Consider the following 106,062-nt stretch of genomic DNA (forward strand, 5'->3'; position numbering starts at 1 on the left):
GGGATGTGAGGAGTGGCTGGTTATATACACAGGAGTTGGGTAGGTGAGAACAAAGGGGATGATGTTAGTCTCTAAGGAATTTTGGAAGCAAGGTCTCCAGGACTTTGAGGGGCTAGCTATTGTTGGGAGAAAGGTTATTTATTACTAGTAGTAAAAATCTTCTTGCGAGACCCTTTAGATGTATATCAGTGGGCCATACGCTTGGGAATGATTCTCGACACTATCTTGGAGATCTAGAGATAAGGTTTCACATCTCTCCTATCAAGTGTCCTTGTTAGTGAGATTTGGGTTTAGGAGAAATTTAACTTTATTTAGGGCTTGAGGAACTGAGTTATTTGCCTCTGGAAATTGTGCTATTGATAAGGTAACTTCTCTGTTTGTAGATCTCTAGGACATTGGTAAACCAAGGGAGACTCCTGTCTTACAGGATTGTGATCTCTGCAAGTTAACTATTTGTTTTTCTTTTAGGGCAGTCAGGGGTGCCTGAGGAATGTCACATATATTACCGAGGGGAGGGGAGCGGGTGGAGAGGGGGTGCAAGGTGCCAGCTTTTGCTTTGTCCTCAGCCAGCCTCCTGCTCCCTCATCAAACCCACTGAGCCACCCAGGAGCCCCGCTTTGAAATATTTTCTCTTAACAAACTGCATTAAATAACATCCCTAAGTACCTCTGATAGCATGATCCGCACAAGGAAACTTGGTATCACCATGCAATGATCCAGGGCGTTCCCAGGGCCGGCCACGGGGCTGACATTGGGGTGCACCTGCTGTGTGCTCCGTGATCTCTGTATACTATTGCATTTAATTTACACGACTATCCCAGGAAGTGGGTACGATCTCACCCACTTTAAGGAGGAGGAAACTGAGGGTCAGGCAAGTTTGCCCAGGTTCACACACAGTTAACGAGGCATGAGGAACATAGGCTGTCAGAGGAAAGTCTCCTCTGCAAGCCCCGATCCCTGGGAAGCTCTGGGAGCTCCAGCCTTCCCACTCCAACAGGGCGCACTGCCGTTCTCTCCCCACACCCACACCCGGCCTCCTGCCCCAGTGCTCAACCTCCGCAGAGCCCGGGGAGCATCTTCAAGCCCCGCCCCTCTCCTCTCGCCTTCGTCGGAAGCAGGCGTGAGAGGACACTTCCTCAGGTGTTCCACCTCCCTCGGTAACCCTCTGTACCACAGATGCCACCACCACCCTCCTGATGACCCAGACCAGAAGCCTGGCTGTCCTCCTGCTTCCCTCCACTGCCCTCCATGGCCTTCTCAGTGCTGCTTGTCACTGTCACACTGCCCGAGGGTGGCTGTACACACAGCCGGACCCTTCTCCTGCCCCGGCCTTGCCCCCAGCACCCCCTTCTCAGCTCTGCCACCAGAGTGATCTTCCTAAATCCACACGTGAGCATGTCAGCGCTCAAGTGAAAGCCTCGTGCTGCGTCATCACTCTGAGGAGGAGGCTGCCAAGCGTGACAAGCCCTCCCAGGCACCAACGTCACTGATGCCCAGACCACCCAAGCCATCATTCTCTCCAAGAGCCCTTCCTCCCTTGGCTCCCTGTCGGTCTCCCAGCCACCCTTTAAACTCAGCTCTGAGATCATCTCTGTGCCGCACCCTGATCCCCGCCCTGGCCTCCCCATGTCCCAGAGCACATGCGTGCACATGCTCACACACACTCACACACGCGCACACATGCACATGTGCACACAATCATACGCACGCACACTCACGCACATGAACTCACTCGCACGCGCGCTCACTCACACATGCACGCGCGCTCACACTCACACAGACACGCGCACACTCCCATGCACACGCATATACACATGCGCGCTCACACATATGCACTTGCTCTCGCTTGCGCACACATGTGCGTGCTCTCACGTACGCATGCATGTGCACACTCACACATACACGCGCACGCACCTGCGCACACTCACATAGGTAGCTGTTCCTCCCATGGACCCCACTAGCCCCCTGCCCTGTAACAGGGACTTGGATAAGACTGTTTCTTTATGTGTCTCCCCCACTAGACCGGGCTGCTGATAGACACTGAGTATCGTCCATTCCCAGTACCCACAGGGCTTGACACAGAGCAGGCGTTTGGCGGATGGCCAGTGCTGCCCCTCTTCGCCTCCATCCTCCCCCCTCCCCTCAACAGCGCATCTCCAGGCCAGGCTCTACCCCCACCCCAAACCCTTCTAGAAGCTGACTTGCTGCCTTTGCAACCACCCCGCTCTCTCCCCGTCACCAGATGCTTCCTTCTTGCCCAGGCCAGTGCTTTGGGGAGGAGGCAATTTAACACCCGCTCCCCAGAGGGGCTTCTAGGGGGGCGGAGCCCTTCCACTCCTCTCTCTGTCCACAAGGAAAGGGTGAGAGTCAGCACATTGGTTTTCTGTCTGTCAGCCAGCCGGCTGCATCCTCCTCGCCTCCCCGTGAGCCCAGCCCCCAGGGGCAGGGTCAGCTGGAAAAGGTAGCGGAGGTCAGTCTGGGAAGCCGCAGGAGAGGAACACACCATTAACTAGACTCACGTCTCAGGGGATATGGTCAGGGACAAACCACTCCTTGTGCCCCCAATCTCCAGTCACCCCGCCAACACCTGTGTCCTCGCGAGGAAAGCAGACTGTGCCCTGGCACTGCTGGACCCCAGTTAGGGGACTTGCTTCCCCACTCACAAGCCCTGACAGAGGCCTGTAGGTCTGAGGCCTGCTGTCTGACTCAGAAGCCACCCACGCCCGCCTGCAGGGTCCTCGCGTCCTCGCTCAGCCTGGAGCCCCGCCGCCACTCCAGCACGCACCCAGGCCTGGGCAGCAGGTTTCTACGTTTGTCAGAATGGAGGTTCCAAGGACGGAAGGTGTCATTTGGTGAGACCGGTGCCAACGGGAATCAGCATAAAGCAGGAAGAATAACCACTTTCCCAGAAACACCCAAGGCAAGAGAGGCATTCTCATGTGTTCTGATAAACCCAGGGAGCGTCCCAAATCTCAGAGAGGGACTAAGGGCTGCTTCAAAAAAAGAAAGTTGACTCAGGAAGGTGAGCAGTGATCTTAAAAATTATAGGGTGTTGCTCACGAGGAAGCGGTTTAAAGAGACATGTTTGAAGAGATCGGTGTGTAATACTAGGAAATGGTGAGACATCAGAGAAGACAGATTCTGGATTCTAACGTTGGTCTCACCATGTTCTCCTTCCGTCAGCCAGGATCTCCCAGGGGCGGGAAGCGCCCCGCAAGCCCGCCGGAGCAGAAAAGCTGACGTGCTGGGCTGCAGAACGGCTGGTCTCACGGAGGCGGTTCAAGGCCCAGTTCCCGGGTGCCCCAAACACCACACCGTCCAGACTCTTCAGTGTAGCCCTCAAGGACCCAACTCTCCAATTCATTCCTCGCGCATACCCTCCGCAAACACGCACTCAGTAGTGACACCGCACTAGGCCCTGGGAATACACCGGTGGCCCAGGCAGACAGAGCCCTCGCGCAGGCAGAGCACATAATCAGATGGGGAAGACAGGCCCTGAAAGTAACGTCCGGATCATAGTAAGGGCGATGAACAAAAACGGCCAGGTGTGATGACAGACTCATCCCCTGGGCAGGTGGATGGGGAGGGACTCACGGAGGAGGAGGCCCGAAGGATGAGGGGTCGCCCACACAGGGAGGGGAGGGTGTGTTCCAGGCTTGGCCCTGGGATGGGGGGGAGTCCGGGGTATGAAAGGAGGAAAGAGCGGCGTGGGCGGACCGTGGGTGGTGAGGGCAGAGGGCATGGGATGGAATTAGAAAGGTCAGGCGGGGTCAGTTCATGCAGGGTCTTGTAAGGCCATGGTCAAGAGTCTAGGTTTCATTCTAAGTACGACAGGAAGCCATTGGAAGGGGGTGGAAGGCTCCTGCCGGGTCCGTCAGAAGAGGATACAACTCTTAATCTCGGGGTCATGAGTTCCAGCCCCACGCTGGGCACGGAGCCTAATTAATAATTACTATTATTATTTTTTAGGGGCGCCTGGCGGGTGCAGTCGGTTGAGCGTCCAACTCTTGATTTTGACTCAGGTGAAGCCCCATGTCAGGCTCCACACTCAGGGGGTGTCCACTTGTCTGTCTCCCTCCCCCTCTGCTAGTCCATCCCCCACGCCCACTCTCTCTCTAATAAGTAAATTAAAAAATAAATAAAATCTTTTAAAATAATAACTTTTTTTAAAAAGATGATTCTTTAAAAAGATGGGTTTTTTTTAATTTTTTAAAACATTTGGGGGCACCTGTGTGGCTCAGTGGATTAAGCCGCTGCCTTCGGCTCAGGTCACGGTCTCAGAGTCCTGGGATCGAGCCCCACATCGGGCTCTCTGCTCAGCAGGGAGCCTGCTTCCCTCTCTCTCTCTGCCTGCCTCTCTGCCTACTTGTGATCTCTCTGTCTGTCAAATAAATAAATAAAATCTTTAAAAAAATAAAAAGATGACTCTGGGGAATTCTCCACGGAAGATGGCAAAGTAAAGGTATTTTTGTATCTCTACTTCAGAGCCTCACTAAGAATAAGCAAACACAACAAAATGTAAAGAGAAGAAAAGACCATGTTCAATGAAACGTGTGTGACTCCAAGCCACAAATCATGAAGGGCACCTGTCAAGTGTAGTTATGGTGGATCTAAGCAAGGGCATTGCGTGAAAGCAGAAACATGCTGCCCTAACCTTTGGGTGGGACACCCCCTTCAAGGGTACCCAGTGTCCCTTTGACTGAAGCAGGAATACCGAGGTTGAGAACAGGCTGAGGAGAGGTTTCCCCTGGAGACCTAGTTTGACACCTCAGGACAGCAGGGAAGGAAGCTTAAGAAACCACGAATGACACTCCTATTGCTCTGTGACATGACCTCCCAGTCAAGGATGAACCCAGCTGGAACAGGGCAAGACACAGAGAATGTCAGAGTGTGTGCTGCCAGGTTTTACTGTGACACGACCCCATCTCCCAAGTGCCAAACCCTGAGAGGAGCTGTGCCCCTCCACACACCCGCGGGTACCATCTGAACCCACTGTACTCTTAGCCCATTCTACAGCACACCACCCTTCAGGCGATAACTAGCTCATGCAAAGTAAATAATAATCAGAAAGGATCATCTCAGGATACCTGGGTGGCTCAGTCTTTAAGCCTCTGCCTTCAACTCGGGTCCTGATCCCAGGGTCCTGGGCTCAAGCCCCACATCGGGCTCTCTGCTCAGTGGGGAGCTCTTCTCCCTCTCCCTCTGCATGTAGCTCCCTCTGCTTGTGCTCACTCTCTCTCTGTCAAATAAATAAATAAAATCTTTTAAAAATATATCAGGGAAGTAATTTTGATATTTGATAAGGAGAATTCAAGATGAAAAAAATGAGACAAATAGAAACATAATACAGGAAAATATAGATATCATAAACACAAAAGGGGGACGCCTGGGTGGCTCAGTGGGTTAAAGCCTCTGCCTTCGGCTCTGGTCATGATCTCAGGGTCCTGGGATCAAGCCCCATATCAGGCTCTGTGCTCGGCAGGGAGCCTGCTTCCCCCTCTCTCTCTCTGCCTGCCTCTCTGCCTACTTGTGATGTCTGTCTGTCAAATAAATAAATAAAATCTTTAAAAAATAAAAAATAAAAATAAAAAAATAAACACCAAAGGGCCAATAATAGAACCTCAAAATATAAAAAGGAACAACTGTCAAAACTTTTGGAAGAAATAAATAAATAATGGTTAGAGATTTTGGTTTTTTTAAGTTTTTTTTTTTTTTTAAGATTTTATTTATTTATTTGACAGAGAGTGAGAGATCACAAGGAGGCAGAGCCCAACTCGGGGCTCGATCCCAGGACCCTGAGACTATGACCCGAGCCAGAGGCCCAACCCACTGAGCCACCCAGGCACCCCTGGTTAGAGATTTTAACATACTCTTCTCAGAAACTGAACAACCAAGGAGATTAAAATAGAGATATAAGATAGCTGAATAATCGTACTGACGAATTGAAGTCACTGGCAAATACAGACTTCTACACTCAAGAAAGAGAAAATACACATTCTTTTCTGACATGTGTAGCTCATGTAATATTGAATATGCTTTAGGACACAAAAGAAGTCTCAATAAATTCCAAAGAATCATTATTTTATGGACTATAATTATAATTATGCTTCCTTACTGTTATGTAATAAAGATTTCTAATTAATCGATGATTTAAAAGAAGGAGAAAGAAACTGAAACAGTCCTAATATTTACCAACAAGTGTATGGATAAATAAAGTAGAGCGTATTCAAACATGGAAATACGATACAATAGTGAGAATTCAGAGCCCCATCAATATGGATAAATCTCGTATTTTAAGCAAGAAAAAACCGCAGAAGAATCTATACATTATGTTATCGCTTACATAAAGTGCAAAAACACACAACACTAAACAATATATTGCTTAGGAATATGTATATATGTGACCAAAATTCTCTTTGGCAATTGAGGAAATCGTAAAAACACAATTCCAGACGGTGGCTCTGGCCATCAGTGCACGTGGAGGCCTTTGACTAGACTGTAAGTTTTATTTGTTTTATTTTAAGTGATCTAAAGCAAACATTTTTTTAATTGGTCAAATTCAACAAAGGTTATAGTTGGATATTATGCTATTTTCTGTACTTTTCTGTCCACTCGAAATATTTCATCATTAAAATAGTAGAAAAAGAGGGATGCCTGGGTGGCTCAGTGGGTTAAAGCCTCTGCCTTCGGCTCAGGTCACGATCTCAGGGTCCTGGGAGCATCGGGCTCTCTGCTCGGCGGGGAGCCTGCTTCCCCCTCTCTCTCTGCCTGCCTCTCTGCCTACTTGTGATCTCTCTGTCAAATTAAAAAAAAAAAAAGTCCATTTTTGTGGCTTTTTCCTGTAAGTCCCTCTCTCAGTCTTCCTAGCTGCACATACTTTGAGAAACTCCATGGTGCTCACGCAGCGTTAGCCCTCATCTCTGGGTGGTGGAGTAGTGACCACTTTGTTGCACCCGTATTTGCTCATCGCCTAACTTCTCATTGTTGTTGCTGGGGTTAATGGACGTGGGTCACAGACGCTCTAAAAAAGAAGCAGAAAAGATGAGCCTAGCAGGGGTTTCTAAGAAGAGGCTGAAGCAGGACAAGCGGGGAGCAGGAGGCTGGCCCTGTGGGGTGGGGGTGGCTGGGGGCTGATGGGAGGAGCGCTAGGGAGGGAAGGAAGTCGAGAGACCCCAGAATGCTTTTTGAGGTTGAACTTGCTGACAAACTGGATCTAGGGGGTGAGCGGGAGGAAGACGACCGGAATTGACCCGAGGGCCTGAATGGATGGTGATACCGTTGCTATGCAGGGGGGTAGCCTGGATCTGGAGGGAAAACCAGGAGTTTGTTTGTGGATTGGTCGCTTTCAGAACCTGGGAGACGTACCGCAGCCCGTCTGTGTGCTGGACCGTGAGGACATCCCCAGAGAACAGAACAGTCGGTGCGACCTTCCCTCAGGGAGCTTGGCTGTTGGTGAGGAAAAGCCAGACACACGAGGGAAGCATGTGGTATTTCGAAAGTTACAAGGGCAGTGGGGGGGGGGGGGCAGAAGGACGAAGAGCCTGCGAGGAGGCTCAGTTTAAAGGAAAGTGGCCACCAAAGGCTCCACAGAACAGCCACGTTAAAGCCAAGGCCTCAAGTGGAAGCCGTGGGTCATGGGGCAGAACGGCGGGGGGGGGGGGGCAGGTTCCAGAGCTGACGGGGCCCCAGAGACACGGGAAAGACCGGCTTTCACTCTGAGGCCAATGGGGAGCCCCTGGGAGATGTTGAGCACAAGAGGGACATGATCTGATTCACATTTTAAAGAACCGCTCGGGCTGCAGCGCGAGCATGTAAGCCGGAGACGGAACGCACTCACCCGTCCGCGCAGGGTGTGCTTCCAGACCCCACGGGCCGGCGGAAGCTGCACGCAGTCGCCAACCCCGTACACAGTGTTTCTTCCTGGACATGCAGAGCTTATGACACAGTCTGCCTTACAAACCAGGCCCAGTGAGAGAGGAGCACAAGGCCGTGCAGGAGGTGGACAGCGTGGACACGGGACCCTCCATGACACTACCACCCACCTGAACACACACATTCGGGGCATCAGCTGACCAAAGGAAGGGGGACTGCTGTGTTTGTCCCCCTAAAGGGGCTGGGGGACACGCTGGGAAATAATTAGAAAACTATTACAGCGGTGCCTGGGTGCTCAGTTCTTAAGCGTCTGCCTCCAGCTCAGGTCATGATCCCAGAGTCCCAGGATCCAGCCCCGCATCCGGCTCCCTGCTCGGCGGGAAGCCTTTTTCTCCCTCTCTCACTCCCCCTGCTTGTGTTCCCTCTTTCTGTGTGTGTGTGTCTCTCTCTCAAATAAATAAACAGAATCTTAAAAAAAAAAAAAAAACAGGGGGGTCGCCTGGGTGGATCTGTGGTTAAGTGTCCGCCTTCGGCTCAGGTCATGATCCCAGGGTCCTGGGATGGAGTCTCACATCAGGCTCCCTGCTCCACCGGGAGCCTGCTTCTCCCTCTCCCTCTGCCGCTCTCCCTGCTTGTGCTCTCTCTCCCTCTCTCTCTATCTGTCAAATAAATAAACAAAATCTTAAAAAAAAAAAAAAAGATGGAGTGAGAGATGACAGGACTTGGATGACTGCGGCAGCAGCGGAAGGGGGGAGAGATGCCAGTGATTCTGGACACATTTTGAATGCAAAATAGGCAAGATTTCAGACCGACTAAGTGTGCGATGGGAGATGTGAAAGGGGGAGAACACTGCATGTTTCGGTCCTGAGAGACCAGGAGAATGGGCAGAAGGGAAGGGGCGGGGGAGGCTGTCGGGAGAGCGCCTTTGGACATGAGAAGCTTGAGCTGCAGTTTGGACAGGGCTGTTCTCATTCCAGTTCTGCCCCTTGGCTAGCTCGTGGGGACCCAGCCCCTTAGAGCTCCCATACCCCACTCTGGGAGCTCATGACTCCTCCTCCCTGTTTAAGGCTTTCTTTATAAGCCCCATGATTTCCTGCTTGTTTGCAGATGGCATCTGCAGCCAGGCAGTCTCCAAGCCCAGTGAAGGCAGAAGAGCACCTGGCCCGCCACGCGCTCTGCGTCAGGAGCTGCAGACCCCATGAACGGGTCTCCACCGTCGCCACCCTGGTTCGGGGACAGCAAGCCCGGGATCAGACCAACGGATGCCCGGCTCAGCAGCTCCCGGGTCTCCAGCAAGTGCCTTGGCTTCCTCATCTGCAAAACGGAGAAGACAGGACCGATGTCATTGGGTTGTAGGGATTCAGGAGTTAATACGTGCAAAATACTCAGAACAGGGACAGTAGGTGGGGCATCCAACTCTTGGTTTCTGCTCAGGTCACGATCTCAGGGTCAGGGTCCTGAGATCCAGCCCTGTGTGGGGCTCTGCACTCAGCACCAGTCTGCTTGGGACTCTGTCCCCTCTGCCCCTCCCCCTGCACGCCCTCTCTCCCTCTCTCTCTCTCTAAAATAAACAAGTAAATCTTAAAAACATAAATACTCAGAACAGCGCCTGTTATAGAATAAGTACTTGGTAAAATTTAGCTGTTCTTTGCTTGTTAAAAATACCCTCCTCCCTGGTCTCCTTGCACCCGCTCTGCCCTTCTGCTCTCAAGCTTTTCATATTGCAACTGAGATTATTCCAAATGCAACTCTGCTCAGGTCTCAGGCTCAAGTGCACACACCTGTGCACTCCCATTGCTGGAAAAAAAACATCCAAGAGCACCTGGGTGGCTCGGTAGGTTAAGTGTCTGCCTCTTGACTTTGGCTGGGCTGGGTTGGTGACCTCAGGGTCGTGAGATCAAGCCCCACATCCATCTCTCTGCACCACATGGAGTCTACTTGGGATTCTCTCTCTCCCTCTCCTGTTCCTCCCACCTCTAAACACAACAACGACAACAACCATGGTTACCGACCCTCCAGTCCTGTCCCCCTCTCCAGCCTGGCCTCTTATCTCTTTCCATTTTGCTCTTGAGCTCCAGCCCCACCGAGTTTCCCTTAGAAACTCTGGCTCACCGTGCTCCCTCCTGCCTCAGGGCCTTTGCACCGAAGGTCCCTGTGTCTGGGAAGCCCTTCTCCCCTCACCTCTTTCCTTTGCCTGTGCTGCCCCTCTTGCACATCTCAGCTCCAGCATGGTTCCCATCAAGGTGCTCCCCAATCCCAGAAGAGGTCACACTTCTTTGTCAAAAATTACCCCAGAGGGGGAACCTGGGTGGCTCAGTGGGTTAGAGCCTCTGCCTTCGGCTCAGGTCATGATCCCGAGGTCTTGGGATGGAGCCCCGCATCGGGCTCTCTGCTCAGCAGGGAGCCTGCTTCCTCCTCTCTCTCTGCCTGCCTCTCTGCCTACCTGTAATCTTTGTCTGTCAAATAAATAAATAAAATATTTTTTAAAAAAATTACCACAGAGGTGGGCCCCCGGGTGGCTCAGCCAGGTAAGCATGGGCCTTCGGCTCAGGTCATGACCTTGGGGTCCTGGGATCGAGCCACGCGTCTGGCTCCCCGGTCAGCGGGAAACCTGCTTCTCCCTCTCTCTCCGCCTGCGGCTCCCCGGCTTGTGCTCTCTCTGTCAAATAAATCAATAAAATCTTTAAAGAAAAACAGTCACCACAAACGTGACCCTTCAGAAGTTACCCCCATTTTTTGGTGTGATCACGTGGTTATGAGCCGTCCCCCCCTCTAAACTGGAAGTCCTGTGATGTCAGGAAGCGCATCTCTTCCCGCTGTCGCTGCGGCACCGCCTTGGGGGTCGCACACAAGCCCTAGATTCTGAGTGAGTGAATGAATGAATGGGTCTTCCGCAGAAGCAACCACAGCCAACATACAGGGTCCATAAGGGGGCAGTCTTAGCCCATCGTCGTTCCTGGGGCCAAACCGCTGCCTGGGCAGCCCGCCCAGCGTTAGTGAAAGACCTCTGGGCTGGGCGGGCACTGGTGACCAGCTGTGTGTCCTTCGCTAAGTCCCGTCACCTCCATGAGCCTCCGTGTCTTCATCTGTAGAACGTGGATGGGGATTCCTCCATCACAGGCTGTCAGGAGGACCAAGTGAGCCTTGGATTAGATTGTAGTTTCTTAAACTTTTTTTTTTTTTTTAAGATTTTACTTATTTATTTCTCAGAAAGAGAGAAAAAGAGAGCACAAGCAGGGGGAGCAGCAGGCTCCCCACTGAGCAGGGGGCCCGAGGACGTGGGGCTGGATCCCAGGACCCCGGGATCATGACCTGAGCCAAAGGCAGAGGCTTTAACCCACTGAGCCACCCAGGCACCCCATGACTTTTTTTTTTTTTTTTCTTTTTAAGTAGGCTCCATGCCCAGTGTGGATCCCAATGGCAGGTCTTGAACTCATGACCCTGAGATCAAGACCTGAGCTGAGATCAACAGACTGAGCCACCCGGGTGCCCCTAGAAGTTGTAACACTTTTTTTTTTTCTTTTAAAGATTTTATTTACTTCTCAGAGAGAGAGAGCACAAGCAGGGGGGAGCAGCATGCAGAGGGAGAACCAGGCTCCCCGCTGAGCAGGAAGTCTGACACGGGACTCCATCGCAAGACCCTGAGATCATGACCCAAGCTAAAGGCAGAGGCTTCACTGACTGAGCCGCCCAGGTGAACCAACGTTGTAGCACTTTTTAAAAAAACCATTAAGACTGTTTTTTCTTTTTAAGGTTTATTTATTTGAGAGAGAGAAGGGGGGAGAGAGAGAGAGAGAGAGCACTTTGGCGATGGGGGAGAGAGAGATCAGCAAGCAGGGGGAGGGACAGAGGGAGAGGGAAATGCTGAATATGGAGCCTGACGTGGAAGGTCGATCCCACAACCCCAACATCATGACCTGGGCCGGATGCTCAACCGACTGAGCCTTCCAGGCGCCCCCATTAAGACTGTTTTAAGCGTGTTTTCAGTGAAACCTAAACCTCACAATGGTTTGATACCATCCATTTCCCTCCACACACAGAAGATCCATTAGGACACAGACACTGCGACAGCACCATACCCCTAGGGACCCACCAGACACACACAGACATTCCACACAACAGCCGCTGAGGACACAGTCTTCTCAAGTGCACGTAGAACATTCTTCAGGACAAATCACATTTGGGCACAAAACAAGTCAACAAAATTAAGATTGGAATCCAACCAAATGTTTTTCTAATCACAGTGGAGTGAGACTAGAAATCAATAGCAATAGGAAATCTAGAAAATTCAAATATATGTAGAAATTGAACCACCAGGGGCGCCTGGGTGGCTCAGTGGGTTAAAGCCTCTGCCTTCAGCTCAGGTCATGATCCTGGGGTCCTGGGATCGAGCCCCACGTCAGGCTCTCTGCTCGGCAGGGAGCCTGCTTCCCCTCCTCTCTCTCCACCTGTCTCTCTGCCTACTTGTGATCTCTGTCTGTCAAATAAATAAACAAAATCTTAAAAAAAAAAAAAGAAAAGAAATTGAACCACCGGTAGACCAAAGAAGAAATCACAAGGGAAATTAGAAAATATCTCAAGACAAATAAAATAAAAACACAGGGACACCTGGCAGCCTCAGTCAGTAGAACATGCAACTCTTGATCTTGGAGTTGTGAGTTCAAGTCCCACGTTGGGCATAGGGATTACTTAAAAAAAAATTTTTAATAGGGGCACCTGGGTGGCTCAGTGGGTTCAAGCCTCTGCCTTGGGCTCGGGTCATGATCTCAGGGTCCTGGGATCGAGCCCCGCATCGGGCTCTCTGCTCAGCAGGGAGCCTGCTTCCTCCTCTCTCTCTGCCTGCCTCTCTGCCTACTTGTGATCTCTGTCTGTTAAATAAATAAATAAAATCTTAAAAAGAAAAAAAAGACGGAAGAGGATTTGTAAGGCAGTGAAAATATTCTGCCTCATATTATACTGATAGATACATGTCCTTCCACATTTGTCCAAACCCAGCGATGGTACAACACCAGCAGCGAACCTGATGCAAACTCGGACTTTTGTGGCTGTGACAGATCAGTGGAGGTTTATCAGCTGGAACAAAGGTACGGCTCTGGTCCAGGATGTCACGAATGGGGAAAACTGTGCACACGTGGGTTTAATTTTGCTGAATATAGAAGTGCTCTAAAAAAAATCAAGTTTTAATAAAAAGAAAAAAGAAAATGTGAAAGAAAAATAAACAAGGGGCGCCCGGGGGGCTCAGTCTGTTCGACGTCTGTCTTTGGCTTGGGTCATGATGTCAGGGTCCTGGGATCGAGCCCCCCATTGGGCTCCCTTGCTCAGCGGGCAGCCTGCTTCTCCCTCTCCCTCTGCCTGCGGTTCCCCCAGCTTGTGTGCTCTCTGTGTCAGATAAATAAATAAAATATATTTATTAAAGCAATAGACATAACACACCACATTAACAGAATAAAAGAAAAAAAACACATGCTCATCACAATTGATGTAGAAAAAACATTTGACAAAATTCAACACCCTTTCATGATACACTCAACAAACTAGGAAAAGAAGGACCATACCTCAACACAGTAAAGACCACATATGAACCCACGAGTACCATCATACTCAACAGTGAAAAACTAAGAGCTTCTTCTCTAAGATCAGGAACAGAGCCAGGACACCCCTCTCACCACTTCTGTTCAACAAAGTTCTGGAAGTCCTAGGCACCACAAATAGGCAATGAAAAGAAATAAAAGACATCCAAACGGGAAAGAAAGAAGTAAAGTTATTTCTGCTTTCAGGCGACATGATCCCTAAAGGAACTAATACATTCAGCAAAGTTGCAGGCACAGAATCAACTCAAAAATCAGTTGCGTTGGGCACGTGGGTGGCTCAGTTGTTGAGCGTCTGCCTTGGGTTCAGGTCATGATCCCAGGGTCCTGGGATGGAGCCCCACATTGGGCTCCCTGCTCAGCGGGGAGCCTGCTTCTCCCTCTCCACTCCCCCTGCTTGTGTTCCCTCTTTCACTGTCAAATAAGTAATAAAACCTTAAAAAAAAGTTTTAAAATTTAAACAATAACATTTAAAAAATAAAATCTTTTAAAAAATAATACATAAAGAACTGCTACAATTCAATATTAACAACTACAGCAAGACACAAATCACGCAGTTTATAAATGAGCAAGTAACAGTGCCTGAATGGCTCAGCTGGTTAAGGGTCTGTCTGACTTTTGACGTTGGCTCAGGACATGCTCTCAGATTGTGAGTTCAAGCCCCATGTTGGCCTCCACACCCAGCATGACACCTACTCAAAAAAAGAAAAAAGAAAAAGAAAAAGAATACACGGACACTAAGAAGACCTTTACCCAAAGCAGATACGCGAACAGTCCACAGGGAAACGCAAGTCAAAAACACGGGACGTCACCTCACACCCGCTAGGACAGCCACCGTCAGAAAATCAGAACACGGGGCGCCTGGCTGGTTCAGTGGGTTAAAGCCTCTGCCTTCGGCTCCGGCCCTGATCCCAGGGTCTTGGGATCGAGCCCCACATGGAGCCCCGCATTGGGCTCTCTGCTCAGCAGGGAGCCTGCGTCCCCCTCTCTCTCTGCCTGCCTCTCTGCCTGCCTCTCTGCCTGCTCATGACCTCTGTCTGTCAAATAAATAAATAAAAACTTGAAAAAAGAAAAAAAAGAAAATCAGAACACGGCAAGTGTTGGCAAGAATGTGAGAAGTCAGAACCCTCGTGCGCTGTCGGTGGGAAGGCAGACTGGCGCAGTTCCTCAACGATGTAAAATAGAACTACCAGCAATCCCACTTCTGGGTGTATCTCAGAAGCGTCGAAAATAGAATCTTGAAGGGATGTTCGTGCTCCCAAGAAGTAGAAGCAAGTTACACGTCCGCCATCGGGTGAATGATGCAGAAAGTGTGTATACACAGAACGGACCAGAATCGGCCTTAAAGAGAAGGGACTGGTGTACGCTACAACACGGATAAACCCTGAGGTCCCTCTACTACGTGAGATAAGCCAACCCTCAGACAAATACGACGTGATTCCACTTATCTGGGGTGTCTAGAGTCATCACACTCATAGAAACACCCAGTGGAGAACTGGTTGCCAGGGGCCGAGGGGTCTGCTGTTCGGTGGGTACAGGGTCTCAGTCATGTAAGATGAAAACGTTTTCGAGATCCGGGGTATGACAAAGTGCGCGTACTTAACGCTGTTCACCGAGAAGTTGTTGAGGGAAGGGCACCTGGCGGCTCAGTCGGTTGGGCGTCTGCCTTCGGCTCGGGTCGTGACCCCAGGGTCCTGGGATGGAGCCCTGCGTCGGGCGCCCTGCTCAGCTGGGAACCTGCTTCTCCCCCTTCCTCTCGCTCTGCCCCAACCCTGCTCGTTCTCTCTCTCTCTCAAATAAATAAAATCTTGAAAGAAAAAAAAAATTGAGGGTAAAATTATGTTACGTGTTTTTTATCACAATTAGATAGAGAGAGAGACCCACCCCCCAAAGACATGTGAACAAGCCCTTCCCCACCGAGGGCAGCACCCTCAGGACAGGCAACAGTAACTGGGGAAGGGTCCTGGGGAGGGGGTTGAGGAAGGAGACCGCTCGCCATCGTGACCACAGGCCTGTCCTGAGCTGACGATCTTAGAGCTGGAGGATGGTACACCCACCCCACCCCAGGCTGAAAACCCCTAACCGAGCCCGCCCGCTGGGTCTCCTGCCTCCCTGCTGCCTTCCAGAAGGGCTGCGTTGTTGCCTCTCCACAGCAGGGGCTCCCTCAAGGCAGGAGCAGAGAAAAGCCAAAAGTGTCCCCCTCTGGCTGGTCGGCTCTGGCCCCCCACAGCCCACACACCATGCCGGGTGCCAGAAGTCTCTGAGGGCTGAGAGCCAGGAGGAGGCTGCTCTCATGGAGCCGGAAAGAGGCCTAATGGGACACACTGTGTGCCGGAAGTAGAACAGGAGTCTGAGTGGGGGCTCCGAGGGCCCGGGGATGGAGACCCGCGCTTCCGGCCCCTCGTGGAGCCAGCGGGGGCCAACAGCACCGCAGGGCCCCAGTCCTACGGGCCCTCTGGTGAGATCCCCCCTTGCCTCAGGCCCCGGGGCAAAGACCACCAAGGAATGAGGTTCCAGGGAGCGGAAAGGCTTTAATGAGCATCACGAGGGGACGGGGGAGGGGTACAGACTCCAAATCCAGCCTCCCTGCCCTCACTCCAGTTAGGGGAGGGAGCAGCCCTGCTCAGCTGTTCCCAGACCCCAAGGTGGCTGGAGGGGGTCCCGGGGAATCTTCTCCACCCACCAGAAGTGTTGGAAGGGGAGAGGTCGGCAGCTGCTGCGGGCGGGGGCAGGAAGACCTCCAGCAGCAAGCTGACCTCCGGAGGTCAGGAGAGACCTAAAATCAGGCAGAACAGCAGCCACTGGAAGGGTTGAGAGGCTAAGCAGGCAAGGAAACTTGTGGGGTCCCCAAACAACACTGAAAATTCAGAGGGGGGCCCAGAGCCTGCTGGCTCCGGGAACGAAGACCCCGAGGGAGTCCCCCCAGACTGAGACACCAGCAGAAGGTCTGGGGGGAGAAGCAAGGGTAGGAGCCTGGGTGGGTGGAAGAGGCCGAGGGGAGCCCGGGAAGGGCACCAGGGACGGCGCCCCGGACCGAGGGGGTGGTGGGAGGCGTCCTCTAGCTGCTGTTCTGTTGTTCCTGTTGGCGGATAAGGTTGGCGATGGGGCTGGTGATGCCGCCTATCAGGGTCCAGTACTCGTCGAAGCTGATGCGTCCGTCGTGGTTGGCGTCCAGGCTCTGGATGAGCTTGTCAGCAGCCTTTCGGTTTCCCGTGTCCTGGAGAGGAAAGGGGGTCAGCAGGGCCGGGCAGCGGCCCCACAGAGCCCCAGGCAGGACTCCTGGGGCGCGGGCCTGAGCACCAGCTGCCCTGGGAGGAGGCAAACCGAGCCCACCCCAACCCAGAGGACAGGGGCCCGGAAGGGGGGGTGAGAGCCCGGTTTGGGGGGTCACTCTGAAAAGACGGAAGCCGCAGGGAGGAAGGGAACCGCATGAGGATGAGGGCTTAGTGGCCCGGGGGGCAGACAGGTCGGGCGGGGGCCTCACCGTCAGCATGTGGTTGAGCTCTTTCTGAAGCATCTTCCGGAAGCTGCCCTTGCTGATCTTGTTCGTGACCAGGCTGTGTTTCGACACGTATTTGTAGAAGTTTTCCACCAGGACCACAACCGCCTTCTCCAGCTCCGTGTAACCGTCTGCCATCTCGCCGCCTCACGGCTCGGGGGGTCTGGGCGCCATGAACAGGGGAGGTGAGGAGACCCCATAGTCCAGACCCCCTCCGGGCCCTGCCCTCGTCCTCCCCCGGGTCCCCAGGCTGGCAGGTCCTGGGCAGGAGGGATGAGGCGGGGAAAGGGGGGGCACCAGGGTGGGCCTGGAATGGGAACCTTGTGGTTGCTGTAATCCAGCCGCTCACCAGCCCAACCGCCCCAGCGGGTTCCCCTGGCAGGCTCCCCAGCCCTGCCCCAGCCCCAGGCCCTGGGCCAGTCGGAGCTCCTGTGAGATCCGAGGCTCACCGCCCCAGCGGGTTCCCCTGGCAGGCTCCCCAGCCCTGCCCCAGCCCCAGGCCCTGGGCCAGTCGGAGCTCCTGTGAGATCCGAGGCTCCCTGCCAAGAGGGTTGGGGTAAGTGCCCACTCCCCACAGTGCCCCGCCCAGGGCCCCTGCCCGCTAGCAGGCGCAGCTAGAAACTGCTGGGATGAGCCGGAGGGGCTGGGAGACCAGAAGCCCATGTGCCCCCAGCGGCAGGACTGGCAGAGACCCAGGCCCAGGCCACAGAGCAAGGGGCCGGGACCTGTGTCCTGCCCAGTGTCCTCAGCCAGGCGGCAGGACAGGCACTGGGGGAGCCCAGGGAAGGTCGCCCCTCTCCAATGTCCCGCCCACTAAGTCAGACCTTCTGCAGACCCCCCCAGCCACGCCCTGCTAGGCCTCCCTCCCTCCCTTGTACCCACACCAAAATACGTGGGAGCCAGGCCAGTCCGCCCCAGCTGAGACAGAGCTGCGGCCCTCAGCCCAGGACAAAAGGCATTCACAGACCAAGCGGATACAGCCTCTGCATAACAGGATATGAGGGGAACAGGCGGCTCTATTCTGTGAGTCGCCGCCGCCCTGGCCCAGAGCTCCCCAAAGTCAGCCCCAGCCCAGAGTTTCCCTTCCCACCCCCAAGCCCAGGAATGAGCCACAGCCACCCTGCCCACAGGGTTCTGGCAAGGGAAAGTAGACACAGCCACTACCCCGTCCTAAGCCTCGCAGGGCCCCGCTTGGAAGAGAGGTCTGCTGGCCCAGCCTCACCTCGGCGCTGGCCCGGCCCGGCCCTGCGCACCCTGCACCGTCCCCGCTCCCAGACTCCCAGGGCCCGCACTGGCCAGGGCCACGGGCTCTTCTGGGGTCTGGTCTCCCCAGATACCAGGCATCCCTGAGGCAAGGACAGAGTTTCATAGGCACAGCCGTTTTGTTTTCTGAACCAAAGGGCGTGACTCATAGACTTTAGGACCATTTTTTAAAAACCCTAGGTACATAAGCACGCTGCTCTTAATCTCTGTGTCTCCCCTCACCGGCACCGTCTGGCCCAACGGCTTGCTTGAGGTGCATGTTCTAGAAATACTCTACCTCCTTCCAGCCCTGCTGCCAGGTATCCACAGCCCCTGACCACCCTTCTAAAATATTCCCCTCACGTAGCTCTTTACGAAGGGAGGATGTGACCCTGAGGGACGAGGCCCTAACAGGGGAAGGAAGCAGGGGCAGAGAGAGAGGAGCGTCTCTGACCAGGACCCCTGCCTTCTCTCCCTGCCTCGCCCAGCTGACCACTCTGGTCGGAAGAGGAGAATGGAGCTGGAGCTGCGGGAAACCACAACCTTGCCCCATGCTCTTTGCTTATTAAGTGTGTGATTGTGGGCGCCTGGGGGTCTCTGTCAGCCAAGCGTCTGCCTTCGGCTCGGGTCATGATCCCAGGGTCCTGGGAGGGAGTCCCCTCATCGGGATCTCTGCTCAGTGGGGAGCCGGCTTCTCCCTCTCCCTCTGTCCCTCTCCCTGCTTCTGTGTCCCTGCCCTCTCTAACAAATAAATAAAATATTTTTTAAAAAAAACAAAAAAAGGTGTAGGACTGTGAGGTCTAATGTAAGACTTTCAGGCTAACACGCTGACACTCACAAATGAGGAGGGGGAAAGGTTTCGATCCACACAGTGCTGCCCCCTGCCCTTGAGTTGGGAGTGGCCCAGGCCCACGGTCAGCATTCCTGGGGTCCCACAAGCTGTACCCACCACACCAAGGACTGTGCCAAGCCTACTCCCAGCCAAGCTTTGGGAGTAGAAAGACAGCTCAGAGAACCCCAAACCCTAACCATTCGGGACCTTGCTCCCTAAGTGAGGAGCCCTGTGGGAACTAGTCAGGGAGAGGGAGAGATGGAAATCAGGTGTGGGGGTGCTGCGCCTCTGCCCTCTCCCCTGGCCCACCCACCCTCCTCCCCACTTTCTTAGGGTCTTGTTTCTCTGACTCCTCCTGCCCTCGGTACCGCGTCCCAGCCCCTACCTGGCCTCTGGCAGCCCCGCAGGCCAGACAGAGCTGAGCACCCGGGACAGTCAGCCGCTGGCCTCAACAGCCCTGGGTTTCAGTCCCCAGTGGGCCAACCCCCATCTTCTAGTCAAATGGGAAGGCTGGAGATAACCATCTGGATAAGTGCTTCTCCGAAGCTTTTTCTGAAGGAAGGAGATCAGAGTGGGATAGTGGGGGGTGGGGGGGGCATTACTGTCTTCCTCCCTCCCTCCCTCCCCTGGGGGCCAGGAGACAGGCTCTGCCACCCACCCACGCACAGGTACCTGCTCCTCCCACCTGCCCCCTTCAGCCACCAGCCAGGGCGGAATGAGGCTGGATGGTCAGGCTGTCCCACCAGGCCGTCCTAGGAAGCCTTGGCAGGAGGTAGGTCCTGGCCTAAGAGCAGGGCGGGGTGGGGGGTGGGAGGGTGGACATGGACACCAGAGCCTTCCCAGAAATCAGGAACGAGAGGACCACTTGTCCTCCAAAGGGCCCTCGTGCCCAGAGCCCCCAGCCCTCTGCCGATGTGCTCCTCGGCCCATCCTTGTTTGATTCATCCTTGAGCAACCGAAAGGCCCCACCCCCACGCCTGCTCACCTCCGCCCAGCCTCCTGACTTCTCCCAAAGCCTGTGGGCGCTCTGACCCTTGACCCTGGGTCTTGGCCACAGCAGCCCTGCCTCCCACCCCCAAGTTCTAGGTCTCAGCCCTCCGAGTGCCTCCCAGCCACCCCCAGGCCCCTTCAGTCCACCACACACAACCCACCCTCTTTTCCCACCACACAAGCTCTTCTTAAGTCTCGAAGGGTCTCCAGGTACTGGGAGATGTCCCTGAACTTCCATGCCTCCTGGCCACGGTCCCTCTCCAGAGCTTGGCCCACTCTCAAGCCTGAATTCGGCCTTTCCTGTGTCCCTTCCATACACCTCAAATTCGTTCACTCACTCAGTTCCTTCTTCATTCATTCGTCTGCCCCGAGGGCCTTCAGCACACAGGGAAGGTGTGATCCCAAAGGGCTGGTGACTCGTCCCTCTATTTCCAAGGCTGTTTCCAATGCCAACATCCCCGTTCCATGCTCCTCTTCTCACTCCTTTCCGGCTTCCAGAGGCCAATGTCTGGCACAAGCGCCCCTGCCTCCCCCTCTCCACCCGCATGGGACCCTGCATCGGAGTCACACCGCCACACACAGAGCCCCCGTCCCCAGCCCTCCAGGGCTCGGAAGAAGCCTGCTGCTCTGGAGCATCTTCCAGACGAGCGGGGCCGGACTGCGGCATGGACACTCACGCCCTCCAGCCCTGGTCTCTCCAAGGGCAGAGTTCTTCACTAAACGCCGCCGAGGAAGGCTGAGCCACGGCCCCCCCACCCCCCCACCTCTGCCCTCACCTCTGCCCTCACCCCCAGCTGCCCAGCGGGGCCCCAACCCTTCAGAGGGCTTGGGAGGGAAGCCAGTCGGCCAGGACCTGCCTGGGTCCTGAGGTGGAAACAGGCCACCTCAGCGCCTGCCTCCTCTCCCGGGCTCGCTGGCTCTCGCTGGGCCCTCCCTGGTGCCTCCTGGATCCCATCAGCTCTCCCAGGACACAGCTCCCAGGGCCTGGTGAGGCCTGTGCCCAGGTCGGACCACCTCCCAACCCCCACCAACCCGCATTTGTCCTTTTTCGGTTGAGGGAGGGCCGGAGCCGCGGTGACAAAGCTCGTGAGCACTCTGCCTTGAGGCCCGGGCCCTGGAGAAGAGCCCCTTCAGCCTCCGGGTTGGGGAGCGGGTCTCCCCACCCCATCCACTTCCCTGAAGGCCTCTCCGGGCCCCAGCCCCACCAGAAGTCTCCACTCCCAGAGCAGCCTGCGGGAAAATTAATGATTAACCGAATCTTCCAGCCCAGTGCCCGCCGGGGCCCCCTCCCCAGGCTCCCTTCCCTGCCCCTTCTCCTGGCCCCAAACGTTCGCCCGGCCTCTCAGCAGCCCCAGGCCTCCCAGGACGGGCTGGGGGTGCTCACCTGCCTCCTCGGACTGCCTCCTCTCCCGCAGGGCTCTGGGGCCTGGGCTCTGGCACTGCCAAGCGGCTCCCCCCCTGCTCAGCCGGCCCGGACGACTCCTCCCCGCCTCGCTCCCAGAATCTGTCCCACTCCCTCCAGCCGAGCCTGGCTGAGCTGGCTCGGTGGGGAGGTAGTCACCGAGCTCCCTCTTGACTTAGCCCTGGGGTTGGGCCCTTGTTAAAGGGATACACACCTTTTTTAGCACCCCCCCACCCCACCCCAAAGGGAGCGGTGGAAGGTGGCACCCGGCACAACCGCACCCTCCCCACCCTGCAGCGCCTGAGCAGGAGGAAGGGAAGGGCCGTCACCTGCCCTGATCACAGGGGTCACTGGGAGCCCAGTTTCAGGGTCCCCCAACAGACAAGGTCAGGCGGCTTTCAGGCCAGTCTGGCCGGCCCGGGAAACTTCCTTGCTGTCAGGGTTTCAGGAGCGACGCCTGATTTCTGTGGCCCCAGTCAGAAGCGGCAGCGGAGCCTGGCCCCTGGTCTTCCAACTCCAGTTGCGACCTCCAGGAGCTGACGCCCATTCCTAGGACCCGCCGTGGGCAGCAGGAGATTCCCGTGGGAACACCCCTCCACCCCTTGCCCAGGACACCCAAGGGAATTGGCCAGGAGAGACCTCAGCTCTGGGCGCCTGCTCTGCATCAGGCTCTCCGCTGAAGACTTTATGTGATGTGTCCATTATCCTCCCAACAAATTTGTGAGCCACAAGCAGACCCCACTTTACAGACGAGGAAATTGTGCTCTAGGAGCATGGCCCGAGCTCCCAAGATAATGGACGGCCTGTTTCTCAGCCCCGCCTTTCCCTTGCTGCAGGTCAGCCGGGCTCCAGCACACCGGGGTTCCTGACCGCTTCCCAGGGTGAGCACTTGTGGCCTCCTCTCCTGTCAGGGGACCAGCCCCTTGGCAAAGAGAAGCCTATCCTTCAGAGACAACCTAGTCCCCAGCTCTGGGGCCTGGTACCCATCCTCAAGCCAAATCCATGGGAAAACAAGTCCCACTCACTCCCACTGTAACTACCACAGCCCCAGTGTCCCATTGCCACCCAGGACTCTGCCATTCACCCCAAACCGCCCACGGTCCCAGGTGGGGGGTGGGTGTCCAGTCAAGACAACATCTTTCACTTTTTTTCCATTTTTTTATTAATCAAATGATACAAAACCACCATCATTCTTTAAATGCCCAAGCACCCAGTTGGTCCTCTCCCTCCCCTGCTCTCTTCCCTCGACCCTCGCCCAAGGACAGAGGCCTCACCCAAGGAAAGAGGCCAGGGAGGAGGCAGGAAGGTGGAGCCCTGGACACAACTACCATTTGGGGTGGGGATTAGGAAGGGTAGGTTCCCAGAGACCCTTTTTAGCACCAAATATCCTGCCCCATTCCCAGCCCCCTTCTTCAAATCATTTCCAGTAGCCCACCTCCTCTCTGCCCTTCCTCCCAACCAAAGTACCTGGCCCTTACACCATCCTTATCCCTCCAGCACTCACCACATCCGTCCCTGCCTCCCCCCACCCCCCAGCCTCCCTCTGGCGGGGACTCCGGGCCTGGCAGTGTTGGAGAGCCCTGGGAAGGGTCACCGAGGACTAGAGCCCTGCAAGGGTGAAGCAGGTGCAGACCGGGAATCACACTGGTGGCAGAGATGACTTTTATTTCTAGGCCCCAACATCCCCCCCAAAAAGTCCAGGGAAAGACTCTCAGCTGCCCCGGACAGGGCTTCCCAGCTTCACACTCCTGGCTGCTTCTCCAATCAGCTCCCAGAAACTCCCAAACTCTAGTTTAGAGTCATTACAGCTGCCCAAGTTGGCGATTTTCTCTTCCAGCCCACAGTTGCTCTAAGGGGAGGGAAGAGACCACAGCTCAGCAAGGCAGAAACTCCCTCTCCGGGCCTCACCCTGCCCTGGGGCAGGAAGCCAGACCCGGGCCTACCTGGCACAGGCAAGGGGAGGGGTTAGGGGTTGGCGAGTGCCTGGGGCCATGGCAGTGTGGGTGGGGTCGTCAGGACCTTGCCGGGGAAGTCGGGGTGCCTGGGGCGGGGCCCAGTCATTACCGGCATGAGGTGGGGCAGCTGCTGGGTGACCAGGTCCTGAAGTTCAGAGGGGGTCAGCGTCTCCTTCCCACCCTCCACAGAGTACTGGTGGAAGTTCTTTATGAGGGTCTCGATGGCCCTCTCCACATCGCTGAATTCCTGTGCATCCTGAGGGCGGGGGACATCACCACGGTCAGGGAAGCTCCGCCCACCCCAACAACCCTACCTCCCCAAGCCCCCCTAGGCCAAGGGGGCAGAAGGCAGCTGAAAGGCACAGGAGCTCCCCCCGCTCCAGATCCCAGCATCTAGTCCCCACCCCCTCTGGCCTCCGCTCTGAGCCCAGCAGGGCTCCCTCCCTGTCACCAGAGGCCCCCACGCAGGATGGGTCCTAGCGAGAGGCACAGACACCTCTTCCCAGGAGGGCTCCTTGTGTGGACGCAGCACTGCATGTGCTGGACACCACTTAAGAGTCCGGCTCTTCTGGGCAAGATCTAGGGTACAAGGCGGGGCCAAGGCAAGGGGCAGAAGTCAGTGGGGACGCAGACCCTCAGGGTGGAAGATGGGGACAGAAAGGCCAGGCACGCTGGGCCCACCTCGGCACTGGCTGACCGACACTGTCCCATGGTGCCCGGTGTGCTTCTCCTGGCAAGAGCTGTGTCGTCCTATGGCTGGCGCCGGGGAAGCTGATGGCTCATGATCTGCCTGGAGAAGGAGGGAGACAGAGGGGAAGGCAGGGGAGGGGAGGGCTCAGTATTTCTTCCTCAACTATCCCCTCGGGGCTCACTCAGCAGGTCAGAGCCAACTCCACACAAGGCCCAGCCCCTGCGCAGGATCCAGGCAGGAGCTAAGGTCACAGTCCCCAGGCCCACCCATCTAGAGGGAATCCTCTGGGCCTCCCCCTCGACCAATCCTCCCACTTCTTCCCACCGCTCACCTCTACTTTGCGCGCACACACCCCACCCCCCCGGCACGTGGGACCTGACTCCCAGCCCCTGTCCTGCAGGCTAGGGTAGGAGAGCCGAGCCTTGCCCTTTGGACAGGGTTAGGGCAGCCCGTCTACGCGAAAAGCCCTGGCATCCTTACCTGCCGGGAGCCGTTGGGACAGACGCTAGAAGTCCGCGCACCTGAGCTCAGCTCTTATACCCGGGGGCGGGGCGGGACGCGGGGGCGGGGCCTCCTCCCCGAGCCGTTCCCGCGGGCTGGGCGGGGACCCAGTGCGGCCCCACCCCGCACTGGCCAGAGCTCCGCCCACCCTGCGGCCAAGGGAACTCTGGGGGGCTGGGCCTGCACGGCCCCTGGCCCCAGACCCGCAGGCGCAGTAAAGGCCAGAGAAAGGGAAGGGAGGAGTGGGCCTTGGCGACACGGCGGGGTCAAGCCCGGGAGGAAAGTCCTGAGGAGTCGTAGGGCAGGGGAGTGGAGGGGCTTTGGGTCAATAACCAGGAAAGAAGGAGAATCAGAGGCTGATGCAGGCCGGGCTGGTGGTCCAGAGGGAATGAGGGACACGGGAGTTGAGAGAGTCCCCAGGGGCCACTCTGTACTTTGCCATGTCACACATGCCCTCTTACTCTTCCCGCCAGGGCCAGTTTGTGGGGTGACACTCATACCTGCAGTCGCCACAGCTGAGAGGTGGGGAAGGAGCCACAGAGGGGCGGCCTGGGAGGGGGCCACGGATGGATGGAGTGTTGTCCTGACCCGGATTCAGCTCCCCTCAGCCGGCCCACCTGTATGAGACCCAGATGGGCTGCCTCTCCGGACAGGTCCGGCTGCCTACTGCTCCCTCCCTCAGAAACCCAGGCCTTCCCAAATCCAGTGCCCAGGATGACACCCAGGAAGCCTGGAATGACCCCGCCCCCGCCCCCACCCCCACCGTGGACCTCCTCACCTGATGGGGAGGGGGAAGGGAGAAGGGCAGGTGAGTCAGTGTGGGTCAAGGCAAGGATGGGGCGGGTCCCAAAGCCTGAACTCTGAAGGCAGGAGCCTGACTCCCAAGGCCCTCCCAGCCCCTTTCTCCTTCTAGTGTCTCCTTCTAGGGATCCATCCCCTGTACTTCCAGAAGTGTCTCCAAGAGAAGGCCCCCCCAAGAATGTCCTATCATCCTGTGTTTCTCTGACGGTCTCCATCTGGGGACCCCCTGAGGGGTCAATTTGAGGGTTTCTCCCAAGAATGCCTCAAACTTGGATCCCTGAGAGAAGCCTCAGTCTGGGGGACCCTCCTGAGGTCTCTCGCTGTGGGGAAGCCCCCTGTGAGATCCCCTCAGGAATATCTTCAGCCAAATGACCCCTCAAAGAGCCCCAGCCTGGGGTCCATCCAGGACCTCTCAGTCTGAGGGCACTTAGATGGAAGTTCTCAATCTAGGACCCTTTCTGATGTGTTTGGTGTGTGGAAGAGAGGTTGTGTCAGCCTAAATGTTCCTCTGGAGTCATGGACACGAGACGCCGGCAGTGACAGTCGCTGGAAGGCTTTACCCACCGGGCCGCCCCGCTTCGGCTCGCTCTGCTGGCGGCCAACGCAAACCATAGGCCCCTCAAGCCAAGGCGGATGGGGAGAGGGGCGCCATCGCCCATGCCAGGCTTCATACCAGAACCTGTGTCGGTTCTTCTGCCTCTCCCCTGCTATGCAGGGAGGGAGGAGGGAGGGCCTAGTGTTCCCAAGTTTCCCACCAGAGAGCATCCGTTCATCACAGAGGCTGCGGAACAACAACCCGGTACCACCTATTCTTGTCTTTGCGCGCTCAGCCTCTCGGAGACGTGTCTCCTCATCTCTAACCCAGGACTTACAAATAGCGCCTCGCTGGAGGGAAGTGAGGCTGACCCAGGGCCAAGCCTGAGGATGGCACCTGCGGTGCGGAGCCCTGGGTGGTGTGTGGAAGTGAGACATCACTGAGGTCTGCTCCTGAGGTCATGACCACACCGTATGTTAACTAACTAGAATTGAAATAAAAATGTGAAAAAAAATAGTAGTCCTGTAAGGACCTATTTTATATTTTTGTATTTTAGGAAGAGGCTTTCATTGAGGTTAAACAAAAACCTTGTTGTTTACCCTTAAACTGTCCCTGCTCCCCTTCCCCCAGGGATTCACTTAAAAACAAGTCCCGGAAACCAGCTCCAGGTAACAAAGCCCAGATACAAAGGTGGGTCAGGCCAGGTGGAGACACCCGATCAGTAGGGGGTTGCATACTGTCTCCCTAGCTACCAAGGAGTATGGGCCCCCGCCCTTTGGGAATCCTTTTGGCACCAATCCTAATCAAGGTGTAATAGGATGATTCAAATGTCTACTAGGGTAAATTATAATTCAATTGGTCACCCGTGCGTGGCCAGGCCCAACCGCATGGCCTTTGCCCTTAAAAGCTAGACTGTGAAACAGAGAAGGGTCGCCCTCTCTTGTAAGAGGTGCGGCCCCGAACGTTCCGTCTGATTCTTGATGCTTGGCGCGAAATAAAGCTTTGCTTGACCTTCGCTTTGTATCAGTCTCGCTCCTTTAATCACAGACCCGTTATTGGGGCATAACAGTACCTCCAAGGTCTGTGAGAATTAACTAATGTAACACAGGGAAGTGTTCAGTTCAGTGCCTGGAGGACAGCAAGCCCAGCACAGCTCCAGGCTCTCATTAACACCCAAGGATCAAAGCCCAGGAATAAGAACAGTGGGACTGAGACCATGCCCCAGGAGGCACCCAGAAGGACAGGACTCACCACACCCACCCCAGAGACTGTCCCCTTCCTTCCATATGCTCATTCATCCACCATTTCCTTACTGAGCACCTACGCCGTGCAAGACCTGGTGTGAGCCGCTGCAGAATTCAGAGACAACTAACATTCTTGGTCCTTAAAGAGCGCAGAACTTTTCTTTAAGATTTTATTTATTTACTTGAGAGAGAGCATAAGCAGGGGGAGCAGTGGAGGGAGAGAGAAGCAGACTCCCTGCTGAGCAGGGAGCCTGATGGGGGGCTCGATCCCAGGATCCTGAGATCATGACCTGAGCCGAAGGCAGCTGCTTCACCAACTGAGCCACCCAGGAGCCCCAAAAGGTCATAATTTTTGGACCCACTCTTGGGTCAGGGCAGAACTTTCCCACTGTCTACTCTCAAGAGCAGAAAGAGGGGAGGGTGTTTCAAGGAAGAGGCTTTTCAGGGGAGGGGGGTTCTGCCCTGCCGGCCCTGCCAAGCACTATCCTGCTCAGGAGCTTTACTTCTTGTGCGTCTCCAGGACCCTCTCCCTCCGGATCTCCTTGGCCAGCTCCCCTATCAGTCTCCAGTACTCGTGGAACTTGAGCTCAGAGTCCTGATTCACATCCAAGCTCTTCATCTTCTCATCTAAGGAGCCCACGTCCTAAGGAGACACAAAGGAAAGGCTGGGGTTAGAAGTGAGGGTTCTCGAGACAGGAAGAGAGGAAAGAGCTGCTGACCTCCGTTCTCACCACACAGGAGCTGCCCCACTCTGGTCCGGGGACAGCAGGGCCACGGTGTCTGGTGTTCACAGCCTCTCCGCACCCGTCGGGCTCCAAGGGTGGCGGCTGCCAAAGGAGGTAGGGGACCTGGCTTGTAGCGTTGGCCACCGTGTAAATAGTCCCACCACGGCTGATTGTGAACCACACACGAGGCGTCCCCGAATGCAGAGCTGGGAAGAGACGCCCACAGGTGAGGTGGACCCAGCACACCGTCGCACCTGCCAATTCGCTCAACGGTGCCCGGCGAGCCCTGGGGCAGGGACTCACTCCGGCCATCCTCAGAGCCTTCTCAGAACTTCCTCCTTCCCAGAAAGCTAGAGAAGTTCACAGCCCTAAGTTGCTCATCTGCATAAGCCCAACGTGATCTCGGTTTTTTTTCCCATTTGGTTATTACCTGTTTGATCAGAGGAATGGCAAAGACGTGGGGTATCTGGTTTTGTCCTTGACAAAGTCTGTCAGGACAGGCCTGTGAAATCAAAGGGTACTGTATACTGGACCCAGGATCAAAGAATCTGTTACTAGATAAACAATCACAACCAAGACACAGTCTGTGGGACAACAGATCGGTGTCACACTGGAGAAGGTGCTGCAGGCAGAGCCCAAAGCTCAGTGTGTCGATCAGCATTTGCTTGAGGGCAGAGAAGACAGCCAGATCCACAGAGGGCACAAAACTAACGCTAATTCAGAGAAAAGCTAAGCGAGACCTTTGTAAAAGCAACAATCACGCTTTTTTTCTTTAAAGATTTTATTTATTTATTTGGCAGAGAGGCAGGCAGAGAGGGCAGGGGAAGGAGGCTCCCCGCTGAGCAGAGAGCCCAATGTGGGCCCGGATCCCGACCCCAGGATCATGACCTGAGCCGAAAGCAGGGGCTTCACCGACTGAGCCCCCCAGTCACCCCCCCCAATCATGCTTAACTGCAAAACAGTATAAGAATTGTCCGTGGAAGGCAAAGATGCCCAGTTTAACATTATATTGGGAAGAGGGGAAACATGCAATTAATCAAGAGAAAGAAATAAAAGGCATAAGTATGAGGAAAAAAGAGCCAAACCCACCTCTTACTATATCAGCAATTATATAATTGCAGAGCTAGGAAAAACCAAGAGCATAATGACTACCATCTCAGCAACTGTGAGCACTGCACAGTGCTGACTGTTCCAAGGCCTATTCTACACACAGGACATGCCTTACTCCATTTAACTCCATACTGTGTTGGAATGACGGGGACCTTGTCCACTCTGGTCGCCACTGGAAACCCAGGGCCAGGGAGAATGTCTGGCACATAGCAGATGCCAGTTTGTCACTGTTACCCAAAGCCTAGCACAGTGTCAGCACAGGGCACAGTAGGTGCTCAATAAATACTACATGCAAGGCCAATCCAACAAGGAAGATGTTATTACGCATCTATTTCACAGATAAGAAATTAAGGCTCAGAAAGAGTAAATGACCAGGGATAACAAGCTAGAACCTGCATTTGTACCTAGATTTTCTGACTCGAAGCTTATGCTCTTATCCACTCCTCTGTATTTCTTCCCCCAAAAAACTATTAGAAATGAGAAAGTGTCTGAGTACAATATTAACACACAAACCCAATACTTTTTAGGGGTATGAATATTAACCAGTCAGAAAGTATAAGAAAGATCCCATTTAAAACAGGGGTGCCAAAAAAATTAAAAAATAAAACAGGGGCTCCTGGGCGGCTTAGTCGTTAAGCGTCTGCCTTCGGCTCAGGTCACAATCCCGGAATCCCATGTCAGGTCCTGGGATGGAAACCCACATCGGGCTCCCTGCTCGGCAGGAAGCCTGCTTCTCCCTCTCCTACACGCCTGCTTGTGTTCCCTCTCTCGCTATGTCTCTCTGTCTCTGTCAAATAAATAAGTAAAATCTTAAAAAAAAGAAAAAGAAAAAAATAAAATAGTAACAAATGGGGGCGCCTGGGTGGCTCAGCAGGTGAAGCGTCTATCTTCGGCTCAGGTCGTGATCTCAGGGTCCTGGGATCCAGCCCCACATCGGGCTCCCTGCGCAGCAGGAGGCCTGCTTCTCCCTCTCCCATTCCCCCTGTTTGTGTTCCCTCTCTCGCTATGTCTCCCTCTGTCAAATAAATAAATAAAATCTTAAAAAAGAAAAGAAAAGAAAAAGAAAGAAATCTATTAAGCTTTTGTGAAGAAAAATGAACTGAAGAATATAAGAAAAAACGTGATTAGAAAAATGTACCCCTTTTTTTGAAAGACTCAGTAGTGTCAAGATGTCAGTTTTCCCTGAAATATAATTTTATATGGTCCTATTAAATACCTACAGGATATTTTTGAGACTTATTTTATTTTGGGGCGCCTGGGTGGCTCAGTGGGTTAAGCCTCTGCCCTCGGCTCAGGTCATGATCTCAGGGTCCTGGGATCGAACCCTGCACCTTCTCATCAAGCCCCGCATCGCATCTCCCTGCTTCCCCCTCTCTCTCTGCCTACTTGTGATCTCTGTCTGTCAGATAAATAAATAAAATCTTAAAAAAAAAAAGATTTATTTTATTTTGCTTCTTTTTTTAGTAATGTCTACATCCAACATGGGGCTCAAACTCACAACCCTGAGTTCAAGAGTCACATGCTCTTCTAACTGAGCCACCCAGGTGGCCCATGGTCCCATTTTTAAAAAGGTATTTGTAGAACAGTAGGTAAGATGCGTTTCTTTGTTACTCACTCAACAATTCTTACTCTTTTTTTAAACCTTTTATATTTTTCAAATTCACACGCTTTTTTTTTTTCAATTTCACTCACTGTGTATCTGCTCTAAGCGCTGGAGATAAAATAGCGAGCGAGTCCTTTCCTTCATTCTTGGTAACATGCAAGTGTGTACAGGAGTCAGGTTGTGATGGGTGTGTTGCAAAAGAAAATAAAGGGGGAAAGGAATAGAGGACAAGGGCGGTGATCTTTGCATTCTAAAGTGAAGGAAGGCAAAGCTGAGGGCTTGTCATTTGAGCAGAAATCGGAGTTCAGCGAGGAAGACGACGAGCCAGCGCCTTAGGAGTGAGGGTTTTGGACCAGGAGGGCAAATCAGTGTAAGTAACTTTGCTGCATTTGAGTTTTTCTATAAAGGGGAGCAGAGATATAAGACAGCTGGAGGGAGTTACAGACCCAAGAGAGAGGGCTGGGTTTTTCTCTTTTTTTTAAGATGGGGGATAGTACAGCGTATTGGGAAACCGATCAGAACAATCCAGTGGGGAAGGAAAACTGATGATGCAAGACAGAGGAGGAGGAACTCTAAGAGTCCAGGTTTCAGTGGATGAGAAAGAACAGAGTAGGGCAGCAGAGGAGGGACTGCCTGCCTGGGGGGAGACTGATGCCTCAGGGGACAGGCAGACAGGCTCAACACTGCTCTTCAGAGGCTGGGGAGACAGTACATAGGAGTTTCCTGATTGCTCCTATTTTCTCTGAGAAAATTTCTCAGAGAGAGGGACAATGTGGACAGAGGGATTAGAGCTGGAGAGGGAAAGTTGTGAAATTATCATCTGAAAGAGCTGGCGAATGGTGACACTGTGCCAAGGGCCCCCTTGCAGTCTGTTACAGAATTAAAGAGAGACAAGTCAACACTGTGTATCAACTATACTCAATAAAATAAATAATAATAACAAAAATAATAAAGTGGGACGAGTCAACATGGCAGCACCTTTTCCTGCAGCCGGACTCCGCTACGCAAGTGCAGAGGCAGAACGGTCCACAGAGAGATTGATGAGGTTGTTTTTTTCTTTGAGAATGGACATTTTTGCCTTATTTTGGATCTGAGAAAGAATGGTAGCTCTAACCCTCAAGTTAATGGAGGGGAAAGATTGGACTTAACCTGGGTTGGGATTCTGTCAACCGGCACAGGGAGAAAGGATCAAGGGAGCCGAGGGACTGACCGTAGAACGCAGCTGAGTGGGGAGAGAACTGAGGGCATGAGGGGATGACAGGGGAAAGGAGACCTGACAGGGTCTGGAGCCTGACGGTCCCCGCAGAGCCGAGGAAACTGAGTGGAGGAACAGAACTGGAATGGCAGGAGGTGGTACTCAGGGAGAAGGAGGCTTGAAACAGATTCTGGAAGTGGTACATTATTTTGGTAATGACAGGATCTGTAGCAAGAACAGAGGAGTGGGTGCTCAGAACCGGGACAGAATCCTTGGAAGCTAGGGGTTTAGAAAGTTGAAAGGCCCCGGTGTGCAATGAATTCTGTGTGCCAACTGAGGACCCCCACAAAAGCCATGATGAGAAACAGTAAAGCAGGAGCTGAACCTACAAGGGATGCAAGAAGGGGGCAGGTTCCAAGGAGCTGCGCGTTGCAGGAAGAAGAAGAAACAAAGATCTGGAAGCAGTGACAAAAAGCTAAGAGGTCACTTCCTGCATTTCCAGGCCCGTAGGGACTCGGATTTGAAGATAAAACCAGTCACTATGTGGCAAAGCTACAGGGACTGTTGACCCTAGAGTCTCAAGTCTGCCGAGAGAAAAGGAAGGGAAAAGTCTGAGAAGTTAGGGATGTAGCAGATTTTGCAGATGACAGACTAAGTTTCCAAGACATGTTTGTGGTTTTTTTTAAGAAATCCACATCCAGGGACACCTGGGGGGGCTCAGTCTACTGAGCGTCTGCGGCTAGGGTCCTGACCCCAGGGTCCTGGGATCCAGCCCCACATCAGGCTCCCTGCTCGGCAGAGAGTCTGCTTCTCCCTCTCCCTCTGTCTGCTGCTCCCCCTGCTTGTGCTCTTTCTCTCTCTGTGTCAAATAAATAAATAAAATATTTTTTAAAAATCCATATCCACACACTTTCACATGCCTGCGAATTCTCAGAAAGGGAATAAAAAAGCCTGTTGACAGCCTGCTGTAATTAGGCAACTCGGAGGAGATGAACTCCATGCTCCTACTCAGCCCTACTCAGTCCAGCGGGTAGGAGAAAAGGGGTGACCTTATCGGGCACATGACTGAGGGGATTCCCAGAGGGGGTGAGAAGTAGTCAAAGATTCCTTCTTACAGGTCCCCCCCCCCAACACTGAGGTTCTATCACTCCATGAACTGGGCTATGTTTCCATCTGTGACAAACCCCTTCCTACGGCTGGGCCTCAGTTTTTATACATGTGAAGTGAAGGATTTCGACTGTTTTCTCTTGGCCTCCTTCTAGCGCTGATGGTCTGCAGCCCTCCAGGAACCCACCTCTGGCTCCCCTCCGGTTCTGGGGAGATGAGACCAGAGAGGCACAGAGCACACATGGGCTCCCAGCAGCACTGAGGGGAGCACAAAGCCCAGGAAGGCACTTGCACTCTCACCAGCGCAGTGTCCCCAAGCTACACCCACAGCCACCCACACCCTTCTCCGCCACACACCTGGAGTCACATTATGTGCCCAGAAACATCACCTCCCAGCCACGGTGTCCCACGGCCACTGTCTTCCAAAATCGGAGGCCCAGAGACCCCTACCTACCTTGAGCAAGTGAGGCAACTGCTGAGTGGCCAGTTCCCTAAACTCATTGATGCTGAGGCTGCCCTTCCGGCCCTCCCGCCCCGCGAACGTGAAGAAGGTGGTGACCACCGTCTCAATGGCCGCCTCCAGCTCCGTCAGTGGCTCTGCCGCCATCAGGACTCTGCAGGGCAGGGGAGGAGAGAAAGGGAGAGTCAGAACAGACCAGACGGCCCCTGCCGGGCATTGCCCCCTCCCGCCCCTGCCTGGGAGCAGCCTTGTGGGGAAGGAGAGAGGGGGCCGGGATGGAGCCTGAGGCAGGGGCCCGGCGTAGGTGGGGGCAGGGGTGTCTGCTTCCAGAAAGTCCACCCTCTCTGGGTCTGAGCCTGGGGGTCCCCTCCAAGCGCCCGGTGTCTCAGGACCCCCTTGATGGTGGCGGTCCTTTGGGCTGGAGACCGAGGAGGCACTTTGGAGCGGCCCCTCTGCGGCCTCCAGTCCCCAGGGCCCTTTCCTGGGGGCTCACCCGGCCCCCACCGGGTCACGAGGCGGCCGGGCTCCACCGCCTGTTCGTGCGGGGCCCACGCGCTCCGGGGCCGCTGTTCCCCGCGGAGCAGCGCGGGGTCAGGCCGGCGGCCGGCTGCGGTCACGGTCAGGCCGCGGAGACCCCGCCCCGCGGGGGCAGCGGGCACAGCGCCCAGCCCGCTCCTCCGGCGCCCGGCCGCTGCCCTCCACGGGGCCGCCGCCTCCCGAGCCCCCGGACGAGCCCGCCCGCGCAGACGCCCCCGAGCCCCCGGGGCGGGAAGGCGCCGCGCCCCAGGGTGGGGGCGCCGGACTCACCGCGGCAGGGGAGGCGGGCGGCGGGCGCAGGGGCCGCGGGGCCGCGCGAGCACAGCCCCCGCCCAGCGCGGAGGCGTCCGGCCGGAGCGTGGATGCGGCGGAGGAGACCGCCCAGGCCCGCCTCCCGGCCGCCGCCGCCCCCAGCATCTGGGCGGGGTGCCCGCCCCCCCCCCCGGCCCGGCCCCCGCGCGCCCCTCGGCAGGGGGGAGGCGGGAAGGCGCCTGCCGCCGGTCCGCTCTGCGTCCTAGGGGCCCGAGAGGGAGGGGCGTCCCGCCTGAGAAGCACCACAGACGGCCCCTCCGGATGAGACCCTGACAAGGACCCTGCGGCCCAGGACCCCCGAGGGGCTCCCACACACAGAGGGGAACCCCGCTGCGGAGTAGGAGCCCCTGGCGTGAAGTCTCTCAGCGGGGGCCGGACTAAAACCCCTCAGCGAGACCTCCAAGATCTGAGGGTTCACTGAGCCGTCCCCTCACTGAGACCCCTCGGCGGGACCCTCCCGTTCCTGCTAGCGCTTCGGTGGGGTGGGGGGAGGCCTCTCCGTGTCCCTGCCAGGACCTTTCTCACCCCCTCTTCCCTCCTGGGCCCTGCCTGCGGGGGCCCAGCCGGCAGGGGGAGGCCACTGAGGCTGGACAAGAGGACACAGGCCAGCCTGTTCTAGCCCAGGAGACAGAGGGCGCCTCTGTCCACTCCTGGCCCCTCGCCCCACTGGGCGTCTGTCTGTGAAGGGGTGGGGCCGGTGGGGGGGCAGCGGGGGCAGGACCGCAGACAGGTCTCCCCACACAGCTCCCTTAGCCGCATTTGCAGACTCGTCTGTCTGTCCAGAACCTGCTCCCACCTCAGGTCCAGGCTGACAGTGAGTATCCTGCGTCATCTGGGCGAGGTCTCTGCTGTGGCCAGCTTGGGGGAAAGGGGACTTCAGCGGGGCTCCGAAAGCCTGGGGACAATCGCACTGTGCTGGCCTGAGGGGCTGGGAGGAATTCAAGGGACAGCAGCTGAGGATCTGGGGGAGACAAGGTGTGGACAGTAGGGCAGGGAAGCCAACGAAGGTCGGAGGGAGGTCCGTGGTATTCCTCTGAGAGCGAAGAAGCCAGTGGGGAGCCCAGTCACCAAGCTCCCAGGACATGAGGCCCTCCTACCACAGAGCCCTCAGAATGGCCTCCCGAGGCTCCCTCAGTCTCCCAGGTGCTGGGGAAGGGAACCAGCTCCCGCCTTGCTTCCAGTTGGGTAAGAATAAGAAAGCAAAGAGAACTATTGCTTCTGTCCCCACCCCCACCGCCCAGCCTTGCCAAGGGCTCAGGTCCCGGGAAGTCTGGGGGTGGCAGAGTGTGGACCATGTGAGATGAAGAGAAGGGGGCATTAGGGTACTATACCCACTCCCAACTCTCCTTTCACATGACCTTCCCTTTCTCCTCCTCCTTTCTTGGCCCAGACTTCCAGACTCCTCTTTCCTTCAAGTCCTTCCCTTTGTTTTCCTGTCCGCCCCTCCCTGCCAGAGTCCTCTCCAAGGCCCCTACAGAAAATCCCAGGCTGCTCAAGGGCTCCAGGCAACCCCTAAGTGCTCCTCCTGGATGGGGCCAGTAACAGAGCCACCAACAGCCCTCCCCCACAAACACCCTTATCCCCTCCATCAGCCCCGGCTTGGGTTCCGTCTCCCCACGTCTCTGTGACAACTCCTTCTCTTGTCCAGAGTTCAGGTGACACTCACAAGGTTCCCATTGTAAAGCGGGAATGTCATTTGATCCGGGCCCATTGTTCAGCCCCCCAGGCCTGGGGAAGGACAAGGACACCTGATCTGAGACACCAGAGCTGTCCCCTGAGGCTGCGGAGGGGATGACCATCCCGAGGCCAAAAGAAAGAGGCCCGCTGGCTTGGCAGCCCCCTCGCCTCAATACCCCCCCCATTTTCCTCTTCTTCTCTCCAGCCTCTTCAGAGGACATACTCAGCCTCTTCTGTCCCCCAGCATGTATCAGACCGGTTCTCCCACTGCCATTGTCCTCACATCATCCAGGCTGGGCCCAGACGGGGGAGTGGGCCGCGGGAGGGACAAGGCCCCAGAGGTCTCCCCCTCGCTGGGAGCCCTGGCTCTGAGGAAGGGCTTGGTCATTCCTCTCTCCCTTCTTACCATCACCGGATGGAAGGCCTGACACGGCAGAGAAGTAAGAGGTGCCCCCCAGGGAAGCTGAAGTGACCTGTTCAGCGAGAGCAGAGTGAAGGACCCGAGGAGGCCCGGTCTGACAGGAAGCCCAGAGGCAGGCCTATCCCCGTCCCCATGAAGTCTGGGGCCAGCCCCTCTGGCTGCCACTCTCCCCATCGGACTCCTTGCTGGAGGGAGACCGCAGAATCCAGGCCGTAGAGGAGAACGCAGCCCACCGCCCCCAGCCACAGAACACAGCTGTGCTAGGAGGGCAAGGCAGGGTAAAAATAGAGCACGGCAGTGTCCTGTGACCATCCCCGCCTGCCTGCCCCACCCTCCTTGGTGTCCACCCAGGCAGCCAGGAGCCACTGCAGAGTCCACCGCCGGCCCCTCGAGCCGGCCCGCTCCACTGCTCTACCTCCAGGGCCCCAAGTCCCTGACTCCCTCTGCGGGGATGTGGAATGAGGCACACAGAGAACAAGCCTGGATTTAGGCCTCCTTGGGTTCCCACATCATAAAGTCCCAGTGAGAGAGAACCGCAGTGTGGCTCTGATCTCACGGCGACTTCAGGGGAGGGACCAGGGCCAGGTCTGAGGGCTCCGCTCACCCCAACCCCAGATGCCCTGAGCTGGGTCCCCAACTTGCTTCCCTGCTGGGGGCGGGGCAGGTGAGCTGCGAGATGGGCTCTGAGCTGGAGACAGCGATGGAGACGCTCATCAATGTGTTCCACGCGCACTCGGGCAAGGAGGGAGACAAGTACAAGCTGAGCAAGAAGGAGCTGAAAGAGCTGCTGCAGACCGAGCTCTCGGGCTTCCTGGATGTGAGCGCGGTGCGGGGGGCAGGGTGGGACGTGGGGGGCAGGGTGGACGGGCAAGGGCTGGAGGAACACCCGGGGCCCTCCCGGCGACCCGCGCACCCCAGCCCAGCTCTGTCCCGTCGTCTTCCTCTTCTCCCAGACTTCTCTCCTGGATTTTTCAGGCTTCCCCGCTTCTCCTGGTTCCGGACAAAATACCCTAATTTGTTAAGCACATGTGAAGTGCTAGGACCCATGCAGATGCACCATTAAAGAGGCCTCACGGTCTAGAAGGGGAAGACTGACCCATGAAAGAGGCCCCAGTCTGCTGACCGGAAGCTCCCCGTGAAACCTGGGGCCAGCCACTTAGGAACTACTCAGAGCTGTAACAATTGCCAGAAAGGACTTTGGGACAATACTAACCCGGCTGAAGGGGGCTTCTCCAAGGAGCGGGCACTTGAGCCATGGGTTTCCATGGGAATATTATTAGGATAAATGTAGACATTTTAGGAGGTGTCTGCATGAACAAACGCCTGGCAGAAAGGACGGGGAGCACGCTCAGTAGTTTTGACCAGAGCGAAGGATGCAGCAAAGCAGGTTGCAGATGCTGACAGGGGCCTGTGGTGAAGCAGCCAGGAGAACGCGCGCCAGCTTGGAGGTTCAGTCCGGGCCGGGCTCCAGTTCTGACCCTCCCACCTTCCAGCTGTATGACTTGGGCACATTATTCAACCACCAACTGTTAATTTGGGAATAATGAACCCTCCCTCATACTATTTGTGTCAGAATTAACAATTTTATAAGATAACCCCTGTTGTCTTCTCTAGGCCCTCACCATACGGTAACAGATGCTCGTATGCTCTGCCTTGTTAGGGGTTTATTCCATAGGTAACAGGAGACTGCGCGTGTTAGTTTTAAGGAAGGACTCACAACAGTCCCACAGTTACATGCAGTTCTGCCTCTCGCTCATCTCATCTTCTTCCCAACCAGCCACCGCGCTCCCCCCCCCCCCCGCCCCTGATTCAGTACTATGCGTCTCCCCTTTCATCTCCTCCCTCCACAGGCCCAGAAAGATGCAGATGCCGTGGACAAGGTGATGAAAGAGCTAGACGAGAATGGAGACGGGGAGGTGGACTTCCAGGAGTACGTGGTGCTGGTGGCTGCCCTCACAGTGGCCTGTAACAACTTTTTCTGGGAGAACAGCTGAGCAGACAGCCCCAGTGGGCAGTGCCCTTCCCCTTCCCTGATTCCCCCGCACCCCACTTTCCCCTCCCTGCGCTCCTACCCTTGTCCACCCTCCACCAAGGCGCAAGAGTAGAGGGCCGAGCCTGCCGCTCAACTTTCATTAAAGGCTCTTCTCTAGCCAGCTGCTGTGTGTCTCCTTTGGGGTCTGGGAGTGAGTGAGAAAGTCAAGGTTCCTCAATCCCAATTCACCTTATTTGGGAAGCGATCTTATTCGGAGAGAGGTCAAGGGGACATTACATCTTCCTAGTTGAATCCTCAAGGCCCAGGAAGGTAGGTGTTCAAAGTTCCAGCTGCAAAGATAGAAGAATTTCCCTTTGGTCTGCCAAGAATACTTACTGAAGACTTACCATGTGCTAGAGACATTGTGTAGGAACTGGGGGTGTAGCAAGGCACAGAACAAACACGACCCTTACTCTCACATGGGTAAAGTCCAGGAAGGATGCCAGACCGTTGAACACACACACACACAGAGAAAAGCTAGGACGAAAACGAAAGGATCATGATGTACGTATATGCAGAAGGGCTGAAGATGCGTTCCCTCACTCATCTCTCAAACATCGGGGTGTGTTTATTGGGTACCCAGGCGGAAGGAAAATCCTGTGTAGGTCTGCGTCAAATGGCACATGGCCGGCAGATGGGGAGTGCATGGGAGGGAGAGCAGGGACACAAAGACACCGCCCCCCACAGGGATTTAACAATATTCAGGACGAGAAAAACGCGCACAGGCCTTGATACTAACTAGTGACTGGCGTAGGCTCTGGCGCCCTGGCCTTGCCTGGGGCGCCTATGGGCGTCTAAGGCTCTGCACAGCCGGGAGAGCGCCCGCGTCCAGAACCCGGGCTCAGGTGCTCGGGAAGAGGCATCGAAGCAAATCCCGCGTACCGAGCTGCAGATGGTCGTCCTCAGCCGCGGCGGGACGCCGCCACGAAAAACGAACCTCTTTCTGCCCCAAGATCAAAACGGTTCTCAGCTGCCCAGGTCACAGCCACGCTGCCGGCCCCGAGCACCCGCACCAGCGCGGAGCTCGCGCACTGGCCACGCCCCTCCGCCCCCACCTCTGCTAAGGCCCCGCCTTCTCCCCAGGCTCCGCCCCAACCCCCCGCGCAGGCGTAGGACTCCTCTTCTGCCCCCACCGCGCCGTGCGCGGATCTGACGTCTGACGTAATTGCGTCGACGCCATTTTAGCCGGTCCCACTCGGCTCTGGGCGTGGCGGCCATTTTGTTTTGGGCGCCGAGCGGGAGGAGTCGGAGGCGGCGGCAGTGGTGGCAGCGACGCAAGGCAGGAAAGGGCAGGCCGCGCGAGCAGGCGGACCGGCCGACCAGACAGCCGGCCGGCAGCAGCGAGCTAACCTAGCAGCCTAGCGCTTACACCTCTGACCGACCGCCCGCCAAGTCAAGTCAGGTTCCGCCGGGCCCCGGCCCGCGCGCCGCAGCCGTGGTGGCAGCCCCGGGAGGCGCACTGGCGTCCGTTTCCTTCGGTGCGTTTCGGTGGCGCGGCGGGCCCGGGGGCGGAGCCGGCGGCGGGGCGGGGGGGGCGGGGGGGCGGGTGTCCTCCCTCCGCCCGGGGCCGGCCCGCACCCCGCCCGGGTCGGGCCTCCCCGCGGGGACGGGGCTCACGGTTGGGGGAGGGGGCGGGCGCCGAGAGGAAGCCCGCGTCGCGCTCGGTCCGGCCCGGTGGGGGGCCGCCGTGGGGGGCCTGCGGCGTCGGAGCCGCCTGCGGCGTCGGAGCCGCCTGCGAGTGTGCGCCCCGAGACGCCGGCCCGGGGGGACCTGCGGCGGCCCCCGCTGGCCGGGCCGGGTCGTGGACGCCTGGGAGGCGGGGGGTCCTTGCTCTGATGCGGCTTCTGCCTCTCGTCCCCGCAGACCCTCGGGATTTGAAGATGGCTGCTCAGTCGGCGCCGAAAGTTGTGCTAAAGAGCACCACCAAGATGTCTCTCAATGAGCGGTGAGGCAGCCAACAGCAGCTCAGCTCGTTCTAAGAAAACATTCCTTACTTGGCCCCGGGTCCGGTGCACAAACACCAGTCTTAAGCTAGATCCCAACAGAAGGCTCCAGACCTCTGTTTGGGGGCGCCTCTCGCGTGGTACACGGCGAATCGGGCGCTTGTTCCAAAACCCCTTGTCAGTAGGCGTTTGTGTTAAGCTGTCCGGAGTACGTGCCGGTGGGATGTGTTTCACGAGACTCCTCGCGGCCTCCCTCTTGTGCACGTGTTTTGCCTTGATACGGGGTGGTGCGGCCCGGCGGCGGGGTCCGCCGGCTGCGGGAGGCTTGCTGCCCAGTCCGAGGCCGGCCGCTGCGTCCGGCCTGTAAGAGGCGGGCCGCAAGCCGTGGATCTGTCCGAAGGCCCTCGAGTGCCGCTCTTGGGCCTTGTAAGAGGCACTTGCTTTGCTCCGTGGCTCTGCCTTTCCGTTCTGCTTTCAGTTCGTCTGTGTGTTCGGTTCCTCCGCAGCGGAGTGTCCTCCTCCTTTGTGCCGTTGAACTCACCTGACAGAAATAACACGAGTGTCTTCACAAGCTGTAAAGTGACTAAAATAATCCCATTTTCTCCAAAGTAATCGCTTGGCATTAGGAAAAGTAACCATTTGAAGGGAAGAAGAGGTGCTTCAAAGCGGCCTCTGTCTCTGAGCACTCGGAGTGCCTCTGACCGTCGGTCTTACTTAGTTGGTGTTAGACCGCCAAAAGCGCTTGGGTGTTTTCGCCTTTTCTGAAGCGTCTGTGCTGCTTATCTCAGGGCGTGAAGCGCCGATTCTCCATATTTGCCTGTCGCTGAGCGGAGAAACGATAAGAAAGTGAGATACACTCCTGTCATTCATGGGGGTGTACTGTCGCGTGGGCTGTGAGGCGCCCTAGTCCTTTTCTGTTTGCCCTCAGGTGCCCCCAAGGTTTTGGCTGTCTTTGTTTGTCTTTGAAACTACATTTTGTCTTTTGTTGCCATCATGTCTGCTTCTTGCGTGTGTTTCGTACCTTCCACCTCTCTCAAAAGCCGTTCCCTGAGCCCTTGTTACCACTTTTGATTGAATGTGCTGCACTTAGCTGCATTTCTGAGTTTCTGATTCTTGCAAGTTTGTGGAAGCAGAGGAGTCTTAAACCCACTTCAGCCTTGATCTAAGTGTACCACTTTACTTAAAGTTCGTGGGATCTGGAGCTCCTGGTCTAGCAAGCCATGAAAATGCCAATAAATGTTTTGTAATAAAGCTTTTGTTTAAACATCCATTCTGTTCGACCTTGAAGCTTTACTAATATGCTGAAGAACAAACAGCCGATGCCAGTGACTATTCGGGCTTCGATGCAGCAACAGCAGCAGCTAGCCAGTGCCAGAAACAGAAGACTGGCCCAGCAGATGGAGAATAGACCCTCTGTCCAGGCAGCATTAAAACTTAAGCAGGTGAGAGGACGGGCCTTAACGCTCCAGAAGCAGCTGGTGATCTCTGTCAGGCAGTCCACTGAGGCTGCCAGGACGTGAAGGATGATGGCAAGTGGCTCAGGGCAAAAGCAGAAACTTCTCTGGAGGAAAGAGAAGTTCAGAGAATTCCCAGTTTGTCAGGTACCAATAAGTAACTTTTTGTTGTCTTTCTCTTTTAGGTAGTTTGCCATCAAGTGTGATCTGTTCTATGTTATCAATGAGTATTCATCTCTTTTTTTTTTTTCCTGATCCTTTGCCCTTAAAGTAGATTCACTGGATTTTACCCCAGAGAAATTTTGGTTTCTCTTTTAGATGACCTTCAGAAAAACCCTTTACTTATTCCACGTTAAATGACTTACAAATGAGGGAAATAATTTCGTTCTTTCTCCCCTAGCACAGGAAGTCTGAACAGCCTAAGCCAAAAGATTTCTAGCGCTAAAATACAGAAGTAGTAGGGTGGCCTTCATCTCCACAGCACCTGAGCTTTGTCAGTAAGATAGAGGGAGAGCATTGAATAATTAATTTAAGAATTGGTGGGTTTTCTTTCAAACGTCCAGTAAGAAATAATCCTTATTCAGATCTGAAATAAAACCTGCTCTTTATTATTCATAGACTTTATATGCAAGTCCGGACAATGGCTGTGGAAGGATATGTCCAAGCTGTGGCTGGGCGTCTGGAGGGCGATGCCATGCAACTGTAAGGACTTGAACTGGTAGCACTGCATGGCTGTGCATAAATTCAGCAGTTAAATATAACACCCTCCCACCCCACCCTGAACTGTTGGGCTCACTGACCAAAAATAAACAAGGCCTTCTGCTTCAGCTACCTTAAGCCTTGGAGTTCCTGTATTTGTCCCTGATTCAGGAAAGCAGTAAAAAGGGCCCCACCGTTTTCCAAGAGTAGCTATTATAAATTGCTGAAGAAGTCTCTGACACATCATTCCAAAGGATCTTTCTAGAAGAAGCTTTAAATACAGGCTGGGCAGAAAGTAGCCTCTGGAGCAGAGCTGAGAGAACTTTCCGCAGTGAAGGAAATACTGTATATCTGCCCTCCAAATACGGTAGCCACTGGCCAGGTGTGACTGTTGAGCACTCAGAATGTGGCTGGTATGATTGAGGAGCTTTTTAAATTTTATTAACTTGTAATTTAAAGAGCCGCATGTGGCTTGTGGCTACCTTAGCATACAGTACAGCTCTGGAATGAAAACTAGGTGGTATAGTAACATCTTTAAGCTTACCAACTCTGTTAGAGACTACAACTGATGGCCAGAAAGGGATAGGAAGGGAGAACTTCTAAGCACCGTGCATTATCTGCTGAAGCACGGATTTAGGGAGAATATACATACTCAGGATCATCGAACAGAAGGGATTTGTAGAATGATGTCCTGACCTCCTAATTGTGTGCTGTCAGGGGAGTGATGCGACAGACTCTTAAGGTTGGTTATGCTTGGGTGCATAATGTTCAGAGCCTGTCCCTCTGATTAAAAGCAGTTTATTAGGTTATGCTAGAAAGCTAATAATAATTCACAGCTTGTGGTTGGGGGAAAAAAAAAGTCATTGGTAAGTCATTTACGGGTCAAGCCTGAGGATATACAGAATTTATTTTCACTCACCCTGACTGATGGCTTTATAGGAAAACGGATTTGCTGGGGCCTCGATTGTGTTCAAGGCTACACAGTCACCTTTTCCTTTGAAGAAATTTAGTTCACCGAGATGTGGTCTCTTTGAGGGACAGATTATTGAAAATCTCCATTAGTGGTGTGTCCTTGTTCTCAAATATGGCTCTGAGTTTTGTGAGTATAGGTTACCTGTCTTAATTCTGATGCAAGGTAGCTTTTTCTCTGGAGATCATTTGAGTATTTTGAATTAAAGTTTACAGTACTGGCTTCCTGGAGCTGTTTGCAAAGGAAGACATGGGATTAATAGTGACTTAAGAAATGTAAGGAAAGGAGGTTTGACTTTCTTGTGTTTAAATCTTAAGGTAAAAAGTGGACCGTCTGGAGATAGATACTCAGAGGAAAAATGGAACACACTGGCCTCTTTGACTGAAAAATCTTGTTTTTAACTGACAAGAATTCAAATGAACTTATATTTTAAAATATTTCCCAGAGTGTGATGAACTTCCTATGGTGTTTGAGTAAGCCTTTGAAGACAGTGGTAGTCCTTGGGCAAGTATGAATCAAGTCCTATCGTTGTCAACCTGTGGTACAAAAACAGCAGAATCCAGGATTGGAAATGTGGAGTCCTTACTAAAACTTAAGTTCCAAGGAGTGGTGTACGGCTTCTGCCAAACTAGTGAGGTAATTTGTGTTGGTGCCAATGTCACGGGACCATAATTTAGCTTTCGTAAAGGCTCTGGATCAGAATTCTTCCCTTATATGATGTCCTGAGGCAAAGGCTAGTTTCTCGTTTAGGGTCTTTGTGACATCTACGGCAGGTCGGTCTCCCTCCACACTCCAAAAGCCATCCTGTTTGCTTTTTCTCTGCACTTTGGGTTGCTGAATCCTACTGGAATGCTTTTTTGATCTCAATCCCCCAACACCTTTTCTTCCAGAAGAGCTTAAAGCAGCGCCTGGGTAAGAGTAACATCCAGGCACGGTTAGGCCGACCCATAGGGACCCTGGCCAGGGGAGCAATCGGAGGACGAGGCCTACCCATAATCCAGAGAGGCTTACCCCGAGGAGGACTACGTGGGGGACGTGCCACCAGAACCCTGCTTAGGGGCGGGATGTCGCTCCGAGGTCAGTGCTGTGTACCTGATAATTACCGGGCCTACCCCTCCCTTTTCTCTTGGGCTGCTATGGACACATTTGTTTTAACATCTTGAAGCCTGAATTTGTATTAATAATAATTAATAACTTTTGAAATCACATATTTTTAATAGTGCTGCATGTCTTTTCTCGATACCATTCCCTTTCTGATAATGTGCAATGGTGAGAGGCTATGACCTGCGTAACGACAGGTAATTCATGTCATCTCCATTCCGTCTAAACACCCTGCTGCTGCTTGAATCAAAGCACATGCAAGTTCTAGAAATAAGTCAGATCTGAGAAATATTGGCTCCCTTGGCCTGTATCTTAACTAATCATCTGTGCTAGTGAAACACACTGTTAAATTTGGAAAAGAGAGGACAGATTGACCCCTAGCTATGTGTTACATTTTGGGCACTGTTCAGCTGTTCCCTGTGTTGTTCTTGTCCCTTGTAAGAATGTATTGAGAGCAGGAATCATATCGTTTATTTTGAAATCTACCGTAATGCTAGGCACTTACTGATTATTCAGTAGATATCTATTGTGTGTACTTACTAATTAACTCCCAGCTTCTTTCAAAAATGGGTTTGTGGTCAGACTTGTTGAATTGATAGAATAAAGAGCAGTTTGATCTGTTCACACTGGGTGTACAGCTTGCCCCACCCAACCTAAAAATTAACTGAATTAACTCTCATTTAACCCTCATCGCCTTCCTTTGGTTAGAGTCTGCTTTGTCTCTCTTGGATTTACCTGCATATACATTGTATGCCTCCTCTCCAAGGTCAAAACCTGCTCCGAGGTGGACGAGCCGTAGCTCCCCGAATGGGCTTAAGAAGAGGTGGTGTTCGAGGTCGTGGAGGTCCTGGGAGAGGGGGCCTAGGGCGTGGAGCTATGGGTCGTGGCGGAATCGGTGGTAGAGGTTAGTCAGCTACCAACTTCAGAGAATAGCTCCCCCTTACTTCTCTCCCTTCAAAACTCAGAGCCGCCTTTTCTGCACAGCTTCAAGTCATAGGCAGGCTTGTTTGTTTGTCTTGTTTCGTTTTTTGAAACTGGCCTATTTTCTAAATCCACATGCTGGTAGTGCGAAAAGTCTGTCATGGGTTGTCTAAGAGCCAGTCAGGTACACGGCAGAGCCAGGTTCTTTTCCGGGTTCTTGTTAATTTAAATCGTATTGTTAAAATGACAGGATGGTCAGTTTGAGGTTTTACCTTTCTGTGTCCCTGCCCCACCACCACACACCTCGTCTTTACCTCAAAACCCCATTTTGAGTCTAAAAAAGAAGAGGGAGATGTATAGAAATGAAGCTGAGTTAAAAAGGATGATGAGATTGGAGCTGGATATTGACTTTGAAGCCAAGTTAAAGTCAAGGTAAAGTTTGCACCTACAGGGAATCAGAGATGACTTTTTTTTTTTTTTTTTTTTAAGATTTTATTTATTCGACAGAGACAGCAAGAGAGGGAACACAAGTAGGGCGAGCCGGAGAGAGACACGCAGGCTCCCCGCTGAGCGGAGAGCCCGATGTGGGGCTCTGTCCCAGCACCCTGAGCCATCCAGGCGCCCTTCTTTTTTTTTTTTTAGTCAAGGTAGAAAGCAAGGAGATACCATGTCAGTTAACTGACTGACTCTTGTTGATAATGTTACCTTTGAGGCTTAGTGATACTTGTCTTGTGACCTCATGACCCAGATGGAAAAGAATTTAATGGTGTTGCTATCATTAATCCAAATCTCGTGGGGGTTTTTCTGATTTTAGAGTTTACTGGAAAACTCTCAGCAACACCTGTGCAGGGGGTAGAAAATCTGTTCCTGTAGCCCCTGTGTATATCTGCTTTGGTCCTTTTATATTGTGTGGTAGGTCTTCGTAATTTTATGACCTCGAAGTTACCAAAGGGTAATAACTGTTAAGAGAGGAAATTTGATAGCCAAGGATTTGTTTTCTTCTCTCCCATTACTCATTGTTGGCTTAATGAGTAAAGAACAAGCTAGTTTGGGTGTCAGGATGAAATAGCACATTTCCAAATTATGTTGACCTCATTTCTGAGAGCACATCACAGGGCTGGGGGAGTCTAAAGTAGCTTTTCAGAAAGCTGCGTATGTTTTCTTAAGTGCATTAAAACTACCTCTCAGATAACCATGATTAGAAGGTGGCTGGAATCTGAGATAGAATTGGCTGGGACTCTAAATACATTGCCTGTCTTCTCACTTTGTTCCTATATCAGAGTAACTCCTCAGTCTCCCGACATGGGATCAGCTTATTAGGTTTAATAAGTTTGAGGAGAGATGAGCTAATTTTCCAGAAAGATCTTCAATAAGGCTAACTTTAAAAACTGTCTGGCCCTACACCCCTGTTTCTCTGTGCCCTTGTTACTTCCTGTCTTACTAAGTGGGGTTACCTATAATGTATTTTAATTTTGAACTTACATGGGTCTCAAACTTGAGATAATTTCTTTTTTTTTTTTAGGAGAGGTTGAGATTCTTTAGTCAGTTATTTTCTCTTTGTCAAGAGAATAAAGTCTTTAAGTAGCATTTAGAGATGAGCATGTAAACAGGGATTCATTATGTGTGCTTTCCATGTGTTGCTTTCTACCCAATGTGTTTCCTGTTTTTCCAGATTTCTCTTTGCCCTGCCCTTTCAGCCTTTCTCAGCTAGGCCCCGCTGCTCTGAGGGGCATTTGCCATAACACCCATTAAACCTACTTGTAACTGTTTCCTTTTTTTCCCCTTGGGCCAGGTCGGGGAATGATAGGTCGGGGAAGAGGGGGCTTTGGAGGTCGAGGCCGAGGCCGTGGACGAGGGAGAGGTGCCCTCACTCGCCCTGTACTGACCAAGGAGCAGCTGGACAACCAGTTGGATGCGTACATGTCGAAAACAAAAGGACACCTGGATGCCGAGTTGGATGCCTACATGGCACAAACAGATCCAGAAACTAATGATTGAAACCTGCCCGCCCTCCTGTGAGAGACTCTTGTTCAAAAGTCACCACATCTGTAAATACCCTTGAGATAACAGATGGAGAAGAAACCTGAATGATGCTGGAAGGACCTATCACGATAGGCCATGGACTTAACTTGCCACCAGTTTGTGCATTTAGTGTGTTCCTTTTACTTTTTTGATACTGTGTTGTATGAAACCCTTTTTTCCTCTGACGTGGGTTTTGTTTTGTTGTGTTTGGGGTTTTTCCCCCCATCGCTCTGACTTCTCTTTGAACATGAATGCGGCAGACTTGTGGCTAGAACACCCTCTTCTCGTCTCTGTGTCCCTGTGAAAAAAGTCCCAGAAAGAGCCCATCAGTGTTCCTTCCTGATCCTTGGTTCTGTTCTACATGACCTTTAATAGCCTCTTAGAAGTGTTTAGAAAATGTGCAGCTCAGAGATGAATTCTTCCACATTGATACATCAGTGTAGTAAATTAGGGACACTGACATAGCCACAGGGCCACATAACAGGTTACACGTGGTAACACCTGATTTGACTAAAGTCACTTCTGTGTACATTGACACCACATGACAAGTGTGCTGGGCTGGGTGTGTGCACTTCCTACCCTGAAATGAGGCCTATAAACTCTGCTCTTGGCTTTGTATCGTGTCCTAAGCTACTGTTAGGATGGCTTACACCTGCAATAGAGAGGCAATGGCCGTCTGGTTTGGCAGATGCCTCGGAGAAAGGGATAGGATGATGACAGATAACTTCCACAAGTCCAAAGATGCCGTGATGGAATGCTATTGTCCTTGTGTTTATCCCAAACCAGTCCTGGGCTTCTCCATTCATTGGCTTTGTTTGGCCCTCTTTTTACTTCCCTTTCAAGTTACAAGTTCAACCATATTCTGTCAACTGTTCAGTTTTCAGTGGAATCTTGTATTTCTGGTTCATCATAATAAGAAATTGTTCTCAAATCTAGTCAGGACTTTTTTTCTTGTTGGGCTCCTTGAAATGCTATGGTCCCTATGACAATATCATGACCTACCTCTTGTGGAATTCAAAGTCCTTAAATTCATAGGAATGTTAAAATGGGGGGGGTGCAGGTAAAGTTAGGACTTTGAGCCAGGAAGCAAAGAATTTGCCCTCTGAGTAACCCTGGCAGAAAGGTGATTAACCCATAAAAGAATGTTCTGGCCTGTTTGGCCCATAGGAAGCTCCAGCGTAATGATCTCTGGCACTATTCTGGACCCTGGCACCGGTGTCTCTCTTCCTCTGTGCTGTGGGAAAGAACCTAACCACCACCAAACCAGTTGCCAGTGAGATAACATGGTTCCCTAAACTGTTGGGAGGTGTGTGTGGCACGCTGAGAAGGAAATTTTGGTCAAGACAGCCTGGACATGAGTCCTATCTGTATGACTTGGGCTTCTTAGCCTCTGGATTGTGAGGCAAGTGGTTTAGTCCTATGGAAGAGAGAGATTGAGAAGACCAGGTAGTGGTAGAGACAGAACCATACTTTAGAAAATCCACTCGATCTGGTTTCCAAGTGTGTTCCACTCATTTCTGTTTATTAAAAATGGACTGTGAGGCTCGAGGTCTTCAGGTCAGACGGGTGTTAATACGTAATTGGAAGGGGTGGAAAGTGTTTTCATTTGGGCAAGGCCAGTTGTGAGGATAGTCCCTTAGGTAGATCCAGACTCTGGTCCACCCCCAAGACTTGTGAGGGAGGTGCTGCTCGGCAGTGGACAGGGTACCATTTGCAAACAATATCCACCGGTTACATCAGGCACTTCCCAGGACACCTTTGGGAAGGGAGGGGAACTGCGGGTTGAGTAGGTCCCTTACCCTCTTGACACAACTTTGGGTGATCCATCTCGGGGTTATTACACAGTCCTCTCCCTAGGTAGGTACCTGCCCACAAATAGGACAATTTATTTTAGAGCGAGCACAAGGCAAGGGAGGGGAGAATCCAAGCAGACCCCTCTGAGCACAGAGCCCAGTACCAGACTCCATTCCAGGACCTGAGCTGAAAGTCGGACGCTTGAACTGAGCCACCCATGTGCCCTGATGCGGTGGCTTTGAACCACTTCTCACCCCCACCCCAACCCCCTGCCCGCCTTCAGTCACTGAGATCTTCTAAGAAAAAGATTCATAGAAGGCTTTGAGGCATATGTGAGGAAAAGGGAATATGGTGAAGGGGAGGGGGTCGCAGTGCCCCACACACCTTTCTGCCCATGGTCCCCCTTCTCTTACTTGCAGGTAGCCCCACATTTGACTGTGTCAGGGTGAAAGCAAAATGTTGAGGGAGTTGGGAAATGGGAGAGCAGGGCACTGGGATGGGGACACTGAGCCTCCCTGCACCGCCCTCCGATTCATTGATGGAATTCACTTGGGAGGTTCATTTCAGGGCAGTCCTGAATGTTTCCATCCCCCGAGCCCGAGAAGAGAAGGGGGGGGGGGCTGTGCTGAGTGTGGTTTAGTTGCTCCCTCATAGGTCAGCCTCTTCGATCCCAGACTGGCCCTTCCCAGGGTGACTCCAGCCCCGGTGTCCTGCTGACTCCAGGCTCCTCTTGCCCACAGGTGGCCGTTGGGAGGACTTAGCCCGTGTCCTCTACACCCAGCTCTTGCAGTGGAGTGAGCTAAGACCGAGTTGGGGCTGCCGTTTCCAGCATCCGCGTGAACCCTCACTGTGAACCCTGGGGCGGGCGGGGCGGGGGCAGGGGAGCTCCGCTATAGCCATCCTGCCTCCCGAGGGAGTCCATTCCCAGGACCGGGCACGAGGAGCTCCAGACCAGCCTCAGCGGCCGCTCTCAGCGTCTCCTGAGTCCTATGCCGGCTTCTTCCACCTTCAGTCCCAGCTGAGTGTGCACGGTAGAGAGGGGCGTGGAGGTTGGCCCCTGGCCCCGGGTCAGCCTTTCACTCCACCACCATCTGCTGAGGGCCTGCCACGCAGACACTGACAAGGTGCGGTTTGTTAGGAGCCTTAGGGCCCCGGCTGGCTCAGAGCAGGTGACTCTTCATGTCAGGGTTGTGAGTTCAAGCCCCACTTCGGGTATAGTGTTAGGTCCGTTATTAAACGAAACGAGACTGAGACAAAGTGAAAGTTATTTAGAGCTTTATTTTATGCCAAGTATTAGAAATCAGACTGATTGGCCAGGGGAACGAGACTGAGACAAGGTGAAAGTTAGGCAAAGCTCTATTCTATGCTAAGCATTAGAAGTCAGACTGACCAGCCAGGGCCGTCTCCGAAGAGAGCGACCACCCCCAGCTTACAGGCTCAAGAATTGACTGACTGACTGGTCAGGGCCGCCTCCGAAGAGGGCGACCCCTCCCCACCTTACAGACTACCTTCTATAGAGCAAAAGTCTGGCCACACATAGGTGGCCGATGAGATCGTAGTCATGTTAGGTCACACGCAGGTGGCCAACTGAATTACAATTTACCCTATAGTAGCTGTTTGACTTAACCTATTACTCTGGTCAGAATTAGTGCTCAAGGTTGGCGCCCAAACGGCGGGGTTTACATTCTTTTGTATTTAGGGGAAAAGTTTGTGTGTTTCTTACTGATTGGATGTCTCCACCTGGTCCGACTCATCCTTGTATTCTGGGCTCTGTTATCAAGAACTGGCCAACCTGGCCTTGTATTCTGGGCTCTGTTATTAGGAACTGGCTGACCATATTTTACTGGTTTCCCAGACTTGCTTCTAAGTAAGCTCCTCTGGGGGGAGGGGGGGGAGGGTCCATTTAAGTTTTGCTGCACGAACAACAAAATGGCTTTTAACCAAGATGGAGTCGCTCTGGCTAAATAGGTCCTTACAGTAGAAATTTTTTTTTTAAGATTTATTTATTCATTTGACAGATCACAAGTAGGGAGAGAGGCAGGCAGATAGAGGTTCAGGAAGCCGGCTCCCCACTGAGCAGAGAGCCAGATGCGGGCTCGAGCCCAGGACCCTGAGATCATGACCCGAGCCGAAGGCAGAGGCTTTAACCCACTGAGCCACCCAGGCGCCCCCAGAAACAGAGTCTTAACTGGTGAGTCAGGAATTGTCTAGTCAGCACCAGTAAGGCAATCTCCATCCCCCCACACCCCCAGAGGAAGGTGAGGTCACCTGCAGGCCAAGACCCTTCCGCCTCCCCCGCCCCAAGGGAAGGTGACCTTGCCCAGAGCAGTCCTGTCCTTGACCAAGAACTCTTTGCCCCACCCTCCTCCCTACAAAACCCTTCCCCGCCGAATGGCTGCTCAGAGCTCCCCTCTCCTTGCTCAGGGGTGTTGGGTCCATGGTCAAAGGAGCGAGACGGATACAAAGCGAAGGTCAAGCAAAGCTTTATTTCGCGCCTAGCATCGAGAATCGAACTGACCGGCCAGGGCCTTCTCTTGCAAAGAGGCGACCCCTCCCCGCCTCACAGACTAACTTTTATGAAGCAAAGGCCATGTGGTCGAGCCTGGCCACACACAGGTGGCCAATTGAATTACAATTCACCCTATAGTAGCTACCTGAACTAGCCTATCACTCTGGTCAGAATTGGTGCCCAAAAGGCAGGGCCCACATTCTTGGGTGGTTAGGGAGGTGTTTTCCTGATTGGATCTCTCCACCTGGCTTGACTCATCCTTGTATTCTGGGCTGTGTTACCTCCCCCTGACCTGACACGTCCTGGTATATGGGCTCTGTTATCAGGGACTGGTCGGTCGTATTTTACTGGTTTCCCAGACTTGTTTCTAAGTAAGTTCCCCTGGGGGGGCGGGGGGCAGGGTCAATCTAAGTTTACCGCATAAACAACAAAATGGCTCACTCTGGCTAAGTAGGGCCTTACAGGTGGTATGGTTCTTGGTTCTTGCTTACTAAAGCCAATCAGACCTCCAGATTTACTCAGTTGAATTTTTGCTCTTTAACAAACTGTAAGCACATCCTCTAAAGGAATTTCATTTCTGGGAAAAGCCAGGTAGCAACCCGAGAAGGGAGAAGAGATGGGGGGAAACTAGAAAGATAGAAGGCCAGGCCTCTGCGGCCGTCTCGTGCTCTGTAGGGCTGCCAAGGCCAGGACCACCCTCAGCTTCTGGCTCCTTTGTGATAAGTGGAGTCCTGGAGTCTAAACCAGATCGAGGTCTGACCAGGGAACCCACCCGTGGGGCATGCGGGGACAGGAAGTCTCTAGAAGTACCAGTTTCGGGGGAAAAGCTGGCATCCCAGGCCTCACTGCCCGCTCTAGCCCTTTCCACACCCAGGCCAGGGCTGCTGCCTTTGGCTCCACCACTAAAGCGTTGTAGGGCTCCCCAAACCAACTTCTGACCTTCCAGAAAGGTGGGGGGGCGGGATGAGTGAATCCCTGTCCCTTACCTGGACCTGACTCTCAGGCCCCCCTTCCCAGGTACAGCAGGGCCTCTGAGAACCTTGACCGCCCCCTGCCCCACCCAGGCTCCCCATTGGGTGGGGGGGGGCACACCGAGTCTGCAGGTCAAAGGGCAGAGTGGGGCTGTGCCACCTGAACCAGGACAACTCCCTGTGGCGCCTCCTTAGGACCAGCAAGAGGGGGGTGGGTTCACCTCAGCACCGCTCAGGGGACCCAGGATAGAGGGCAGGGTTAGGCTTGTTGTTTTTTTTTAATGTATTTACTTGAGAGAGATTTGAGAGAGAGAGAGAGGCAGGGAGAGCATGAGCAGGGGGGATCCTCGGGTCCCAGGCCCCCAGGATCCTGACCTGAGCCCAAGACAGAGGAAGGCAGATGCTAACTGACTGAGCCACCCCAGTGCCCTGGAGAATGGGGCCCTTCTTATGACCTCCTGCAGCCTCTATAGAACAGTCCAGAACAGGAGGGCCACTGCTGTGTTACAGAGCGCGCGCAGGAGGGCTTTTCTTCCCTGAACACCTGGTGCCAGGATGCCTGGAATTTGATAAACATTTAAAGAGTAATTTAGCCGGCACTGACCTTCACGCTGTTACCAGATTTCAGAGTTTCTGTAAAACCTGTTAAAAAACAAAATTCAACTGAGTAAATCTGGAGATCTGATTGGCTTTATTAAGCAACCCATGAACCAAGAACCATACCCCCGAGCAAGGAGAGGGGAGCTCTGAGCAGCCATTCGGCGGGGAAGGGTTTTGTAGGGAGGAGGGTGGGGCAAAGAGTTCTTGGTCAAGGACAGGACTGCTCTGGGCAAGGTCACCTTCCCTTGAGGGGGCGGGGGAGGCGGAAGGGTCTTGGCCTGCAGGTGACCTCACCTTCCTCTGGGGGTGTGGGGGGATGGAGATTGCCTTACTGGTGCTGACTAGACAATTCCTGACTCACCAGTTAAGACTCTGTTTCTGGGGGAGGTTGGAACTGCAATTAGGTTAAGTATAAGGCCCAGGGCTTGGGGCACCTGGGTGGCTCAGTTGTTAAGCCTCTGCCTTCGGCTCGGGTCCTGATCCCGGGGTCCTGGGATCGAGACCCCGCATCGGGCTCCCTGCTCAGCGGGAAGCCTGCTTCTCCCTCTCCCTCTCCCCCTGCTTGTGTTCCCTCTCTCACTGTGTCTCTCTCCGTCAAAATAATAAAATCTTAAAAATAAAATAAAGCCCAGGTCTGGTGACTTAGCTTGACATAAGTGACCCCATCTTAAGCCCTTGGTATTCTTTTCAACAGACCGTTGCCTGGTCTCCCTTACATAGGTGTCCAAGAAACCGTGGAAAGATGGCTTCTAATGTCCCTTTCAGAAGAAAATAAAGTAAAATAATAAAATCTCTTTCGGGGCACCTGTGTGGCTCAACTGGTGGAGCAGGAGACTCTTGATCTTGAGGTGGTGAGTTCAGGCCCCATGCTGGGGTAGAGATTATGTTAAAAAATAAATAGAGGCACCTGGGTGGCTCAGTCGGTTAAGGGTCTGCCTTTGGCTCAGGTCATCCTCCCAGGGTCCTGAGACTGAGCCCCGCACTTGGCTCCCTGCTTGGCAGGGAGTCTACTTCTCTCTCTCTCTCACTTGCTCTCTTTCTCAAATAAATAAAATCTTTAAAAATAAATAAATTGGGGCGCCTGGATGGCTCAGTCGGTTAAGCGTCTGCCTTCGGCTCAAGTCATAATCCCAGGGTCCTGGGATCGAGCCCCACATTGGGCTCCCTGCTCATTGGAGAGCCTGCTTCCCCCCTCCCTCTGCCTGCTGCTCTGCCTACTTGTGATCTCTCTCTCTCTCTCTGTGTCAAATAAATAAAATCTTTAAATAAAATAAAATTAAAATTAAAATTAATTAATTAATACAACGAAGTCCCTTTCAGTATTTGTAGTCTCTGAGCAGGTTATTATGTAATCTGACGTTCCAGAGCGCAGACTAACCTGGAGGGTAGAGAGACTGCGGGCAAGATCAATCACGAGGTGTTGTAGTGCGCTCGGGAGAGATAAGAGCTAGCTGGAGATGATAGGAAGAGTGCAGAGGAAAGTATACAAACAGAGCAGTGAGTGATTTTTCTCAGAGAACCAGCCTTTGAAGTAGGGTTACCAGATAAGATACTTATACTCCAAAATTATTTGTTGTTGGAATGTCTAGATGGCTCTGTTGGTTAGGTGTCTGACTCTTTAAAAAAAAAAAAAGATTTTATTTTATTTTACTTTATTAAGATTTCACTTGACAGGGAGAGAGAGAGCACAAGCAGGGGGAGCAGCAGAGGGAGAAGAAGGCTCCCCACTGAGCAACGAACCTGACACGGGGCTCGATCCCAGGACCCCAAGATCATGACCAGAGCCAAAGGCAGTCACCCAAGTCCCCCTAAACATTTTTTTTTTAATTTACTTGAGAGAGAGGGAGCACCAGCAAGGAGGAGAGAGAGAAGCAGGCTCCCTGCTTAGGGAGCCTCATGCAGGGCTTGATCTCAGGATCCTGGGATCATGACCAGAGCTAAAGGCAGATGCTTAACTAACTGAGCCACCCAGGCATCCCAGGCGTCTGACTCTTGATATTGGCTTGGGTCATGATCTCAGGGTCGTGAGATCGAGCCCATTATCAGGACCCATGCTCAGCAGGGAGTATGGGAATCTCTCTGCTCCCCTGTCTACTCTCTCTCAAATAAATAAATAAAATCTAAAAAAAAAAAAAGAAAGAAAGAAAAAAAGAAATTGTCTATCTGAAATTCAACTTTACCTAGTATCCCAGGGGTTTTTTATTGTTCCATTTTACAAATTTTACAACCTTACTTCAAAAAGGTACCTGAAATGTGGCCAACTTGGGGGCATCTTGTCTAGACACTGAGCCACTAACCTCCTTTCCCAACCCAGACCAGCCCTTGGTCTCTCTCCCGCAGGGGTCTCACGGACTTAGCCCCTATTCCTTCCTCTTCCCCACGATCACTACTCTATCCTCCGGGCTTCGTCCTCGCTAGGCCCGCTCCAGTGACGCTGGCTCCCCCGTTGCTGACTCCCAGAATAAGCCCCAGCCTCTCAGAAGACTTTCAGCTCCAATTACTAGAGGGAAAGGTACAGAGAAATAAATAAACAATAAAAAGTGTAAAAAGTTTTAAAAGCTATCACACTTGGAGCCTTAGTTTCCTAGCTGTGGACCACCAGTCTCCCACAGTGATTTTTTTTTTTTAATTTTGGGGTGCCTGGGTGGCCCAGTGGGTTAAGCCTCTGCCTTCAGCTCGGGTCATGATCCCAGGGTCCTGGGATCGAGCCCCGCATCAGGCTCTCTGCTCAGCGGGGAGCCTGCTTCCTCCTCTCTCTGCCTGCCTCTCTGCCTACTTGTGATCTCTCTGTCAAACAAATAAATAAAATCTTTAAAAAATTTTTTTAATTTATTTATTTGACAGAGAGCATGAGAGGGAGAGTACAAGCAGGGGGAGGGGCAGAGGGAGAGAGAGAAACAGGCTCCCCGCTGAGCAGCCCCCCCCCCCCCCGCCCCGCACCATGTGCTACTTGATCCCAGGACCCCGAGATCATGACCAGAGCTGAAGGCAGTCACTTGACCAACTGAGCAACCCAGGCGCCCTCCCACAGTGATTTAAACACCTCCCCTCCTTCATTCCTGAGGATGGAGCTCAAGGCTGCACAGTCTGGTGCTCTGGGGACCCCTTTGCCCTCCAGGAGCGCTTCCACACACACCTGACCCCATGGCCGCAGGACTGTGAGCCGCCGGCGCACTCCAGAGCTGAAGACACTGTGCCTTGGGCTGAGAATTCAACAAGACGATAAACTCAGGAAAGCCATGAAAAGCCCAACAAAACTAAGGAAACTTTTTGGAGGAAAGAAAAAACGAAAATATGGAAACACATGTAGGTTTTAAATTTTGCTTTACTGCGGCAAAATACACATAAAATTTACCACTTAAACCATTTTTAACTGTGCAGTTCAGTGGCATTAAGCAAATTCACATTCACATTACCGTGTCGTCATTGCTCATCTCTAGAACTTCTTCATCATCCTGTACTGAAACTCTACCCATTAAGCAGTAACTCCCCTTGCAACCCCGTCCTGAGAAAGAACCAAAAGCACATTTGATCTCCATGAGTTTGACTGCTCTGGGTACTTCATGCGATAACCAGACAGTATTTGTCGTGCTCTGCTTAGTTCACTCAGCAGAGTCTCCAAGGCTCATCCACATGGTGGCATGTATAACGATTTCATTCCCCCCTTTTTTTTTCTATATGATTTAATTTTTATGGTATTTAGGAACAGGAAAACCATATTATAATGATAGAAGTAGTAAGAACATGGGTGTCTTGAAGGGGTCAAGGTTGACTGTAAGGAGGCACAAAGGACATTGTTGAGATAGGGGATGGAAATTAATTAATTAATTTTCCCAGTATAATTAACGTACAGTATTATATTAGTTTCAGATGTACAATATATTGATTCAACAATTCTAACATTATGCAGTGCCCATCACAGTGAGCAATCTGTGTCCTTTTAGTCCTCTTCACCTATTTCCTACATCCCTACACCCTACATTCCTACATCCCCCTACCCCCTGCCCCCAGTGATCGCCAGATTGCCAAGACAACATGAAAGATGCTCAGCATCACTCATCATCAGGGAAATGCATATCAAAACTATAATGAGATACCACCTCACACCTGTCAGAATGGCTAAACTAAGAAACACAAGAAACAACAAGTTTTGGCAAGGATGTGAACAAAAAAGAACCCTCCTATACCGTTGGTGGGAAAGTAAATTGGTGCAGCCATTGTGGGAAACAGTATGAAGGTTCCTGAAAAATTAAAGATGGAAATACCGGGGCCTGTATGACTTGGTTTATTAAGCATTGACTCTTGATTTTGGCTAAGGTTATGATCTCAGCATTGAGACTGAGCCCTGTGCAGGGCTCCTGGCTCAGCGGGGAGTCTGAGATTCTCTCTCTCCCTCTGTCTCCCCCCCACCCCCCGCCAACAGTACTCTCTCAAATAAATAAATCTTTTAAAAAATAAAAATAGAAATGCCATATGATCCAATAATTCTACTACTGAGTATTTACCCAAAGTTAATGAAAACACTAATTTGAAAAGGTATATGCACCCCTATGTTTATTGCAATATTACTTATGATAGCCAAGATCTGGAAGCAACCTATGTCCATCCTTAGAATTGATAAGGAAATACAACGAGATTGTATTATATATTAGTACTCATAAGATCTGTGCATTTCACTGTGTGTAAATATTACTTGAGAAAACTAATGTATCAGAGTAACAACTGACCTACCTTTCTATAATTAGATAAACAAAAACAAAAAAAGAAAGAAACAAATAGGAGTGGCCAAAATACCACTGTTGCTTGTTGCTGTAAATTACAAATTCAATTTTTTAATTAATTTATTTATTTTAATAAACATATAATGTATTTTTATCCCCAGGGGTACAGGTCTGTGAATCGCCAGGTTTACACATTTCACAGCACTCATCATAGCACATACTCTCCCCAATGTCCATATCCCCACCACCCTCTCCCGTCCCCCCTCCCCCCAGCAACCCTCAGTCTGTTTTTTTTTTTTTTTAAGATTTTTATTATTTATTCACTTGATAGACAGAGATCATGAGTAGGCAGAGAGAGAGAGGAGGAAGCAGGCTCCCCGCAGAGCAGAGAGCCCGATGTGGGGCTCGATCCCAGGACCCCGAGATCACGACCTGAGCCGAAGGCAGAGGCTTAACCCACTGAGCCACCCAGGTGCCCCCCTCAGTCTGTTTTTTGAGATTGAGTCTTTTATGGTTTGTCTCCCTCCCAATCCCATCTTCTTTCATTTTTTCTTTTCCTACCCCCCCACCCCCCCACATCACATCTCCACTTCCTCATATCAGGGAGATCATATGATAGTTGTCTTTCTCCGATTGACTTATTTCGCTAAGCATAATACCCTCTAGTTCCATCCATGTCGTCGCAAATGGCAAGATTTCATGTCTTTTGATGGCTGCATAGTATTCCATTGTGTATATATACCACATCTTCTTTATCCATTCATCTGTTGATGGACATCTAGATTCTTTCCATAGTTTGGCTATTGTGGACATTGCTGCTATAAACATCCGGGTGCACGTGCCCCTTCGGAGCACCACGTTTGTATCTTTAGGATATACACCCAGTAGTGCAATCGCTGGGTCATAGGGTAGCTCCATTTTCAGTTTTTTGAGGAACCTCCACACTGTTTTCCAGAGTGGTTGCACCAGCTTGCATTCCCACCAGCAGTGTAGGAGGGTTCCCCTCTCTCCGCATCCTCGCCAGCATCTGTCATTTCTTGACTTGTTAATTTTAGCCATTCTGACTGGTGTGAGGTGGTATCTCACTGTGGTTTTGATTTGTATTTCCCTGATGCCGAGTGATGTGGAGCATTTTTTCATGTGTTTGTTGGCCATCTGGATGTCTTTTTTTTTTTTTTTAAGATTTTATTTATTTATTTGACAGAGAGAGACAACACAGCAGAGGGAGTGGGAGACGGAGAAGCAGGCTCCCTGCGGAGCAGTGAGCCGGATGTGGGGCTCGATCCCAGGACCCTGGGATCACGACCTGAACCGAAGGCTGACGCTTAACGATTGAGCCACCCAGGCGCCCCCCATCTGGATGTCTTCTTTGCAGAAATGTCTGTTCGTGTCCTCTGCCCATTTCTTGATTGGATTATTTGTTCTTTGGGTGTTGAGCTTGCTAAGCTCTTTATAGATTTTGGATACTAGCCCTTTATCTGATATGTCGTTTGCAAATATCTTCTCCCATTCTGTCAGTTGTCTTTTGGTTTTGTTAACTGTTTCCTTTGCTGTGCAAAAGCTTTTGATCTTGATGAAATCCCAATAGTTCATTTTTGCCCTTGCTTCTGTTGTCTTTGGCAATGTTCCTAGGAAGAAGTTGCTGCGGTTGAGGTCAAAGAGGTTGCTGCCTGCATTCTCCTCAAGGATTTTGTTGGATTCCTTTCTCACATTGAGGTCCTTCACCCATTTTGAGTCTATTTTTGTGTGTGGTGTAAGGAAATGGTCCAATTTCATTTTTCTGCATGTGGCTGTCCAATTTTCCCAGCACCATTTGTTGAAGAGGCTGTCTTTTTTCCATTGGACATTCCTTCCTGCTTTGTCAAAGATTAGTTGACCCTAGAGCTGAGGGTCTATTTCTGGGCTCTCTATTCTGTTCCATTGATCTATGTGTCTGTTTTTGTGCCAGTACCATGCTGCCTTGATGATGACAGCTTTGTAATAGAGCTTGAAGTCCGGAATTGTGATGCCACCGACTTTGGCTTTCCTTTTCAATATTCCTTTGGCTATTCGAGGTCTTTTCTGGTTCCGTATAAATTTTAGGATTTTTTGTTCTATTTCTTTGAAAAAAAATGGATGGCATTTTGATAGGGATTGCATTAAATGTGTAGATTGCTTTAGGTAGAATAGACATTTTCACAATATTTGTTCTTCCAATCCATGAGCATGGAACATTTTTCCATTACTTTGTGTCTTCCTCAATTTCTTTCATGAGTACTTTAGAGTTTTCTGAGTATAGATTCTTTGCCTCTTTGGTTAGGTTTATTCCTAGGTATCTTATGGTTTTGGGTGCAATGATTTCATTCCCTTTTAAGACTTAATATTATTCCTACTTCCTCTCTAGACACTACAGGGCCATTAAAAAGCACACTCGCAAAGTCGGAAATAGGAGACTATATACACGATGACTACAATCTGGGTAGCACGGGAGGCTAAACGCAACCAGAGAGACAAGCACTCCCTTTTTCACCTTTGCAGAACACCCAAAACAGCCACCCCCAAAATGGCTCCTTCCACCCCGAGGTCTGGAGACACCCCCCAACACCGCTTCTCCGGGGCCCCCAAGGAACTGCAGGTCGGCCGGACCCGCCCCCAGTCGCGGAGACTCGGTTTCCCAGAAGTCCCCAGGCTGCGTCCAGCCAGCACCTCCCAGACGCCCCCTGGTGGCGCACGTCACCGCGACTTCAGTTCCCGGCGGCCCGCGCGGCACGTTCCGGGCGGAAGGACTGCTCGTAATGGCGGCGGCTAGTTCCGCCGCTGTGTCTGGGGCAGGGACCCCAGTGGCGGGTCCCGCAGGCCGTGACCTCTTCGCCGAGGGGCTCCTCGAGTTCCTGCGACCGGCTGTGCAGCAGCTGGACTCTCACGTCCACGCCGTCAGGTCCGAGAGGGAGAGGCGGGGCGGGGCCTCCCCTCGTGGGGGGAGGAGGAGGAGGAGGAGGAGGAGGAGGAGTGCTGTGCCGGAAGGGGCGGGGCTTGTGCCGGAAGGGGGCGAGTCTCGCGTGGGACTGGAGGGGCGGGCGGCCGGCCGGGCGGGTGTGGTGGTGGTGGCGGCGTCTCCCAGCACTTGGGGAGTCCCTGAGGGAGGGGGTTTTTCGAGTCCCGGTGACTGACAGTGTGGGTCTCCTCCTCTTTGCAGAGAGAGCCAGGTGGAGCTACGAGAACAGATTGACAACCTAGCTACTGGTGAGTCAGCACCCCGTGGACCAGCGACCCTGCAGCGCACTTCTAGGGCCTCACGTTTAGCCAGGCGCGGGGTGGGCTTCGGTCGTGTGCTTGCAGGGCTGCGAGGCTGCAGTGGATTCTGCTTGCCGGGCTTCTAGTGGCCGGCCCACGGGGGTGCAGGCGTGTTTAAGTCCCATTTACCAGCCTGCTCTCCCTAGGAGCAGGAAGGGAACCATTAGGGGTTCGCTGCTCCTTCCTTCCATCCCCCAGAACTGTGTCGGATCAATGAGGATCAGAAGGTGGCCCTGGACCTCGACCCCTACGTGAAGAAGCTGCTTAATGCCCGGCGGCGCGTGGTCTTGGTCAACAACATTCTACAGAACGCGCAGGTAAAAGAATTCCCGCCATTAGTGATTCTTTCCAAGTCGTCAGGGACATCGCACAGTCCCCAAGGCAGTGAAACAAAGGGAGTTGTCAGCTACTGGCAGGCGTGGTAGAACTCGTTCTCAGTACCCGGTTCCTCTCCTGGACATTCTTCCATTCTGTAGGAGACTGAGGCAGAGATGGACAAGCCCAAGATACCGTCTGGCACGTAGTTGACAGGGAGTGCTGGAGCCTTTCAGAGTAGCCCAGACTCCAACTCTTGTTCTTTAAAGACGTTTCTTAAGAAACACAGCAAGAGAGGGAACACAAGCAGGGGGAGTGGGAGAGGGAGAAGCAGGCTTCCCGAGGGGCAGGGAGCCTGATGTGGGGCATGAGCCCAGGATCCTGGGATCACGACCTGAGCTGAAGGCAGACGCTTAACGACTGAGCCACTCAGGCGCCCCATGATTCAAATCTTGTCTTACAGGAACGGCTGAGGCGGCTAAACCACAGCGTGGCCAAGGAAACAGCCCGCAGGAGGGCAATGCTGGATTCAGGGGTTTACCCTCCTGGTTCCCCAAGCAAGTAATAGGCCAGAAGATGGGAGCCACCCGTGGCCTCAGAGTAGCACAAGTACTGTTCCCCAGCTGCTTTGTTTCTTCCAGGACTCCCTGTAGACCATGGGACATCAGCATAGCAGCTGTTTGTTTGAAGCACTTAAGTCTTACCTGTTTATGTGGGGCCTCAAAGAAACCTGGGTACAGCAGGACCAATGATCCCACAGGATTTATGATGACTCTTGCTTCCAAGAATGAGCTGAGGCCTGTACGTACTCAAGACGGAACTCCTCTACCTTCAGGCCTAGATCTGTTCTTCTGTTGCGTGTCCTCTCCTTGTGACTTTTTTGCTTACAGAGGATTTGGATGAGAGGGCAGGCAAGGTCAAGGTGAGGACTCCTGTCTGCACCCTCTTCTGTTGATTGCACTTGCCTTGACTATAGTAGCGGTATTGCTAGAACCATTTAATTCAATAAATGCTTAAACAGTGTTCTCGTTTTCTCCGGTGTATGGAAAGGTTCCAAAAGTCATTGTACTTTGATTCCAATATGGCTTCAAATTATGATCTAGTGTTTATAACGAAAAGACTCAAGTATCGCTTTTACTTGAGTACAGAAAGCAAAAAAGGTTCTCAGGTGCCAATGAAAAACAAGACCAAGAGCCCTACTAGGAAGTACTTTAATCATTTTTCTTAGAAAAGAAAAAGAAAATAGGACACTAACAGCTCATAACATTTCAACAACGAAGTACTGGTTGAGAGAGGTTTCCAGGACCTGGGTTCTCTGAAGTCTTAGGAAGAAGAGCCAGTAGGCCGCTTCACTCTAGCTGGGTGGCACAGGTCACACACGGGAGACTTCTGGCCACTGAGCCAACCAGAACCCAGTGGAATGACACTCCCTTCTATAGAGTTTATGTTCCTTCCCGTCTCCCCCATCCCTCAGAAATGCCACCGTATAAAGCCCGGTAGCAGTTAGCTTAGGCTGCAGTCTTCCCCTTGGAAAAGAAAAGGGATGAAGAGAGGGGAAGGTCACTCCTGAGTCTCCATGCTTTCCTCTTCCTCTCCTTGAGGTGGCTCTTCCGTATTCTCCTCCTCTTCCTCCCCTTCCTTCTTCTCTGGTGGCTTCTCATAAGCCTTTTCTGAAGGTGTCACTATCACTCCATCCCAGGTAGATATTTCAGAAGCAAGATCTAGAAAAGAAAAAGTGATTTCAAGCCAGGTAGTCGAGCATACAACTCATGATCTACACAGTAGAAACAGCAAGACATCTGAGCAGTGCAGGGCTTCTCTGCAGACCACAGAGCAGCACAAAGAACCCGGGACCCACGGTGAGCACTCACAGCTGGCATCACCCTCCTGGCCAAGAATCTTCCGAAAACCACCATGTGAGAGGATTCTGACCAGAGTCTGAGCTGTGTAGCACACCATGTCCTAAAGGAGAGCAAAGTGAGGGTAAACTAGCAAGATGAATCAAAGTACTTACCTGATGAACATTATCATGAAAATAAACACAACATTAATTTCAAGACCAAAGTCTGTGAGAACCCCTAAATCTTGACCCCCCCCCAAAGACCACATTCCCTTTGCCTTCTGACGAGAGTGGGGCATAACAGACCGTATCAGAGCTGTCCCAATACCTGTTGTTCCAGAGTCATGACTGTGTGTACTCTGAAATTGCCACTCTCACAGGGGTCAGTGATACCCACCGACCCTGGCAGGAACAGTCCCGCAGCCAGAATCTGTAAGCAACGCCTGAAACACACAAGAACATTAAGAGAACACAAAGACCCCTTAAACCCAGCCCCAAACCCAAAGCAGCATGTTATACCTGTATGCCACGTTCAGGGCCAAAGGCTGTCTGGTGGGATTGTTCATCACGGCATAGTGCCCCTGGAAAAAAAGCAATCTGGTAGGTGTGCCATAAACTTGCCGTATCTAGCCAAACAAACTTTAAACCATCCAAGAGAAAACTGGTTATTAAGGCCTAGCTCCAATGTTCATGAGCAATTCTGAAATGGCTGTTCATTCAGTAATTTCCTTCATTATCACGTTACTGAAATGAGATCAGTAAAAAAGGCATAAGGGCAGCCAATTACTCATTCAACTCAATACTCCAAAAACCCAAGGAAGTAATAAACCTTGTATATTTACGGGATTACTTTGCCCACCATGAAATTCATTTTCAGCTTCACCAAATTTCAGACCCTGATAGGTTTCAGAGTAACTACTTTTAAGTAGGGATGAGCAGGAACTTCCAAATGCCCTTCTTTACTTACGAGTAGGTCGAGGATCCAGGGTGTGAGGGGCTCAAAGCCAGGAAAACGAATCCTCAGGTCTTTCAGCAGTCTGATGAGAACTTTAACTCTGAAGGTAAGAGGGACCCAGAGATTAAAAGTAATAAGCTCATGTATGTCCATCCCCGAGGTACAGAGCTGATTTTATTTCCAAAACTACACATTCTGTTTCAATCTAAATTTGTTTACTTGAAGTTTAAAAAAAAAGAAAAAGAAAAAGAAAACCCTACCAAAAAACAACCCTGACAAATTAGAGCCAAAAAGGTTCTAGCAGAGGAAGTATGGGGGATGTGGTTACTATTAAGTAGAGTTATTAATTTTAACTCAAATAATGAGTGACTCACGTGGACTGAGAAGCATTTTCCTCAAACCAACGGGCATGTCTGATGGCTGCTAAGGCACTCTGCAACACCTTGATATCCACTAGAAGACAAGCACAACAGGCCACAATAAAATACCACCATGATTAAGCAAGCAATTCAACCACACTGCCATAGTCCAAGAACTTGCAAGACAGGGTAACTTCCTAATTTCTTAAACCACCCCATGTTCCTCAGATCAGCAAATCATTCATCCAAAAATCACTATTCTTCCTTCAAATCAAATGTAAAAGCATGCAAGAGCCACTACTTTCTCCAAGAGCCAACCCCCCCCCAATAAATATTTCCTCACTCCTTCTCAAGTCCTCCACCAGCTGCTTTCTTAGCCATCCCACGTAACAATTTCACTAGCAAGCTGGTAAAACTCTCCCAATTACAGAGGAAGACAGCAAAGTCTAGGCATCAACTTAAGTGCAGAAGGCTTCACACGGAATAGCTACAAGCTAATAAGTAAACTTAACAGCAACCTTTGCCATGTTTTGTTTTCCCAAATATCTCAGCAACAGAAAAAAAGAACTAACAATGGAGTTCTGGGTCCAGTTTTCGGAGATTGGGTGGCACTGTTGTAATGAGAATCTTCACTGTAGCATCAGAAGAACTAATCTCGAAGCCAGTTTCATTGGTCAGCATGGTCAAAACTGAAAGAAAATCAAAAGCTGTAACTTTCCCATTTCCTTTAGATGACCAGAGATAAATCTACAGCGGGAGTACGGGAATAGATAGGTTTTTAAAAACAGCAAGATCCAGGGGCACCTGGGTGACTCAGTCCACCAGGTATCTGACTACTGGTTTTGGCTCAGGTCCTGATGTCCGGGTCCTGAGATCAAGCCCTATGTTGGCTCTGCACTAGGCACAGGGTCTGCTTATCCCTCTCCCTCCCACTCTACCCCCTCTTCCCTGTGAGCAAGCAAGCAGTGTGCCTCTCAGATAAATAAATAAAACCTTTAATAAAATATTAAAGGTCCAGAATGAGGATTGAGAATACAATTCTAAAAGTAATGGACATGGAGCCCCTGGCTGGCTCAGTGGGTAGAGCATGGGACCCTTGATCTCTAGGGTGTGAGTTCAAGCCCCACACTGGATACAGCAATTAGTTAAACTTTAAAAAAGTAAAAAGTAGAGGTGCCTGGGTGGCTCAGTGGGTTAAGCCTCTGCCTTTAGCTCAGGTCATGATCTCAGGGTCCTGGGATCGAGCCCTACATTGGGCTCTCTGCTCAACAGGGAGCCTGCTTCCCCCACCCCCCTTCTCTGCCTGCCTCTCTGCCTACTTGTGGTCTCTCTGTGTCAAATAAATAAATTCTTTAAAAAAAAAAAAAAAGGTAAAAAGTAGGCATGCCTGGGTGGCTCAGTTGGTTACATATCTGACTCTTGATTTTAGCTCAGGTCATGATCTCAGGGTTGTGGGACTGAGGCCTGCATCTGGTTCTGCGCTCAGCATGCAATCTACTTGTCCCTCTTCCTCTGCTCTGCCCATGCTAAGTCGATAAAATCTTTAAAAAACAAAAACAAAAACAAAACAAAACAAAACAAAAAAACAAGTAGGAACGGTTGGGTGGCTCAGTTGGTTGAGCATCTGCCTTTGGCTCAGGTCATGGGATCCTGGGTCCATGTCATTGGGGTCCTGGGATCAAGCCCTATATGGGGCTCCCTGTTCAGAAGGAAGTCTGCTTCTCCCTCTCCTTCTGGTGCTTCCCCCTATTTGTGGTCTCTCTCTCTCCCCCTCTTGCTCTGTCAAATAAATAAAATCTTTAAAAAAATAAAAAATAGCCTCGACTATTAAAAAAAAAAAAGAGTAAATAAAGATAAAGGAGATGCAACAGGATTCTGAACACCGGAGATCACTGTCAAAAACTTCCCCAATAGGGGCGCCTGGGTGGCTCAGTGGGTTAAAGCCTCTGCCTTCGGCCTAGGTCATGATCCCAGGGTTCTGCGATTGAGCCCCGCATTGGGCTCTCTGCTCAGCGGGGAGCCTGCTTCCTCCTCTCTCTCTCTGCCTACTCTGTCTGATCTCTGTCTGTCAAATAAGTAAATAAAATCTTTAAAAACAAAACAAAACTTCTCCAACATAAAACTCTACATTCACTCTTCCTTCTAGCCTGACCTGACTTTGTTAAAAAGTATACTTGAAATTATACACCTGGCTCCTATGACCACTGAATACATGTTCAGCAACAAACTCAAACCTTCAGAAGGATCCTGTGCTCTTAGGCTTTCCACAACTTTGTTCCCTAGGGCAGCAACAGCTTCCACTAGATGAGAGAAAAAGAGACCATAAACAATTATTTAAAAGCTATACAGCTCTATACTACTACACCCTCTGATTTCTGCCCCACATGCAAGGTTGAAGCAACGGCAAGCAAGAATAAACACTTTTACAAGGGGAAACTAACACCTCAACAGAGACACCGGAAGGCTCAGGGAACAGGATACCTCCTATACCCATACCCTGTTTTTGTTTTTTTGTTTTTATTTTTTGAATAGTAGGGTTTCTCATCAGTGGCACTAATCCTATATGGGGCTGGATAATTCTTTGACAGTTGGAGGACAGAAGATGTCCTGTGCATTGATCTCTACTCCTTGGATGCCATAGCCCAAACCGTCTCTAGACACTGCCAAATATCCCACGGGAGGGGCGCGTGGGTGGCTCAGTGGGTTAAAGCTTCTGCTTTCGGCTCAGGTCATGGTCCCAGGGTCCTGGGATCGAGCCCCGCATTGGGCTCTCTGCTCAGCGGGGAGCCTGCTTCCTCCTCTCTCTCTGCCTGCCTCTCTGCCTACTTGTGATCTCTGTCTGTCAAATAAATAAATAAAATCTTAAAAAAAAAAAAAATCCCATGGGAGACAAAAATCACCAAATGAGAAACATTGCCCTTTAGTAACTAGACATACATTTTTTCAGACACATTGTCCAGACTTTGTCCCTTATTACCTCAGCGCACGTTAAAAAAAAATAAATTTCCCATTTGTCTTCCAAACAATCTTCCTCACAAGAAATTTGGGCTTTAGGGGCTCCTGGGTGGTTCAGTTGGTTAAGTGGCTGCCTTCAGCTCAGGTCATGATCTCATGGGTCCTGGGATCAAGTCCTGGGTCAGACTCCTGCTCAGTGGGGAATCTGCTTCTCCCTGCCAATCACCTCGCCCCCCGCCACCATGGCTCATGTTCTTTCTCTCTCTCTCTCTCATAAAAAAAAAAACCTTAAAAAAAAAAAAGAAAGAAAGAAAAGAAAAGCAATTTGGGCTTTAAAGATCCCCATGCCTCAAACTCAACTTTCTGCTCCTGTGGCCAGAAACAGGTGCACTCACATGTTGGCAGAATCTTTAGGATTACCACCAGGTCAGCCACATTGTGTCCTGTAGTCATTGTTCCCTTTTTATATGATCCCACCTGTCGGACTTCTTCAATTTGCTGTCGGAAAAGGGATTTCAGGGAGGAAAAAAATGTAGAAGTGAAAAAGACTGTCTAGGTGTGCCTGCTCGGCTACTGGTTAAGTATGCCAGTCTGACTTCAGCTGGGGTGGTGGTCTCAGGGTCCTGGGGATCTGTCTGCATCGGACTCCCCACTCAGCAGGGATTCTGCTTGTCCCTCTGCCCTTCCCCCACACTCATGCTGATGGGCACGCTCCCGCTTTCAAATAAATTAATAAAACCTTAAAAAAAAAAACAACAACACTATTTCCTCTCCGAAGTCAATTACAATACAATTATTAGCCAGCCTTAAGAGTACCAGAAGTCAAATCATATCCCAAAACAACCACAAGAAAAAACTAATACATTACGGCTAGCTGAGAGCGCTGACACAAGTCTTGTCCCCAGCATCGCCACTACAAAGGAATTCCACTGTACTTTCCTTTCCATTTTAGGCTTGGCTTGGAGAACAAGTAACTGAAGAATTAAGATACGGGCGCCAAGGAAACGCTACCCACACTACCCAGACTGCCCGTTCCTAGGGCTAAATCATTAAAAACTCACCACTTCAAATGTCCCTGGAGCCACAATCAAATTGTCAATCACATTGTTTATTTTCGTCACCAGAGAAAGGATAGAGGCCTGAAAAACAGCAGGAAACAAAAAGACCCTACAGTGAAAAACTGTAAGCAACTTCTCAGAGTTTATTTTCCCCCAACCCTTTCCACACAAGCTGAGTCCGTATCGACACAGCGCTCTGCGGACACTCTGACCTTCTGGCCTTGAATATGCCCGAAGAGAGGAACCTTCCGACCCAAAGACAGGTCCCCAGTAGAGACATAAACGCACCCGTCACCTGCGGACAGAGCCCACCGGCCCCCTCCCTCGGCGCAGGGCGCGCGGCGCGAGAGCAGGGCCCAATTCACGCCGGCGAGGAGTTTCAGACTCTGGGACCCCGGGGCCCTCTCGGCGGCAGAGCGCACCTGCTCGGCAGAGTTGGGGGCGAGGTCCTGATTCCTCTTCAGCAAGGCCTCACTGAAGGACGTCTCATCCGGCGCCGGCTTGACCCGCGGGAAGGCCATCTCGCACTAGCCGGAAAGAAACCACGACACTGACCGCGAGTCCGGCGGGAGAGCTCCTGCTCCCCGCGGCCACGGCGGGAGCCTCGGACAGCAGAGCGCCCTGCACCTGCTTCTGCTCCTCGGACGCTCACGCCGGGATGCCTGCGGCAGGGACCGGCGGACTCGGCGGGGCCCCAGTGAGTCGCTCGGAACGAAGGTTCCGGTCCTGGGATCGCCGACCCTCTCCGGACGCGGCGCCCCTCGCACCTCGCCAGCGCCGAGCCGCGGCGCCCGGGAAGCGCCCCCGCCGTACTCACCAGGTAGAAGTCGAAGGGAATGTGCGGCACGAAGGGCCTGAACCTACAGCAAGGGAAACGACGCCGGTTACGGCTCAGAAGAGCCACACGGCCTCGCGCGCCGAGGTCGCTCGGCGGGGCGCGCGCCGGGAGCCGATTCCGTGCGGCCGCCGTCTCCCAGCGCCGACCGCGGACGGCGGACGACGCGGAGCCGGCAGGGGCGCCGACCCCCGCACTCACCCTCCTCCGGGGCCTCCTCGGGAACCAAAGCGCCCGCCGCGCCCACGGCCTCTGTCACCCCTGGAAAGGCAGACATTCGCGCTGGCGTGGGCTCCGCCGCAGGGGCCCCGCGCGCGGCCGTCCTCCGCGTTCCCGCTGCCCCGCCTCGGAGGCCAGAGCGGCCGCCCAGGGGGCCGCCGCACGGGTAACGCCCGTGGCCCCGGGAGCCGCCATCCCGCGTCCGCCCGGCCCGCCGCGGCCCTCGCCCGCCGCCCTCGGCCCTGCGCGCTGCCCTCCGGCAGCCCCGGACACGCGGCCTCTGCGGGGACTCCGGCTCCCATCGGCCCACCTCCCCGAAGCTTTCGGGCGAGTCCGCTAGCCCTGCTCAGAACCCCCGGTGCCTTTACCTCATGGCGCCCTACAACCCGAACAATGGAGGCCGCACCAACCGCCCCTCTCCTCAGAGGAGCGGACGCCGCAGACGCGGCTTGCCGGCGCGTCCCAACAAACTCTGGCGCGATTGGCTCCCGCCCTACGCGTCGCTAATGCCCATTGGTTTACTTTGGCCGACCAGCCTGCGAGCCAATAAAAAGCGCCCGCTGTGTCAGAAATTAGCCAATGAAAACGGATTTAGAGGTAGCGACAATTTTTTTTTTTTAAAATCACACGCTAGGTGGCGCGATTTAGAAAAGGCACCTGGGAGCCTTCTTCAGGAACCCGGAGAGAAGCCGCTCTCGGCGAGCAGAGTGGCGCAGCGGAAGCGTGCTGGGCCCATAACCCAGAGGTCGATGGATCGAAACCATCCTCTGCTACGAAGACGTCGCTTTTCTTTCTTAAGTGCGATAGTCCTCTTTTTCCTCCCTGCAAATGCGGGCTTTAGGACAGCGTTTGGCATCAGCAAGTGAAGGGAGTAGGAAGGGACTTCAGGCGACACTACACGCCTGGGTGAAGTTCACCAGAGTCCAGAAACCGGAGGCAGGAGGGCGCATTCTACTGAGCGAATCAGAGGCAAAAGCACCGACGATGACAGGCTACAAGGGAAACGGAGGCAGCCTTCGACAGAGACCTCAGAAAAAACGAGCAGGGGCGGGGACAAGGACCGCAAGCGCCCGCGCCAAGTCACCGCCCCCCCGCTCCGCCCCGGACGCGCCCCCGCCCAGGAGGGCTCCCAGCGCGCGTGCGCAGGCGCCGTCCCTGCGTCGGTGAGGCGCCCAGGGACCTTGAGTCCTTTTTCTCGGGCTTCTCGCCTTCTCTGGTGCTGATTATGTTTACCTGCCTCTGTTCATTGGAGGGTTACCCACTTTTTCTACTCTTTTAGTGGCTACTCTAAAAATTACAACACGCAGCAGCAGCTCTTTTTGCCCACGGGTCCTGACCCCATTCTTTAATAAAATCATCTTTTTGCATCAATCAATCAATCAATTGATTAAAATAAAATAAAAATTACAACATGCGGGGCACCTGGGTGGCTCAGTGGGTTAAAGCCTCTGCCTTTGGCTCGGGTCATGAGACCAGGGTGCTGGGATCGAGCCCCGCATTGGGCTCTCTGCTCAGCGGGGAGCCTGCTCCCCCCCCCCACCCCCGCCTCTCTGTCTGCTTCTCTGCCTGCTTGTGATCTCTGCCTGTCAAATAAATAAATAATATCTTTTTTAAAAAAATTACAACATGCATCCCTGATTTAGCAAGGCCTAATTGTGTGCAATACGTTTGCCCTCCTGGTGAAAAATGCAGGGATAATTTAATTGTTTACCACCGTCCCTCCCCCCCCAGAATTATATGCTATTGTTGTCGTGTAATTCTTTTAAGGACTTTACTGATGTATAATTTATTACACCAAAATACACAGTTCTTAAGCTTTCATCTCAATTTTGAGTAATGTATTCCGTCCATGTAACCGTCACCCAAATTAAGGTAAAGAACATTTTTATCACCTCAGAAAGTTCACTCTTGACCCTCTACCCAGGCCCTAGAGGCAAGCATGATTCTGATTTCTACGAGCACAGATTAGGTCTATCTGTTCTTGAACTTCACATAAATGGACTCACAGTCTATGTACTCTTTTTTTGTCTAGTTTCTCTTGCTTGACACTTTTCAAGATTCTTTCACATTTTTGCATTTATCAGAAATTTGTTGGTTTTTATTTATGAGCAGCGTCCCATTGCATAAATACACCCGCCCTCCCACTGAGCCATCCTCCAGCTGGGAGACACACAGGAACAGATTTGTGTTGTTTCCACCTTGGAGCCATTATGAATAAAGCTGCTAGAACATTTTTGTACAAGATTTGTGTGGCTAGATGCATCTGTTTCTCTTGGTAGATGTAGACGTGTGCATTATTTCAATTCTGTATATATTTTCTTTCTTTTTGGAAGCAAGCTCTATGCCCGACATGGAGCTCAAACTCAGGAGCCTGAGATCAAGGATCAGGCCTCTACGAACTGAGCCAGTCAGGTGCCCCTTTCACCTTTGTTTTTTGAAGGACATTTTCCCTGGATAAGGAACTCTAGCTTGGAAGTTAATTTCCTTTGGCACATTTATTATATTATTTTACTATCTTTGGTTTCCATTTTTGCTGTGAAAAGTATTTTTTTCTTTTATTTTTTTAAGATTTTATTTATTTATTTGACAGAGAAAGAGAGATCACAAGTAGGCAGAGAGAGAGGAGGAAGCAGGCTCCCCACTGAGCGGAGAGCCCAATGCGGGGCTCGAGATCATGACCTGAGCCGAAGGCAGTGGCTTAGTCCACTGAGCCACCCAGGCACCCTGTGAAAAGTATTTTTTTTGCCAACCTAATGGTTGCTCCTTTGAAGGTAATCAATCCTCCTTTTTTTTTCTATTTTAAAGATTTTGCCTGTGACTTAATTTCCTGCTCTTTCACCTTGATGGGTCGAAATATGGACAATCTTAATCTTACTTGAGGTTTATTGATCTTCTTGAATCTGTGAGGCTTTTGGGGGGCAGGGGGCTTTTGTTTCCCCCCTCCTTCCTGGACTCCAGATAAAGGTATGCCAGATTTTTTCATGGCGTCCTTTCTGTCTCCAACGCTCTTACGTTTTTCATTCTCGTTTAATCCGTGCTTCATTCTGGGTAAATTTCTTTGTTCTTTCTTCCAATGTATTACTTGCTCTTCAGTGTTGTCTGACTTATTCTTAAACCTATTAATTGATTCTTAATTTTGTTTTTTTAATATTTTGCAGTGTGAATTTTCTATTTACTTCTGCTGTACCTGACTCCAAGCTTTGCCCCAAGGAATGCAGCTTTTAGGATCCTAACCCCAAAGTGGCAGATGGTTTGCCAGTTTTCTTACCTTTGGGGACATTTGGACTATAATTTCGGTCTCACTTGCCCCACACTGCCCGTTTTTGCCCCCAGTTCTCATCTGCAAATGACCACAGGGTAAAAGTGGTCCTACTGCTGTCTCACCTCCATGCTTTCCTGTCTTTCATGTTCTCAACACCAATAATTCCTCACTGTCTTATTAGTGCTTTGAGGGTTGTTGTTGTTTTTAAATTTTATTTATTTATTTGACAGACAGAGATCACAAGGAGGCAGAGAGGCAGGCAGAGAGAGAGGAGGAAGCAGGCTTCCGGCTAAGCAGAAAGTCCGATGTGGGGCTCCATCCCAGGACCCTGGGATCATGATCTGAGCTGAAGGCAGAGGCTTAACCTTTAACACTGAGCCACCCAGGCGCCCCAATGTGCTTTGAGTTTTTAAAGTATTTCATCCAACATTTTTGGTCATCTTCAGCTCAGGGACTGGGCAAATTGTTCAGACCACCATAGTTGAAAGAGGGGCTCAATGACTAGATTAGGTTTGAGGGCAGTCATTCCTCCTGAGCTCCACTAATCCAACGGCCCATCAAACCCCTCCACTGGGGGGCTCCACAGGCACCTCACACTCAATAAACCAGAACTGTTATCACCCACCCCAAAAAACCTGCTTCTTTAGCTCTTGAGCAAATGGGTCAATGTCACCTTAACTTCAGTTATTTGTGCATCGTCTTCTCTTCTTAAAGCCCAGTTGATTGTCAATATAAGCACTTAAAGTCATTAAGAAGGAGGTGCCTTAGTAGGTTCCTTTGGCTCAGGTCATGATCCTGGGGTCCTGGGATCAAGCCCCACATTGGGCTCCTGCTCAGTGTGGTGGTCTTAACATGTGCACACACACACACACACACACACACGCAAGTATACGCATGCACACGTGTGCACGTGCAGGAGAGAGAGAGGGAGAGAGGACAGAAGGAAACATTTGGAGGTGATGGATATCTTTATTACCTTAATGTTATGGTAACGGTTTCACAAGTGTACACGTATATCCAAATTCATCAGTTGTATACATTAAATATGTACAGTTTATGCTGTATCAATTATACCTCCATAAAACTAGTTTGTTTTTTTTTAAAGTCTCCTCCCAGGGGCGCCTAAATGTCAGCCTTCAGCTGGGGTCCTGGGATCAAGCCCCACATCGGGCTCCCTGCTCCGGCTCCTACACTGGTTGTTTGTGTTTCCTCTCTCGCTGTGTCTCTCTTTGTTAAATAAATAAATAAAATATTTTTTTAAAAATCTGCTCCCCTCCAGAAATGTTTTCTGATCTCCTATCTACCTCTATTGGCCTCTGGACCACCCCCATACAGGACAAAGACACCGTGCCTACCGCACAAAAGCTTGCAAGACCTGCCCTCTGCTGCCCTCTCTTGCCTCTCCTCAGTCATTCCTTTTTTTTTTTCTTTCTTTTTTTTTTTTTTTTTTTGTCAGAGAGAGAGAAAGAGAGCAGGCATGCCAGCGAGGGCACCAGCAGGGGGAGCCGGAGAAGCAGGCCAACATGGGGCTTGATTCCAGGACCCTGGGGTCATGACCTGAGCCAGAGGCACCCAGGCGCCCCTCTCCTCAGTTATTCCTACAAGCACACACCTTATATCATGGATCAGGATTGAAAATATAAACTTCAACAGCAGCCAGGCAGGTAAAGCAAATGAGTGAACACAATGGGTAGGAACTGTGATGAGCCAGACTCAGCTCAAGGAAGGGATGCAGGGCTTACCTATTGCCAGCTCTCTGATAGTTCAAGACAAGTCAGAAATCCAAATACTCACGTGCCATGAGCTGATTTTCATTTATTTATTTATTTATTTACCAAGCAAGCTCTATGCCCAATTTGGGGCTTCAACTCAGAACACAGAGATCAAGAGTCCCACCCGGGGTACCTGGGTGGCTCAACTGGTTGAGCACGGACTCTTTTTTTTTTAAGATTTTATTTATTTTTTTGACAGAGAGAGACACGTGAGAGAGGGAGCACAAGCAGGGGGAGTAGGAGAGGGAGAAGCAAGCTTCCCGCTGAGTGGGGAGCCCAATGCGAGGCTTGATTCCAGCACCCTGGGATCATGACCTGAGCTGAAGGCAGCTGCTTAACGACTGAGCCACCCAGGCGTCCCAAGCGTGGACTCTGGATTTCAGCTCAGGTCATGATCTGGTGGTCCTGGGGTTGAGCCCTGTGAGGGGCTCGATGCTCAGTGGGGAATCTGCTTGAGGTTCTCTGTCTCCCTCGGCCCCTCCTGCCCCATTCTCTTTCTCAGTCTCTCTAATAAATAAATAAATCTTGAAAAAGAAAAAAGAAAAAGAAGAAGAGTCCCACCCTCTGCTGACTGAGCCGGCCTGGCGCCCCTCACCTACTGACGGTTGAGTGTGGGCAGTGAAGTCGTGTCCAGAGAAAGAGAACGCAGGCCAAAGCATTCCTGCCGTGTGGAGTTGCTCCCAGGGCTACTATTTGTTCTAGACCCTAAGAAAAAATGGTCCTAAAATTCTCCCGAAATTCCTGATATAGGAAATATAACTCAGTATTCTCTTTCTGCACAGAATACCTCGCTCATCATTCTGCTTTTGCTGGATTCTTTCTCTTTGGGGATTTTGCTGTCCCCCAAAGCGAGCGGAAGTCCCATCTGAGCCTCTCCGCGATTTACCCTCCCTTCCTTGTGGCCCTCGATCAGACTCCGCGGCGCTCTCGGTCCCAAGCAGGGCTCCTCGGAGGCACGTCGACGCGCGCCTTTACCCTCAGGCCCGCAGCGTTTCGCGGGCGCAGCCGGTCGGTTCGCGGCAGGAGAGTTCGGCGGGGCCGAGGGCCGGAGAGCGCGGCGGCGCCGCTGCGTCAGTGACCCCCGCTGGCCACGAGAGGGCAGACTGACGCCACAGCGCGGGGACGCGGCGGGCGGTCAAGGACCCCCCCCCCCCGACCCTCTCCCCAGGGGACGCCTCCGCCGGTCCCTGCCAACACCGTCCAACACCGTCTCCCACCGGCACCGCAAGTCCCGCGTGAACAATCCCCCTCAGCCCGGAGCAAACTCACGCTCACCTTCCGGGAGCGGCCCCAGGTCACCACCCTTCCTCCTCCCCACTCCGGCCCCCGCACGGTCTCCTCCCCCTTCCAGAACCGTTTGGGAACGAAGGGGTTAACTCCGCCCTCGCACTGGGTCCGTTTTCTGCGAGAATCCGCTCGGTCTGGACGGTGGGGGCGGGGCGGTCCTGGAGGGACTGGGTCGCGGGGACCCTGGGCTCACCTAGTTCACGCCCTTCCAGACGCCCGCCGCCCCCCGTGCACCCCCAGACCCACACGCTTGCGTCCGCTCGCGCCGCCCCTCGCCGAGCCCCCGCACCCGCGCCGCGCTCTTCCCCGAGCGGAACCAGGTACGGGGAGGGCCGAGGTGGGGCGCAAAAGGGCCCCCGCGGGCCCCGCACGCGTCGCTGGTCCCGCTCGCGATCCCAGCGCGGAAGCCTCCTGTGCGCGCGCCGCTCCCGGAGGAGGAAGGCGCGGAGGGCCCCGGGGCAGAGCCCGCGGGCTGGGGGCGCGGGCCTGTCCGCGACTTCGGGGCGGGGACGAAGGGGTTAAAGCGCCAGTGGCCGAGTCTGGGAGGGGAAGCGGCGGGAGGAAGGGCTCGGAGCTCGGCTCGGGACCTCCCCCCCGTTCCCCCGGACGGCCGGACGCCCCCGCGGGCACCCTCCCGGGCCAGGCGCTCGCGCGCGCACACGCGCTCCGCTCCCCTCCCTCCCTCGCGCCCTCTCGCACCCTCTCCCCGAGCGCCGGCTCCTCCTGACACACACGCGCCCGCGCGCGGTCGCCCGCGCTCGTCCTCCGGGGCCCGGCTCGGCGGCCGGCGCCCACCTGCCCCGCCGCGCCCGCCACGCGCCCCCCGCGCCGCCGACACCGAGCCGCGCAGCGGGAGGCGGCGGCGTGCCCAGCCCGATGCCCGCGACGGGCCGCTGAGCCGCAGGGCCCCGAAGAGGCCAGAGGGGCAGCGCCCGCCCGCCGAGCCGCGGGCTGAAGCCATGCTGCGCCCCGGCCGCCCCGCCGGAGCCCTCCTGCTCCTGCTCCCGCTGCCGCTGCTGCCGCTGCTCCCGGGCGGCCACGCGGGCACCCTGACGGTGGCCGTGGTGCTGCCGCTGGCCAACACCTCGTACCCGTGGTCGTGGGCGCGCGTGGGACCGGCCGTGGAGCTGGCCCTGGCCGGGGTGCGAGCGCGGCCTGACCTGCTGCCCGGCTGGACGGTGCGCACCGTGCTGGGCAGCAGCGAGGACGCGAGGGGCGTCTGCTCCGACACCGCCGCGCCCCTGGCCGCGGTGGACCTCAAGTGGGAGCACAGCCCCGCGGTGTTCCTGGGCCCCGGGTGCGTGTACGCGGCCGCCCCGGTGGGGCGCTTCACGGCGCACTGGCGGGTGCCGCTGCTGACCGCCGGCGCCCCCGCGCTGGGCTTCGGGGCCAAGGACGAGTACGCGCTGACCACGCGCGCCGGGCCCAGCCACGCCAAGCTGGGCGACTTGGTGGCGGCGCTGCACCGACGGCTGGGCTGGGAGCGCCGGGCGCTGGTGCTCTACGCCTACCGGCCCGGCGACGACCAGCCCTGCTTCTTCGTGGTGGAGGGGCTGTACATGCGCGTGCGCGACCGCCTCAACATCACCGTGGACCACCTGGAGTTCGCCGAGGGCGACCTTGACCACTACGCCCTGCTGCTGCGGACCGTGAGGCGCAAAGGCCGAGGTGAGGGGGGCGGCGCGGGCGGGTCTCCCCCCGCCCGCAGCCTCGGCCGGAGGCGCCGCTCGTCTCTCTTCCCGCGCCCGCTCTCGCCACGGTCCCGCGCTCCCACACGCGCCCACCCGCGTGCCCCCGCTCCCTCCAGCCGGGAGTGCGTGCGGCCACCTGACGCTTCGCAGGTCCCCGGCCTCATGCCCAGCCCTCCTTTTCTCCTCCATTTTCGGTCGCCTCCCAGCAGCCTTTCCCCTCCATGTTCTCCTCCACACTCCCTCTCCCCTTCCAGTCCCCCTTCCAGCGGGCCCGCCTCCTCCTCTCCCTCCCGGGCTCACCCCACCTTCCCCACCTTTGGCTCCGCTTTGCCGGCTCTCCCCGGTCTCGGCTCCTTCCCTCACGCCCGCCCACCGACTCCTCCCAGCCCTCTCCACCTTCCTTCAGCCTCGGCCTAGACCCGCGTGGAGTCGGTGAACTTCCTTCCCTGAGTTCCTCCTTCCCACTCCGCCGGGATCCAGGCTTCTCTCTCTCTCTGACCACCCCCTTCCTCCCCAGTGATCTACATATGCAGCTCGCCAGATGCCTTCAGAACTCTGATGCTTTTGGCCATGGAAGCTGGTCTAAGTGGGGAGGACTACGTGTTCTTCCACCTGGACCTCTTTGGACAAAGCCTGCAAGGTGCACATGGCCTTGCTCCGCACAGGCCCTGGGAGAGGGGGGATGGGCAGGATATCAGTGCCCACCGCGCCTTTCAGGTGAGTGTCTAGGCTGTAAGCCCGGGCGGTGGGACTTGGAGCTGGTGGCACCCAGTTTCTGGGCACTGGGCTCCTCAGGGTCTGAAGGGAATCCAGAAAAGAGGCTCTTGATTGCTCAGGGAGGCAGGTGAGGAAGGGCAGGAGGGGTGAGGGGTGGATGGAGGGAGACTTCAGAGCCAGGAGGCTAAAAAGATGAGCCAATGGGCCTGGGGTGGGAGAGCGTCCCGTTCCGATAGCACAGACTAACAGAACTCAAGAAGTCATCCCCCGGGTCCCCCTGCTCACACGTGACAGGGAGCCCACCCACTTTGACCTTGAGCTAAGCAGAGATGCACTGGGGGAGGTGGGCCCCAGGGTACTGGGGGGACTGGATCAGCTCCCAGCTCCCCCGCTCCACTGACCCCTTCCTCAGGCTGCCAAGATCATCACGTACAAAGAGCCCGGTAATCCCGAGTACTTGGAATTCCTGCAGCGGCTAAAACACTTGGCCCGTGAGCAGTTCAACTTCACGATGGAAGATGGCCTGGTAGGAGGGGTCCTGGGCCCTTCTAGCATGGACACCCAGCCCACACCCCCACCCCCACCCTGGCCCTCTGCCAGCAGCCTGCCTGTCCTCTTAGCCGTCTCTGCACGCCCAGGCCTCCCATGCTTCCCCCAGTTCCCACGTTCTCGTGATGACCAAGAGGGACCCTGACAAGTTGTTCAGCCTCTGAAACTCAGATCCTCGCAGTAAAATGAGGATGACACGTCCTGCCCTACCCGCCTGGCAGGATTCGGAAGCAGAGGGACCGGTAGAGGCATCTTTTAAGTAGAAAAATCTCTGTCCTGTGGGGGTGTTTTCTCTTGCCCTCCACCGAGCTCCCAGGACCCTCCCTCTCCTCTTCCTCCTCCTCCACGATGCTGCACTCGGCACCTCTTGTACATCCCACCCCAGCCAAGCTCTGCTCACCGCCGCAGGTGAACACCATCCCAGCAGCCTTCCACGACGGGCTCCTGCTCTATGTCCAGGCAGTGACAGAGACTCTGGCACACGGGGGAACTGTCATGGATGGGGAGGCCGTCACCCAGAGGATGTGGAACCGGAGCTTCCGAGGTCAGGGGCTGGAGGTGACAGAGATAGGCTACCTTTGGGCGCCCCATGCAGGAGGCCATGAGATGCGGGGGGGGGCACTCACCCATGCCTGTCCTTCCCTCCCTTATATAAGGAAGCTCTGCAGCTTCCCTTGGGCCTCCTTCCCCACTTCCCTAGCTCCCTCAAGAAAGCCTCCTAAGTGGGGCGCCTGGGCGGCTCAGTCTGGGTTATCAGGCCTGGAGGATCCGGCCAGGGCTCCCTGCTCAGTGGGGAGTCTGCTTCTCCCTCTTCCGCGGCCCCTCCCCCTCCGCTCACGCTCACGCTGCCTCTCGCTTTCTCTCTCCAGGAAATACATAAAATCTTAAAAAAAAAGTCCTCCTAAGTATGCAACTTCAGTCATTTCTACTGCTGATACATATGTCCCTTTTGTCATTACACGTGTTGTGAACACGTTGTTACTATTTCGTGTGTTTGGAGGGCAAGGCAAAGAGGACCGAGGGATAGAGACCCAGGGGAGAGTGCTGGCCTGGCACTCTCTCCAAACAGCCCTCTTCCCCCATGCCCCAGGTGTGGCGGGATACCTGCACATGGACAGCAATGGAGATCGGGAGACCGACTTCTCCCTCTGGGATATGCATCCCGAGACAGGCACTTTCAGGGTAAGGTTGTGCCCCCAGAAGACGGTGCCAGCTGGCACGGACCTCTTGTCCTCCGGCCTTCCCCCACAGCCCTGCCAGGGCATTTCTGCTCAGTCGTCACTTTTGGAGAGCCCTGGATAAGAGACCCAGCTCCAGTCCAGGGGAGCACCAGAATGACAGGGACCCGTAGGCATTGCCCTTGGGGAACAGCATGTGTGAGGAGGGTGCACGGCCCTACCCTCAGGAAGTCCATGTCCCCTCAGACAGGCAGGACCCTCTCCCCCAGACACAGGCTGACCGGGGGGCCGTGTAGCTCTCTCCGTTCAGTAGGGACGGGAAGGCACTGGGGCCACAAGCCCTGAGGGGCAGAGCACCCAGGGAAGACCCCCGGGGAAGACTTCCTGGAGAAGGGATACGTGCGCTAGGCCTGGGGGTGTGGACGGGGAACGTTGCTTTTTCCTGTTTCCTGTGTGCTTCAGCCCAAGGTTATAAACTCCCTGAATGTCAGGTTGGGGTTCTGCATGGAATTTTCTTTAGAAAGCCCCCTTGGGGTGGGTGGGAGGCAGCCCTGCTCCCCGGGACAGGAGGCGGCACCCCAGGCCTTGCCCACCTCCACTGCTGCCCTCCCACAGGTTGTTCTGAACTACAATGGGACTTCCCAGGAGCTGGTGGCCGTGCCGGGCCGCAAACTGAACTGGGCCCTGGGGCACCCTCCTCCCGACACCCCCGAATGCGGCTTTGACAACGAGGACCCGGCTTGCAACCAAGGTGACTGCCTCTTGCCTTCCGGGCCTCCGTTCTGGAGACGGGCTGTCTCTTCCCCGGCTTCAGGAGTCAGACAGGTGCTCCTCTCCCACGCGGAGGGTTTTCTGAAGACACTCCTGCCTTTTCCCTCCCTGCATCCATCTTCCTGGTTCACTGATGAACTGCTCGACGTTTCTTCCTCCTGCTCTCTAACCCAAATCTCTCTTGCTGGAACCCGGACTCTTGTGCAGATCACTTTTCCACCCTGGAAGTGCTGGCTTTGGTGGGCAGCCTCTCCCTGCTCAGCGTTCTGACTGTCTCCTTCTTCATATACAGGTGAGTCTTGGGATGAGGGTGGGGAGTGAGACTAGTGGAGGAAGCGGCAGGGACCTGGAGGGAAGGGGACGGAGGAGCAGGACAGTGAGGGAAGGTCACAGGAGATGAGGAAGGAAGGAGGCTAGAAAGCCGGAGGACACCGGGAGGAGAGGAGGAGGGCCTGGAAGGGACTGGGAGACTGGGGAAGAGCAGAGCGGTTGGGCATCACAGGCCTGTCGGTTCTGGCCTGGGGGCTGGTGTCTCCTTCCGTCAGATGTGCAGACCTGATGGGGAATGGTGGCCTGAGGCAGTGGGTCCAGTCTGTTGAGCAGGGGTGCTGAACCCAGAGCAGGGGAGGGAAGTGAAGGAGCCCCACTCCCGCCTTCCAGTGGGAAGCCGAAATGAAATGCAGACATTAACACCGGAGGGACAGGGACGCAGGGAGGGAAGATCAGTGCTGGCTGAGCCGAGACTATGTGCCAGGCGCTGCCACACGCTGTTTTCTTTTCATTCTTATAACAATGCTTTGAGATAAATGTCGAGGTCACCAGTCCCCAAATCAGGACACTTGGACATAAGGACATGAGGCTCAGAGACATGAAGTGACTGCCCAAGGTCCCTTGTGGGGCAGGACTTGCCCCACACCCCTGCCTCTCAGCTGACAGAGGAGGGGACTCCCCTGTCCCCCAACCCTGTCAGCACCTGCGGTGGTCCCAGGGCTCAGAGGAGGGGCCGCTCAGCTGCCCAGCCCAGGGCCAGGGGATGGCACGTGGGTTCAGAGAGACGTCTGCTGCCCCAGGAAGATGCAGCTGGAGAAGGAACTGGCCTCAGAGCTGTGGCGGGTGCGCTGGGAGGACGTGCAGCCCAGCAGTCTGGACAGGCATCTCCGGAGTGCGGGCAGTCGGCTGACCCTGAGTGGGGTAAGAGCAGGGGTTAGGGGAAGGTGTGGGAGGGCGGGCTGTGGGGCTCGGGGACAGTGCCTGGGGGCTGGGGCCCACAGCAAGGTTCTAGTCTCAGCTCAGCCTTCACTTGCTGTGTGTCCTGGGGTGAGTCTCACTGCCCCTCTGAGAGGACCTCAGATCATAATTATGCCCACAGAGTCTCCTTCACAGGAGGCTTCCAAGATTCAGAAATACTGTACGGGAAAATACATATTAAAAAGAAATAAAAAGGGGCGCCTGGGTGGCTCAGTCTTTAAGCATCTGCCTTCAGTTCAGGTCATGATCCCAGGATCCTGGGCTTGAGCCCCACACCGGGCTCTCTGCTCCGCGGGAAGCCTGCTTCTCCCTCTCCTTCTGTCCCTGCTTGCGCGCGCGCTCTCTTTCTCTCTCTGTGTGTCAAATAAAGAAATAAAACCTTTAAAAAATATAAATAAATAACTAGATAAATAAATAAAATCTTAAAAAAAAAAAAAAAGAAAGAAACCAGAGAAGGATTTTATGATGTGGAGAGAGAAGCAGGCTGACACCAAGCTAAGGCGGGGCAGAGCTCCAGCACCTGCGGTGAGGTTCGCAGCGGGACCACCCCTCCTGCTCTCCATCCCTCCAGAGAGGTTCCAATTACGGCTCCTTGCTGACCACAGAGGGCCAGTTCCAAGTGTTTGCCAGGACAGCGTATTATAAGGTGGGCCAGGGGAAAGACTGCCATCCTTGGGGCAGGGCACAGGGCGGTCCCCACCACAGAGCCATCTTGGTGACATCCTCCATTCCTTGCCCAGGGCAACCTCGTGGCCGTGAAACGTGTGAATCGTAAGCGCATTGAGCTGACCCGAAAAGTCCTGTTTGAACTGAAGCATGTAATGTGGGGGAGTGAGGCGACAGCCTGGGGGACAGTCCCAGGGACATGGGAAGGTCATGGGAGGGCTACAGGGTATCCCAGGAAAGGAATGGACCCTTGCATATTGTGTGCGGGGGAGAGGGTCCTAAATGAGGGAAGAGACTAGTGGCGGAACCCTGGAGGGGGGTCCTTGAGGGGCTCTACTGGATGCCCCTGGGGGGTGGAGGGGTTAGGAGGCAGAGTGAGCAGGGAGCACATTCTGGGGGAGGGGGGAGTGTTCTTCGGAGCACTGGTGGGAATCACCAGGGTCCTGGACTTTGCCTGCAGAGTGAATAGGGCCTTAAGAAGACTGAGGGGGGTCCCTGAAGGGGCAGGGGCCTCCCGGTGAGGAGCGAGGTCCCTGCCAGGTTCCTGATACTGGCTATCACGTCCAGATGCGGGATGTACAGAATGAACACCTGACCAGGTTTGTGGGTGCCTGCACTGACCCCCCCAACATCTGCATCCTCACAGAGTACTGTCCCCGTGGGAGTTTGCAGGTGAGGGGACAAGGACTGTCAGCAGATCTGGGTTTAGCCCTGCTTCTGTCCCCCACTGGCCATGACCCCAGGCAAGCTTCTCCCGCTTTCTGACCTTTATTTGTCTGATCTGTAAAATGCTGGGGCAGGGTTTTGGGGGTGGTGCAGATGCACTGGAGTAAATCCAGGGCTTTGTCCTGCTGTGCGGGTTTGTGTCAGTCGGCCTCCGAACCCACCCTGGAGTCCCCAGGGTACATGCCTGACTCTCACTGCCCAGCAGGACATTCTGGAAAACGAGAGCATCACCTTAGACTGGATGTTCCGGTATTCTCTCACCAGTGACATCGTCAAGGTGGGACGTGTGGGGGAGGGGCCAAGCATGCTTCTCCCCTGCCTCAATTGTAGGTCCCGCTGATACCAAGGCCTCCGTCTCCCCAAATTCCCCAGGGTATGCTGTTCCTACACAGTGGGGCCATTTGCTCCCATGGCAACCTCAAGTCATCCAACTGCGTGGTAGACGGGCGCTTCGTGCTCAAGATCACTGATTTTGGGCTGGAAAGCTTCAGAGACCCAGAACCAGAGCAAGGCCACACCCTCTATGCCAGTGAGCCCTAACCCTAAGACCCTCCCCCCACCACTTTCCAAGCCCAGCAGGAGGCCTGATGTCTGGCTTCTCTAGGGCTCCGCAGGCCTTTCCTGATGCCGGGTTCAGTTCATCCTCCAGTGCAAAGGGGAGCCTGACACAGTGGTCCCGGGGCTTCTCCGTACCACTCGGTGTGATGTCTCCAGGTCACTCCGGCTGCATCTTCTAGGACCTTGCTTCCCCCACCCCTTAGTTTTAAGGCCCTTCGCCCCATGACTCCTGACCTCTGACCTGCAGAAAAGTTGTGGACAGCCCCCGAGCTCCTGCGAATGGCCTCACCCCCTGCCCGGGGCTCCCAGGCAGGGGACGTGTACAGCTTCGGGATCATCCTCCAGGAGATTGCCCTGAGGAGCGGTGTCTTCCATGTGGAAGGTTTGGACCTCAGCCCCAAAGGTGAGACCCCTGCTGTCCCCTAGCCCTGGCCCGGTTGCACCAGCCTTTGTGCCAGGGACATCATGCCCTCCCCGCCCTGCCCTCCGCACCAGCTCTCCCTGGCCCTTGGCGGGACCCTCCCCTCAATCCCTCTTTTCCCCACTGCGCAGAGATCGTGGAGCGCGTGACCCGGGGGGAGCAGCCCCCCTTCCGGCCCTCCCTGGCCTTGCAGAGCGGCCTGGAGGACCTGGGCCAGCTGATGCAGCGGTGCTGGGCAGAGGAGCCGCAGGAGCGGCCGTCCTTCCAGCAGGTTCGCCTGATGCTGCGCAAGTTCAACAGGTGGCTGGCACCTTCCCTTGCCTCCCCTACCCCAGCCCGCTCCCACAGCCCCCACCCCCACAACCTCCCCCACCCACAGCCCCCCTCCCCGGCCCCCACAGGCCCCCTTCTGGGAGGGCTGCCTGGCCCGGCTGTCCCATCAGCTGTCCCATCGTCCCCAACCTCTCGTGCCCCTCCCCCCACCAACATTGCCCCCCACCAGCCCCTCCTCTGCAGCAGAGCAGAACCAACAGGCTTCCGGCATCCCACACCTGCACAGGAGCCCCCAGCCCAGCCCGTGGCCCTCCCTGCGGCAGTATGCCCCAGCAACCCCTCCCCACGCCCGTCTGCCTTTCTGCCGGCCTGTGTGCCCACCCTCCATCCTCGCTCCACCCCTGACCCTCTCCACCTCCTCCGCCTCCTTCTAACCTGCTTGTCTTCAACAAAGATGAACAAAGGAGCCAAGGTCTCTCCAGGCCGGACTTGGGGGTCTCAGAGATGAATGGAACTTTTCTCCTGCCCTTTCCCCCCAGCACACCCATCTTGCCATGCTCCCCAACCCCAACCCTCTCCAGGGACCCCACCGCATTTGGGGGGTGGGCTGACATGAATCCCGAGAAGGGTGAGTGCCAGGTGGGCACGGCAGGCCTGGGGGGGTGCTGGACGGGTTGCTCCTCTCTCACTGCGTCCCGTCCCCCCACCCCCGGCCTCAGAGAGAACAGCAGCAACATCCTGGACAACCTGCTGTCGCGCATGGAGCAGTACGCCAACAACCTGGAGGGGCTGGTGGAGGAGCGCACCCAGGCCTACCTGGAGGAGAAGCGCAGAGCTGAGGCCCTGCTCTACCAGATTCTGCCGCAGTGAGGGCCCAGGCCAGGCCTCGCCCGAGCCCCGCCCCCCGCCCCGCCTCGTGCTCCGATCCCCCTCCCCTCATGCTCCGATCCCCCCCACCTCGCGCTCTGATCCATCCCGCCCCGTCCCTGACCCCGCAGCTCCGTGGCTGAGCAGCTGAAGCGTGGGGAGACGGTCCAGGCAGAAGCCTTCGACAGTGTTACTATCTACTTCAGTGACATCGTGGGCTTCACGGCCCTGTCCGCAGAGAGCACGCCCATGCAGGTGAGGCCCAGCGGAAACCAGGCCCGTGTGCTTGGCCTCGCAGCTCCGCCCCGTCGGACCTGCCTGCTGGTTCCCCTGTTCCCACTCGATCCCAGATGGGGGCCCTTCCTCCCTACCCCCCTTGGCTTCTCTTCCCTTCCAGGTGGTCACCCTGCTCAATGACCTGTACACTTGCTTCGATGCCGTCATAGATAACTTTGATGTGTACAAGGTGAGGTGGTAATGGACGGGGTCAGAGCACGGGGAAGGGCAGAACGCCAGAGAGCGTCCAGAGAGGGGCCCACGAAACCCGGGCAGAGACTGTTACCCGGAGCCCCAGGACCAGGCAGAGCAAGGACGCAGGGGACGGGGCGCCGAAACACAGACAGGGCCCACGGTGTGCGGGCGGCACCGGGCCCGGCCCAGCCCTGCGCTCAGGGCGTGCATCCCGGGCGGCCCCCGCAGGTGGAGACCATTGGCGACGCGTACATGGTGGTGTCCGGGCTCCCCGTGCGCAACGGGCTGCTGCACGCCCGGGAGGTGGCCCGCATGGCGCTGGCGCTGCTGGACGCGGTGCGCTCCTTCCGCATCCGCCATCGGCCGCAGGAGGAGCTGCGCTTGCGGATCGGCATCCACACGGGTAAGGGCCCCGCCCCCCCCCGGGGCGGGACTGTCCCCAGGCTGCCCCCCCCCCCCCACCGCCCCGGTCTCTCGCACACACGCACACCTGGTCCCCAGGGGCCTCTGTCCCGCCTCTGCCCTGCCCAGCAACCACCACGCCTCCGACCCGGCTGCCACCCTACACTCCCCACAGGGCCCGTGTGCGCCGGTGTGGTTGGGCTGAAGATGCCCCGGTACTGTCTCTTCGGAGACACAGTCAACACCGCCTCCAGAATGGAGTCTAACGGGGAAGGTGAGGCGGCTGACCCGGGCGGCCGGAGAGGGCGGGTGGGCAGGGCGAGGAAAGCCCCTCGGGCACGCTCCCCACCCAGGGCGCTGGCACCCGGCCTGGGCTTCCATGCGGGCCCATCACCTCCAGTCCTGTCAGAGAGCCAGCCCCCTCCTGCCAAGTGCTTCGAAGTCTTTCCAGGCTGTGTTCAGCAGTTCCCCGAGGGGAGCCTGTCCTTCGGTGCCTCTGAGCCCTCTCGAATGTGCTGGAGGGCTTCGCGCGGCCCTTGGGGTGGGAATCTCAGCTCCACAACCCACACAGCTGTGTGGCAGTCTGCCTCCAGCCTCTGGTTTCCTCCTCTGTAAGATGAGAATAAGAGACATACCTTGGAAGAGTTACGTGTGAGACCCAAATGACACGACCAGGTTATAACTGTCCCTCGACTTTTCTGAGCTGCAGCGGTTTATCTGCTAAGTGACACCCATCTCAGGGCTGTGGAGGAGCCAGCACAGCCCCTCCTCTCAGTAGGCACCTAGTGCGCGCTGGCCCTCCCTCTTCCCCACTCGTGCTTCCGGCTGTCTTCTACCTCCTGCTATACTCAACTCGAATCAACTCCCTAGACCTGTACTGAGTGACTGCCGAGTGCTGGGCCTCGGGGTGCTAAGGTGACCCAGACCCACCGGGGGCGCCTCATGCAGACCCCATCCAAGCCTCAAGGCAGGAGAAGGGCTACTTGGGAGTCCCGAGGGCTCTGGCTCAGCAGACACTCCCTGGGCACTGCCTGGGGCAGTCAGGAGGAGAAAGCCCCTCCCTGAGGTCAGTCTTCGTGGAGCCTGTTCTCAGAAACGGCTCAAGGACTCCACGAGACCACTATGCTACAGACCAGGGGCGGCGGGGCGAGTTCAAGAGGAGTGTGGGGGATACCAGGTTGGGAGCGGGAGCCCAGATCTGACCTCGCAGGCGGGGCCGATCTCCTCCCTTAGGCCTCCGTTCCCTCAGCCCTAAAATGAGTATGAGTTCAACAAGAGTCACGGCAACCACTTAACAGAGTGCTTCCTGTGCGCCAGATTCTGTTTAAAGACTTCGTGAGCATTAAATTTAACGCTCCTAACAAGGCCTTAACAAAGTCTGACTCTAGATTTCAGCTCAGGTCCTGATCTCAGGATGGTGGGATGGAGACCTGAGTCAGGCTCCCTGCTCAGCGGGACGTCTGCGGGAGAGTCTCTCTGTCCCTCCCCGTGCTCAGGCGCACACCCTCTCTCTCTCTCAAATAAATCACTAAATCTTAAAAAAAAGTGGTCAGTGCAACTGAGGCACTGAATTTTTAATTTTTAGTTTTAATTATTTTTTAATTTTTTTAAAGATTTTATTTATTTATTTGACAGACAGAGATCACAAGTAGGCAGAGAAGTAGGATCCCTGCTGAGCAGAGAGCCCAACGTGGGGCTCGATCCCAGGACCCCGGGATCATGACCAGAGCTGAAGGCAGAGGCTTTAACCCACTGAGCCACCCAGGTGCCCCTTAATTATTTTTTTAAAGATTTTATTTATTTGAGAGAGAGAGAGGGAGAGTGAGCACAAGGGGCGGGGGCGAGAACCAGTGGGAGGAGAGGCAGAGGGAGAGGGAGAAGCAAACTCCCCACTGAGCAGGGAGCCTGATGTGGGGACACAATCCCAGGACCCTGACATCATGACCTGAGACAAAGGCAGCTGCTTAACTGACTGAGCCACTCCGGCGACCCAGTTTTTTGTTTTGTTTTTTTTGTTTTGTTTTTTTTTTTAAGATTTTATTTATTTATTTGACAGATCACAAGTAGGCAGAGAGGCAGGCAGAGAGAGAGGAGAAGCAGGCTCCCTGCTGAGCAGAGAGCCTGATGCGGGGCTCGATCCCAGGACCCCGGGATCATGACCTGAGCCGAAGGCAGAGGCTTTAACCCACTGAGCCACCCAGGCGCCCCCTTTTTTTTTTATATTAAGCTCCATGCCCAGTGTGGAGCCCCGTGCGGGCCTTGAACGTACAATGCAGATATCAAGGCTTGAGCTGAAATCAAGACTCGGACACTCAGCTGACTAAGCCACCCAGGCACCCCTAGTTTTAAATGATTTAAATATAAATCATTTAAATCACAGGTGACTAGTGGCTACGGTGTCGGACAATACAGTCTAGAATTCTAAGGGAGAGGCCAGTATGGTCAGACTCCAAATGGAGGGGTGGAACTCTGAATGCAGAGGCTTTCTAGACCGAAAGGCGGGAGAGCATCCTGCAGTTCCCCATCCCCCTGCCCCTGTCTCCCCGTCCCCCACCTTCCCTTCTCTCTTACTCTTCCCAGCCCTGAAGATCCACTTGTCTTCTGAGACCAAGGCTGTCCTGGAAGAGTTTGGTGGTTTTGAGCTGGAGCTCCGAGGAGATGTAGAAATGAAGGTAGAGAAGAAAGCCCCTGCCCTCGCCATGCCCTGGAGTCCCGGGGCGAGGGCGGGGGTGGGGGTGGTTATCCTCCTCCGGGCCCCTTCTTAAGCAGCCAACCCACTCCCATCCCTAAGCCTCTCCTCTCACTTGGGTAAGTGGGTAAGGTGTGCTACTCCCCCCCCCAACTGCCTCTTCTTTTTCCCTCCAGGGCAAAGGCAAAGTTCGGACCTACTGGCTCCTTGGGGAGCGGGGGAGTAGCACTCGAGGCTGACCTGCCTACCCTCCTGGCCTTCCACACCCCCCTTCCCTGTGCCAGAGGTAACAGAGAGGTGCCAGACCTCAGCCTCACCCACAGCAGCCCTGCCATCGCCAAAGGGTCGGAGAAGTAGTTGGAACAACTCAGATGTGCTCACCCGGGGGAGACACCAGATACAACCTATGCAGGAGGACTGGTGTTGGGGACAACTCGGGAGTTCACGGAACTGGACCAGAGCACACAGTCATGCCCAGTGGCACACACAGAGACAAGCGTACCCACTCTCCATCCCGACCCAAGCCAGGCTAGGGTGTGGACTCCTGGATCCTGCAATCTGTCAAACTTGCTACACTGTGACTTCTTTGGGGAGGGGAAAGAGCCACCTTAGAGGCAACAGGAAAAGGCCATGAGGGGGTCCATGTCTAGGGTTACTCCACTTGGGCCACAAACATGCCTGTGTCCCCCTCCGCCCCCAACACTGGATCCAGTACACAGGGGAGAGGGGCAGCTCGGAGGGGCTGCGGGCCTGTATGTCTTGTCTCTCTTGCCAGCAGAGGCCATTCACATCTGTATTCTAGCGAATGTCTCTGGAAGGAGAGTGGGTTCCCAGAAAACATAGCTGTGGTTCCCCCCTTTACTCCAAATAAGATCACTTCTCAAAGCTGGGAATACAGTATCTGCAAAGGGCCTCAGTCCCCCTTCAGCTACCTGACAGCCTGTGACTTCCCCCAGCAGCAGCGCTCATACTCCTGGTCCAAGGACCTGTTTACACCCTTCAGAATTATTGAGAACCTCAGAGAGTTTTCGTTTATGTGGGTTAAATCCATTCATGTATACCATATTAGAAATTAAAACGAGTCCTTCTTAACGCATTTAAGTAACTATAATAAACCAATCACATGTTCATACTTTTTTGCTGCTTTGTCAAGGACATTCTTAGTAAAAACTGGCTTTTTAATTTTTATTTTCTTCCGCTGCCAGTGTGTGGTAATGAAGAACACAGTGAGTCATTCGGTGTCACCGCCTTGGTTTCTGCTAAGACACAGCAGTTTCCCCCACTGCCTTCCTGCTGTCAGTGTACCTGTCAAGTCACAAAGCATTCGTAGGATTGCACGGTGTCTTGACCTCATCCGACCACTGAAAGGGTCTTGAGGACTCCCAGGGTCTGCGGACCACAGCAGCTTGGGCACTGCTACACCGCCCCGCGCTGGGGAGGCCTGGGAGCCAGGGAGGATGGATGGACCCTCTCACCCCGGCTGAGCTTTGGACTGTCCACCTGCCCCTCCACTCCCACGCCGGTGTAAGTCCCTGTGAGGGAGAGTTTGCAAGATGACTCCCAGCTCGCCCGGCTGCAGCCCCACCCAAGCCCTTCCTGAGCCGGCGGCAGGAATGCGAGCGAGTGCGGGGGAGAGGTGGCCGCAGCCTCACCTCCCCCACGGGGAAAGAAAGTGCCAGACATTTCTCCAGTGCCATCCATCAAGTGCAGACAGGCCCCTCCTCCGACCTCCCTGCGCCCCTTCCTGGAGCGCACGCCCCGAGGGACCAGGACGGCGGGGGGGGGGGCGTCAGGGCCGCGGGGGTCTGCGCGGAGGGGCAAGCCGTGCCCCCTCCCCCGCTGTGCAGTGCTCCCGGCCCACGCCCGGCGGCCCCTGAGACTCGACCTGCTGGGAGCCAGAGCCCGCGTCCGCCCCCGCCCCGGGCCGGCGGGTGGCCCCGGGGACCGCGCACGCCCGGCCCCCCGCCTGCACCCCGGGTCCCCCGCGGCCGGCTGCGGAGAGGGCGGCGCGGCGGGCCGAGCGGGGGGCGGGGACGGCCGAGAGGCCGGGCTCCGGGAGGGCGACGGGGAGCGCCGGCCGCCCGCGGACGGCGTCCAGAGAGACAATTGCAGGAAGTGGCCGGTCAGATCCTTCCGGGGCAGCCTGGCTCCGGCGCGGGCGCTCGAGGGGCGGGGGCCGCGGCGGGGGGCGCGAGGACGGGCGCGGGCCGCCCGGGGCTGCTGCGGCTCGAGGACCCCCACCCCCGGGGCGACTTGCTTCTGGGGGAGGCCCCGGGGCCGGGAAGACCTGGGAGAGCCATCGCCGAGGGGAGGGGTCCGCGGGGGGGGCCGCCCACGGGAGGCGGGTTTCCGGGGCCGTCCTGCGCAGCGGGGCTGCAGGGGTGCGGGGCGGCAGCAGGCTCTCCCCGGAGTGCGATCCCCGGACAAACAACCGTCATCGCTGGCATCCAGCGGGGCCTGGCGCTGGACAGAGGCTCGCACGCGGGGAGCTCAGCCGCCACGTGACGCCGCCGGGCGGGGGGGTGGGGCGCGGCCGAGGCCCCGCGGGGGGGGGGGGTCCGGGGGGCGCGGCCGAGGTCCGGCGGGGGGGCGGGGCGGGGGGGCCGGCCCACGCGGCCGGGGACTGGAAGAGAAAATAGGGCTGGCAGAACGCACTTTGCTTTCCCCCACCCCTCCTCGCCCCGTCAAAGACCTTGGCTAACTGACCTGTCATAACCATACTTTTAGGAATAATCATATTTTTTAATGATTTATCCTTTTCAGGACAGATCTATGGAATCTAATTAGCAGCAGAGGCCAGTTTTGCAGCCTGAAAGTCATTTTTTAATGAAATTGTGGGAGTTGTAGGACTATAAAAATAAATTAATTAACCATTAAAACAAAACAAAACAAACCACCTAACGCTGTCCAGGGAAATTTAATCCCACTGAGTTGGAACAAAAGTAAGATTCCAGCCGAGGTGTTTACCATCCAGATGAAGGGTTGAGATACTAATGAATATGGTGTCGCACGAGGCGGAGGCCAGGATGCTTGAGAGGTGGGTGAGGCCACGGGAAGAGGGGGGGGGGCAGGAACCCACTTGACAGGTAGTGTTGGTTCGATAGGAAGAAGCTCCTCCCACCGGGTTCCCCATCGCACAGGAGGCACCGACGATGAATGGGTGCGCCGCGGGCCCTTTAAGAACCTTTCCTCGGCCAACAGGTGCCTCAGCCCTGTGCACCTGTCAGTCGCTGTGATCCCCGTTCCAGACGTGACGCAACTGTCCTACTACTACTCTCTGCCTTTGGCTCTCAGATGTGGACTGCATGTGGCACACCTTGGTTGTTGGTAGGTCATATGATCGGGTCGGCTTTCTTGTGTCAGCTCACCAAACTCCCAGCAGGCTGGAACCAGGCCAAAATACCGCACAGATCTCAGCAGTCAGAACCGGAGCAATTTCAAACCTCTACCAAGTGAGAGGCAGCGTCATGCTGGTTAAGAGACTAACTCTGGGGGCACCTGGGTGGCTCAGCCGGTTAAAGCCTCTGCCTTCTGCTCAGGTCATGATCCCAGAGTCCTGGGATCGAGCCCCGCATCGGGGGTCTCTGCTCAGCAGGGGGCCTGCTTCCTCCTCTCCCTCTGCCTGCCTCCCTGCCTACTTGTGGTATTTGTCTGTCAAATAAATAAATAAGATCTTAAAAAAAGAAAAAAGAGAGAGAGAGACTAACTCTGGAGACAGCCAGCCTGGATTCAGATCGCACCTCTGTCCTTCATAATCCTTGGGCCCTCAGGCAAAATCTTCAACCTGGAATGATCATAGTAAGACCTACCTTGTGGGGCTGGGTTGAGGGTTACATGAGCTAATTCCTCCCATTACATGCTTAGAAGGCTGACCGGCAGGTGACAGAAACTCGTGAAGTGTTTGCTCGTGTTACAAAGAGTCTACATTATGCAAACCAGTGTCAGATATAAGGCATTCTCGATGTCCAGATAACATTTGGAAGTGAAATGCAGCACAAAATTAGACCCCTTAATGAGAGGTGCTAATGAGATCTAAAAATGGGAAAGAAGAAAAAGTAGAGGTTGTCCAGTCCAACTGCCTTCCCTGGAACAGCGTCCTTCTTAAAATATCTGGCTTTTCTTTCATGTTCTGTTGGGAACCTTTCAGGGACTTGGAACTGAGACCGTTCTATTTTTGAACAACTGTAATTAGAATAATTTTACGGGGGCGGCTGGGTGGCTCAGTGGATTAAAGCCTCTGCCTTCCGCTCAGGGCATAGTCTCAGGGTCCTGGGATCGAGCCCCACATCCGGCTCTGCTCACCGGGAAGCCTGCTTCTCCCTCTCTCTCTGCCTACTTGTGATCTCTCTTCGTCAAATAAATAAATAATCTTTTTTTTTAAAGATTTTTTTTTTTATTTGACAGATGACAAGTAGGCAGAGAGGTAGTCAGAGAGAGAGAGAGGAGGAAGCAGGCTCCCTGCTGAGCAGAGAGCCCGATGCGATGCAGGGCTTGATCCCAGGACCCTGGGATCATGACCTGAGCCGAAGGCAGAGGCTTTAACCCACTGAGCCACCCAGGCGCCCCAAATAAATAAATAATCTTAAAAAAAAAAAAGAAGAAGAATCTTATTGGTATAAGAAGATGAAGGGGCGCCTGGGTGGCTCAGTGGGTTAAGCCTCTGCCTTCGGCTTAGGTCATGGTCTTGGGGTCCTGGGATCAAGCTACCCGTTGGGCTCTCTGCTTGGCGGGGAGCCTGCCCCGCCCTCCCCCCCCCCACCCCACCTGCCTCTCTGCCTCCTGGTGATCTCTCTTTCTGTGTCAAATAAATAAATAAATAAAAACTTAAAAAAAAAAAGATGAAGATACTCCAATTGTCAGAATTTCTTTTGACTTTTTGTTTTGTTTTGTTTTATTTTGTTTTGTTTTTTTAATGGACAAGAGAGTTAGGGTTAGCCCTTTCAACTGCCATGTAAGGAAGGTACATTTGAGAGAGCACAAGCAGAGGGAGAGGGAGAAAGAGACTCTCCGCTAAGCAGGGAGTCCCACGCAAGACTCCATTCCACGATCCTGAGATCATGACCTGAGCCAAAGGCAGATGCTTAACGACTGAGCCACCCAGACACCCTGGAGCTGAGCTTTTATAGAAATTATGAAGCTCGGGATGAACTAATCTGCTTGTGTGGTAGTTGAGAAAATAAGCAAGACAAGAGGTAGTTCAGTAGCTGAACCAGGACTTTGAAAGCCCGATATATAATACTTAAAAAAAAAAAAAAGAGGGGTGGCTCAGTCGGTTAAGCATCTGCTTTTGGCTCGGGTCATGATCCCAGGGTCCCGGGATCGGGTCCCACATCGGGCTTCCTGCTCTGAGGGTAACCTGCTTCTCCGTCCGCCTGCTGCTCTGACTGCTTGTGCTCTCTCTCGCTCTCTGACAAATAAATAAAGTAAAATCTAAAAAAAGGGGGGGGCACCTGGGTGCTCAGTGGGTCAATCATCTACCTTTGGCTGGGGTCCTGATCCCAGTATCCTGGGATCAAGCCCCACATGGGGCTCTTGCGGGAGCCTGCCTCCCCCTCTTTCTCTGCCTACTTGTGATATCCCCATTAAATAAATAAATAAAATATTAAAAAGAAAAAGAAAAAAGACTAATGACTACATTGTTTACTAGAAATGGCATACACTTATACAAAGAAGTACAGACAAGAAATTAAAATCACTTACAATCTTGCCATTGTAGTTGTTTGATGAATATCATTCCAATGTGAATGTTATTTAACAGGGGTGTCAGGGGTGTCGACTGTCAACTCTCTTTACATTAAAAAAAGGCAATCTGCCTCTCACCTCTTCCACTGGTCCTAGCACCACCCTTCCTACCTCTCTTCCAACCCCATAGTTTTTCTCACATTGCTGCTGTTAATCCAAATCTCTCTCACCCTACTTTGTGTTAAATGTTAAAGTGGAAAAATACCCATTTAACCAAAACTTTCATACAGAAAGTAGGAAATAAGAGGGGTATGTCACACACAGCACAATATTTCTATTTAAAAATACCCCTGGGGTGCCTGGGTGGCTCAGTCCGCTAAGCATCTGCCTCGGGCTCAGGTCATGATCCTAGGATCCTGGGACAGAGTCCTACATGGGGCTCCCTGCTCAGCGGGGAGCCTGCTTCTCCCTCTCCCTCTGCCTGCTGTTCCCCTGCTTGTGCGCTCTCTGTGTCAAATAAATAAATAAAATCTTAAAAACAAAACAAAACACCTGTGGACAGAGTCCCTGTCTCCTCCAAGTCGCTCCCCATCAGGCCTCCAGCTAGGCTGGACCTAGGTTTTTTGGGTCTTATAGCTTATGGTTTGGTGGGTTAGCCTTAAGAAAAACAATACAGGGCACCTGACTGGCTCAGTTGGTAGAGCGTGCAACTCGATCTCAGGGCTGTGCGTTTGAGCCCCACGTTTGGGGCAGATATTATTTTTAAAAAATACAAAGAAAAATAATACAAAATTAGGTATGAAATAAATATTTAATGAGAATGTGAAAATAAATTACAACAAATTAAAAATGTGAAAAAGCTGACAAATATCCAGATTACAGCCTAGAAAAGTATCTTTATGAATTAACTGAGGTGTGTCTATATTACTTCCTACTTTTCTCACTGCATATCCTTTGATTGCCTTTTCATATGACAATGATTTTGTACTATCATTTTCTATGGAGGCAACAGAAAAATAACTGTCTTTCCTATAGCAGAGTTAAGTGAAACTTATTTTTTATTACCAATAAGTGGGTTGCATAAAGCATACAACTTCAAACACAAACTTGCCATTTGTAACATTGCTACAGGTTTATGCCCTACACCAAGAGTTCTGATGATAAATTATATTTTGCACAATTTTCTTTTTTTTTAAGATTTTATTTATTTATTTGATAGAGATCACAAGTAGGCAGAGAGGCAGGCAGGGGTCGGGGTGGGGGGAAGCTGGTTTCCCGCAGAGAGCCCAAAGCAGGGCTGGATCCCAGCACCCTGGGATCATGACCTGAGCCAAAGGCAGAGGCTTTAACTCATTGAGCCACCCAGGCGCCCCTGCACAATTTTCAAAGAAGAAAAAAGATATGTTTATAATTATACATGTTATGTAACTGAGTATATTCCTGACAGGAGAGAACATACTTTTTTTGTTTTTTGGGTTTCTCTCCTTTTTTTTTTTTTTTTTTAATTTTATTTAGGAATGCCTGGGTGGTTCACTTGGTTGAGCCTCTGACTTAGGTTCAGGTCATGGTCCCAAGTGACGTTGGGCTCCCTGCTCAGCGGGAAGCCTGCTTCTCCCTCTCCCTCTGCCGCTCCCCCTTTTGTGCTCTCTCCCTCTCTCTCTCTCGCTCTCGCTCTCTCGCTCTCTCGCTCTGGCAAATAAATAAATAAAATCTTTTTAAAAATAAAAACAAAAATACATTTAATGATTTTATTTATCCATTTGAGAGTGAGAGAGAAAACAAGCAGGGAGAGGGGCAGAGGGAGCAGATTTCCCACCCAGCAGGGAGCCTGAGGGGGAGCCCAGCTCCCTGCCAGTAGAGAGCCAAACATAGGGCTTAGTCTCAGCACCCTGGGATCATGACCTGAGCTGAAGGCAGACACTTAACAGACTGAGCCCCCAGGGACCCCTAAACCAGTTTAATTTTAAAGTCAGCCTTTCTACACTGGGAAAATAAAAAGACATACAATGAAAAGTTTCTCTCCCGTCTGCCCCATTATCATCTATATCCACATACACATGAGTGAGCACTTTAATTAACTTCTTGGTCCTTCCTGGGCTTTTTAGTGTGAATATAAGCACGTACCACTGTGTATTGTATTTTCTCCCTTCCTACACAAAATGCAGTACCTTGCTTAGCTCTCTTAATAATGTACCTTGGAACTCTTTCTGTATCAGTTTGGAAAGAGCCTCCTTATTCTTTTTGTAGCTGCATAGTATTAATTTTATGAGTATATAATAATCTATTAACAAAGTTGGACACTTAAGTGTTTTCAGTCTTCTGCTATCACATACAATGCTCTGATGTTTAAGCTCATACCTACTGTGTAACCTCGGATCTATGTCATATTCCATGTGTTGTGTCTGCAAGACAGACTCGTAGAAGTGGGATTGCTGAGTCCAAGGGCATACGTGTTTGTAGCTTCTGTATATACTCCAGTTACCCAGTATGAGGGTTACCAACCTGCACACACACCAGTGATGCATGTCACTAACACCCTAAAACTTTGAAAAGTGTGTTCAAACTTTGCAATTCTGGGGATGCCTGGGTGGCTCAGTCCATTAAACATCTGCCTTCCATTCGGGTCACAATCCCTGAGTGCTAGTGATGTGGGAAACAGGGGCAGAAGAAAAATTATTAAATTTCCTTACCTACTGACAAGCCCTTGAAACAGGCAGAGTGACTCTCCTCTAGGGACTCAACTACCCTCACCTTGAGGCTTTGCTAAGGGCAAAGGACAATCCTAGCCTGACTGACCCCCTACCCCCAACCAGGATCCTGTAAGTCTACTATAACGATTCCTTTAAACTTTATCTCTAAACCTCCAAGATAGTGTTGACAATCATTCCCAAGCATATGATCCACTGATATACATCTAAAGGGTCTCACAAGAAGGTTTTTATTACTGGTAATAAATAACCTTTTTCCCAAACAATACCTAGCCCCTCAAGGTCCTAGAAACCTTGCTTCCAAAATTCCTTAGAGACTTACGCCATCCCTAAGCCCCTCCCAACTTACAAGTTTATAATAGACCACTCCTCACATCCCTGGGGCAGCATCTCTTCCTGCCCACAGGTCCTGTCCCCGTGCTTTAATAAACCACCTTTTCGCACCAGAGATGTCTTAAGAATTCTTTCTTAGCCGTGGGCTCCGGACCTCGTCCCACCGAACCTCACCTGGATTCTAGAACTTCATCACTAGGATCAAGCCCTGAGTTGGGGTCCCTGCTCGGTGGTGAACACGCTTCTCCCTCTCCCTCTGGTGCTACTCCTGCTTGTGCTCTCTCTCCCTCTCAAGTAAATAAAAAAATTCTTGAGAAACCAAGAGCACAAGCAGGAGGGAGAATGGGGAGAGGGATGAGGGGTAGTGAGAGGCTCTGCTCTTTTCAGCACTTCCAAGAGTAAACAGTGAAAAGGCAGAAATGAGGAAAAGTGAGACAGAGGTGCTGCCCTCTGCTGGGGGGTGGGGTGCAGAGGCTGGGCTATTTGTTTTTAGTAATCTCTGCCTCCAGCGTGGGACTGACACTCAGAAGCCTGAGATAAAGTGGTGTGCTCTTCCTAGTGAGCCAGCTAGGCACACGGAGGGACTGCGTCAGTCTGTGGACTGGCCGCTTTGCGTTCTACTAACATCATAATATCAAGTCTTCCTGTCCATGAACATGGGATGTCTTTCATTTGTTTAGATCATCTTTTACTTTCTTTCAGCAATATTTTCTAGTTTTCAGTGTACAGGTCTTTCACCTCATTTAAACGTACACCAAGGGGCGCCTGGGTGGCTCAGTGGGTTAAAGCCTCTGCCTTCGGCTCAGGTCATGATCCCAGGGTCCTGGGATCGAGCCCCGCATCGGGCTCTCTGCTCAGCGGGGAGCCTGCTTCCCTTCCTCTCTCTCTGCCTGCCTCTCTGCCTACTTGTGATCTCTGTCAAATAAATAAATAAAATCTTAAAAAAAAAAAAAGAAAAAGAACATTAAAAAAAAAAAAAAACTTACACCTAGTGGGGTACCTGGGTGGCTCAGTTGGGCAACTGCCTTCGGCTTGGGCTATAGTCCCAGGGTCCCGGGATCAAGTCCAGCATGGGGCCCCCTGCTCGGTACAGGAGCCTGCTTCTTCCTCTCCCACTCCCATTGCTTGTGCTCTCCTGCTGTGACAAATAAATAAAATCCTTTAAAAATAACTAGGTATTTTATTGTTTTAGATATTATAAAGGGAGTTGCCTCTTTCTCATTCTAATTCCACAGCTACTTGTATTGTATTCATTTTTTGTTTTTTACTCTCCATCAGGTACAGCATTATACATAATCACAAAATGGTGAAGAAAAGAGGTTCCCTGCGCTTGGGTTGCTCATGGTCTTGTCATCCAAGTTAAGATTCATTAGAGACCAAATTTTCAGCCATTACTTTGTCTCTCTGATGTGGTTTTGGAATACAGGTGAGGTTCAGTGGGCTGGACTCTGGAGCTGATGACAGAGAAAGAATTCTTGAGACATCTTTGGTACAAAATGCTGCTTTATTAAAGCAGAAGGATTCCCATGGCAGAAAAGAGCTGGTCCACAGGGGTTGTTCGGGCTGATTATACAGTATGGGGTTGGGGGCATAAGGAGAAGGGAGGTTTCAAAAGAACTTTCATGTGCTAAAGAAGACCTATGAGATACCCGAGGCCTTGCCCTTGTCAGGTTAAGGTTGTTCCTCCCCTCTAGAAAGGCATTAACAGGGAGACAGTTGGGAGATTCCTGGAAGGAGGTCACAGGCATCCCACCGAGGAGTGGGGGTGGGGAGAGGTTGCAGGGTCTCTGCTTCTGCTTTGTTTTCAGTCAGGCTTCCACTCCCTCAACATTCCCCCCTGAACAATTCTTGACCCTTAAGTCTTTAAGGTGGTTGAAGGTGGAAGGTCTCATCTTCTGTAACATCTTCCTGCTGAATAGGGGCATGGAGATGGCCCTACCTGTGGGTCAACATTGTTCAGCTGGAGAATGGATAGGGGAGTGATGAAAGGGGGAGGAAGCTGAATCCAAAGCAGACCACATACAGATATGAACCTCCTTGAGGAGAAAGGATCTTCTGTTAGCTGGAAGTCATAGCACTAGGCTGGGAGACACTGGAAATGACAACAAAATAACGAGAAAGACAAGTGTGAGTAAAAGACCTTGGATAGTTGACCTCTGGTAATTTTCTTCCAGTCCAGGAGTTTAAAGCAATCAATAAAGGAAAGAGATCATTTAAGAAACCAATCTGAGTATTCATGTCAGTTAGAAACCCGGACGTGTCCTGCGGTCATCTAGACTGTACGCACAGCGTTCTGTTTTATGCTAGCACAAGGTCCACCCTATGTGACATCTCCTGCCATTCTACTCTGTAAAGCTGCTTTTACATGTTTTTATTAACAGTTTTAACAGCGCATCTGTGCATCCAGGCAAAACCCAGAGTACGGTGGCCTTTCCAGCCGTGAACGCAGGTTAGAGGTGCTTAGCCACTGGGTCTCAGCCAGAAGGCCAGTCATATGAATACTGGGCCTTTCTGAAGAGTGGTCGGGATTTCAAGGGTTACTCGGGTTTGGGGGGCCATTCTTTGCACATGTGATACTTTCAGGCCCATATCTGATTGGGGAATTATGGCTTAATAATAATCCCCTTTTCCTTAAATTACTTCACCGGTACGTTAAGACTAGCAAGGTCTATTTGGAGTCGGTACAAATATTAATTTTTAAGGCTTTGGCAATTGCAAAGCAAGAGGGAGCGAGGACTATAACATACCGGTTTTCTTACACCCTTTTCCAAGAAACTATTGCCATTGGTAAACAAGCCATCATTGTGCACCTTAAATCTGGTCACCCCAATAACCTCTGAACACCTGTGCTCTATAGGAGGACAACAGCAAGGTCCAGGCATAAGGGTAGCTGTGCTTGAAGTCTGACAGGCTTCAAGTATTACTTCAGACATATCTGTAAGCGTAGCCTGGTATTTAGTAAGTCAGCTTCCCACCATCCCTTGGAGGCTTCTAATCTTGGACCTGATGTGAAGTAATTACAGAGACTGTCCCATAGTGAGCTCTGAGGTTCCTTTTACCAGGAGGGCTCTTGTATGCTTGGCTAAGGCCTTTGTTTGCAAATGTACCTCAATAGAGGTGGCTTCTAGGATAAATAGATCTAAGAGATGAAACAATTAAGAAGCCCTCTTTGTTTGGGGTGAAGTGCTAATACCCTAATTATAAGGAATCACTGGCAAGTGGGAGAAGATTGTATTAAGAGATAAGAGCATCCTCAAGGGCATCATTCAATCCAATAATAAAGAAAGTGGGGGGTCATCCATTATCTGCACAAGTCCACACTTAACCCTATGGAGTGCGGCATGCTCTGGCTTTTAGGGAATGGTTTCGTTACCCAGCCACACAGAATTAGTCAAGGTGATGGTTTGTCTGAAGTTTACCTCAAGTTTAAGGACAATCAGAATCTAACATCCACAAAGGTGGGTTATTTGTTTATTTAAAGTTCTATTTACCTATTTGACACACAGAGAGAGACACAGTGAGAGAGGGAACACAAGCAGGGGGAGACGCAGGCAGAGGGAGAAGCAGGCTTCCCACCAAGCAGGGAGCCTCATGTGGGGCTCCATCCCAGGACCCTGGGATCATGACCCGAGCCGAAGGCAGACACCCAATGACCGAGCCACACAGGCACCCCAAAAGGTGGGTTATTTATTTATTTATTAAAAAAAAATTTTTTAAAGATTTTATTTATTTATTTATTTGACAGGCAGAGATCGCAAGCAGGCAGAGAGTCAGGCAGAGAGGCGGGGGGGGGGGGCGGGAAGCAGGCTCCCTGACGAGCAGAGAGTCCGATGCAGGACTCGATTCCAGGACCCTGAGATCATGACCCGAGCGGAAGGCAGGGGCTTAACCCACTGAGCCACCCAGGCGTCCCCCAAAGATTTGCATCAGTCTTAACTACATTTAAGAATTCTGCATTCTAGGGGTGCCTGGGTGGCTCAGTGGGTTAAAGCCTCTGCCTTCGGCTCAGGTCATGATCCCAGGGTCCTGAGATCATCCCCACATCGGGCTCTCTGCTCAGCAGGGAGCCTGCCCCACCCGCCCCTGCTTCTTTGCCTATTTGTGATCTCTCTCGTGTCAAATAAATAAAATCTTTAAAAAAAAAAAAAAAGAATTTTGCATTCTTTAGAAAGCTTCGTCTCCCATGAAGAATTAGGAGTAACCAATTGTGAACTATTACACCAGAATTCTTTAGATGGCAAATTTGTGGATCAGTTAAGCGAAAAGTGTGTTTACCACAAACTCAAATATCCTTAGTTTTTTTGCAGTAAATAGCCAAAAGCACAAACCTACATCCAGTAATCAATGACTTAGCACTTTATCCTATTTGGAAAGGATCTAGATGTCCAATGAATTCAATATCATTTATCATCCAAGCCAAACTTTAAAGTTTCAGGTTACCAAAGACTGAAAACTATTTTAACAAACCTATGAAAATTTTGATGAGACAATTAACCATCACTTAGTCATCTTTTTACTAACAACTTGCAACAGAGATAACATGAATTTGTTTGACCTTCAGTAAATCCAGAAAGAATAAAAGTTTCACCTTTAGTGTTGTTAACTTCAAAGACACATCTATCAGGGCGCCTGGGGGGCTCAGTCGTCTGACTTAGGCTCAGGTCATGATCCCCGGGTCCTGGGATCCAGCCCCGCATCATGCTCTCTGCTTGGCCTCTCTGCTCGGCGGGAAGCCTGCTTCTCCCTCTCCCACTCCCCTGCTTATGTTCCCCCTCTCGCTGTCTGTCCCATCTTTAGTTTTTACCTGAGATGCTGGTGGGGAAATCAGGAGTGGGTGTTGTTAGGTCCCGGGGTGCTCTTCTCTGCTTCTCAATGGTGAGGGTAGAGGAGCCAACAGTGCAGAAGGCTCCCAGGACAGTCTAGAAGCCAGTTTCGCAGGCTGCACTCAAGGTGGTGCAGAACTAGGAACAAACAGAAGGGAAGTGCTGCCCAAAGACAGAGAAGGGGTTGCGGGTTCTTGAGCTCATCAACTCCAACAGAGGAGCAGACGCAACGAAGGGCACAGGTAGTCCAGTCCAGGACAGAGAAGACGGGGAATTTCCCCCAACAGAGGGAGTTTCCGCGGCTGCTTGGGAATATTCCTTAAAGTCTCTGCCCCGAGGGAGATGAACCCCAGTCGGCTCCCATTACTGCCATTAGCCCGGGAAATGAGTGAGGGAGAAGCCCCCACAAGTATTCGGTGAACAGTGAGACCAAGAGTCCCCTTTACTAGGGAGTGCCTGTGTGTCCTCCAGCAACCTGGGTTTATCAGGAGGCGGCCTACTTAGACTAGCCAGACGTACTCAGGCAGACGCGTTCTGCAAGAGGCCCTGGGGTCGGAGTCCTGGTGTGGAGCAATGAAGGCCTAAGGTGTGAGCGATGAAGGTACCTGGGTCTATCTGCTCTGCTTCCTGCAGAGATCATCTCACTGATAGATCCCACTGAGGCCAAGCAGTGTTACAGGAGCTCAGTCCCTTCCTAGGTTTTGCAATTCAAATTGTTTCCAGTGGGTTAAAAGGCACCCCAAAGTAGAGTCCTCGGGAACCGAAGAAGCTTACTGAGACCATGGTTCCAGAGGAGTAAAGAAGGTCCATTACCAAATTCCCCTGACTCCTGGCTGGCGTCCCATGCAGAATACATCAGAGGTTCCCGGGTGTCAAAAGCGCCCGGAGGCGTCCCTCACCAAGACATCGTTGTTGAGCACAGTCCCGCCTTCCTGCTGTAAGCGGCCGGTAGGAGAGGTTCCGTCTCCCCCGTCTCCCCTCTCCTTCCCCGTTGCACCCCAGGCTGCCCACGGGTGTGCTGAATGGACTGAAACACCCGTGCCGTGCTATCTCATGTCCTGAAGGCTGTGTACTGCCCTGGCATTTTAACCCATGGAAAATGCTAGAAGAAAGTTTTACAAGGGGAAATTACCAAATTTTCGAATTTAAGTAATTTGTAGAGGACACTGATGGAAAACAGTAAAGGTAGAGAGCCATCATGATTTTAAAAAAATATTTACTTATTTGTTTATTTGACAGAGAGACACAGAACACAAGTAGGCAGAGCGGCAGGCAGAGGGAGAGGGAGAGGGAGAAAGCAGAGTCCCGGCTGACCAGGGAGCCTAATGTGGGACTTGATCCCAGAAACCTGGGATCATGACCTGAGCCGAAGGCAGCCGCTTAACCGGCTGAGCTGCCCGGGTGCCCCACCCATCCTGATTCTAAGCGACATTCCAACTCATGTGCTCTTTACAGACAACTTCCCTAGGAAACATGCCCAGTTGCCTTTTAATTCAATCGGGTACTGGTTTCGGTGGGCTCCCAATGGAAGTCCCGTGGCCAGAAGCAGGTAGACCGGGGATGTGGAGGGGATCACATTAGATCTAGCAGGAGGAAACCTCACAGGGGAGTCTTAAGACTGGCAGCCGTCCTGGTGACTTAGGTGGCTGTCCCGTGCCCAAGAGAGACAACTTTATATAAGAACAGGAATAAAGAGACGGCATCACGTTTCCGGGTCTTATTGCCATCTCGGCCAGGGAACTAACCTCCAGCCTAAAGGCAGACGCTCTCCTCCCCATAGAGCAGCCACGGGCCAGAGGACTGCAGCCTGAGCAGTCGACATGCGAGTGTTCCAGTAAGACCGCACTGCTTGAAGAGCCCCAGAAATGAAGAGAAATGAAGAGAAAGGGAAGAGAAAAGAGCCCCGAAGCTCAGAGTCCGGAGGTAAAAACTCGAAGCCCCACGTTCAGGAGCCGTTCGATGTGGTTTTGGCATAAAGGTGAGGTTCAGTCAGGTGAAGTCCAGAGCCGGCAACCAAGAAAGACTTCTTGCTTGGGACATCTTTGGTGCAAAACAGTGGTTTATTAAAACGCAGGGGTCCCGTGGGCAGAAAGAGCTGCTGCACAGGGGTTGGGGGGGGCTTATTATGTATACTGTGGGGTTGGGGGCATAAGGAGAAGAGAGGTTTCAAAAGAACTTTCATGGGCTAAAGAAGACCTATGAGATACCCGAGGCCTTGCCCTTGTCAGGTTAAGGTTGTTCCTCCCCTCTAGAAAGGCATTACTCTGAAGACGGTCGGGAGAGTCCTGGAAGAATGTCACAGGCGCCCCACCCAGGGGTGGGAGTGGGGGGACGTTGCAGGCTGTCTACTTCTGCTTTGTCTTCAGCCAGCCTTCTGCTCCCTCATCATCTCCTTGGGGTCTTTCCCACAGTCCTGATGTGGCCCTTTTTTTGTTTGTTGTGAAGGAGCTGTTTAGTTAGTTTTCAGGTCTTTTTCAGAAGGGATTGTACCACCCATAGCCATAGAGTCTGTGTGTCCATGGAGGAGAGTTTAGGACCTTCCAAATCTCCCATTTGGGACCACCCTAGATCACTGGTTGATTACAGAATGATACAACTTGGGAACAGGCAGATGGAAGAGTTACGGAGGGGGCGTGGGCGTGGGCGTGGGGAGGGGGCGTGGGCGTGGGGAGGGGGCATGCAGTTTCTCTGTCCTCTTCAGACCAGCCACTCTCCCCAACCTTCACATGTTGGCCAACCCAGAAGCTTCAGAGATGCCTTCTTTTTTTTTTTTTTTTTAAGATTTTATTTATTTATTTGACAGAGAGATCACAGGCAGAGAGGCAGGCAGGGTGGGGGAGGGAAGCAGGCTGTCCTCCAAGCAGAGAGCCCAATGCAGGACTCGATCCCAGGACCCTGAGATCATGACCTGAGCCGAAGGCAGAGGCTTAACCCACTGAGCCACCCAGGTGCCCCAGAGATGCCTTCTTAATTTCCTTTCCAGATTGCTCGTTGCTGGTGTAGAGGCACAGGTGGGTTTTGTGTGTTGATCTTTTACCCTACAACTTTGCCAAATTCACTAATTAGTTCAAGAACTTTTTTGTGGATTGTTTGGGGTTTTCTATATATAGGGTCATGTCATCT

At 53.1% G+C, this 106,062-nt stretch overlaps 8 protein-coding genes across 30 annotated transcripts; 4 read left to right on the forward strand and 4 right to left on the reverse strand.

Moving 5' to 3' along the window:
- Positions 1 to 15,967: 15,967 nt before the first annotated feature.
- S100A16 (S100 calcium binding protein A16) lies at positions 15,968 to 21,723 on the reverse strand. Of its 5 annotated transcripts, none has more exons than XM_080824356.1 (3): positions 21,408 to 21,723; positions 16,945 to 17,122; positions 15,968 to 16,677 (listed from the first exon to the last, which is right to left on the reverse strand). In XM_080824356.1, exons 2-3 carry the CDS (start codon positions 17,095 to 17,097, stop codon positions 16,519 to 16,521), a joined length of 312 nt encoding a protein of 103 aa, XP_080680482.1. In that variant the 5' UTR covers positions 17,098 to 17,122; positions 21,408 to 21,723; the 3' UTR covers positions 15,968 to 16,518. The 5 variants fall into 5 exon arrangements, with proteins under 5 accessions (XP_080680482.1, XP_080680483.1, XP_080680485.1 ...); XM_080824357.1 differs by lacking the exon at positions 21,408 to 21,723 and adding an exon at positions 21,056 to 21,226; XM_080824359.1 differs by lacking the exon at positions 21,408 to 21,723 and adding an exon at positions 20,362 to 21,226.
- Positions 21,724 to 22,589: 866 nt separating this feature from the next.
- S100A14 (S100 calcium binding protein A14) lies at positions 22,590 to 24,622 on the reverse strand. Its single transcript, XM_080824361.1, has 4 exons — positions 24,552 to 24,622; positions 24,062 to 24,170; positions 23,490 to 23,636; positions 22,590 to 23,274 (listed from the first exon to the last, which is right to left on the reverse strand). Exons 2-4 carry the CDS (start codon positions 24,089 to 24,091, stop codon positions 23,137 to 23,139), a joined length of 315 nt encoding a protein of 104 aa, XP_080680487.1. The 5' UTR covers positions 24,092 to 24,170; positions 24,552 to 24,622; the 3' UTR covers positions 22,590 to 23,136.
- Positions 24,623 to 26,928: 2,306 nt separating this feature from the next.
- Positions 26,929 to 39,378, reverse strand: S100A13 (S100 calcium binding protein A13). 12 transcript variants are annotated; one of them, XM_080824822.1, is made up of 5 exons: positions 39,214 to 39,378; positions 38,745 to 38,808; positions 38,521 to 38,621; positions 33,347 to 33,506; positions 27,288 to 27,795 (listed from the first exon to the last, which is right to left on the reverse strand). In XM_080824822.1, the coding sequence occupies exons 4-5, from the start codon at positions 33,497 to 33,499 to the stop codon at positions 27,652 to 27,654; spliced, it is 297 nt and encodes a 98-aa protein (XP_080680948.1). In that variant the 5' UTR covers positions 33,500 to 33,506; positions 38,521 to 38,621; positions 38,745 to 38,808; positions 39,214 to 39,378; the 3' UTR covers positions 27,288 to 27,651. The 12 variants fall into 12 exon arrangements, 9 of the variants coding, with proteins under 9 accessions (XP_080680946.1, XP_080680948.1, XP_080680949.1 ...); XM_080824823.1 differs by having other exon boundaries at positions 38,751 to 38,808; positions 39,214 to 39,351; XR_013968042.1 differs by lacking the exons at positions 38,521 to 38,621; positions 38,745 to 38,808; positions 39,214 to 39,378 and adding exons at positions 27,884 to 28,083; positions 34,727 to 34,817.
- S100A1 (S100 calcium binding protein A1) lies at positions 34,357 to 38,452 on the forward strand. Of its 2 annotated transcripts, XM_080824832.1 has the most exons (4): positions 34,357 to 35,015; positions 35,304 to 35,386; positions 36,964 to 37,116; positions 38,150 to 38,452. In XM_080824832.1, the coding sequence occupies exons 3-4, from the start codon at positions 36,976 to 36,978 to the stop codon at positions 38,291 to 38,293; spliced, it is 285 nt and encodes a 94-aa protein (XP_080680958.1). In that variant the 5' UTR covers positions 34,357 to 35,015; positions 35,304 to 35,386; positions 36,964 to 36,975; the 3' UTR covers positions 38,294 to 38,452. The 2 variants fall into 2 exon arrangements, with proteins under 2 accessions (XP_080680958.1, XP_080680957.1); XM_080824831.1 differs by lacking the exon at positions 35,304 to 35,386 and having other exon boundaries at positions 34,360 to 35,015.
- A 156-nt stretch (positions 39,379 to 39,534) lies between the features above and the next one.
- CHTOP (chromatin target of PRMT1) lies at positions 39,535 to 47,626 on the forward strand. 6 transcript variants are annotated; one of them, XM_080824833.1, is made up of 7 exons: positions 39,539 to 39,809; positions 40,195 to 40,276; positions 41,563 to 41,716; positions 42,347 to 42,430; positions 44,288 to 44,474; positions 45,265 to 45,402; positions 47,212 to 47,626. In XM_080824833.1, the coding sequence occupies exons 2-7, from the start codon at positions 40,212 to 40,214 to the stop codon at positions 47,415 to 47,417; spliced, it is 834 nt and encodes a 277-aa protein (XP_080680959.1). In that variant the 5' UTR covers positions 39,539 to 39,809; positions 40,195 to 40,211; the 3' UTR covers positions 47,418 to 47,626. The 6 variants fall into 6 exon arrangements, with proteins under 6 accessions (XP_080680961.1, XP_080680959.1, XP_080680962.1 ...); XM_080824835.1 differs by lacking the exon at positions 42,347 to 42,430 and having other exon boundaries at positions 39,535 to 39,809; positions 44,291 to 44,474; XM_080824836.1 differs by lacking the exon at positions 45,265 to 45,402.
- A 13,106-nt stretch (positions 47,627 to 60,732) lies between these two features.
- On the forward strand, positions 60,733 to 62,647 carry SNAPIN (SNAP associated protein). The gene is made up of 4 exons (XM_080824519.1): positions 60,733 to 60,953; positions 61,212 to 61,258; positions 61,508 to 61,626; positions 62,088 to 62,647. Exons 1-4 carry the CDS (start codon positions 60,811 to 60,813, stop codon positions 62,187 to 62,189), a joined length of 411 nt encoding a protein of 136 aa, XP_080680645.1. The 5' UTR covers positions 60,733 to 60,810; the 3' UTR covers positions 62,190 to 62,647.
- Positions 62,648 to 62,818: 171 nt separating this feature from the next.
- Positions 62,819 to 70,319, reverse strand: ILF2 (interleukin enhancer binding factor 2). The gene is made up of 14 exons (XM_080824518.1): positions 70,214 to 70,319; positions 69,828 to 69,887; positions 69,609 to 69,651; positions 69,214 to 69,318; positions 68,795 to 68,872; positions 68,129 to 68,231; positions 67,013 to 67,078; positions 65,351 to 65,467; positions 64,794 to 64,872; positions 64,432 to 64,519; positions 63,984 to 64,045; positions 63,793 to 63,907; positions 63,496 to 63,586; positions 62,819 to 63,345 (listed from the first exon to the last, which is right to left on the reverse strand). The coding sequence occupies exons 1-14, from the start codon at positions 70,216 to 70,218 to the stop codon at positions 63,185 to 63,187; spliced, it is 1,173 nt and encodes a 390-aa protein (XP_080680644.1). The 5' UTR covers positions 70,219 to 70,319; the 3' UTR covers positions 62,819 to 63,184.
- A 6,735-nt stretch (positions 70,320 to 77,054) lies between these two features.
- On the forward strand, positions 77,055 to 90,532 carry NPR1 (natriuretic peptide receptor 1). 2 transcript variants are annotated; one of them, XM_080824593.1, is made up of 22 exons: positions 77,055 to 77,834; positions 78,375 to 78,574; positions 78,987 to 79,100; positions 79,532 to 79,667; positions 80,214 to 80,305; positions 80,917 to 81,052; positions 81,280 to 81,364; positions 82,143 to 82,263; positions 82,892 to 82,966; positions 83,061 to 83,138; positions 83,554 to 83,658; positions 83,918 to 83,989; positions 84,085 to 84,241; positions 84,518 to 84,673; positions 84,823 to 84,991; positions 85,684 to 85,830; positions 85,963 to 86,086; positions 86,229 to 86,297; positions 86,531 to 86,705; positions 86,880 to 86,978; positions 89,285 to 89,376; positions 89,570 to 90,532. In XM_080824593.1, exons 1-22 carry the CDS (start codon positions 77,126 to 77,128, stop codon positions 89,630 to 89,632), a joined length of 3,174 nt encoding a protein of 1,057 aa, XP_080680719.1. In that variant the 5' UTR covers positions 77,055 to 77,125; the 3' UTR covers positions 89,633 to 90,532. The 2 variants fall into 2 exon arrangements, with proteins under 2 accessions (XP_080680719.1, XP_080680718.1); XM_080824592.1 differs by having other exon boundaries at positions 86,531 to 86,978; positions 89,570 to 90,522.
- The last annotated feature ends 15,530 nt before the right edge of the window (positions 90,533 to 106,062 follow it).

This window comes from Martes martes, assembly GCF_963455335.1.
Source record: "Martes martes genome assembly, chromosome: 15".
Lineage (NCBI taxonomy): Eukaryota > Metazoa > Chordata > Mammalia > Carnivora > Mustelidae > Martes > Martes martes.

Coding starts and splice junctions, on each gene's coding strand:
- S100A1 (XM_080824832.1), top strand. CDS start 36,976: ATGGGCTCTGAGCTGGAGACAGCGATGGAGACGCTCATCAATGTGTTC. Junction 37,117..38,149: donor AGCTCTCGGGCTTCCTGGAT/GTGAGCGCGGTG, acceptor CTCCCTCCACAG/GCCCAGAAAGATGCAGATGC.
- S100A14 (XM_080824361.1), bottom strand. CDS start 24,091: ATGGGACAGTGTCGGTCAGCCAGTGCCGAG. Junction 23,637..24,061: donor GTCGGTCAGCCAGTGCCGAG/GTGGGCCCAGCG, acceptor CCCCGCCCTCAG/GATGCACAGGAATTCAGCGA. Junction 23,275..23,489: donor AGCTGCCCCACCTCATGCCG/GTAATGACTGGG, acceptor CCCTCCCCTTAG/AGCAACTGTGGGCTGGAAGA.
- S100A13 (XM_080824820.1), bottom strand. CDS start 33,499: ATGGCGGCAGAGCCACTGACGGAGCTGGAGGCGGCCATTGAGACGGTG. Junction 27,796..33,346: donor AGTTGCCTCACTTGCTCAAG/GTAGGTAGGGGT, acceptor GTGTCTCCTTAG/GACGTGGGCTCCTTAGATGA.
- S100A16 (XM_080824356.1), bottom strand. CDS start 17,097: ATGGCAGACGGTTACACGGAGCTGGAGAAGGCGGTTGTGGTCCTGGTG. Junction 16,678..16,944: donor AGCTCAACCACATGCTGACG/GTGAGGCCCCCG, acceptor TTTCCTCTCCAG/GACACGGGAAACCGAAAGGC.
- SNAPIN (XM_080824519.1), top strand. CDS start 60,811: ATGGCGGCGGCTAGTTCCGCCGCTGTGTCTGGGGCAGGGACCCCAGTG. Junction 60,954..61,211: donor TCTCACGTCCACGCCGTCAG/GTCCGAGAGGGA, acceptor TCCTCTTTGCAG/AGAGAGCCAGGTGGAGCTAC. Junction 61,259..61,507: donor GATTGACAACCTAGCTACTG/GTGAGTCAGCAC, acceptor TCCATCCCCCAG/AACTGTGTCGGATCAATGAG.
- ILF2 (XM_080824518.1), bottom strand. Junction 68,232..68,794: donor CTCCAGGGACATTTGAAGTG/GTGAGTTTTTAA, acceptor CTTTTCCGACAG/CAAATTGAAGAAGTCCGACA. Junction 64,873..65,350: donor ACTGGACCCAGAACTCCATT/GTTAGTTCTTTT, acceptor CTTGTCTTCTAG/TGGATATCAAGGTGTTGCAG.
- NPR1 (XM_080824592.1), top strand. CDS start 77,126: ATGCTGCGCCCCGGCCGCCCCGCCGGAGCCCTCCTGCTCCTGCTCCCG. Junction 84,674..84,822: donor TTTGGACCTCAGCCCCAAAG/GTGAGACCCCTG, acceptor CCCACTGCGCAG/AGATCGTGGAGCGCGTGACC. Junction 85,831..85,962: donor CTCTACCAGATTCTGCCGCA/GTGAGGGCCCAG, acceptor CTGACCCCGCAG/CTCCGTGGCTGAGCAGCTGA.
- CHTOP (XM_080824833.1), top strand. CDS start 40,212: ATGGCTGCTCAGTCGGCGCCGAAAGTTGTGCTAAAGAGCACCACCAAG. Junction 40,277..41,562: donor AAGATGTCTCTCAATGAGCG/GTGAGGCAGCCA, acceptor TCGACCTTGAAG/CTTTACTAATATGCTGAAGA. Junction 41,717..42,346: donor CAGCATTAAAACTTAAGCAG/GTGAGAGGACGG, acceptor TATTATTCATAG/ACTTTATATGCAAGTCCGGA.